Here is a 140046-nt window from a genome sequence, read left to right on the forward strand (position 1 = left end):
CCATTACACTCCAGCCTGGGCAACAGAGTAAGACTCTGTCTCAAAAAAAAAAAAGAAGGAAGGAAGGAAGGAAGGAAGGAAAGAAAGAAAGAAAGAAAGAAAGAAAGAAAGAAAGAAAGAAAGAAAGGAAGAAAGAAATAAATCTAGATCATGAGAACATGGAACTGTATGTATATGTCCCTGTATTTTTCACATGCCAAATATCTTAGATTTTAAAAATCAGGGAGCTGGACAGTTCCTCTAAGGTCAATTGTCTTCCAGGTCACTGGGCACTGTTTGAGAGTTTCATCTGGAATTAACTTCCCATACATTGGCCCAAATTCTCTTCTTTAAGAATCCCATGTGAAAATCCAATGGCTGGTGGCATACATGTGAACTAGCTCCTGCCCGCAGCAGGCTGACTGGGCAGGCTGGCAACTGCAAGAGGAGGCCACGTCTCCCTCCACCCTCTCCCACCACCATCCCTTGCCACCCCTCTGGCCTTCTCAGCAAATGGTAGCTCACACAGCCTGTTTCTTCTGTAGAAAGTCCTTGACAAGCCCAGAGGAAAGGAGGCTCAAAGAAACCCTACCACTTTTGTCAGTGGAGCTGTCTTTGCTAACCATGGACTAGGCTCAACAAGGGACACTCGGAAAAACTGAGCTGGCAGTCAGGACAACTGCTGGGTGACTTTGAGTAAGTGACACAACCTCTCTGAGTCTCCACAGGTACATTGAGGGAGGTGTGTGGTTTGAAACCTCAAAGCCTCAGAATCCACTAGAGAGATTTTAAAAGCCCACATGCGGGGGTCCCAAAACAGAAGTTCCTTGAGGTGAAGACTTGGAATTGTATTTCCATTGACTAGGAGGGTGATTCCAATGCACAGCTAAGCCTGGGAATCATTAGACAGTCGTGGCAGGTTGGAGATTCAGGTATGTGAGCAAACTCTGTCCACATTGCCTATTTTCTCTCCCCACCCCCAGTGCCTTCCTGCATCCTTGTTAATCATCACCCTGAATAGTTTATGCCAAGCAGGGTGCTGGGTGAGAATGAGGGAGCAGATGAGCTTCCAGAATGAGGCCCCTTTCAGCCTCCCACTCCTTAGTAACCGCAGGGAAGCTGAGAAAGAAGGTGGGAGGGGGAGTTAGCTTTCCTAACCTCCACAGGTGGAGGAGGGTCTGGGAGGGCAGGGGCACATGGCCCATCTGCTGAATTCCTGACCCTCTGCCCAAGGCTCAGCCTCCCAGCCCTGGGCCAGCTCCTTCTCCCTGTCTCCACCCCTACCAAAGGCAGGAGTCTGCAAATCACAGCATTCTAGAGCATCAAAAGCAGACAAATGTTTTCCAGATAGCAGCCATTCACTGCTGTCTTACCACCTGTATATTATTTAATTGGTACTTTCTTTTACATTGACTCACTGTTTTTTACTTGAATGCCTACTTTAGCCCCATTCTAAGCAATAATATCTGCGAAATAACAGGTTTGATGTGCTAGTTATTTTTTGTCTAATACACATTAAAATAAATACATAATGATTTCCATTTTAAAATGTCCATCTTTTTAATCTCTTGAAGTCACTGCATCACCACGCTTTGAGTAGCACTGAGCTTGTCCAACCCTGCCAATGCACAGAGATGCAAACCGAGGCCCATGGAGGGGTGGAGCTCGCCAAAGGTCCTGCCACTGAGGTGGAACCTGATATCCACAGATGTCCACGCTGGGCAGGCCCCAGGCGCCCTGGTGACCTTGACCTTTTGAGGGACCTTTCTTTGGTTGTGCACTGCCCCCTCCTGGCTGGTTCTTCTGCAACACATGACCTCCCGGAGGAAGCAGCCAGGAAGGGTGGAGGCAGGGCGCCTTGCTGCAGAACACAGATGACTGACTGCCCAGGGTTGGAAGGCTGGACATTCAAGGAAGGCACCGTTGCAGAGGCAGCCTTTGCACTTGGCTTTGAAAGATGAACAGGAAACAGTCAAACTTTGAAGAGCAAAAGGCAGCTCTGTACAAGTGGCATGAAGGGAGTGAGATGTTCTGTGGACAGACAGTACTCAAGATTTAGTGGCTGGTTTGGATGATAGGAGACAAGACTGGGAAAAGACTGGGATGGGCTTTGAATGCCTATGAAGAATCTGTGACTTGAGTCTGTGGTCATCGGTTAAGCTAGGGGAGATGTAATGAGCAGGGAAGTGATGTGATCCCAAGCACAGTGTAGAGAGTGGACAGGAGAGGAGAGAGAGCCAAGGCAGGGGCAGCCGGAGGGAAGAGGAGGGGACAATGGCCCAGGAGAGGTGGACAAGAACCTCCACCTGCCTCTAGCCTGCTGGGGTCCTTGTTGAGTCACTTCCTGTCACTGGACCTGTTTCCTTATCAGCAAGAGGAGAGAGCTGGGTTAGATGCTCTCCAAGGACCCTTCTAGCTCTGAGAAATAAAACCACAAAAATAAGAAATTATGCTGATGAGGCTATGAATTGCTACAACCCTTTTGGCAGTTAATTGGGCTTTAGCTATTAAAATAAAACACATGCATCCCCTCTGGTCCGCTTTCAATTACATCACACAGAATTAAAGCTCCAGTCTGCAAGGGTCTATTTACTAGGATGTTTAGAGCAACACTACTGTTTTAGACAAAACACTTGTGGTGAATAACCTATATTACATCATCTCCCATCTCTGGCTGTTGATGGCCCTAACGGGGCACTGGTTATGAGGTCCCTGGCAGCTGGAGCCTGTCTTGAGCCTCAGTTTCCTCATCTACAACCATTTGACATGTTTCGTAGGTTGTTGTGAGGTTTCGATTGGTTAGTGTTGGAGCCTGGAAGCACAGCTCCAGCTCAACGCACACATTCCACAAATGATAGCCATTACTATTACTCAAAAGGGTGTGGCAGATCCCAGTGGCTGGAGAAACGGCTCTGCCTTTTATTAGGCGAAAAAAGAGCTGCAGAGTTGAGTGTTTTGTATGATTCCCTTTTGTAAGAAAAGAAGCAAAGAAGTCAGGTGAGGTGGCTCACGCTTGTAATTCCAGCACTTTGGGAGGCTGAGGTGGGTGGATCACTTGAGGCCAGGAGTTCAAGACCAGCCTGGCCAACATGGTGAAACACTGTCTCTACTAAAAATACAAAAATTAGCTGGGCATGGTGGTGGGTGCCTGTAATCCCAGCTACTCAGCAGGCTGAGGCAGGAGAATCGCTTGAACCCGGGAGGCGGAGGTTGCAGTGAGTCAAGATTGTGCCACTTCAGCCTGGGTGACCGGGTGAAGCTCCATCTCAATAATAATAATAATAATAAAGAAAAGCAAAGAGAAATGAAAAAGGAAAAGGAGAAGGGGGACTAAACCATATGAAGGATGTCTGTGTTTGGGCAGAGAAATGATGTGAAGAGATCGAATACCAGACTCCTGTCTGATTGGGAAAGAAGAGGCTGGAGTGTGGAGAAGTGGGCTGGGAATGGCTAAGAGGGAGGGAAAAATGACTGACTTTGTCTTAACATATCTCTGAATTGTTTAACTTGTTACTTTAGTAACAACTTGTAAACCTTTAAAAGCTCCTATGAGATTGAAGAAAAAAGAAACAAATTGTCATCTTATGAAAGGGAAGGAAGCCTTGGGAAATCTACTGGCCAAAATGACCTGGGCCAGGAAAAGCCTATTGTTACAACCGATGAAGGGAGCTAGGGGGAAAGGCACCCTTCCCAGGTGTGCCCGTCTCTTGAGAGTTCCACTGCTGGAAGGACCTTTGTTCAACAGCTTCATTTAACAGAAGCTAATGCTGAGGACCAGAGAGAGCAAGAGACTGGCCCAAGGTCACACAGCTGAGCCAGGTGAAAAGGGCCTGACTCCTGACAGTAACAGAGGAGAGAGACCCAGTAGCCTTTCCCCTGTATCACTGCCACCTCCCACCTCTGTGCCAGACCATTCCTGCTGGAAGAGACAAGTAGAGTGCCCCACCTGCTGAGCTTCCTTCTCTTGTTCATTCTTCCTTCATTCATTTCCTGAGTGACCTCACCGTGCCCTGCATGGGAACCCAAGGTGACTAAAGCATGCTGCTTCTCCCAGAGGCACTGGCAGTTCAGCGGTCTGGGGGCATCTGGCTCCTACCACTAACTAAGACATTTTCTCTTACTGGTAGAGAAATACTCTGAGGCGATTTTTTGTTAATGCACTGTTGTGTTTGCTGCCGTCTTAATTGTTGCCATGTTCTGTTTGATCAGTTTAATGTTCTCATTTTGTGCTTGAGCCCTGAGGCAATTCAGTGAAGGGTATGATTTGGAAAATGAGGGAAATAAAGAAATTGTCCACAGAAGAGGCAGCCTCCCAGGAGCCAAGGACAAAGCACGAGTACTGACAATGAATTTTATTGGGAGCAAAACAAAAACAAGCAACCTGTTGCCAGACAGACGGTATTAGACCATGCTGGTGTGGTGGTGTTTTCGTTCTTTAATTTAATTCCAGTTCTGCATTTCTTCCAGGGTCAGCCAAGGATGCACCATCCAGTTCCTTCCCCCCTGCCTTCCAGAAGCCTTCCTCATTCCTGCCTCCAGGCCTAGATTCAGTGAGCACCTTGCCTGTCCTGCCCTCCCTTCTTCTTCAGCAGAGGTCTGTGACCATTCATGCACTTGCCAATACTTATTAAATGCTTGCTGTGTGCAGGCACTGTGCAGAATGCTGGAAATAATGCAACCAACAAGGCAAAGGTAAGGCTGCTTCCAGGAGTTTACATTCTACTAAGGCACACGTTCTCAGGTGGGCCTCGATCCCCTCAAGGAAATGAAAACTGGTTCCTGGAGGTGTTGGTGGAAAAAAGGCTTAGATCGTACCATGGTTTGTATGCACATCATGTATATTCATCATCCATCCAGCCACCCAAGCAGAAACCTGGGCGTCAGTACCAGTTCCAGCTGCCAGCACTCTCTGATCTCAGGGCTCCCAACCTCATAAGGCCTGGCCCATGAAGGTTTCCATTCTCTCCCTGAAAACTTACCCCATCTGCCTTGCTTCCCTCACTACCCAGCCTAGATCCCAGGACCCAGAAATTTAGCATCTATTTGCCAACACTTGAGACCCCTGTGCCCTTTTTTCCCTACCCATCTGGCCAAGCCCTAGGCCTAGATAAATCCTACTATGTACACACCTCCAGCCTGCAGCTGGGTAGGTGAGCCTGATGGAGGAATGGACTCGGCAGGACAGGACGAGACACACATACACTGAGGACCACCAACATCAACCGGGGAGCCAAGACTATCAGGCAAGCGGGGATTTTGTGAGCAAGTTGCTTCTCAACTCTCTGAATGATCATTCTCCTTCTTTCAAACGCCTCACCACCTCTTCCTCATTCTCAGCAGAAGACCTTGCCTCCCACTTTGCAGAAAAAAATAGAAGCTCAAAACGAAATCTCCCTTAACATCCCACTACAAACCTACATCTACATCTGCACCCATCCTTTCTTTGTTCCTGCTTTTGGGTTCTAGAGAACTCATCCCTCCTCCTCCCCAAGACCAACCCCCCACCCACATGCCTGATCCCAGCCCCTCACACATGTCTGAGGGAACATTACTCGCTGATTAGCTCCTCTATTTCTTACACTCTTGATTAATCTCTCTCTCCTGGATCTGCCATTCACTTTTAAACAAATCTCAGGTCTCTGTACCTCCCCTAACATACATATTGGCCCTATCACTTATCTTTCTTATCCTCTTTACACAAAAAATTCAGGGAAGACCCACTGCCTCCCTCATCCCTCCTGCACTCATCAGATCACTCCCATCTGACCCCTACATCACACCAAACTAAATAGCCCTCCCTAAGGCCCCAACAATCTCCACACCTGCCAATAAACCAAAGCCCAGGGCTGTACCCTCCTCCTATCTCACCTCTCAGAGCATCCCCCCATCGAGTCTTCTCAGCTTCCTAAAATGTTTTCCTTGGCCTCCTTCCATAAGCCCACTCTCCTGGGCTTTCTCCAACCTGTCCAGCCACTTCTGTTCAGTCTTTGCAGGCAGATCCTTTTGCACACAGCCCTAATTTGTAAGTGTACCTCAAACTTCATCCTGGGCTGTCTCTCTTCTCTCTCCACATTCTCCTCCCTGAGCAAGCTTCTCATCCACAGCCACAATTATCATCTCTCTCTATCGACAACTTCTCATCTTCATCTCCAGCCCAGACCTCCACGCTGCATCCAAACCCAGGTTTCCAAGAACCTTCTCATCATCTGCACGTGGTGACCGTAAGGCATTTCAAGCTCAAGATGTCTAATGAAGAAGATATACTTTCACTTCTCCATCCACATCCTCCTCTCCTCACTCAAACCACCCCACTGTCTCAGTCCTCTTCCAGTTTTTTCTATCTCAGTGAAAGATACTGCCTACTTGTTTGCACAGAAACCTCAAGGTCCATTCTGACACTGCCTCTTCCTTCCCCTCCCATTCCAACACACCTCTGTGACAACTTTAGTTCCTGATTAACTCTGGGAACCTTCCACTGCTCTCCAACTCCACTGCCACCAGCACCACACCATCCCCCAACACTGTCTTCTCCCTGGATGCCTGCCTGCACTCCTAACCCTGACTTGTCTTCCCACAGCTACTCATACCCACCAGACACACTCCACTGTCCACTGGGAAGGCACGTGGGTCACAGTAAAATTCAGATTTCATCCTGTGTCTCTTGGGCTTACACCATCAGTGGCTTCCAACGGCTCTTAGGATAGAGAAAAAAACCCTTGACATGGCCAGTCCTTCACATGGAGTCTGCCCTCTGCTCACCTTCTACACTCCCCAGTCCCCCCCCCACCCCCCCACTCTCCCTCTGGGCTCCGATACAAAGGCCTTTCCTTGTCTCTTCTCTCAGCTGTACCTTCTGCTTCAGGCCCTTTGCACAGGTTCTTCCATCTGCTCAGGTTTCTTATCCCCGGCCCTCTCGTACACATAGTTCTGGTTTTCTCATAACCATCAATTTCTCAGGGAATCCTTCCCTGACTCCCAAGAAAAAAAATAGATTCCTCCTTCCTGTAAAATGCTTTCACAATAATAGCACACACGCACACGCACACAGAGGGCTATTGTTCAGAGCTCTTCTAAGCATTTCTGCTGAGAATTCATTTACTCCTTATGACAACACAATGAGATAGAAATTATAATTATCTCCATCGTACAGATAAAGAAACTGAGTCACAGAGAAGTTATGTAACTTATCCAAGATCACCTAGTTTGTGAGGCAAAGCCAGAATTTGAACCCAGGCAGTGTGACTCCAGTGCAGCTTTTAAACACTATATTATTCCATAAGAAAACACTATTAATTTTCCTTCCTTTGCCTACTCGAGGTTCGGAACACTGTGTTGCATGGCTATTAGTTTAGCGTGTGTCTTCTCCATTAGACTGCAAGCTCTACAGGAGTAGAGATTGTTCAATCGGCAATAGTAGGTGCTTAATAAATATTTGCTCAAGAAAATAGAAAATGTGAATGTGTATAGGCAGGTAACATTTTCCATCCAAGTTCAGGACAAAGATAAGCACATACCTGGACCTTCTAGGGTTAGGGACTCCTGCTCCAGAAAGCAACGTACTGCCATCAGATTCTCAATGGGTCCATGAAATTAAGAACAGCTGACTCTCATATTCTCCAGCCTACCTCACCTTTTCCCCGCCAGCCTTCCCCCAACAACTATAACAGCCTCACATTTAGTATTAATAGTATGCGCTTTGGTCTTAGCAATCTTTTTTTTTTTTTGAGATGGAGTCTTGCTCTGTCACCCAGGCTGGAGTGCAGTGGTGCAATCTTGGCTCACTGCAACCTCCACCTCCCGGGTTCAAGCGATTCTCCAGCCTCAGCTTCCTGAGTAGCTGGGAATCACAGGCGTGCGCTACCACGCCCAGCTAATTTTTTTGTACTTTTAGTAGAGAATGAGTTTCACCTTGTTGGTCAGGCTGGTCTAGAACTCCTCACCTCGTGACCCACCCGCCTCGGCCTCCCAAAGACTGGGATTACAGGAGTGAGCCACCGCTCATGGTTTAGCAATTTTTAAAAACACAAAACAAGGTCAACCTTTGAAAAGCCAGTCAGACTATCTAACATCCTCAGAGCAAAGTCCCAAACTCTGCTGGGAGTGGGGGTGTTGTAGGCCTTGTCTACTTCTTCATCCTCATGGGCTCTCATTTGTTTCCTCTTCCCCACCCCACCTCGATAGCCCAGCAGCACAGACTGGGTTCTGGGTTTGGGTTTCCTAGGCAATAGCAGGGTGTTTTCTCATGCCTAGACTCATGCAGTGCCCTCTGCCAGTCGTTTCCTTTGCACCCAGCAATTTCTGCTCTGTCTTTATGCATCAGCTTAGATATCTCTTTGGGGTTAGGTGCTCTTCTTTGGGGCGCCTATAGGCTGCATCGGTCCCTGACAATGTACACCAGATATTGAACTATAGCTGCTTAGTTACAGACAGTCCTCTCTGTGAGCCTTGAGGTCATCTGCCATGTATTATGCATCGTCTGAATCCCCCTAGCCTAGCCGGGTGCTAGCCCAAGTTACGGTGCTTACTACAGATTTGTTCAATTAGTGAATGAATGAATAAACTGACAACTCGTGTCTGGTTCATGGGTACCAAAAAATGTGTTAAATGAATAAATGAGAGAGTAATGGCAGTTCGAAGTTCAGGTCTAGAGAAAGATCCAGATTAGGGCGTTCAGAGATGAGTGAAACGCAGCCTTCAGAGAATTAACAAGGAAGATAAATCTCTTCAAGGAGCCAGCCGGAAGGATTAAAAGAGTCATCAATTACACGGCCGGCTCCGGGGTCGGGTCCCTCTCTAGCCCCGCCCACTCCGCGCCAATGGGTTTTGTTTCCCTCTAAACCCCGCCCCTTTCGCTTTGAGGGGCGGGGCCGGCCACTCCAGGAAAGGGCACTACGTTTCCCGGCGCGCCGCGCGGCCGGGGTGAAAGAGGAGCCGGAAGTGGAACGCGCGAGGTCTAAGGGCGCGAGGGAAGTGGCGGGCGGGGACTAAGGAGGGGCGTACAGGTAGCCGGCAGGCCGGGGGTCGCGGGCATGGCCGAGGCCAGGAAGCGACGGGAGCTACTTCCCCTTATCTACCACCATCTGCTGCGGGCTGGCTATGTGCGCGCGGCGCGGGCAGTGAAGGAGCAGAGTGGCCAGGTAAGTGTTCGTGGGCCGTGTGCGAAGGCCGCGTGCAGGATGTGGAGATCAATGGCCCGCGGCCCGCCCTCAGGCGACCCGGCGGGCGCCCAGAGCCGGGTCCCGCCGTGCTCAGCGGCAAGGGCCACGGGTACCAGAGGAGCCGCAACCTCTGCCTCGCCACTGCGACTTCACTTCCCCTGGGCCTCACTTTCCTCATCTGTGCAGTGGGCGGGCCGCAACGTGTACTCGCAGGGGCCGAACTTTGTAATTCCCGCGTCCCTTACCTCCTCCCCCTTTTTGGTAGCGGCTGTTTTAAGTTTCCTAAGTCTCCCGCCACGTGGCTAGGCCCAGCACAGCCCCCCTGGGGCGAGGAGGTTGCTGCGAGATGGATGGCGACCAGCCCTTTGGGGCGCGCCTCGAGAAGGTATCCCACAGCCCCTTAGTTGAGCTGGAACTCAGGCCCTTAACGATTGTCTGTACTGAGACGGACAGCTTTGGGACTCGAACTCGTGGTACAGTCATTTCTTACTTGATTGATTCATTCAGCTGTTAGTCCAGTACTCAGGGTACTTCCTGGGAGATGCTGAGCACCGTCTTCCAGCCCTCCTGGAGCTTACACTCTAGTAGGGTAGAAAAATCAAAGAATCACAAAAGTGAGTATATGCTTAGCACTACATTAAGTGTTAAGAATGAGAGGGATGGGCTGTGCACGGTGGCTCACGCCTGTAATCCCAGCACTTAGGGAGGCTGAGGCAGGCGGATCATCTGAGATCAGAAGTTTGAGACCAGCCTGGCCAACATGGTGAAACACTGTCTCTACTAAAAATACAAAAATTAGCTGGGCTTGGTGGCTGAAGCACGAGAATTGCTTGAAGCCAGGAGGCAGAAGTTGCAATGAGCCGAGATCGTGCCACTGCACTCCAGCCTGGGCGATAGAGTGAGACTCTGTCTCAAAAAAAAACAAAAAACAAAAGACATGAGACGGGTGGCAGATTGCCCTAGCCAGGACTGCCTTTCAAAGCAAGTGGCAGTTGATTTGAGATCTGAAGAAAGGGAGGTGAATATTCCAGGCTGAGGTGTAAATGCCCTGTGGAGGGAGGGAACTTGTGTACACACTGGCCTCGAGAAAGTCCACTGTCTTGAGCCTGGGAGTTTGAGGATACCGTGTGAGCAGTATAAGTCATGATTGTGCCACTGCACTCTAGCCTGGGTGACAGCAAGACCCTGTCTCAAAAATAATTTTTTTTCGAGTCCATAGCAGGCCAGGTTCCATGGCTCATGCCTGTAATCCCAACATTTTGGGAGGCTGAGCTAGACTGATCATTTGAGGCCAGGAGTTTGAGAACAACAGCCTGACCAACATGGTGAAACCCATCTCTACTAAAAATACAGAATTTAGCAGGGTGTGGTGGTGCGCACCTGTAGTCCCAGTTACTTGGGAGGGTGAGGCAGGAGAATCACTTGAACCCAGGAGGCAGAGGTTGCAGTGAGGTGAGATTGAGCCACTGCACTCCAGCCTGGGCAACAGAACGAGACTCCATCTCAAAAAGAAAAGAAAAGAAAGTCCATAGTGGTTGAAGTGTGGAGTACAAGGGCCAGATGCCCCTGGAGAGATGGAGGCAGGGGGCTGGCTGGAGTGGTCTGGTGGGCAGTTTAATATTCCTTGGAAGAGCAATGGAGAGTTTTGAGCTGATGAGACGGTATCCTGAGTAGTCAAATCACTTTACCTTGTAGTTTAGGCTCTGTTTCTAATGCTTACTGTTAGAACCTCCTGGAGGGACTAAAGGGTGAGGGATGCTAAGGCGTTATCTATGCTTTTCCCGATTATCTCTGAACCTCATTTGCTGTTTGTACTACAGTTACACCACTTCACAGGTAAGGGTAGTCTTCATTGGAGCAAAGATATTCTGCCCTCATGGAGCACACATTCTAGTAGGAGCAGACAGGTAACAAATAGAAAAAGTTTAATAAGTTAATGATATAGTATATCCAGTGATGGTTGGTGCTTGTATAAAAATAAGGCAGGCAAGGGATATAAGTGTTATCAGAGTTCAATTATAAGTAAGGTAGTCAGGGAAGCCTCATTGAGAAGATGTCATTTGGATAGCAACCTGAAGGAAAGGAGGGGTGAGCACCTGGAGTCAGTCAGAGGATTAGTTAACAGAGGAGCTCTGCCTGACTCCAGGTGCTGCACCCTCTTGGCTACTCTGCCCAGCTTCCAGACACTCTCCACTCCTGCCCCACATTGCTTAGCCTTTTTGGAGTACTTGATATCCTGGCTTCTTGACATTTACAGAGATAGTGGGCTCTCTGGCCTCTGCCCCAAAGGCAGAAGTTCCCCTTGGTTCCTTCTGCTTCCTCCAAGGGACTGGTATCTTTTGGGCCCAGTCTTTTCCCAGCAGACTAGTGGACTGTGATCATGCCACCTGGATGCCTCATCTGGGCTATGGTTCATGCTTTGGAAATATTGGCTGGCCAAGTCTTTGAAAGCCTTTTTAAAGGTCAAGGGTGGGAGAAACCCTGTCTCGTGCCCTCTAGGCACTGATAGTGCCAGAGAGGCTGGGGGTGCCAGACAGGCTGGGGGCTGAATAAATGCTAGCTTGGAACATTACAACTCTGGCCTCTCAAAGGGGCCTCTCACCATGTTGTCCAAAAAAGTTTTAACTGGAATTGTTTGTCCTTCTTTTCTCTGGAAGGTTTTAGATGAAACTGGCAGGGCCAAGCAGATATACCCAGAGCAAAAAGACCCTCTTTTTTTTTTAAGGGTCTTGCTCTGTCGCCCAGGCTTGAGTGCAGTGGTGCAAGCATGGCTCACTGCAGCCTCGATATCCTGGGCTCAAGTGATCCTCCCACCTCAGCCTTCTGAGTAGCTGGGACCACCAGTGCATGCCACCATTCCCAGCTAATTTTTTTTTAACATGAGACAGTCTCGTTATGTTGCCCAGACTGGTCTTGAACTCCTGGGCTCAAGCGATCTTCCTGCCTCAGCCTCCCAAAGTGCTAGGATTACAGGTGTAAGCCACCATGCCCAGCCGAAAAGACTCTCTTCTAAACCACCTATCTGTGCAAGTCATGAGTTTGGGGAGAGCTGGGCCCAAGGAGGACCCTTACTGTGCTGGGGGTTAATTGTGGCTTTCTCTTTACCTCTCTGCAGAAGTGTTTCCTGGCTCAGCCCGTAACCCTTCTGGACATCTATACACACTGGCAACAGTAAGTGGTGGGGCTGACAGGGTGGAGTAGGGACACCCCAAGCAAATCAGTGTGGAATAAGCTGGGATACCTGTCTGATCTAAGATCTGTCCCTATAGCTCACTGTGGACACCATTGTTGCCTCCAGAAAGCCGGTCACAGCACATGAATGGGGATATCTGGTAGTGGGAGGGGACATTGAGAGCTGTGATCTCTTAAGAACAAGAGCTTCTAACCAGCTTGTTTATTCAGTTGATCAGCATTTATTGATTACCTCCTAAAAGCCAAGTCCTGTTCTTACTTAGTATGCATGTATTGTCACAAGTGAGACAGACATGGTTCCTTCTTTCCTGCAGCTGACATTGTAGTCAAGGAGGCATGAGTCAAAGAATGAAACAAATGAATGTAAAATTACGGTAGTAGTAAGGATTACAAGAGAGAAGAACCTGTTGCCACAGCCACATAAATGGGTAAGCTTCCAGACACTTCATTTGGAGGTCCAGGGGAAGCTTCCCTGAGATGATCTTTGACTTGAGAGCTGCAGGAATTGGGAGAGTGAGCTATGCAGTAGGTATAGAGCAGCAATAGGTACTATGCAGTAGGTACCTGCCAGCGGAAATTGCTAATGCTCAGTCCTGTGGCTGGTGGACAGTACAGGTGAGGCTAGATTATCGCGTGGATAGCCATGCGAGGCCTGGTTATCCATGGTGAGGAATTTTGTCTTTACCCAAGAGCAGCTGGGGCCATGGCAGGGTGAGAAAGTGAGCTGACTGCTCTGCACCATGTTGAGACTAGTCGGTGGACACCGTCATCCAGGCAAGAGCTGATGGGGCTTGAGACGGGGGTAACAGGGTAGACAGTGGATTCTAGGAGTCACAGGGATGAAACCAGGGCCCATGGATGGATGGGAGAGGAAGTATCTGATTGACTCCATGTCTGGCTTATGTATCCATGCATAGAGCTTGAAGGGAAACCAGTTTGCAGGGAAAGATTTCAATGACATGTTGAGTGTGAGATGCCTTTTAAACATGTAAAACTTAAGTACTCTTCAAGGAAGGGGGACTCATCCAAGGATACATCAACAGAGGAATGGCTTGAAAATGGAGAGAGTAATTGTGTTCTCATCAGGCACTGGCCTGACCACAGCTGAATAAGGGAGTGAAGGACGTGAAGATATATCCCCTGAGGAATGGTGCAGAGTATAGAATTGCCTTAGATGACAAGGAGGCAGGTGAGGGATGTGAGGCACCACTGCACATCTTTGAGGACCAAGAATAGTGCATTCTCTGAAGCCCTGGAGACAGAAGTGGGCCCCAAATGGACCTGCTTTAGGAAGACAGGTTTCAGCTTCTGAATATACGGACTTGCTCATCAGAGCTGTCTAAAAATGAAGTGGGCTACAGTGGAGGTGGTGAGCTCCCTGTCATTAGAGGTTTGTAAACAAAGGAATGGTGTGGAAGGGATTGCAGCCTCTAGTAGAGAGCTAAGATGGTTGAAAACCCTGCCAGCCCTCAGTTCTTGGCTGTCCTCTACTGCTGAGGAGGGCTTAGAGCACAGGGCCTCTCTGACTTGCCCAGATGTGTGAGTGTTACTTGTAGTACTTCCCTTCCCCAAAAAACTGCTTTAGTGAGCTGTTCTTTACACCCTTCCCCGCCACCGGCCCCTTCGCTGGGTGAGGGGTGCTGAGTGGGACAAGGACCTTACACCCACCACAGTCAGCCTAGCCTAGCAACTCCTGGCAGAGTTCAAATCCAGCAACTAGCTGTATTGCCTTGAGTGGGTTTCTTGGCCTCTGTGAGTCTGTGTCTTCATCTGTAAAATGGAAATAATGATAGCAATGATCTCATTGCATTGTTAGGGTTAGACACAGTGGTCTATATAAAGTACTAAAAACTACTGATTGGAGGCTTTCCCCCCTGCCTCAGTATTTATTGAGCACCTACTACAACCTAGGCAATATTATTGATGTAGCTGGGAACAAACCAGAGTAAAATTCCATGCTCAACATTTTTATTGGGGGAAAAGAAGCAGAATAAATTGATAACATGTTAAAATGAAACCTGTTTTTAACAGGTGAATCCTGACAAGTGGCTTTCCTGGGAACAAGGAACCCAAGTAGCATATCCCAAGCTATGACAGAGCAGTGTCCATCACAGCTGGGAAACCTGGGGCCTAGACAGTGATTCCCTGGGATGGGGGTCAATGGGGATGTTACTTGCAAGTCCAGGGGCTCAGCTCTCTAGGTGCTTATCCTACCCATGCCCCAGACTTTGTTTTCCCTGAGCAAGTCACTCAGTTGTTTAGTTTTTGAGACATTTGTTAGACACTGAGGATGTTGTAGTGAGCTGCCAGCAGCCCCGCTCCTTGGGCCTTTCTGTGTAGGGGAAGAGTCTAGGAAGTAAGTAAAATAATAGGAGGTAGAGAAAAGCTCTGAAGAAAACGAAACAGGACGACAGGGCAGAGCATGCCTTGGGGGCGGCGGGCAATCATCGAGGACCTCTCTGGGGAGGCTGCATTAAAGTTGAGACATGAAGGACAAGGATGTGGGCAGTCTTCCCAGAAGGCACAGCACACACAGCACGTTCTGCAGGAGGAAGCACCTGGGTGGTTCTGTGAGGTGCCTGCATGGGTCAGTTCCTATTACAGAGACTGATAGCTGCTGCAACTGTTGTATAACATTATCTGGCATTCCTGATTATTTTCAAGACTAATCAAGAATTGTGAAAGCACTTTATGAATTGAGGGAAAATGCGGAATACAGAATTGTGTCTATACGGTGTTTTCACCACTGTTTACATTCCATGCACATTGCCATTAAGAGCCAGAAGGATGCGGGAAGGTCTGTGTAGTCAAACCTTGTGGAGTTGTTCTGTCGCCCAGTTGGTATAGACAGTCACCCTTGTCCTGCAGAACCTCAGAGCTTGGCCGGAAGCGGAAGGCAGAGGAAGATGCGGCTCTACAAGCTAAGAAGACCCGAGTGTCGGACCCCATTAGCACCTCAGAGAGCTCGGAAGAGGAAGAGGAGGCAGAAGCTGAAACCACCAAAGCCAGTAAGAGCCTTGCAGCTTTGGGAACAGGCTATGGAATATTGATTGTTCTAGGGTAGAGTCTACCTCCAGCTTCTTCTCTTATCACTAGAAGACCTAAAAGATCTTGGGAAGAAGGTTGGGAGGGCACCATGTGTCTATTGCAGTGTTTATTTCAGCCCTTCCTCTGTGCCAGGCATTGTATCTACAGGCTCTAGGGATGCAAGGCTGAACCAAAACAACCAGATGGCCCTTTCAGTCTCATTTGGTGTACATACAGTGGGGCCCAGGAGCTGCCCTGTTACAGGCTCGCAGGTGATTCTTACTAGCTGGAGAGAAGACACATGTTCAGAAGTATTGCTGGAGGGGTTTCAGAAGGCAGCTAGTGGACACCTTTTCTGTGTGACCTGTGGGATGCTTCAGGAATTGCTGATCTTGGTGTTCTTTTTGGATAGTACCCATTAGCACTGGAAGGCTGTACTGGGTACTGGTTTTACACCAATTGCAGGAGTAACTCAGTCAAAGCTTTACAGCCCCTTCCTCCAGGGTCCCAGGGCTCCTTGTGCTTTCCCCAACAGCAGCCATAAGTCTACAGAGGAATTGCTATGTCTCCTGTGCATTGTATTATCTTTTTTTGCTTACGCTGAAGACAAATCTCTTAATATTTATTTTTTATTTTTCAAGATGAGGTCTCGCCATGTTGCCCAGACTGGTCTTCATTTCCTGAGCTCAAGCAGTCCCCCTGCCTTAGCCTCTTGAGTAGCTGGAATTACATGCACATACCACCATGCCCAGCTTCCTGAGCCTGCTTTTAAAGATGTTTGAGATCATACTGGCTATATATTTTATTATTATTTTTTTGAGATGGAGTTTTACGTTTGTCACTCAGGCTGGCGTGCAATGGCACGATGTTAGCTCAGAGCAACCTCCACCTCCTAGGTTCAAGTGATTCTCCTGCCTCAGCCTCCCGAGTAGCTGGGACTATAGGCATGTACCACTACGTCCAGCTAATTTTGTGGGTTTTTTTTTTTTTTTTTTTTTTTTTTTAAAGAAGAGATGGGGTTTCACAATGTTGGCTAGACTTGTCTCCAACTCCTGACTTCAGGTGATCCACCCATCTTGGCCTCCCAAAGTGCTGGGAGGCATGAGCCACTACACCCTGGATATATATATTGTTTAATTTTGTATTACAAATGCAAAATGAGTTTACTTTGAGCTGTTAAAGAGCATATAGAAGAAAAATGGAAGTTTTCTTGTTCTCCTACCCTGCTCCCCATCATTCCTAAGTACATCTCCTGGTAGGTAGCCTTTAAAACTTCCTCCTTTGCCTCTGTGGTCATTCAGACATGTATTCATACATGCATATATACAGACCTGCATGCTACTTGAAACAGAAATGGTGAAATATCATACTGATTGGCTATTTGATATTAATCAATTTTATAAGCTGTGATTTGGAGCTGGAACTGTAATTACACTTTTTTTTTGTTTGGGACTTTTTTCTTTCTTTCTTTTTTTTGAGATAAGGTCTTGCTGTGTTGCCTAGGCTGACCTTGAACTCCTGTCCTCAAGTGGTCCTCCTGCCTCAGCCTCCTGAGTACGTAATTTTATATATATATATGTATATATATATTTTTTAGACGGAGTCTCACACTGTCACCCAGGTTATGGTACAGTGGCATGATCTTGGCTCATTGCAACCTCCGCCTCTGGGTTCAAGCAATTCTCCTGCCTCTGCCTCCTGAGTAGCTGGGACTACAGGCATGCGCCACCATGCCCAACTAATTTTTTTGTATTTTTAGTAGAGCTGGGGTTTCACCATGTTGGCCAGGATGGTCTCAATCTCCTCACCTCATGCTCAACCCATCTTGGCCTCCCAAAGTGCTGGGATTACAGGTGTGAGCCCAGCATGTCTGGTCATAATTGCATTTTTTAGAAAGTCCCCGTTGGGGCAGGCCTGGTGGCTCACCCCTGTAATCTCAGCACTTTGGGAGGCCAAGGTGGAAGGATCACTTGAGCCCAGGAGTTGGAGACCAGCCTGCGCAACATAGCAAAACCCTGTCTCTACAAAAAAATTTAAAAATTAGCCAGGCATGGTGGCATGCACCTGTAGTTTCAGCTGTCTGGGAGGCCTGAGGTGGGAGGATTACTTGAGCCCAGGAAGTCAAGGCTGCAGTGAGCCTGGGCGATAGACCAAGAGTGTCTCAAAAAGAATGAAGAGTCCTCATTGGCATCCTAGGCAAAACAGTGAGACTTCATCTCTGTGAAAAATAAGAAAATTAGCTGTCATGGTGGCATGCAGTGGCAGTCTCAGCTATTTGGGAGGCTGAGGTAGGAGGAGCATGTGAGCCCAGGCATTGAAAGTTGCAGTGAGCTATGAATGTGCCACTGTACTCCAGCCTGGGCAGCAGAGCAAGACCCTGTCTCAAAAAGGGGGAAAAAAAAAAAAGGGTCCTCATTGAGAGAAACATGCTGAAGTATTTGTGGGCAACATGATAGGATATCAGGCATTTTCTTCAAAATAATGCTTTGGGGAAGGATGGATGAGATAATAGAAGAGATGAGAAGTTGCTAATGGTTGGAGCTGCCTGGTTCTTCCTTTCTACTTATGAATGTTTCTAAAATTTTCCATAATTATAAAAAGAGAGAGATGGAATGAAGTGCCAGGAAAAGAATTAGATCATGCTATTCATCTCAGCAACATTCTCCTTAACAATAAGAAATCTAAGATTTAAGGAGCAATACCCTGGTATAAAAGCACTGAGAATCTGTGAATGTCAATATGTAACAGGGCCCAGGTGGCATGTTTCAGCTACCTCTCCACTAAGAAGCCATTTGAATTCCAGGCAACTTTCTCTGTGGACCTGGAGCTGGCTGCCTGCCTGACCACTGCTCCTTCTTCCTGAGCAGCTTTCAGGGCTACAGTGTGGTAGTCTGTGTGAATGGTACCCACTACAGTGTGCAGTGTCTCCTAGGCAGCGCTTTTCCCTCCAGGAGTCTCAACATGTCATGCTGCAGGGGAGTTGGGAGTCCATCAGGGATGTAGACACGTAGCTTCGTGTTACCATCCTCTTCTCTCTTGCTCCTGGTAGACCTGGCTGTTGCATCACAGAGCTCATTTCCACAAGTCTGGACTTAGCGTCAGATCCTCATGCCAGCACCAGGCAGCCAATACCAATTGAATTGTTAGGTGAGATGAAACCTGTTTGCCATTCATAGATGAAAAAAAGCTCATCTGGCTCCTTTAGCAGATATTTGTTTCTTGCAGCCCCAAGACTAACATCTACCAACTCCTCAGTCATGGGGGCGGACCTGACATCAAGCATGAAAGAGAAAGCCAAGGTGAGTGGGACTGCCTTTTAAGCTATTGCCTATGGGATTTAAAGTGCCCGGTAGGGGATAGTCTCCTGTGTCAGAGAAGGATAGGGCTTGAGTAGTTGCCCTACCTGGATTCAGATCTCAACCTGTGTTCCCAGTTGTGGGATCTTAGTGAGTCCCTTCACCTCTCTGGGCCTCAGTTTACTTTTCTGTAAGAGGGTGATGCCTGCTGCAGTGGGCTGCTGGGCACATTCCACATCTGGGACAGGCCATTTCTTTCCTCTTTCATCCCTGGATTCACCTTTCACTCACCAGATCTTGACTAATAGCTGTTACTTTCCAGGCACTGTGCTAGGTGTGGAGGCACTGTAGTGCTCAAGACACCTGCAATTCTGAAACTCTAAAAGCATTTTCCAAACTGGAAACTGCACAGAAAACAGGATGCCATTTTCTGATGACCCAAAAAGCAGAGTTAGAGACATACATGTATAAAGAATTGTGCCTATGCAATTGCCTGGAGCATTAGCAACAGGATCTCAAAGTAATTATGAAATAATGGTAAGATAACAAACTACGACTCAACAGTTAGTAAATAACTACCATGTCCCAAGAACTGTGATTCTGTTCTCTCCACACTTCTGGTGAGAGGAAGTTTTTAGCCTCACTCTATTTTTTATTTTTATTTTTAAGACGGGATTTCACCATCTTGGTCAGGCTGGTCTTGAACTCCTGACCTCAGGTGATCTGCCCGCCTTGGCCTCCAAAGTGTTTGGATTACAGGTGTGAGCCTCACTTTAAAGATGAGGAAACAGATTTAAGGGGTAGTTTACCCAAACTCATACAGCTAGGAAGTGGTGGGATAGGGCTCAGATGCAAGTGGCCTGTGTGCTCTTAGTTCACCTTGCCATACCAGATGTGTCTGCCACTCTTGTTCTCTGTAGGCAGAGACAGAGAAAGCCGGCAAGACTGGGAACTCCATGCCACACCCTGCCACTGGGAAGATGGTGGCCCACCTTCTCTCTGGGAAGTCTCCCAGGAAGTCAGCAGAGCCCTCAGCAAATACTACGTTGGTCTCAGAAACCAAGAAAGAGCTCAGCAACCCGGCTTTTGGAGCTGCTGCCAAGCCTGGTAAGAAGCCCCACCTCTAGGAACCAAGTCCCCAGAGCTTGGGCTGGTAAGGCTTGACTAGGCATCACTTTGTTGAGTTCTGGGACATTTCTGGAATTCAAAGATTTGTCTCCATGACAGCTAGGTTCTTGCACCTTAGACCATTTTCCCTTGCCCTAGATGAGGGAGGGTCAGCTACAGGGAACTGGCCTCAGGCTGAACAGCCCACCTAGTGGTCAGAGCATTTTCTGCTTTATGACTCCCGGGTGAGTTACAGGGACCATTGGCAGCTCAGAGACTAAACTAAAAGGCCTGGGTTTGCTTCCGTTTCCTATGTAGAGTAGGTATCTCTCCAGCCTGCATCAGTGGATATGATGGTGGATGGAGGTTCTTTAGACCTTCAGGTGCTGGTGTATGTTTGTTGGGTCCCCTCGCAGCCCTTCCCAGGGCTTCAGAGATATGTGGGAACATAGGAATCGTGATGGTACCCACTTCAGAAGGGGGCTTCACAGCTCAGTGTATGTGAGGGGTGAGCGCTCAGCACCTGGCTTTGATGAGCAGCTGGTTTGGGGGGAGGGGAAGGTGAGGCTGGAAAGGGAGTCCCTCAGTCCCCTCGATGTCCATTCCTCAGGGATGGTGTCAACGGGCCAGGCCGGCAGCTCCAGCGAGGACACTTCCAGCTCCAGCGATGAGACAGATGTGGAGGTAATTGCCACCCATCCCCAGAAGTTACCCTCTTCCAGACTCTAACCCTCCCAGGAACCTGGCTAGGGCTTCAGACACCAGTGGGCCCAAATCAGTTCAGCAACTATGGCAGGGTGACTGGGAGATGGAAAGGCTATGGCCAGGAGGGGCAGGGAAAGGAGCCTGGTGCTACTTGCTGCACTCTGAGTGTGAGAGCAGCCCCAGGGGTGGGAGAGGGACACCCTCTTGCCTGTGAAACTAGACAAGGCCTCCGGGCAGAGGTGTCCTGGAGCAGGGCCTCGAAACACAGTGGGCTTTACTGAGAAGGAGTATGGAGGAGGTAGGGCATTCCAGACAGGAAGTGGGGCAAGAGCAGGGCCCGGGGCAACAGTGTGGCTATCATGTGGTGTGACTAGGGCTGCAGCTGCTGAGAGGGTTCTGGGCCCACTGGTGAATGCCAGGCCTAGACACTTGGCTACACTTGGGCAGGACTCTTGGGTCTGTGAACTTTGACCTGGAAAAGGTCCCTCAAGTTACTTTTTATTGTGTACCAAGGTGTCCACGGTTAGAAAGATGTTTTAGAGGGAGAATCAGCACGAGTCAGGGATGAACTGATCTGGGCCCAGGGAACTTTTTCACTTTACCGTGCTGCCTGCCCAGTAACCCTGTGAAGGCTGAAGTTTACCCCATCTACCCCAGGCCTGGCCAAGGGCCTCTCTCCACCTTTCATCCTCACCTTTGGGCCCTAGATGCCACCAGCCATAAGGACACCCCTAGCCTTGCCAATGGAAAGGAGACCACTCCCAGCCCTCCATAAACACACAACTTCAATGGGCTGAAAGCTATGCAGAACTCCAGTAGCAGATGCCCCAGAAACCCAGGGTCGCAAGGTCCGATGGATCTTGGAAGTGGAAGTAGGACACTGATTGCCTGGGAAATATGTGAATTATGGAAGTCTAGGAAAGATCTCACAGAAGGAAGGAATTTGCCTAAGGTGTCCAGCAAGCCAGGGGCAGGGGTGGTGTTCACATCTTGAACTCCTGGCCCTCAGGATGGGTACCATAATCAGGTACTTGAGTTTAAGGGCAGACAGGATGAGCTCTCCTGATTGAGAGATGTGGCCCCTCTCTTAGGCTGAGACCTGTGTGTGCCAGCTGGGAGACAAGCATAATGGTTTCGAGATCTGTCCCAAAGCCAGACAGTCCGGGGTTCCAGTGGGGACTCTGCCCCTTCATATTGATCATGAGTGATTTTACCTCTTTAAGCTTTTTGTACTTTTCTGGAAAATGGGTCTAAAGCTAATAACTGTCTCAGAGAGTTGCTTAAAAATCCAGTGACATTAGGAAAGAGCTTTATCAGCTGTTGAAGCACCTGATACAGAAGCTTAGGGGAAACAGTTATTATTATTCTTTTTCTAATTCCATCCTCGTCTTCCAGGGGAAACCCTCAGTTAAACCAGCCCAGGTCAAAGCCTCAGTTTCTACCAAGGAATCTCCAGCAAGAAAGGCAGTCCCAGCCCTTGGAAAGGTGGGGGATGTGACACCCCAAGTCAGCGGAGGGGCCTTGCCTCCATCCAGGAGGGCCAAGAAGCCAGAAGAGGAGTCAGAGAGTAGCGAGGAGGGGTCTGAAAGCGAGGAGGAGGCCCCTGCAGGGACACCAAGCCAGGTGAGCCCCAGAGGAGGGCTTCCTCTTGGAGGGTCCTGTGGGTCCCCCAGCAGCCTGAGTGCTCTCCCATGAGCACCTCTGCCGCTGGAGTTTGGGAGAGGGAGGGTGGTGGTGTGAAGTTAAAGAGCAAGAACAGCCTGTTTCCCGCAGGGCAGTCCTGCACTATACTTTGTCTGCGATCAATTTTGCCTCAGTTTCTCTGATTAGTAAATGGGCTGCTGTCCTTGTCCCAGCCAGTCCTGCTGTGAGGGACTTGAGAAGTTTTGATTGCCTGGTCCTCTGGCTTCTCAGGACAAATTAGACCCTAAGCATGCAAATACCACGTTGGCTAAAGGGAATCCAGTTCCCTTCCTCTTCTGGTGGGAGCTATCCATTGGGGAGTGGGCAGGATTACAGCCCCAAGGCTCTGGGTGCATGCCTCCCAAGGGCAAGTGAAAGCAATGGAAGTCAGAGCAGGAAGGAGGAAGACTGAGAGTCACCTACCCAGCCTCATGCCTGGAGCAGGGCAAGGCGGAGGCATGCAGTAGATAAGCAGGTCCCTGTGTTAGCTGCTGGTAAATGGTAAAGAGGAAAATGGGGTGGGAGACATAGGAATGGCAACTTAAAACAGTGCTCCAGGCTGGCCTCGGGAGAAGACCCGAAGAAGGAAGCACTCTTAGGAAAGTCAATCCAGGCAGCAAGTGCCAAGGCCCTGAGGTGGAAGCAGGACTAGGAATTGGGACACGTTGATGTTTCCACCCTAACTACAGGGAGCTTTGACTCCTCAGCTCAGTATACTTTGCAGTGCCTACAGGCTGCCAAGTGTTGCAAGGGTATCCGTCTTTGAGAAGGAACACAAATGTGAACTCTTTTTTTTTTTTTGAGACAGAGTCTCACTCTGTTGCCCAAGCCAGAATGCAGTGGCGGCAATCATAGCTCACTGCAGCTTCTCTCCTGAGTGGCTGGGAATATAGGCACACACCTCCACACCCAACTTGTGTGTGTGTGTAGACAGGATTTCACTGTGTTTCACAGGCTGTGGGCTCAAGCAGTCCTCTCACCTTGGCCTTCTAAGGTGCTAAGATTACGGGTATTAGCCACTGCACCTGGCCATAAATGTGAACTTATATGTAAAATCTGTCTTCATGTTGGCTCAAAAATTTAAAAAAGAGCTAGCCAAGCAAGGCCTGTCTGGAGCAGCCTGTACCTTCTACATGGGAAGGTTCTTAGAAGATCAGAGCTGCTGTTTTCTGGGGTTGTTGGCCCAGGGCTGAGCACCCAGGACCTGCAGCCACCCAACCAAAGCCCCAAGGCAGTGCAGAGCCCATGGAGGAAGGGGAGCCATGGGTGGAAACCTTGCCCCATGAGGCTGAGGATGGGCTTTCTAGGGGTTCTGCTGCTGTCCACGTGCATAAAGTCCAGCAAGGGCCTCCCTCGGTCCCATCCCCATTTTCAGACAGCCTCTCCATTCCTCCCATTCTTCCCTGGGCCTTTGCACACCCCCTCCCCACAGCCCAGTCAGATGATGCTCCTGACAAGCCAGTGCCTGTGGCTCCAGAGCTCTCTGGCCAGTGGGAGCCCAGTAGGGGACAGGTTGTAACAAACCAACGTGCTGGGGCAGCCCAGGGACATCAGGAAGAACCATGTTAAGGAAGTGGTGTCGCTAAGGAGGCAGTGGCCAAGTGAAATGGAACAGGGGGCATGAAGGCTCCAGGGGTGAGAGAGTGTGAAGCTGATCAATTTTTGAGAAACCAGGAGGCCAGTGTGGCCAAAGTATCAGTCAAGGTGGGAGTGGGGACAGAAACAGGGGGTCTTAGGACTTTGGACTTTATCCTGAAGACATCACCAGAGAATTTTCACAAGCAAGGGAACAAACTTCTTTTTCACTAGGTAAAGGCCTCTGAGAAAATTCTCCAGGTCAGAGCTGCCTCTGCCCCTGCCAAGGGGACCTCTGGGAAAGTGGCTGCCCCGGCACCCACTGGGAAGGCAGGGCCTCTAGCCTCCCAGTCCAAGACAGGAAAGCCAGAGGAGGACTCAGAGAGCAGCAGTGTGGAGTCATCTGACAGTGAGGAGGAGATATCAGCTGCCAAGGTCCTGCTTCAGGTAAGGAGGAGGGAGACCCCAGGTTGCCAGGCCCCTCCCCAGAAGGCCTTCTCAGGACCTTTTCTCCTATTCAGGTGTGCCTCAGACTCCAGCCACTTATTCCCCTCTCACTGTGGTGTCATGTGCCCTATCTTGCCTTCTGTACATCGTGTCCTGTGTCTCCTCACACATCTGTCCTCTGAGCTGTGTTCCCTTGTTTCTCCATGTGAAGGCCTCAGCAAAAACCCCTCAGGTCAGAGCTGTCTCAGCCCCTGCCAAGGAGTCCCCCAGGAAAGGAGCTGCCAAGGCCCAGGCGGTGAAGCAGGAGAAGGACTCAGAGAGCAGCAGTGAGGAGTCGGACAGTGAAGAGGAGGCGCCTGCTCGGGTGAGGCGGAGGGGAGGAGTGGAGAGCAGCCACGTGCCTGGGCCCCAGCACCTGCATGAGTTTGGCCACCTTTGTTGCTTCCAGCTCCTGTCTCCTCACACATCCACCCTCCGGGCTCTCTCCCCTCATCCTGTTTCTTCCTGCAGGTGAAGCCTTCAGGGAAGACCCCCCAGGTCAGAGCTGCCTTGGCCCCTACCAAGGAGTCCCCCAGGAAAGGGGCTGCCCCAACGCCCCCTGGGAAGACAGTGACTGCAGCTGCCCAGGCCCAGGTGGGGAATGGGGAGGAGGACTCTGGGAGCAGCAGTGAGGAGTCGGACAGTGACGAGGAGGCACCTGCAGCCATGAGCACAGCTCAGGTGAGGCTGGAAGCTGCCCTGCACGGCCTGTACCCTGTGGAAAGGCCTCCTGTGGGCTTGCCTTTTCCTCTCTGAACCTGAAGCCTTGTGCAGCTGGCTTCCTTTTCCCTCCTCCCACCTACGTCTTCACTCACTTTCTCCTTCTGGACTTCCTCCCTGATCTTGTCCTGTGTGTCTCCCAGGTGAAGCCCTTGGGGAAAAACCCCCAGGTGAGACCTGCCTCCACTGTGGGCACAGGACCCCTGGGGAAAGGCACCGGCCCAGTGCTACCTGGGAAGGTGGCGAAGAAGGAGGAGGAGTTAGAGAGCAGCAGTGAGGAGTCATCGGACAGTGATGATGGAGAGGTGCCCATAGCTGTGGCCCCAGCTCAGGTGAGGTCCCTTTCTGTAAGGCTCTTTTCTCCCCTCAGAGTGGTACCGCCTGTGGGCCTCCCAGCCTCACACTTAGACTCTCTCCGACATCTTGGTCTTTTTGAGACAGAGTGTTGTTCTGTCGCCAGGCTGGACAGCAGTGGCCCCATCTCGACTCACTGCAACCTCCACCTCCCGGGTTCAAGCAGTTCTCCTGCCTCAGCCTCCCGAGAGTAGCTGGGACTACAGGCTCCCGCCACCTAGCCCAGCTAATTTTTTTATTTTGTAGTAGAGACGGGGTTTCACCATGTTGGCCAGGATGGTCTCGATGGTGGAGACCTCATGATCCACCCACCTCGCCTCCCAAAGTGCTGGGATTACAAGCCTGAGCCACGGCACCCGACTCTTGGTCTCTTAATATCTGTACACACTTACTATGGGCTCCTTTTCCTGATCCTGTGTATCTCACTCCAGGAAAAGTCATTGGGGAAAATCCTCCAGGCTAAACCTGCCTCAGTTCCTGCCAAGGGGCCCTTGGGAAGAGGGGCTGCCCCAGTGCCCCCTCAGGAGGCAGGGCCTGTAGCCATCCAGGTCAAGGCTGAAAAGCCCACAGAAGACTCAGAGAGCAGTGAGGAGTCGTCAGACAGTGAGGAGGCACCAGCAGCCGTGACTGCAGCTCAGGTGAGGCCTGGGGAAGGAGGCTGCCACATGGCCTAATCGGTCACACCACTATCAGCCCCATGGGGAACTGTGCTCCCTCAGGTAGAGCGTGGGTTCTGGCTGGTGGGGCAGAACAGTAGTGGGAATCCACTTCAGCGCCAACTGGAGGCTGAGTTCAGGAACCTTCTCCAGCCTCTCTTTGTGTCCCCTCAGGCAAAACCAGCTCTGAAAGCTCCTCAGACCAAGGCCTGCCCAAAGAAAACCAGTACCACTGTATCTGCCAAGGTTGCCCCTGTGCAAGTGGGTGCCCAAGCCTCCCGGAAAGCAGGAAGTGCGACTTCAGCAGGCTCATCCCCAGCTGTGGCCTGGGGTGCCCAAAGACCAGCAGAGGACTCTTCAAGCAGTGAGGAGTCAGATAGTGAGGAAGAGAAGACAGGTCCTGCAGTAACCACGGGACAGGTGAGGCCTGTGTTTTCTGGGCGGGCCTCAGGGCCACCCCTACGTGGTCCTTTGGAATCCTGGAGACACCTCTCTTCCACTTGTCATCCCAGGCCAAGTCTGTGGGGAAAGGCCTCCAAGTGAAAGCTGCCTCAGTGCCTGTCAAGGGGCCTTTGGGGCAAGGGACTGCCCCACTACTCCCTGGGAAGACGCAGCCTTCACTCACCCAGGTGAAAGCTGAGATGCAGGAAGACTCTGAGAGCAGTGAGGAGGAATCAGACAGTGAGGAGGCAGCCACGACTCCTGCACAGGTAAGGTCTAGAAGGAGCAGGCCTATCCCATCCACACCTGTTCCTGAGCCAGGGCTGAGGACGGGCTTGTCTGTCGATGGTCTTGCCCCAACGTTTTGCAGAAGCCTTGGATAGCCTCAACACAGCCTCCTTCCCTACCTTTCATTCCATGTCGCCTCTTGGCCATCAGAGCTCCAGGGTCTCTGTCTTGTTTGCCTTTTGAGTCCCGCTGATTGATTCCCTATGATTTCCACGAGCCCTGGAGTTCCCACCCTGCCAGATATTGCCCTGGGCTGGGACTGCTGAGGTCCTGTTCCTCAGGGAAGTCCTGTCTCCATGGAGGTTGGACATGCTCTTCAGTGTGGAGTGATGGGGTTGAGACAGAGGGTGTGAGTCTGGGCTGCACACTGATAGGTGAGAGCATCTAGGGCTTTTACAGGAGGTGGCAGCATCTGAACCATGGTCTGAAAGAGTTGGGCAGTGAGAGTGTTCCAGGCAGAGGAAGCAGTCTCTGTGAGGCTAGGGAATGGGAGAGTGCCTGGGTTGGGTGCCTTGCCACAGGCGGCACATTGTGGTGGGATGGATGGCAGGGGTTTAGAGCCAGACCACCTGGGTTCAAGTCTCAGCCCCAAGTCCTGGCAAGTGCTGTAAGCCATCAGAGCCTCTGCTTACTCTTCTATAAACTGGAAATCAGCCCTCACAGGTTTGGGTGAGAATTTAGGTGAGATCTCACCTGCCACACCCAGCAAAGGACCTGCATACAGCAAGCTGTCTCTGTCACCCTGAGGATGAGCCAGGCTAATGTGGAGCAGATCAGGAGTGAGGTCTCCCAGCCTGGAAGAGCTGAGAGATGGCTTATTCCCTGCACTCACCCACCCACTGTTTATTGTTTTTAATTGTCGTTCTGTTTTTTTCTATAACCACTCAGAAATTAGTCATTTCTTTTTTCTCTGTACCAGAGCACATATTTCTACCAGTTTTTTTGTCCCCCTCTCATTGTTGACTTGTGGGGACCCCAAGTTCCTAGGATTCCTTCACTGAGGTTTTTAAGCTCGGCAGGGGTCCCTTCCAGAGCCTCCTCTCGTCTTTCCCAAATGCGGGCACATTTCAGACCCAGCGCCTTACAGTTTTATTGTGCAGATCACTTACACATTTATCTTCCCTTCTGAGCCTCCCACCTGTACCATGAGGTGCCTGATTTTTAAATTTTTGAACCATGGACTATTTCAAAGTAAGCTGTTTAATTTCCAAATATCTGGGATTACCCAGGTTTCTTTTTGTTGTTGATTTCTAATTTAATCACATTGTGGTTGGAGAACATATTTTGTATGATTTCAGTTCTTTTTTGTGTATTGAGACTTGTTAGGTCAAGTTAGTCTTTGTGTCTTATTTCTTGCGAAAAACACGACTCCACTCTGGAGGACTTACTTGCTGTGCTGATGAGCACCTCAGCCTTAGTCATACTTGGTCCACACTGTGGGGAATCTCTCTTCTTGAAGTCCTGATTCCTCACCTCACTTGACCTCTTGTGTTTGAGGAATGCTGGGGAATGGGGGTGTTTTCTGAAGCTGACTAGTTACCATCTCTGAGTGAGGCAGGGGCCTTGAGACGCTGCCAGCTTCCTCATTCCGTTTCGCATTAGGCTCGCTATCATTCCTGTCAAGGATCTTACTCTGGGAATTCCCCTCTTTCTTGCTCTTCTGTTTCTTGGAGTCCCTGACAGGCCTTTTGGGGTTCTCTGGATGTCAGTTAAGACTAGGTTAAGCTGAAGAAAACCTTGAACAACAAGTATCTTGTTCTGCCATGGCTGCTTGAGCTCCATCACACATCTGAGCCCTGTCAGTACTGGAATGCTCCAGCTACCCTTAGCATTCCATCTAGCCTGGAGCAGGAAGAGACATGTTTCTGACCTGTTATGGCACTCGACTTAGGTTCCATGAACCAGAATTTAATGACATGGCCACCTAGCTGAAAGGGAGCCTGGAAAACATCTTTGTTTTGGGCAGTCTTGTGCTTAGCTAATGCTAAGGAAGGCATGCACAATGAGCGTGAGTGTTTGTTATGTTCCAGACATCATGTTAAACTCTGAATCTCATATTTCATCTTCACAATAACCCTATGTAGGTGGGCCTTATTATTATCCCCTTTTGATAGAGGATGGAACTGAGGCCCACTGAGATCGAGTGATGTGCTCAGGTTCATAAAGCTATTGCATAGAGGAGCCAGAATCCAGACTTGGGCTTGGGCCCCAGCTGTAGAGTCTATGTTCTTAGCTAGCTGCTTTACTCTATCTCACCTTCTCCCTGCTTCATTCCCTTTTTTCCACTCAGGTGAAAACCTCAGTAACAAAAAACCAGGCCAAAGCCAACCCAGCTGCCACCAGAGCATCTTCAGCAAAAGGGACAATTGCAGCTCCTGGAAAAGTTGTCAGTGCAACTGCTCAAGCCAAACAGAGATCTCCAGCCAAGGTGAGTGGGGTCAGAAATCACAGGAGGTATGGAGGGTTGGGGCAGACAGGAGGACCACTCACTGACCCCAGCCTGGAGAAGGGCCCTGCATGGGCAGGTCAGCCACCCAGAGTTGTGCTGTGTTGAGGAGTGTGACCAGAAAGGAATCGCTTCCACCTCCAATACCATTATCCCCCTGCAATTCAGGTAAAACCACAAGCAAGAAACCCCCAGAACAGTGCCGTCTTGGTGAGGGGCCCAGCATCTGTGCCACCTGTGGGGAAGGCAGTGGCCCAGACAGGGCCAGAGGAGGACTCAGGGAGCAGTGAGGAGGAATCGGACAGTGAGGAGGAGACGATGGAGATGCCAGCTCAGGTAAACTGGAGAGGTGTAGGGGGAGAGCATCCCCTACATGGGATGTAGCCACCTTTGCTGCATCCAGCTATTTCCTCACACGTTCGCCCTCTGGGCTCTCTCTCCCCTCATCCTATTTCTCACTCCAGATGAAGCCTTCAGGGAAGAACCCCCAGGTCAGAGCTGCCTTGGCCCCTGCCAAGGAGTCCCCCAGGAAAGGGGCTGGCCCAGCACCTCCTGGGAAGACAGGGCCTTTGACCACCCAGGCGGGAAGGCAGAAGGATGACTCAGGGAGCAGCAGTGAGGAGTCGGACAGTGACGGGGAGGCACTGGCCGCTGTGACCTCTGCCCAGGTAAGACTTGCCGGGCCTCTGGGCCACTAACACCCATTCCTCAGTTAGAACTGGGGTTTAGAGTGGGACAGATCACTTGAGGTCGGGGGTTCAAGACCAGTCTGCCAATGTGGTGAAACCCCGTCTCTACTAAAAATATAAAAATTAGCTGGGCATGGTGGCTGGTGCCTGTAGTCCCAGTTACTTGGGAGGCTGAGACAGGAGAATCCCTAGAACCTGGAGGCTGCAGTGACCCGAGATCACCCCATTGCAATCCAGCCTGGGCAATTGGAGTGAGATTATCTCAAAAAAGAAAAAAAAAAGAAAAACCAGCCTTTAGGGCCAGGTAAGGAGAAGGTAGGCCAGGTTAAGGCTTAAGCCTCCAGCTTCACCATGTCCTCCTCTCTCTGCTGTCATCCACATCTCCTTAGGTAAAACCTGCTATAAAAACCCCTCAAACCAAGACTTCCCTAGCTAAAAGTGTCCTGGATCTAGATCGAGGTCCAGATCTCCACCAGCCCCCAGGCTAGGCAAGTATCTCCCATCACGGGATATGAGACCAAGAATCTAAATGCTAGTTATTGTGCATACATTAATACAAGATGACTCTCCCAGTCGGAGTCCCAAGGAAGCTTGGAGTGTAGCCTTGAGGCTCTGGGGAGATGGAGGAAGTCACATCCCTCACGTTGGCCTTGGAGGTGTATCTCCTCAGGCAGGGCTTTTCTAGCTTAGTGTAAAGCCTGGGCCCTGGAGAGTGGGAACAAAGAAAATCTGGACGATTCCCTAGGTCTGCTTGCAGAAGGCAGCGGGATGGCCACATGCTACAGAAGTGTAGGGTGACAGGCTCCGGCACTGACAGGCTCAGATGTGTGATGGAAATGACTGATGCAGGCCTGGCAGAAATGATGGCTGTCAGGAGAGACAGTAGATAGTGGTAGCAAGTAGGGCACACTGAGGAGCCCTTGCCCCATTCAGAGGGACAGTTCCTATTGGCTTCAGCCAGTCGTGACTGTGGAAATGTACCCTCTGTGTGGCCACATCTTCCATTTCTTAAGGGAAGCTGGAAATCACTGTGCTAGGCCAAGCTCCATAACCTCTTAGATTTCTGTTTTCTTCATGAGTAAAACAAGCACCTAGATGAACACTCCCTAGCCCTAACTTCTGCCTTTGATACACCAAACCAAAGACTGGGGTGAAAGACATTGGCCCTGACCTTAAGGAGCTCACAGTCTGTGGGGCAAGACAGGTGACCAGATTATCACAGAGTATGCTGGTGGTGCTGACAGCTGAAATAGGTCACTGAAAGGCCAGAAGAGGAGGGGATGATTGAGCTGAGCCTGAAGGATGACCAGACACAAAAGTGGAGAGGGGCCTTCAGTGTGTGCATAGGGGCTGGGTATGAAGGCGCATGGTCACTGAACACAGCTGTCCTGCAGGCTGCAGGCCCTCCCAGGTGCTTGTTACTGGTAGATTTATGGAGGATCTAATGCCAGACGAAGACATAGGCCCCAGCCATATTTTGGCGTGTGTAGTTTTTTTTTGTTTTTATGTTTTCAACAAGTTCCTCTATCCATCAGAATGGCCTAAGCTGCAGGAGAAAGCCCCATTCAAAAGAACTTAAATGGGCCAGGCACAGTGGTTCATGCCTGTTATACCAGCACTTTAGGAGGCGGAGGTGAGCAGATCACATGAGGTCAGGAGTTCGAGACCTGCCTGGCTAACATGGTGAAACCCTGTCTCTACGAAAAACAAAAATTAGCCGGGCGTGTTGGCGGATGCCTGTAATCCCAGCTACTCAGGAGGCTGAGGCAGGAGAATGCTTGAACCTGGGAGGCAGAGGTTATAATGAGCCAAGATTGTGCCATTGAACTCCAGCCTCGGTGACAGAACAAGACTCCATCTCAAAAAAAAAAACAAACAACAACAACAAAAAACATTAAAAAGCTCAAATTAATTGTCTTACAGTGCACAAAGTCCTAGTTTCCAGCTGCTGAAAAGCTGGTTCCTTCAGCTGAGCATCAGTAGTGACCAGATTTCTTCCATCTCTCTGCTCCACCAGCTTCATGGTCATAGCTGGGCTGCAGCATCTCCTAAAGTGCTCACACCTGTAATCCCAGCGCTTTGGGAGGCTGAGGCGGGCAGATCACTCGAGGTCAGGAGTTGGAGACAAGTCTGGCCAACATGGCAAAACCCTGTCTCTACTAAAAATATATAAAAATTAGCCAGGTGGAATGGTGGTACTGGCCGATAATCCCAGCTACTCTGGAGACTGAGGCAAGAAAATCGCTTGAAGCCAGGGAGGTAGAGGTTGCAGTGAACCAAGATCATGCCACTGCACTCCAGCCTGGGCAACAGGGCGAAGAGAGCAAAACTCCATCTCAAAAGAAAAAAAAGACTGAGGGTAGACTTAAGGCTCCTCAGACCTCAGGCTGGACGTGCTACCCCTTTAGCCATAGACAAGGTGCTGGTAGTTCCTTGACTGGCTGGGAGGAAGGACCACCCTCCCTGAAGCGTGTGGTAGGCGCCACTGAACAGAGTGGAAGTTCTATTAGCAAGGAACACATTGGGGCATGGCTTTTGGAGGCAGCCTGCAGTGTGCATTGTAGTTGCCCCATTTAAAAATGGGGACTGACATGTATAGATCTTCCAGCTTCTCTTGAAATTGGAAGCTCAGATAGCCTGGGTCCTACATTTTTGCTAGGTTGAGTAGTGAAAGGGAGGGCCTCTGCCGCAATAAGGACCACTGAGCTGCCATTACCACCAGCATCTCCACCCTGATCTCTTGAGCCCTCCTCTGCCCTGACTGCAGTGTTCACCAGTTCAGCCCCCTTCATCATGCCTGCCATAGCAGGAGTGGTTGGTAGCTAGTGGAATACTTCTAGGCAGCTCCTGCTTTTAGGGGGTGTTACAACAAGAAGTGAACTGTGCTGGGACCACTGGCTTATGCCTGCAACTTGTCCTAGGCTGCTGTCAACTCTTGTCCACACCCTGGGCCAACAGCCCTACAGCCCTCAGGTTTTAGCTGCATCAAAGTCCTATATCCCTTTCAAGTTTGGAGTCAGCTCTGGAAGGAGACTAGCAGGATGGAAGCATGTTTCCAGTGGCTTTGGGGCAGGTCAGGCCAGCAGCTATCCCTGAGCATGTGCAGGAACGGGCCAAGCTGCATTCCCTGGAGACCAGAGTGTCTGAGGGTCATTGCCTGCTGGTTATTTCCCTCTCAGCAGATGTCCCTCTCCCCCACCATGTGCTTATCCAGGTCTTGTCCCCTCAGAAGGGTGGTAACTCCAAACCTGCCAGAAGCAAGACCCTGGTCCCAACTCCTCCAGAGAGGAACATGGAGGAGTCCTCAGAGAGCAGTGAGGAAGAGCTGCCACTGACACAGGTAGGCCATGCCTTCTTCTCTATAGACGCTCCAAGTACAGAGCTGGGCTGGCAGGCCTTGTGGGATAGGGCACATCATTCCCTTTGGGAAAATCTTGCCATACTTAAACAGCACCTCACAGCTTCCAGAGCTCTTTCTTCTATTGTGACATTCATCTGAGCCCTGTGAGGCAAGCAGCAATGCACAGTTAAACATATAGGCTTCAGTTAAACATACGCACTCTACCACCCACCGGCTCTGTGGTCCTTGGCAGATGCCTTGCCCCTTGTGTGAGGCTCAGTGTTTCAGCCATAAAATGAGGACAGTACCAGTGCCTCCCTCTTTCCTTTGTGTACTGGTGCTAGCACACAAAGTACTTGCCACAGTCCCCTGACTAAGAAAGAGTACCTCTTAACTGTGAGGAGGGCAAGGAGTGTTGCCCCATGTGACAGATGGGGAATCAAGCCTTAGAGTTGAAGCAGTTTCCCCAAATTCTCATGATTCATAAGAGGCTGAGGAAAGGTGCAAACACTGATCCCCTGGCTCCCTACATCTCCCTGTTTTCTGTTTAGGACTGGGAGTCTTCTCGAATCCCGTGAACTTTGCCCAGGACCCTCTCTCAAGTGCCTGTGGCACACCTTCACCCACTCTACTGCACCCAGAGCTTAAGCCACGGTCTTGCCCAGGCTACACCCCAAAGGGTGGGACCAAGCCCACCTTATCTCCCTGTACAGAGGCCCAAGTCAGCCATGCTGCTGTGGTCCAAGCTTCTGTGTGAACCCTAGCCCTTCTATCAGACACCATTGCCCTTTGTCCTCCTCTAGCCTCAAGCTCCCAGAATTTTCTGCCAGGCACCTCAGAGCACCCATTCCTCTCCCAGGGCCTAGTCACAGATGTTAGAGTCCTGCAATCTCCAGACCCAGACCAGAGTGGTCTCTTGAACCATCTCCCCTTGAATATCATATGCCACTTTTTTTTTTTTTTTTTTTTTTGAGACAGAGTTTTGCTCTGTCACCCAGACTGGAGTGCAGTGGTGTGACCTTGGCTCACTGCAGCCTCCGCCTCTTGGGTTCAAGCACTTCTCTGCCTCAGCCTCCTGAGTAACTGGGATTACAGGTGTGCACCACCATGCCTGGCTAATTTTTGTATTTTTAGTAAAGATGGGGTTTCCCCATCTTGGCCAGGCTGGTCTTGAACTCCTGACCTTGTGATCCACCTACCTCAGCCTCCCAAAGTGCTGGGATTACAGATGTGAGCCACCACACCACCCTCACATTCTTACTGGTCTATCAATAAGGCCAGATGCTGCTTGCACACCTCCAGCAATAAATAGGGTGCTCACTGTCTCTCCTCAATAGCACAGATTACAAAAGTAATGAACTACAACTAACATCTGGTAATTCCCTGTGTGGCAGGCACTATGCAGTGCCCTGTATTTGCATTTTTCTGTTTAATTTCCATAACAGCCCCATGAGGGCAGCTCCCTTTGTTACTTGCCTTTTGAGGAACTGGGAAGGAGGCTCAGAGAAGTTGAGAGATGTGTCCCAGCATCACATGGCTGATGACAAGTGGACAGACCTGGTATTTGAGCCCAGGCTATTCACACTCTGACCTGTTGCCTGGTACTGCCTCAACACTCCCCCGGGCTTGGGCATTGACCTCTGGCTCGATGTGGAGCCTTTATGAGGCTGCCTGACTCTGAGGGATCCAAACAGCTGGGAGGGAGAGGGCCGCTCCGGCTTTCTCTATGGGGGCGAACTAACACAATTAAAGTGAACATCATGCTTAAACTGAACCATTTAATTGGTATGTTAGTCCTGAAGATTCTGGAGTCCCTATTTAAAAAGCAGAAGGAAAAGAAGTCAGCAGTTTGTGCATCCCCCCAGGAGGATTCAGGGAAGACAGGCATAGCCTGGGGAAGCTGCAGCCTCCGCCTGACTGAGAGATCTTTAGTTCCTAATCCCTTGTTCACTGATTATGATTATTTTCATTATTGTACATTTACTGAGCACTCTCTATTAACAGGTTTCAGTCTGATTTTATTATTTAGCCCATCAGTGGGGCAGGGGATTGAGGCCAGGGTGGTGGGCAGAGCCCCAGGCTAGGAGGCAGGGATAGACGCTGTGGCTCCATTCCTAGGCCCCCTCAATATGCCTCTGCCCTTTTGTGCAGAGTAGACCTCAGGCCAGAGTCTGTGCTGGGGCCTGGAATAGCTTCCAGGTTTAAAAGAAAACAAGTATGTGATATGATGCATATGTTAAATAATTTAGGTTTTCTACAATGTATATGTGTATCAAAACTTCATGTTATATACTATAAATGTATGCAATTTCATTTGTCAGTAATAAAATTTTTTAAGGCTAACTTGTTCCATTATTTTGTCAAAGAGATGTAGGCCCCGCTCTCAGAGTTTTAGGTTGAATCAAAGAGAAAAAAGAAACCTATAAGAAATTAAATTTGGGTGTTAAATTGAGGCCTAGCATAATTGGTTCTAGAAAGAGCTCCAGTCTGGTGCCTGGAGAACGAACTACTAATCCTGGCTCTGGCACCAGTTTGCTGGTCACCCTGGGTGAGGCCACTTGCCTGCTCTGAGCCTCATTCATCTCAATCCCTGGGATAAGACTTCTTAGGTGGGTGGGGTGGACCTTGAGGTTCCAGGCCATATCCCCAAAGGGTAGAATTTCTCAGTCTCTTGAGGTGGGGCTGGCCTAGATCTGTTAACCAACCCCTAGGCAGTTCTGAGAGATTCTTAGAGGAGTAATGCCTTTGTGGTTGCCTAGGCCATCAGCCCCCTCTGTGCCCCTGACTTGCTGGAATTGTAGGCACAGTTAGTATGAGCTCAGCTTTGACAGGAGGGGGTGAGCACCATCCAGAAAGCCCCTAGGTTTGGTTCTGCAGGTGTCAGTCCTGCAGGTAGGAAGGGCATCCTTAGGTTCCCTCTGAGTCCTTACTGCCCACTTCCTACAGGGAGGTAGAACCAAATGTTCAGGCAGTGCTGGTTTTGCTGCTTCACTCCCACGAGTTTTTTTAAACTGACCCCAGAACTACATTCCTGTGCTTTGCAATGTCCATAGTGCGTTAGAACCCCTCCGGTGAATGAACCGAGGCAGGGATTACTACTAGCCCTTTTATTAAACAGGAAACAGGATCACAAAGTTCAGGAGCTTGACCACACAGTGAAGTCATGACAAAGGTGGAATGAGAAGCGGGTCTTCCCCCACACCCTGGCAAGCTTCACTGCCCACCTTTGTGAACTCTACAGACTTGATCCTTACACTCATGGTACGAGTGCAAGGATAATGTACTAGTGCCCTGCCCTAGCCCCCCACAGCCAAGCCCCCTGCACCACCTCCCTCCTACGGCCCCGAGGCCCATTGGGGTGGCGTGGGCAGGTGGAACTGGGAGGAGGCTTTTGCTGCTGAGCTGCTTTTAACATCCCAAGACGCTATTGTTTGCCTCAGTGGGATCGTTGCTTCTCTTGTCCCCGACAATCTGTTCCTGTCTTCTCACATATATATAGATCCCCCCTCCCTCAACTGTAAGCCTTCTCCCACTTTCCATCCTTCTCTTTTTTATATCGTGGGAAGGAAGGCTCTGGAAGTGGCAGATCAGAGCAGCCATGGGGGAGGCTATTTGGCAGGGGTAGGAAAAGCCTACCAAGCCCAGCGAAGCTTCCACCCTCAGGCAGGCACCTTTCTGTTTTACTTTTGACTTTATGCCTCTCCACAGTACGTTGCACCCTGAGGAGCCAGGTGTGTTAGGTCAGGTTCAGGAGGTAGGCAGGATGGTACAGCAGCTAGAGACCAGTCCTGACCTGACTCTACCCCTTCCTTAGCCTTAGGCAGCTCCCTCCTTTTGCCCTGCAGCTCTTCACTGGCCAGAGAGGGAACAGAGCTCAAACCAGATCTGACATTTAGGGAATGGAATGTAGACCTAACCAGCTCCCTGGCTCACAACTGTGTGTGTTCTCGTTAGCTGGGGATTTGGGAAAGAAATGAGCCTGGAGATGCCCTTGCGTGCAGTGAACACGTTCAGGGATGCTGTAATTCAAAACCAGACTGGCCTGCAGAATACCAGGGAGCTGCTGTTGCTTGCTTGCTTTTACTGTTGTATTGGAAAATTTAAAGCATATCCAAAGATAGAATAATGTAAAGAACCCCCACGTGCCATCCCCAGCCTCAACATTAGGAACTCCTGAGCAGGCTCATTTTATGCAAACCCTCCGCTCAGTTCCCCAACGCCCCGGGATTACTTTACAGCCAGTCTCAGACGTGGCAGCTCATCCACCAGGATTTCAGTATGCAGCTCTCAATTTTAAGGACTTTTTTTTCCAGCACAACTGCAATACAGTGTCACACCTAAAAAGTTGATCTACCCAGTGTCTATTTTCTTGATTGTCTCATGGAGTTCAGTTAAAGGCCACATACTACATTGAGTTATTAATCCTCTAAGTCTTAATCTATTGGTTCTTACCCAACCCTTGTTTCTCTTGTGCATTTTTTTGTTGAAGAAACTGAGTCGGTATAGCTGGGGAGCTTCATCCTGAGCCACGTATCAGGGGGGCTGCATCAAACCTCTGGGGTGGGGGCACCTAGACCTCCCCGGGGTGAATTGTATAGTCTAACTAGGCAGCCCTGGGAAACTGCTTAGACCACCCACTGCATTCAGCAGGTAACTGTCTCTGAAGCCAGCCAGGGGAAGAAGGCAGAACTGGACATTCTGGCCTTGGCTTTGCTTCCAGTAGGCATTGTGGCCTTGGGTAGCTCCCTTCCCCTCAGAGCATGTGGTTTTCCCACCTGTACAAGGGAGCTGATCCTGCTGTAGGGCTTCACTGTGAGGGTCAGGTGGGCTCCTGTGAGTTGTGAAGTTCTGTGCTGGGTCTTCTCAGATGTGTGTGGTGGGAGGGGACACCCTGGGCAGCTGGAATGGCCTCCGCGCCCAGCTGTCCCCGAGCTCTGTGGACCCTTTGCCTTGTAAAACATTCCCTAACCCCATCATCTCCTTTCCCTGGCCAAGCCTTTAATCACTGGGGGGGTGTTTTGTTTTTGTTTTTCAAGGTGATTAAACCCCCTCTGATTTTTGTCGACCCTAATCGTAGTCCAGCTGGCCCAGCTGCTACCCCCGCACAAGCCCAGGCTCCGAGCACACCGAGGAAGGCCCGAGCCTCGGAGAGCACAGCCAGGAGTTCCTCCTCTGAGAGCGAGGATGAGGACATGATCTCCGCTACACAGTGCTTGACTCCTGGTGAGCGCAGCCCCTATGAAGTGGTGGGGGGGCCTACCAGTACTGCCCTGTATTGAGGCCCAGAAGGAATAGGACACTGGCTGAGTAACATAGCAAGGTGTTTGTCAGGAGGGGCTTGGGGCCAGGTCTCTGGGCCCTGCATTGCCCATCCTGATTAGAGCCTGGCTCAGACCTGCAGTTCTGCCAGGGCTTTTTTGTGCCAGCCCCAGGCATGGAACCCAGACCTGTGCTAGAAGCTGCAGGGACCAGGTTCCTACACAGTCTAGGTAAGAACTCTCTAAAAGTTGACTGAATGTGGAACAGGTAGTCAGGGTGGTAGTGAGCTTTCCATCCTTGGTAGCATGTAAAGTGGGTTAGGCAGTCCCTAAGCCAGAGACATTACAGGAAGAGATTTCATCTATCAGTGAGTGACCAGACTAATCTGTGATTCTACCAATGACAGGAAAAGAGTTAATGTTGCTATTACTGTTATTATAACACTTTTACAAGGAAATAATACCTGATCCTGATAGCGTAATGTAAAAATACAGGCCAGGTGCAGTGGCTCACCCTATAATCCTAGCACTTTGGGAGGCTGAGGCAGGCAGATCGCTTGAGCTCAGGAGTTCAAGACTAGCCTGGGCAACATGGCGAAACCTCTACTAAAAATACAAAAAATTAGCCTTGCCGGCATGGTGGCACGCTCTTGTAAATCCAGCTACTTGAGAGGCTAAGGCATGAGAATTGCTTGAACCCAGGTGGCAGAAGTTGCAATGAGCTGAGATTGCACCACTGTACTCTAGCCTGGGCAACAGAGCAAGACTGTCTCAAAAAAAAACACAAAACAAACAAAATGCAGATTGTGGCTGGGCATGGTGGCTCACACCTATAATCCCAGCACTTTGGAAGACCAAGGTGGGAAGATCACTTGAGTCCAGGAGTTCAAGACCAGCCTGGGCAACATAGAGCCCTATCTCTACACCCGTGTGTGTGTGTGTGTGTGTGTGTGTGTGTGTGTGTGTGTGTGATTTAAAAATAAAAATACAGCTTAGCACATAAGAAACTATATCACCTGTAATTCTACTGCCCAAAATAATTACTGTTAACATTTGACAAATGCTAATTTATGAAAACCTAAGATATACATGTGTTTTTAAAGTGAGACCATACTGTAATGCTCAGTAACCTTTACAGTATATTATATTACATCAGGTTTTTTTGTCTTTATTTGTAGCACAATGCCTACTGGCTACAAGGAAGTCCTTCAGGTGGACAGGCCACAGTTTATGTAGCCAGCACCATGTTGGAAGAAGCAGAGGGTTTTGTTTCAGGGTGGAGGGGTGAGGGAGTTGGCTGTTATAAACAGTGCTTCAAAGAGCTTGCATGTACCTGGGCCTCTGCAGATAACTACAGGGACTCTCAGGAGAGACGATTTTAACTGCAGGAGAGTTGTTTGGTACTGGTGCTCTGGCCCATTGCTCAGGAGTGGCAGCCTGGCCAACTTGAGGGAGGGGATGAAAAAGCCTAGGGTCACCCCAGAGCAGCCATTTGAGCTCCCTGGGCCTTGTCAAATGACATATTGACATCTCTTGCCTGGGAGGCTTAGAGAGGGAAGTAAACAAGCTTCTACCTCTAAGCTCTGAGCACGGCTCTAGGACCCCAGCACAGGTTGGTAAATTGGGTTATTGCCACTGCTGAGGAGGCTGTGGGGCTTTAGTGCCCTGATGTGCTGCCATTTTGCTCCATTTCAGCCATTAGAACCAACGTGGTGACTGTGCCTACTGCCCACCCAAGGATAGCCCCCAAAGCCAGCACAGCTAGGGCCAGCAGCAACAAGGAGTCCAGTCGGATATCAGATGGCAAGAAACAGGAGGGACCAGCCACTCAGGTAGGTACCTGGTGGGCAAGGGAGGGCTATGCAGGCCAGTAGGGTGGGGCCCTACTCCCATGCTTACCTGCACATGCTGATGGGATCGCTTGCAGTTGCTGTAACTTCTACGCCCCAGAGATAGTGGCCTTACAGCCAGAGGCTTTCTGGTCTCCTGGCTACAGCTCCCGTGCTGGCTTCCCAAATCACCTTTGAGTTATAAGGAAGAGTAATCTGGGGACACAGCCTCCTGGCCAAGCAAGCCCTGCACCGTTCCTCATGAGATTTTTTCAACGTGGTGGGGCTTTTGATTTTTTTTCTTCAGTTTTATAATGCCATGAACAAAAGTTGCCCTTTTTTGGTGTTCGTAATGGTGACTTTAGCATTCTTCCCAGTCTCCATCATTTTCAGTGCATTTTTATTTGGTCCTTACCTGAATGTAAAAGCTGGGCAGGGTAAGGTTAATGGCTTGTGCATTGTTCAGATCATAAAACTGAGCACACATCCTCACCCCCAGGGCTGTAATGTGACCAACATTCAGCAAGGCCAGAACCCGGGTCTTCTGAGACCCAGTTCATTGCTCTTTGGGCCATATCAGTCTGGTTTTTCATCCCATTAAGAGGAAGATATCCATGACACACTCCGTCCTCTCTTCCTGAGGAGGTGGGCTCGAAAAGTTGGGAATCCCCAGTGTTGGGAGGCTGGTGTGCCACTCACTCCCTGGACTCCAGGCCAAGAAGAACTGGGAACATGGGTGCTGGGTGGGAAGTCGGGCTGTGGTCACTGTGTCCATGAGCATCTGTTCCTGCCAGACCCTAGGGATACTGCAGGAACCAAGGCAGGGACAAGGAGTTCCCAAGCCAGTCAGGGAGTGTTGAGGGGCAGCCATTAAACAAGGGAACCCACATAAAATTATTCACCAGCTGGCAGGTGAGGAAGCAACATAAACTAGAGAATAGTGGGGTCACCTGCTATAGGAAGGCCTCCCCAAGGCGGCAGTGTTTAAGCAGAAGCAGCCAGTCACAGGAGAAGTTGGGCCACCCTCCAGGCAGGGAAACTGCAGGTGCCAGAGCCTTTTGGGGAAGTGCTTGGGGATGAGGGAAACTGAGAGGTAGGGACAGCTGGGGGAGAAGAGAGGAGCCAGGCCATGGCAAGGGCTGCGCCACATCTGAAGGCTCTCAGCAAAGGGCCATGCCCAATTTCCTTCCTAAGTTCTGTCTTCTGACTGGTGGTGGGTGTAAGAAGTAGATGTGGCACCAGGGGGCCACCAGGTTGTCCCTAATGAAAGTACAGATTGAGTGGTGGGGTCTAAGCTGCTTCCCTACCCTGGGCTGGGAACTGTCTTTTGCTCTTTGAGAACAATGTAATTAGCTCATAACCTGAAGCCTGCCACCAAGTTTGCTGCCCAGATGGTGGCATAGCCCCTTTGTCCCTCAGTTCCCACTCCAGCCCCCACACCAGCTAGACAGCATCTGACCAGGATTTGGCACAGCTGGCATCCCAAGGACTCGTGAGTCTCAGGGCTACCTCTTGCCACCCACAGGTGTCAAAGAAGAACCCAACTTCCCTCCCACTGACCCAGGCTGCCCTGAAGGTCCTCGCCCAGAAAGCCAGTGAGGCTCAGCCTCCTGTTGCCAGGACCCAACCTTCAAGTGGGGTGAGCTTGGGGAGCAGGGGAAGCAAGCCCTCAGAGCATAGAAGGCACAGGCGTGGCCTTGCATCTCAGCACCAGCACTCGCCGCCTGCCTGTGACCTCTGCACTTGGTTTGCCTCCCTGGGCCTCAGTGGCCTAACCTGTAAGAAGGAATTACAGTACCTTTTGTTGGAAGATCAAATGACACTGCATGTGCTCCCTGTCTAACACGGTGCCTGGCCCTATTGAAGTGTTCAGAAAAGACCAGATTTTGCTTGCCCTAATTTTTCCTTCCATTCCTTCTTTTACCAAATTAGGTTGACAGTGCCGTGGGAACCTTCCCTGCAACGAGTCCCCAGAGCACCCCCGTCCAGGCCAGAGGGACCAACAAGCTCAGAAAACCTAAGCTTCCTGATGGCCAGCAGGCCGCCAAAGCCCCTGGGAGCTCAGATGACAGTGAGGACAGCAGCGACAGCTCTTCAGGGAGCGAGGAAGATGCTGAAGGGCCTCAGGTGGCCAAGTCAGCCCACAGGCTAGGTAAGGGTGCCCAGGGGAAAGGCAAGGCTGGGCCAGGAGGCGGGTGGAGTCTGTCCTGGTGGAGCCATAGCTCTGGCCTCAGCTCTGCATCTAAGACTTGTTCTATGCCCTTGGCTGAGCCTGGGCCTCAGTTTCCCCACCTGTACAATTTCATGAGGAAGTCAGTCTAAATTATTTCAGAGACCTGACTTTGCTGTTTGACCGCTCTCCGCTTTTTGGTGTCAGATTCCGTTCACTGACTCCCCAAAACTCCAGGGCCATGTTTCTGGAACAGGGGAAAGCAGGGAAATAGAAATGAGGCCTCAGGAATTAGAAAGAAGGCTTTGGCATTCAGATGTCTCACCTGGCATACTGTGAATAGCATCGAGTGTGCAAGGAGCATTAGAAGCAGTGGAAGACTTGGGGTGGGGGTGAGGGACCTGCAGAGAGACCCAGGCCTTCCTGAAGGGCTCTGCCCTGCCTGGCTGGCAGGGACCACCTGGGGCTACCAGCAGGATACTGTACTTCTCCAGTAGGTCCCACCCCCTCCAGGACGGAGACCCTGGTGGAGGAGACCACAGCAGAATCCAGCGAGGATGATGTCGTGGCACCATCCCAGGTAACTGCAAGGGAGAGGGCTGGCCTAGCAGCCTTAGGGTGGAGCCCTAGGCCAGGCTCCTGTCTACCTCATCCCTCAGGTCAGGGGTCTGGGCTCCCTGTCTTCACAGAGGTCTTGGGCAAGGTCCTGCCTGGGAAGTACCAGCTGTGGCCCAGCCTACAGGCTGCATCCAGGCTGTCTCCCTCCCGGCATAGAGCCCTGAGTAGCTGACCCTTGGGGTCTGTAGAAGGGATTGACCTTGATTCTGGGTGGTGTCCGGAAAAAACATTCTTTAGCAGACTTCATTTAAAGTTACTGTCTGTATGTGGCAAAAGCTAGTAATTTTCCATTTGCATTAATAATAAATTTCCTTTTTAAATGTGCCTGTCTAGAAATTGTATTAATTAAAATAGTTCAGGAGGCACACACCAAGGGCTGAAGGGCTACTCTGTGCCTTGCCACCCACAGGGCGGGGTGATTCTAGAGGCCCCAGGCTGCTTTCCTCACAACAGGCCATGACTTGGGCTGGGTTGGAGGGTGGAGTGCAGCTAGCAGCCTCTTTCACATTGGGCTTCTTCAGTCTCTCCTCTCAGGTTATGTGACCCCTGGACTAACCCTGGCCAATTCCCAGGCCTCAAAAGCCACTCCCAAGCCAGACTCCAACCTTTCAGTTTCCTCTGCTCTGGCCACCAAAGATGACCCAGATAGCAAGCAGGAGGCAAAGCTCCAACAAGCAGCAGACACCTTGTCCCCTAAAACAGGTGAGTTGAGGTCTGCAGGAGGGACACAGCAAGACACACAGAGGAACAGGGCAGTGGGCCCCTTCTTGCCCTCCTGTAGCAACAGTCCTCCCAGTATGGTCCTGTCTGCCACCAGAGCCTCTCCAAGTGAGACCTTGTGGCCCTGCATTGGGCCTGGAGATGCTCATCAAAGTTCAGGTGGAGCCAGGTTCAGCAGCACACACCTGTAATCCTAGCACTTTGGGAGGCCAAGGTGGGAAGATTGCTTGAGCCCAGGAGTTCAAGACCAGCCTGGGCAACACAGGGAGACCCTGTCTCTAAAATTTCTTTTAATTAGCTGGTGTGATGGTCCACGCTTGTATTCCCAGCTACTTGAGAGGCCGAGGCAGGAGAATCACTTGAGGCCAGGAGGTTGAGGCTATAGTGAGCCATGGTTATGCCACTGCACTCTGGCCTGGGTGACACAGTGAGACCCTGTCTCAAAAAAAGTACAAGTGGGCCCCATGCCCCAGACAGCCTGGAAGTGGGGGTATATCCAGGCCTGGGTGATGCTAACGCACCAAATAGGATAACCCCTACCTCAGAGGAAGCCATGTCTTTTGGCTTGTGAAGCAAGCATTGGCTCTCTCCAGCCATCCTCATCAACTTTTCTTCCCCGTAAATAGGCTCACAGTGTGGGTTGTGGGCCATGGGCCTCAGAGGATAGCTCAGACAATAGGCTGAGAGTCATGTTTGGAGGACATTCAGCACATGCGGGAGACTCCAGACAAGAGGCTGGCCCCAGGCTGTTCTGACTCTAAAGCCTTGGAAATCCCCTGGCCACTCTGGGTCTCTGTGTCTTAACCATACAAAGCAGGGGTTGATGTATCCAGTCTGTGTCAAGGCATGGCACATGTAGAAAATAGTCACCTGGTATTTGGAAGTCATACTGGAATACTCAAGCCAACATGGGGCATCCACTATCTCTGAGTCTGCTAGAGCTAAGGGTCAAATATATCCCAGCTGGGCACACCTAGTACAGCTCCAGGGCTTCCCCAGCCTTGGTGTTCTGGGTGTTTGCAGACAAGAAGCAGAGACGTGAGCCAGGTGTTGTGGCTCACACCTGTAATCCCAGCACTTTGGGAGGCCAAGGTGGGCAGATCTCTTGAGATCAGGAGTTTGAGACCAGCCTGGCCAACATGGTGAAACCCCGTCTCTACTAAAAGTACAAAAAAACTAGCCAGCGTGATGGCAGACACCTGTAGTTCCAGCAACTGGGGAGATTGAGGCAGGAGAATTGCTTGAACCCAGGAGGTGGAGGTTGCAGTGAGCCAAGATTGCACCACTGCACTCCAGTCTGCTCAACAAAGAAAAACTAAAATAAAAAAAAAAAAAAAAAAGGCAGCAGAAAGGTAGGCTCTGGGGAGAGAGGTTGCCAGGGCTAACTGCCCTCCCCAGCTTTCCTCTCCAGTTGGCTCCTGCCCTCTTGAAGAATCACCCAAGGATGGAATTGGGCCTCCAGCCATCTTGGGGCCTCCTTGCTTGACCTGGCTTGCCCCTGCCCTGCCCAGCCTACCTCCCCCAGCCTACCACACCCTAGAGAGCCAAAAGTTGCTAGAGATGCTGGGTGGGGTTGGGGGGCCAGGCTTACCACATGCTGCAGGGGGCAGCCCTAGCCTCAGTGTGACATGGAGTGTTCACCTGGGCCTTCCTCCAGGTGAACACCTCCAGGGCCAAACCACCAAGCCACCTTTCAGAGCCTAGCATGCAGGAGTGTTGCGCCCATGAGACCCAGAATGGGGCAGAGACCTCCAAGTCACCTGGGAAGTTAGAGGTGGCAAGGGGATGCAGTGATGGGGCTTTCAGCCACAGCTTGCCCCAGGCTAGGTCAGAAGAGGAATTGCTGCTCACTTTCTTCCCCAGCGTTCTTTGTGAGAGGCGGTGCGACAAGGAGACATTTTAGAGGGGGCTGTGGAAGGTTTTTTTTTTACACGTGTAGTCAGCACACAATTATCAGAGGCAAGCAGAGGCGTGGAAAATTCTAAACAAAGGCTGTACCAGAAGTCTCTCTGGCAGGCAGTAAACCTGCTTAGTCAGCCACCACGTGTATATACACTGTACCCGGCACTCCCCACCTTACCTGGACCCCTTGACCAGGAAGGGCCAAGTGTGGGTAGTCATGAATTGAATGACTGCATGGCCTCTGCTTTCATTATAAATCTAGTGTTTCATAGGGAGCCTTGCTGTTCATCTACCCCTCAGATTATAGACAGGGAAACTGAGGTTCTGGGAGATCGGTCCTGGCCAGAATCACACTGAAAGTTAGTGGGAAAGTCAGATATAGTACCCAGGTCTCCTTCCTCCCAGCTCCAGACTCCATCTCCCTCCTGTCTGACTTCATTTCATTGATAGATTTCAGGCCCTTTCATTAACACTGTAGAGTCATTTTCTGTCCCCTACCCTAACTTCAGTTTTTAGTGTAAAGAGACAGGGAAAAGCTGTAAGTTAGAAACGAAGTCAGAATGTGAAAATAGTGGAAAGGTGTGAGCTTAGGAGACCAGCTGGGGCAGAGTGACCGCCAAGCATTACTCTCCCCATCTCTGTAAGAAAAGGCGGAGTCACTCACTGCACCCTCTTCGCTCTTAGGTACTGTAAGATTTATCCCCCAACTATCCCAGATCCGTGACCCCACATTCTCTCTCCATAGGTGGAAAAGAGGCTGTCTCAGACACCAGACCTCAGAAGTCCCAGAAGCCCAAGAAAGGGGCTGGGATCCCCCAGGCCTCAACTCTGGCACTGCAAAGCAACATTGCCCAGCGCCTCCTGGGCCAACCCTGGCCCCTGAGCGAGGCCCAGGTGCAGGCCTCGGTGATGAAGGTCCTGACTGAGCTGCTGGAGCAGGAAAAAAAGAAGGCGGCGGATGTCACCAAGGAGAGCAGCAGGAAGGGCTGGGAGAGCCGCAAGCGGAAGCTGTCTGGAGACCAGCCTGCTGCGAGGAACAAGAAGAAAAAGCTGGGGGCCGGAGAAGGTGGGGAGGCCTCTGTCTCTCCGGAAAAGGCCTCCATGACTTCCAAGGGAAAAGCAAAGAGAGACAAAGCAAGTGGTGGCATCAAGGAGAAGAAGGGGAAGGGGCCTCTTGGCTCCCAAGGGGTGAAGGACAAACCAGAAGAGGAGCTTCAGAAGGGGATGGGGAAGGTTGAAGGTGGAGATCAAAGCAACCCAAAGAGCAAGAAGGAGAAGAAGAAATCGGACAAGAGTGAGTGACCACTTCTCTGGCCCCACACCGAGAGCTGCTGGGCACCTCATGGGGGCAGGAGGGACCCTGAGCCAGCACCTAGTCTCATTTCTCCCATGTAGAAAGGAGAGGCTGAAACCAGCCTGGCCTAAAAATACAAAAAATTAGCTGGGCGTGGTGGTGGGCACCTGTAATTCCAGCTACTTGGGGAGGCTAAGGCAGGAGAATCGCTTGAACCCAGGAGGCGGAGGCTGCAATAAGCCAAGATCGCACTCTTGCACTCCAGCCTGGGAGACAGAGTGAGACTGTCAAAAAAGGCTGAGAAGTGGTTTGTCCAGAGTCATGGGGGCGCAGTTAGTGGCAAAGCCAGGACTTGGTTCCAGAGCACTAGGGCCAGCACTGCCAGGAATGCTCCAGAAGGATGAGGATTCATGTCCTCTTTCCCTGAGCCCAGTGCAGCAGATCTTGCAGGAACCTGCTTCTCCAGCCACTCCGAGTGCAGAGTAGACCAGACACCAGACTGTCAGAATCTTCATGCCAAATCCCATCTTCTCTCTAGACCTCAGTTTTCCCTCCATAGTAACACTGGCTTTCTACTGAGCTCTGTGCTAGACTCTGCATGCAGCAGGTCCTCATTTAGGTAGAAATGAAGCTCAGCAGATAGAAAACTGAGGCTCAGAGAAGTAGAGGTGCTGTTCAGGGCCACAGAGTTTTACTAGGTGGAACCAGAGTCAAACCTAGGCAGCACTCTGAAGCGCCACCCTGGATGGTGGGAAAGGGGTGTATGAGATGCCAGTAATGCCTAAAGAGCCAGCTCATTCTAGAGCAAGAGTCAGGCACCCTCAGAGCAGGATACAGGACCTGCAGCCCCTTGGCACTCAGAACTGTGCTAGATTTCCATTTACAGGGGGAATAGATAGTGTCCATTTAAAATAAAGTTGCAGTTTTAAAAAGTGAGTTGACCTAAAGAAAAATGGTAGTCATTCAGGTGGTCCATAGATGAGACAGAAATCATGAGCTGGCCCACAAGGGGCAGGTGAGCTGGCACTGCTAGGTGGTCACCAAGGCCACCAGCCTGTTTTGTTTTTATTTTTTTGAGTCAGAATCTTGCCCAGTCACCCAGGCTGGAGTGCAGTGTCATGAACGCAGCTCACTGCAACCTCAGCCTCCCAAGCTCAAGCGTCCTCTTGCCTCAACCCCACAAATCGCTGGGACCACAAGCGTGCACCACCATGCCCAACTAATTTTTGTATTTTTTGTAGAGATAGGTCACTGTGTTGCCCAAGCTGGTCTTGAGCTCCTCAGCTTGAGTGATCCACCTGCCTCAGCTTCCCAAAGTGCTGGGATTGCAAGCATGAGCCACCATGCCTGGCCCTGCCAGCCTGTTGTGATGGCTCCTGGTGATGTGGGGAGAGCTGGGAACCCAGCATCAGCAGAGACAAGTTTCACGATCCTGGGAGCCCTGCCCCTGTGCGCCTCTCAACATTGACCCCAGCACTTAGGATTACCATCTGTTGTTCAGGAAGTTTGCTTTCTTTCCTCAGGAAAAAAAGACAAGGAAAAAAGGGGAAAGAAGAAGAAAGCAAAAAAGGCCTCAACCAAAGATCCTGAGTCACTATCCCAGAAGAAAAAGAAAAAAAAGGTAGAGTGAGTTCCTGAAGGGTCTCAGGCCAGAAAACGGACCCAAACCCAAGCCCCTTCGCTCATACCCAGACCTGGTTCCTGCCCCCTTCCCCTTTCCAGGGCCTGGTGGGGGCCTCATGAGTTGTGACACACCCAGGGAAGAGGCTGGCAGGGCATGTTCCCTGAGCACGTGGAAGCCATAGAAGTGGCCTGCCACTTCTGTGAAGGGTGTTGGGGAAGGAAGGAGAGACTCCTCATAGCACAGGGAAACCAGGTAGACTGTGGAGGTTTCCAGGTGAGAGGAAGCATTGCCTGGAATGTGTGTGCCTCAGCTGGCAGGCTGGCCCTGAACAGGGGCTATCCTTACTGCCTGGTACCTCAGCACCTCAGATATAGATGAAGTTCTCCCCTTGGCCAGCAGGGCCTCAGCTGTATTTAGGAGAGCTGAACATCTGTTTGCCTCTGCCTTTGGGGGTTCCCTGAAGACCCAGTATTTGTTCTGGGGGAATTCACTAGTCCTCAGGAGGTTGGGGCAGCAGTGGGTAGGGAAAAGCTGCAGGTCTGAGCTTCTCGCACTTCCCTCCTCACAGAAGAAGACACCAGAGCAGACTGTATGATGGGCATCAGCACAAGTCACAGGTATGCTTCCCAATCATTCCTGAGCATTCGGGGCTGGAGAACAGCTCTGGCATCCGCTGTAGTCCCAGAGAGCCAGGCAGACCTGGGAAGAGAGCCTCTTCCCTGGTCGGTGGACTCCAAGGAGAAAGGAGGCGGGGGAAAGAGGTTCTATTGCCAAGGGTCCATGGGGCCAGTGGGATGACATCAGGAGCTGGCACTGCAGCGTCAGAAGGATCCAGAATGGTAATGGCAGTGGCTGACATTGAGTGTACCCTGGGTGCAGGGATTGTACATGCTTTAGGGGGTTATGCCCTGGGAGATGGAACCTGTTTGTAGGTGAGATCGGATACAGCTCGGTCTTTCCTTCATTTCTGTCGCGTTTCTTTTCCTCATGATCCTGTAACTTGGGGGCATTTCCTTTTGGGAAGGAAGATGGTTTGCTCAAGATGAGCTGTCTCCGTGGATCTATGCTTCTCTATGGAGGACAGGCCCTGCCAAGTGGTGGTGACAGTTAGCTGCTCCACTGGCTGTGATGGCTCTGCGGTCACCCAGCCTCCTGTAAATGGGGGCAAGGCAGAGCCCGCCTCCTGGGCTGGTGGTGAGGCTTATGTGAAACTAAACGCTGAAGGACTCAGCCCAGTTCCCAGAATGTTCCAATTGCTAAAAAAATGTCTGCTGTGGTTAATTCCTCTCCCCTGCAGTGGAGATGCCAGGCTTCATTTTCCTTGCAGGGGAAAAAGGTCAGAGAATCTGATGTCTGGGTGTGTTTCCTTCCCCCAGGGATTTTTCTATCCGAGTGGTGACCATCCCCCTGCCTCTGACCTCCGCGGACCTCTGCTCACCATGGGTTGGAAATAGATTGTTACCTTCCCCTCGCTCCACAGAAGATAGCCAGCTGCAGGGGTCCCTGTACTGGCCAAGCCAGTGAGCCTGCGGGGAGGCTGGTCTGAGGAGAAAGTGGGCCAGCTCCCATGACCTCGCCCTACTCCCCCAACAAGGGACGCTTCGTATAGATGTGTACAGTATGTGTATTTTTTTAAGTGACCCCTCCTTCTGCAGACCCCCCATGCCCAAAGGCCTCAGGACTTCCCACCACCTTGCTCCACAGATCCAGCTAGGCCCGACCTGTGCCTCATCCCGTGCCGCTCGGTCTCTGGCTGATCCTGAGGCTTTGTCTTCCTCTCGTCAGTTCTTTTGGTTGTATTTTTATTGGTTTTTTTTTTTTTTTTTAAAGAACTCAAAAAAATAAAAGACTTGGAGGAAAGGTTCAGGTTCCCAGTGCATCTGGGGCACAGGTTTCTTGGAAGGGACCATCTCGCCAACACTTGGGATTCCTTCTTGCATGTGTGTTGAGGCTGTAGGTGACCACGGTTAGTGGGACAGGCGGTGAGTTTGAGAAAGAGATGCAATGAAATGCCGAATTGGCAGGGAAGGCTTCCTGGATGAGGTGACATCTAAACTAAAGGATAGTCATGGTTGATTTCCTGTTGCCAGAGTAAGTCACGCAAATACCCAAAGACAAGAAATGGAAGGGGGCCTGAGAAGCCTTGAGCTAGGGGCAGGCTCTCTTGAGGTGCGTGATGGAGAATAGCTGTGGCAGACAGCAGGTCTAGGAGAATCAGGAGTGGTGAGTTGTCCCTCACATCGAGCTCACCATGGTTCTGTGGTGGGGGGGCAAGAAGCAGATGAATATGAAAGACATGACATGGGATGACGTCTTGTGTGTGGAATGAAGGAGGGGAGGGGTAGCAAAGGAGGTCTCCTGCTCCATCCTGGAAATGCAGAAGCCCACTTCCCTAGGCCCAGAATCATATAAAACACCAGGGGTGCTAGAGGCGTCTCCAAAGCTTTTGCCTCTGGAAACAGCCAGAGGTAGTGCAGAAAAGGAATGCAGGGCTGGAGGTGTTGGAGACCCTGCAGTTCTTGATGTTTGGCTCCTCTTAAAAAGACAACATCTGGCAGCAGGGGGGCTGTGCTCCCTCCTGGCAGCAACCAGATAGAGCTGAGTAGCAGTTGGCCCCTTAGGTAGGGCATGGGTGCCCAGTTCTCCACAGTCCCTCACTTCCTGTCCATCCCTGACACTGAGGCCCCGTCTTGGTTGCCATCTGTCTTCACATTCGCACTGTTCTTAGTATAGAAATGAAATTGGGGACGTAGGAAAATGAAAGCTGTACCAAGAGGAGCTTGTGCTTAAAAAACTAGGCAAGAGCTTATTTCTTTTTGGAAGTAAAGAGTGCTCGTGTGTGTTCAACATGTAGTCAAGTATATCTATGTCCAAGACTGCAGGCCTTGCAGGCATCTCTGTCAGTTCTTTGGACCGCATTGTCCCACCCAAATGACACGTTTAGGATCTTTAGTTACCTCCTTAGGATAAATGAACTGGATCCCAACAGACGAGCCAGGAGCCAGAGTGTTTCTACTTACTACTTTTTATTCTAACATGAGCTATGGCCCTGAGAGCTGATGACAAGCTCGACTGAGCAGAGGGAACCAGGGGTCAGCAGAAAGGATTATGGGTAGGGAATCTTGGCTCTTTCTTGGGGAGTGATGGAGGGGAAAGGGAAGAGAGTGGCTTGGCCTACAGGTAGATAGGCTAGGAAAGCTGAGGCCGAAGGCCAGAGGGGAGAGAACAGCAAGCCTGTCCAGCCTGGGGTCTGGGGGTAGGGTTATCCCTTCTCCCTGTGCCTTCCCACCTCATTCATGGGCCTAGATCTCGGAGCCCCGTGTCAGAGGCTGCTGTGATGTCTGTCTAGCTTCTGGCTACCTCCTGGGACCTCACACCCCTGTTGACAAATGGAGATTGGGCAGCAGGGCCCTCCTGCATCATTATCTGCTGTTCCGACTTGGTTTGTCATGTCCAGGGGTGACGGAGAGCCAGGCACCAGGTCTCATGGGATGAGGTACAGGGTGGGAGATGGGGGAGGGGCTGGGGGCCAAAGGGAGCAAGAAAGCTGTGGCTGTGCAGGGCCAGTGGGATGCTGGAGACCACCTCTGCCGTTCTCACATGGCTACTGGAGAGAGAAGCAGCAAGTTGAGGTTGGGGTCATCCATTTGTTGTCTTTGCCCCTTCCTAAAATCCTGGACCTGCAGAGCAGGTGAGGACTGTCCACCCTCCCCTGTCCCCTGCTAGGGTCCAAGTAATAACCATCATGGATTTGTATAAACCCACAGCCCCCCAACCCTCATCTGATGTTCCTCATCTGTGAAATGGTCATCCCAGGGATGTTGGAGAGTAGCCCAGGGTCACATTCCTTCACCTGCCCACAAAGGAGCTGGCCCTGCTGGGGATGAGCTGCTGGTGACCAGATGCCCCTCTGCAAGGCCCTTACCTGGGCCGAGATCCTGCTTGGTCACACCCAGCCCAGACGATGGGTCCTCCAGTTCCAGTGACTCTGCAAAGGAGCAGCAAGTCCATTTGTTACTTGAAATGCAGCCTATCCAACCCTAGATGCCTGAAGGCAGCACTTCCCACCAAAGCAGGTGCCAAGGGAAGGACAGCTGCAAACAGCAACGAAGAGGTATAATGGGGGCTTGAGTGAGAGGAGTGATGAAATGAGATGGCGGGTCTGTAGGACTCCTGGATGCTAGAGGATGGTGCATGGATGAATGAAAATCAGGTGAAAGGACTGATGGATAAGTGAACAAATGTAAGAGATGAGTGGATGTAAGAGGAGAGATGATAAATGGGTAATAGGAATGCACACATGGGTGGATGGATAAAGGGCTGGACACATGACTATGTGGCTGCCCACAGGAGCTGCCATCCCGGGTGTCCTGGCCCCTTGTGCTTCAGAGGGGATCTCTTGCTCCTCAACCTTCCTAGTACTTCCTGGTCCTCTGACACTGGCACAGTAGCCACTGCTTACCACTGCAGTTATGGTGCCCGCGGCTTCTGGTGTTGGGGACCTCTGTGCCGTTGGGGAAGACGCACCAGCAGTAGCCGATGCTCCCATAGCACTGGAGTGGCAGATAGTTGCCATTCTCGTCGCACTTGGGACGGAACGAACCCGGGTGGACATCAGGGATGTGGCTGACCTCTTCCTGGCACTTGGTCAGTGCTGAAGCGACAGGTATGATGAGGACACAGTGAGTGAGTGAGCTCTGAACCAGGGTGTGAGCAGAGCCAGAGACCCACACACCACTGCTGTGGGCCTAATGCCATCTTTCCAAGTGGCTTTACTCACTCCAGCCATTACACGGATGAGAAAACAGGCCTGAGGCCTAGACCAACAAGGTCTGAGATCAAGAAGGAAGTGAATGGCTGTGTGTCCATTTCACCTCAGAAGTTGATGACTTCTTCCGACACTCAAAGCCCATTGCAGTTTGGGGCCAGGCACAGTGGCTCATGCCTGTAAACCCATCACTTTATGAGGCTGAGGTGGGCAGATCACTTGAGGTCAGGAATTCAAGACCAGCCTGGCCAACATGGTGAAACCCAGTCTCTACTAAAACAAAAATTAGTTGGGCATGATGGTGCCTGCCTGTAATCCCAGCTACTCAGGAGGCTGAAGCAGGAGAATTGATTGAACCTGGGAGCTGGAGGACTTTGCAGTGAACCGAGATGGCACCACTGCAGTCCAGCCTGGATGACAGACTCCGTCTCAAAAAAAATAAATAAAATTACAGTTTGGAATTGTACTTGCAATTCTGATTTCTAGAGAATAGCGATGGGCATCTTGGTAAGTCTAAGCTTGCTGTTACTGGGAGTTCCCAGGCAGAAATGAGGGTTACCATTTGTTTGAGATGTCTTAGAGGGGTTTAATAAAGCATCAGCTAGGAGTTGGTAGAGGTCGCGTGTAAGGTGCCTTCTATGAATCTGATGCAGAAACTGAGGCCCCGGGCAGGATGGCCTTTGATCTACTTCAGGACCCTGAATCCCAGAAGGAAGGAGACTTGGCCCAAAGTTACATAGCCAATTAGAGACAGCACCATGCTAGAAACAGCACTGTTTGGCTTTGGGGCTAAAACCATCCTAGTCTGTGTTGTCCATGAGGTGGGAAACTTGCAAGGCTCTCTTGGCAAGCAGCTGTGACCTTGGTGCCCTCACTGGAGTTGTAGGCAGTGCTGCAACTCTGGATTACAAGGATTCCTTCCTGGGGTGTTTTGGGCTGGTTTTGCTCCAGGCCCCCTATATGGTGCCATCCTCCATGAGAGAGGTCACCTGTACCCTCTGGTGACAGGCCTTTGTGGGCCCTTAGGAACCCTTAGACAAGATGGGGATGGCCTGGGGGCAGAGGACAGCCAAACCAAGAAGGAACAGACAGGAGAGACGGAAGTGAGAGCTGAGAGGATGGGAGGGTCTGTGGTGCTGGGGCCAGGGAGTGAGACCCCCCCAGGAGAGTACCCCTGGCACCCTAAAACTCCCACTCCCTATACCTTTTGGTGGAGCCTCAGTGGGCTTTTGCTCCAGAGAGTGCTTGCTCATTTCAAACAAGAGCCAATGGTGCAGCCAGCTCTCAAAGACCTAATAGGGATAGAGACGAAGGTCAGGTTCAATGGCCACCATCAAGCCCCTACACTACCTGGCTTTTCCCCTGGGGACAGAAACATGCAGGGCCAAATAGGGCCCCAACACCTGGGTCCAGCTGCAGCCTGGTTCCCCCTTAAAGACCCATGGGGCTGAACCCACACATTCTGCAGTGTCCAAACTTTGGAAGTGCTGGTAAACACCTTCAGCTTCCTGAGAATGGCTTCCCCAGCCCACCCTCACCCCACCTCTCCCAGCCCTGCCCTACACATCAGGTGAGAGACAGTTCCCATGCAGGGGAACTTGCTGACCTTCCAGTCCATGGTCTCCATCGTGTTCTTAAGGTGTTTCAGGTTCTCTGAGAGGCTCCCCTTCAGCGGCGGATATACCTTCAGGGGGTCAGCATTCTACAGGGTAGCAGGGCAGGAAGGATGGTTCAAAAAGAGCTCTCTGGCAGGCAGTGTGACATGTGTAGCCCACATTCCCTTGGTCTTCCATTCTGAGGAATGAACCAGACCTGCACCAAGCCTAAACCCTGGACCTCAGCCATGATGGGATGGGAGCGGCGGGGTAAGAGCAGTCCAGCTGTAGAACAGCAAGACTCCAGGGCTGGGAACTGAGTTTCAGATTCCAGGCTAGCTCTACCAACAAGCCCCAGTCTCCTCCCTGCACAGGGCTGCTCAGCTTTCAAGTCTCACCTGCTCCAGAAGGTGAGGACCCAAACTTGACTGCCCCAGCTGAGTCCTCTGCCTCTTCCCTCACAAAGCCCCCTGCACTTCTGTCATCATCTGGTCAATTGTCTGTCTCCTACACTAGCCTGGGATCCCCATGGCTTCAGGAGTTGGGTCCAGTTGCTCCCCATTGTGGGCCCAGAGCTTTGCACAGTGCCTGGCACAGAATAGACATGTAGTATAAATTTGAGGCCCCAGGAGGAAAAAAAAAGGTGTCTTGAGCAAGTCACTTCCAAGCTTTGAGCCTCAGTTTCTTTTTCTTTTTCTTTTTTGACAGAGTATCTCTCTTGTCACTCAGGCTGGAGTGCAGTGGTGTGATGATCTCAGTTCACTGCAACCTCCACTCCTGGGTTCAAGCGATTCTCCTGCCTCAGCCTTCCGAGTAGCTGGGATTACAGGTGCCCGCAACCACACCCAGCTAATTTTTGTATTTTTAGTAGAGATAGGGTTTCACCATGTTGGCCAGTCTGGTCTCGAACTCCTGACTTAAGGTGATCCACCCACCTTGGCCTCCCAAAGTGCTGGGATTACAGGCATGAGCCACCGCACCCAGCCCAGCCTGTTTCTCTATCTCAAAAATGCAGAGGCCAGACTACATAGAACATTTAAGGGTCATCCTTGTATTCAGTAATCCAGAGAGCACATATTGAAAGTGCCATGAGCCAGGTATACAGGCCTTGGAGCTCAGCCTGGCCGGGGTCCTGGGTGGGCAAGCGGGGCCAGCCAGCTGGCTCCCTGTACTCACCAGGAGCAAGTGCATCACATGGTCCTCCGTCATGTTGCCATGCTTGGTGGCATTCTGCATGGGCTGTAGGAGGAAGGAACAGAAGATTACCAGCACAAGTCCCCAGAGCAGGGGAGAGGGGTGGAGCAGGTACCACTTGGTGGGATCTAGGTAAGAGTCTGAAATCCCAGGCACTTGGTCAGTGAGTCCATCTCTGCCACCTTCAAACATGAGAGCTCGAGAAAGTCACTTTAGCTTCCTGCCTCAGTGTCCTCATTGGTCAAACTGTCATAAGCTTTCCTGCCCAGAGTTTTGTCTACAGCACACTTTTGTGAATAAAAGCATTGTCGATACATGATAGCAAGGGCTTTGAGAATGGGAGGGGACAGTGAGATGCTATGGGAAATGAGTAGCACTTTGTAAACTATAGAGGGCTGAGCCTTCTTCCCAGGGATGGCACCAAGAGACTCTTCTTCACCTGCACCCTCCACACCTGGGAAGCCCTATTCTTCCTGATGCAGGCACTGTGCCTCCCCGAGCAGTAAAGGACCCCTCCCCAACTGGGCTCTCTTCCCTGCCTCTCCCTACCCCTCCCCTTGGTACTGTCCTACATCCAGGCAGGGTAACCTTGCCCCTCTCATCATACTGGGGCTGTCCTTACCTTCTGGGGCAGGCCCGCCATGGGCAGCGCCTGCATCAGCAGTGGGGTGGCCATGCGCATCTGGCTTAAAGGCTTGGCAGCTGTGGGGACAGGGAACAAGGATAAGTGTGGCCCCAGTGCCCAGGGAGAAGGGTATCAGATCCCAGGTCCAGATGAGCAGTGGCGGGAGTCCCAAACCAGAGGGAGAGGACAGTGGCCCCAGCTGGGTGCAGGGATGGCAGCGTCTGAGGTAAGGGACAGTAAGAGGTGGGGGGGTGTCAGGATGGAGTAGTGCACACACGCTTGGGAAGCTTCATGCGCAGATTCTCCAGCTGCAGGTTCTGGGAGGTGACCGTCAGTTTGTCCAGCCGGCCCTGCTGCTGGTACAGGAAGTAGGCGGTGGTGGCCTGGCCAGCCAGGAGCAGAGCCACCAGGATGGAGAAGACTGTGTACACGGCTCCGCGGCTGCACTTGCTGTGAGAGACGGGGAGGATAGGTCAGAGGAGAATCCACAGTGGTGGCTGCCCCAAGGGCTGGCTGGCAATGGGGAAATGTATCCCCCATCTCCATCAGCCCCCTAAGCCACCCCTAACAAACAGTGCACTTGAGGCACAAACAAGCTGGCTGTGGAAATGCAGCTTGAAGACCTCGCCCCACCCCTCCTTCCAACCACTGATGCACCTGAAGTCCTCCCAGGCAGAGACCGTGCAGCTGCCCTAGGCCTGAGTTGAAGAAAGAAGAGCAAAGAGCCACCACACTACTTGTCCTCTCTGGACTTTTGTGTCCTCCCTTTGCTGCGAGGATCTCCTGAGGATCAGGGCTGCCCTCAAGGGGAACGGGTTTGGTTTTGGTTTTGGTTTTCTACTGGCAGGATCAACCAGATATGTTATTTTTTTTTAATTGACAAAAAAAAAAAAATTGTATGTACTTACCAAGTAAGGGGAAGATGGTCTTCACCCATCTGCCCAACCTCCCACCCCCACAATGAGATCAGATTTAAGGAGAAAAGGAAAGGAAATGGGACCGGGACAGCAGAAAATGTGTCCCACCTGAAAAGGGGAAGTGGGGACTGGGCATTTTAGGAGTAGGTTGGGGGAGCATTGGCAACATCAGGCTGAAGTAGGGCCAGGCACCACCCACTCTAGGACCATCCTTTGCCCAGGCTCTTCATGTGTCTTTGAGCATGTCCCTGCCAATCTGTGTGCCTCTGTTCCCTTACTTGTCACATAGGTGCCCTTCACCTCTGCAATTCCAGTATTTGGTAGGCTGCTTCTTTTAAGCAAGGTCTCGCTGCCACCACCAAAGTATTTCAAATGGTAATATCCACCCTGCAGGGTGTGGGCAGGGGTCTACGTGCCTGAGCCTGCGTGGCCTGGATGAGTTTCTCACGCTCCCTGGACTCACCATCCAGGCCCTCAGACCTGTGAGCCCTTGTATCTATGGGCCTTGGATGTGATTATGGGAGTGCATGCTATGTTGCAATACAGGGGGTGTAAGGATCCTGCCCTGTATCTTGGGAGTTTCTGATTTGTTCTCTGACTCGCCCCAGGGGTGGGACTCCTAGGACCCTGCTGTGGTTTGAAGGGGTCCCCTCCAAAATCCACGTGTTGCCAATGTGAAGGTGTTGAGGCTTCTCTCTCATTAATGGGATTATGTGCCCTGTAAGAGGGCTTGACGAATGGCCAGGTGCAGTGGCTCACGCCTGTAATCCCAGCACTTTGGGAGGCTGAGGCAGGCAGATCACAAGGTCAGGAGATCGAGATCATCCTGGCCAACATGGTCTATACTAAAAATACAAAAATTAGCTGGGCATGGTGACGCGTGCCTGTCATCCCAGCTACTTGGAAGGCTGAAGCTGGAGCATCGCTTGAACTAGGAAGTAGGAGGTTGCAGTAAACTGAGATTGCACCACAGCACTCCAGCCTGGCAACAGAGTGAGACTCTGTGTCCAAAATAAAAGAGGACTTGATGGAAGGAATTGGTTCTCTCTTGCCCTTCTGCTTTCCACCATGTGAGGACACATCAAGGAAGTCCCTCACCAGGCCGGGCACAGTGGCTCACACCTGTAATTCCAGCACTTTGGGAGGCTGAGGCGGGTGGATTACTTGAGGCCAGGAGTTGAAGACCATGTTGGCTTCAAGTAATCCACCCGCCTCAGCAAAACCCTGTCTCTACAAAACATACAAAAAAAAATTAGCCAGGCATGGTGGCACGCACCTCTAGTCCCACCTACTTGGGAGGCTGAGGTGGAAGAATCACTTGAACCTGATAGGCAGAGGTTGCCGTGAGCCAAGATTGCTCCACTGCACTCCAGCCTGGGTGACAGAAGGAGACTGTCTCAAAAAAAAAAAAAAAAAAGGGCTGGGTGCGGTGGCTCACGCCTGTAATCCCAGCACTTTGGGAGGCCAAAGCGGATGGATCACAAGGTCAGGAGATGGAGACCATCCTGGTCAACATGGTGAAACCCTGTCTCTACTAAAAATACAAAAAATTAGCTGGGCATGGTGGCTCGTGCCTGTGATCCCAGCTACTCAGGAGGCTGAGGCGGGAGAATCGCCTGAACCCAGGAGGCGGAGGTTGCGGTGAGCCAAGATCACGCCATTGCACTCCAGCCTGGGTAACAAGAGTGAAAACTCCGTCTCAAAAAAAAAGGAAAGCTAGGCTGGGTGTGGTGGTTCACACCTGTAATCCCAGCATTTTGGGAGGCCAAGGCAGGAGGATCACCTGAGGTCAGGAGTTCGAGACCAGCCTGGCCAACATGGTGAAACCCCATCTCAACTAAAAATATAAAAATTAGCTGGGCGTGGTCTTGGGCACTTGTAATCCCAGCTACTCAGGAGTCTAAGGAGAAGAATTGCTTGAACCTGGGAGGTGGAGGTTGCAGTGAGCCGAGATCACACCACTGCACTCCAGCCTGGGGAATAGAGTGAGACTGTGTCTCTAAAAAGAAAAAAACAACACACACAGAGACACACACAAACACACAAAAAGAAAGCCCCTCCAGAACTGTGAGAAATAAATTCGTTTTTGATAAATTACACAGTCGGTAGTATTCTGTTAAAGTGGCACAAAATGGACTAAGACCCATTGGGGACTGCCAGGATAAGGCTAAACCCTGCCTACGCCTGGATGGTTTGGGAAACTCCAGGAGACCTTTCTGCCTGGTAACCCATGACATCACAGACTGCCTTATTCTCATTGGCTTGCTGCTTGCCAGTCTGTGCTTTGGGCTAAGGTCCAGCCCAAGGGAGAGTTATTCTGGAAGGAAACAGCAAAATCTCAACGCCGGGAAAGTGGAGAGACCAGATAGGAAGGGAAAACAAATTCTATTTCTTGGCCTTCCCAAGAAATAGCGGTACCCTGGCCTGAGTTCAGGCTCTCCAGCCTTATCTTCCACCTGTTCAGTGCTTCTGCAACCCCACACACAATTCTAGTCCCATCTGTACCTCCCACATGTGACATGGGGAAGTACCTTCTCCTCTCTGCACCACAGTTCCTCAGAAGGCCTAAGAATCTAGAGATTCACCCCGAAGACAAGACCACATAACCTGGATTGGAATCCTGGCTCTGGGGAGTCCTTTGGTTCTGGGACCATCTAAGCTGCTTAACCCTCTGTGTGAGTAAATCTGGGTAAGAACATCTGCTCCAAAGGCTGTTACGTTAAATCAGATGATGAGGGTAAAGCTCTTGGCTCCACACCTAGCACATTGTTAGCACTCTATAAATAAATTACACTCAGTGAGATTCTCAGGGGAGTTCGTAGTTAAGTTTAGCATCTGCTTTTCTTCCTCTTTATGCATCTTGAACGCCTGCCCCTTGTTCTGGTAGAGTGCCAACTCTTGTCACCCCCCTCCCTTTATTTCCTCATTTACACTACCTTCTGGAATTTAAAAAAAACAAAGTCAGGAGCCAACCAGAGCTACCAAGAATCATGACACAGGTGTTGCCAGGCAGAAGTGTTCACAAAAGCCTCCAAAACAGGTTCCAGTCTGGAATGGCCTAAGCACACATGGCCAGCTTTAGAAGCAGTAACTGAATAAAGAGAAAACTAGACAAGGATTAGACAAGGGGGCATGCTCTCTGAACACTGAGCCCACCTGGGTCTGTAAGTCACTGGGTGGTCTGAGCTCAGAGGGGTCCCACCTCCCCTTCCCACAAAATGCACCTCTAAAAGGGGGCTAGATGGAGGTGTGAGCTCACACCTTGATATCAGACTAGCCCTGGTTCAAATTCTGCCTCCGACCACTCACTAGCTATGATTACTTGGGTAAGTCACTTACCAATGTGAGCCTCAATTTCCTCTTCTGTAAAAAGGGTCCATAAAAGTACCTAACTCATAGGGTGACTGTGAGAATTAAAATTGAGGTTAGCCTTTAGGTATGTGTCCTACAAATAATCACAGTACTAACTAATGGTGGCTGAGGCCTGGTGACAGGTACACAGTGGATGGGAACTATTATGGCTATTATTATTATTACTGAGGCTCACGGAGAGGCAGTGATTTATCCAAGGTTACCCATGGCCTAGACCAGAATCCAGTCCTCACAAAGGAGTCTGCCCTCCTTGCTGTGGGATTCCCTGGGGTTTTCACAGGCCACAGCTCTAATGGTCTGCATCAAGTTACCTTGTTCCCCGGAACGAAGAGGGCTCTCTCAAACCCCATTCTGCCTGGCAACAGCTGACATCACACCTAGCCGTAAGTCCCTGTAGATTCCAAATGGCTTTTTGGAGACTGTAGGTAGCAGGAGCATTGGGGTAATAGCCTTCTAGCCCTTTTTAAGGGAAACACATGGGTGAGGCTATTTAGGGGCTGGGAGGCGGGACCTGGGGTCCTCTGGATGGCTGTGCTGGCCTCTGGCTGCAAGGGAGAGGGGCACAGGCAGGGACATGACCCCCATCAACCCTGAGTCCCCTCCAGAAATTTAACCAGATCCTGTCCCTCCTTTCTTGCCTGCCCCCAGCATCTCGCAATCCCTCCTGTGATGGCAGACATTTCCATCTACTCTACAGACACCTGCAAGTATCATTCCCCTGATCCGTGGTAATCAGGAGGGAACTCTGCAAAGAACTGCTTCTACCATCCTCTTTTAGAAACCCTGTTTCTCAGTTGAGCGCGGTGGCTCACTCCTGTAATCTCAGCACTTTGGGAGGCTGAGGCAGGTGGAGGCAGGCGGATCACGAGGTCAGGAGTTCAAGACCAGCCTGACTAACATGGTGAAACCTCGTCTCTACTAAAAATACAAAAATTAAATGGGCGTGGTGGTGTGTGCCTGTAATCCCAGCTATTCAGGAGGCTGAGGCAGGAGAATCACTTGAACCCAAGAGGCGGAGGTTGCAGTGAGCTGAGATTGCGCCACTGCAATCCAGCCTGGTTGAAAGAGTGAGACTGTCTCAAAAAAAAAAGAAAGAAACCCTGTTTCTCCACTGGGATCTTGAACATTTTCAAAGTCTGTTCCAAGGTGTTTATTTTTATTTATTTTATTTTTTGAGACACAGTGTTACTCTGTTGCCCAAGCTGGGGTACAGTGGCGCCATTTTGGCTCACTGCCAAGACGATTCAAGTGATCCTCATGCCTCAACCTCGCGAGTAGCTGGGACTACATGTGTACACCACCACACCTGGCTAAGTTTTGTATTTTTAGTAGAGATGGGATTTCAACATATTGGCCAGTCTGTTCTCGAACTCCTGGCCTCAGGTGATCTGCCCACCTCAACCTCCCAAAGTGCTGGGGTTACAAGCGAGAGCCACCACACCCAACCTGGTCCAAGGTCTTGAACCTAGCATCACGGCCCAGCCTCAGGGGGGTCTGCAAAGCCCCTGGATAGCATGTGAAACTCTAGGGAGAGAATCCAGGCTCTCTTCTGCTTATCAGAAGGAGGGGGTCTGATGCAAGGAAAGTTACAAACTCCTGCTCTAAAGGAACCCCCTCATTTGCCAAGAGAGGGAGCGGGAACCCAGAGCAGGCCAAAGACTTGCTCAAAATCACCCAAAAAGTTACTGTTAGAGCCAGAGCCTGAATCCCTCTTTCCTGTGACTCCTGGCCAGTGCTTCTTCCAGCATATGCACACAGCTCTGCAGTCCAGGATTTGTGTGCCCTTTCTTGGTGCTCACACGTACCTCTCAGGGGCTCCAGGGCGCTGGCCCAACATGGGCAGTTGCTCATTGTTGGAGATAAGGTCGCGCTGGTCGTCCATGACTCTGGCTTCTGATCTTCCCAACAGTTCCTGCTGCTGCTGCTGCTGCTGCTGCTGTGTATATGGGACCCTGAACCCCTGGCTCACCTCTTAAAGTTGGTGCTGGGGAGAAACCTGATTCGTCCACAGGAGGCCACTCCCCCCGACTTGGTAGATGTGGAAGTGAAAGCCACAAAGCTGGAAATACCCCACTTTGGTGAAGCTGCCTTTTGCGGGGCAGGATGTGGAGCCGGGGTGCTCCCCAGGCAGGTAGAAAGGCCAGCGTGATCCCATTGGCTGCCCAAGGCCCTCATCACTTGTTTCTGGGCAGACCTTTGGATTCATAAGGCTCTTCGGATGCTTCAAGAAACAGGCAAATGTCTACTTCCTAGACAGGAAAGCACTTTGAAGCAGAAGTCGCCTTTGTTTGTCTCCCCTTCTCATCTGCAGATGAGTGGACGCAGAGAGGGGCTGTGCCCCCTCCGTGAGCTTAGACAAACCCTCTTCTCTAGCCTCAGTTATGTCATCTCAAAAATGCAGAGGAAGTTTGGACTACCTACTGGGGAAAAAGCCTTTCTTTTCTTTCCCTGTTTAGGTTCTTGGTTGAGACATTCTTCTAAAAACAAAAGTTAACAAAAGAAAAACCAGCCGGCCGGGCGCGGTGGCTCAATCCTGTAATTCCAGCACTTTGGGAGGCCGAGGCGGGTGGATCACGAGGTCGGCAGATCGAGACCATCCTGGTCAACATGGTGAAACCCCGTCTCTACTAAAAATTACAAAAAATTAGCTGGGCACGGTGGCGTGTGCCTGTAATCCCAGCTACTCAGGAGGCTGAGGCAGGAGAATTGCCTGAACCCAGGAGGCTGAGGTTGTGGTGAGCCGAGATCGCACCATTGCACTCCAGCCTGGGTAACAAGAGTGAAACTCCATCTTAAAAAAAGAAAGAAAAACCAGCCAAACTTTATTAACATGTGCCGTACCCATCATGCAGGAGAGGCCTCAGTTGAAAAGTATTTCTCTTTCAAGGCAGTGGCTTAGGGGTCTTGCTTAAGTAGTATTTTAACAAAGAGCCATAAGTCCCATAGAGTGACAGGACAGAGAAGAAGATATCTTCAGGGTCCCAAAAGGAGGGAAATGTAGGAAGACAAATGTAAGGGAAGAGCCAAGTCTGATCCGGATCCTCTGAGTTCTGCTTCTGAGCTGATCAAGGCAGAGAGGAGGGGCAGAGGGTACCCCTGGGTTTTATCCTTTTGCCTTTAATTAAAATCCGCAGGGTTTTAGAGAGGAAGATTTTGGTTTCCTTCAAACCTAAGAGTCCGTGGTTTTCAGACTCTGGCACTCAGACTTGCCTCCACTTACTAAGCCCTGCTTCGTGCCAGGCACCGTGTGCATGCTTTGTTCCTGTAATCTTCACAGAGGCCCTCTGAGGAGTGTTTCATCATCTCCATTTACAGAGAGGGACACAGGGGCTCTTGTCCAGGATCTCACCTCCAGGAAGTGGTGGAGCCTGCGTTTTCAACCACTTTACTCCTCTGCCTCCTTGTGTGGTTCAAATCCAGGAGAACAGGGGCCGGTGCAGGAAGGGAAGAAGACGGCCTAGGAAAGGGTTCCTGGGAGGTGTGACTGTGTTGAAAAGGCTCCTGTGCTGTGATACAGTGAAAAACATCTCTGCTCTCTGTCCCCGATTCCTGACTCAAGGACCACTAAGAGCCATAGAATCTCCAGAATGAGGCCAGGTGTGGTGGCTCACACCTGTAATCCCAGCACTTTGGGAAGCTGAGGCAGGAGAATAACTTGAAGTTAGGAGTTCGAGACTTGCCTGGCCAACATGGTGAAACCTTGTCTCTACAAAAAATGTAAAAATTAGCCGGGTGTGGTAGCACATGCCTGTAATCCCAGCTACTTAAGAGGCTGAGGCAAGAGAATTGCTTGAACCCAGGAGGTGGAGGCTACAGTGAGCCAAGATCGCACCACTGCACTCCAGCCTGGGTGACAGAGCAAGACTCTGTCTCAAAAAAAAAAAAAAAAAAAAAAAGGCATCCCCTGAGTGAGAAGAATGTCTTTTTTTATATATTCAGGAAATGCTGGTAGCCGGAAGCCCCTATATAGCTTTAGGATGGGGGCTGGGAACCAGGTGAAGAGAGGGTCGGGACTTTCAGACCTCACCCCCACCCACCCTGACTTCCAGAGAGGGGAGAAGGACTGGAGGTTGAGTTCAATCACCAATGGCCAGTGATCTAACCAACCATGTCTACATAACGGAACTTACATAAAAACCCCAAACAACTAGGCTTTGGGGTCTTCCAATAGATGAACACATCCATGTGCCAGGAGAGTGGTGCACCCCAACTCCACAAGGACAGGGACAGAAGCTCCTGTACTCAGGACCCTTCCCGTATGCCGTACACTATGGACCTCTTCATCAGCTGCTCATCTGTATCCTTTATAATAAACTGGTAAGAGTAAGTAAAGTGCTTCTGAGTTCTGTGGACCATTATAGCAATTTATCAAGTACTAAGAGGGAGTCATAGGAATCCCCAATTTGTAGCCAAGTCATCAGAAATACTGGAGGCCTGGGCTTTAGGACTAGCATCTGAAGTGGATGCAATCTTGTGGGACTGAGCCCTCAACCTATGCGTTCTGATGCTAACCCCAAGTAGATAGTGCCTGAATGGAATTGAATTGTAGGATACCAGCTGGTGTCCAGAGAGTTGGAACACTGGTTGCTGGTGTAGAAAAAAATCCACACATTTGGTGTCAGAAGTGCTGTGAGTGTAAAGAAACGAGTTCCTTTTATATATCACATTTGTTTTATTAATCTTTATGTATTGTGTGTGCTTTACAATTTGCATTAATAATTTTTTTTAAAGATGTGGTTTTACCATGATGTTCAGGCTGGCCTTCAACTCCTAACCTCAGATGATCCACCCACCGCAACCTCTCAAAGTGCTAGGACTACAGGCGTGAGCCACCGCACCCGGCCAATAATTTTTTAAAATAAATTTAGTCTTTGTGGTTCTAAGGTTCAGTGAGTCTTGGATTTCAAGAGTCAAAGATACTATGTGTATTTTGGGAGGAGAGAGCAGAGCAGCCATGACCTTTGACATGGCCAGACCTGAGTTCAAATCCCAAGTCCAAAACATCCTAGCTGTGAGAGTCCCCGAGCCAGTCCCTCAGCCTTTCTGAATTTGCTTTCTGCTTTGTAATATAGAAATGGTAATACCAGCTTTGCAGAGCTGTGAGACTAAACATTTAGCCAGAGCCTCGCACCCTGGATATGAAACTGGATCAAACTGGAGACACTTTGTAAGTGAAATAAGCCAGGAACAGAAAGTTAAACACAGAATGTTCTAACTCACATGTGGAAGCTAAAAAAAGTTGAACTCAAAGAAGTGAAAAGTAGAACAGAGGATACTAGAGGCTGGAAAGGGTGGGGGGAAGGGAGGGATGGGGATGCAAAAGGATACAAAAGTGCACCTACATAGAAGGACTAAGTTCTGGCATTCTATACCACTGCCGGATGACTAGTTAACAATAATACAGTTTCAAATAGCTGTGAGACAGAGCAGGGACCCCTCTTAGAGGCGGGCCAAGCACCCCACCAACATAAAAATAGAGAAGAATCTAGGCCAGAAATGGTGTCTCACACCTGTATTCCCAATACTTTAGCAGACCCAAGGTAGGAGGATGGCTTGAGGCCAGGAGTTTGAGATCAGCCTGGGCAACATAGTGAGATCCTGTCTCCACAAATTTTTTTTTAAAAATAGCCAGACGTGGTGGCATGTATCTGTAGTCTCAGCTACTCAGGAGGCTGAGACAGGAGGATCACGGGAGCCTTGGGTGTCCAGGCTGCAGTGAGCTGTGGTGGTACATACTGCAGCTGGGGTGAAAGACCTCATTAAAGACCATCACTAAAGAAAAAAAAAAGGGGGGGCCAGGAGCAGTGGCTCATGCCTGTAATCCCAGCACTTTGGGAGGCTGGGGCGGGCAGATCACCTGAGGTCAGGAGTTCAAGACCAGCCTGGCCAACATGGTGAAACCATCTGTATAAAGAAAAAAGATAAAGAAACTTAAGTTTCTTCAAAAGTATTTCAGGCACCTAGCTAGCCTTGAGAAGTAGATGAGCAACTGATAAACAAAAATGCAATAATAACTTAAGACAATAGCCACAAAAGTTAGAATCATGGGATATTTGGCTCCCTATAAAAACTGAAGATAACATCTTTACATACGTCCCTGCATTGCTTTTTGTAAACCCAGACCCCCACCAAACCAATCCTCTGGCACACAGATCTCAGATAAGGGGAGCAGAGGACTAAACTCTAACCACCAGTCTTTGCTCTAAATTTCTTCCTCTCACACCTGTCATCTCAGCACTTTGGGAGGCCAAGATGGGAGGACTACTTGAGGCCAGAAGTTTAAGACCAGCCTGGGCAACAAAGCAAGACCCCTATTTTGTAAAAAAATTAATTAGCCAGGTGTGGCAGCACACACTTGTAGTCCCAGCTAGAGGGGAGACTGAGGCAGAAGGATCACTTGAGTCCAGGAGTTTGAGGTTGCAGTGAGCCGTGATTGCACCAGTAAACTCCTCCAGTCTGGGTGACAGAGCAAGCCCCTGTGTCAACAAATAATAAATTTTAAAAATTAAAAATAAATAAATTTCTTTCTGAGGGGCCTGGAAGAGACCATGCCACAGGTCGGAGCTAACGTTCTTTTTTTCTGACCCCAAATTTTAGACAAAGCTTCATCTCTTTAACCAAATGCAACTCAGAAAACCTTTAAATCCACTCATGACCTATGGGCCCCTCTTCAAGATGTTCCCCCTTTTTAAGTCGAACCAATATAGCCTTCATGCATTGATTTACAATTTTGAGTATAACTTCTGCTTTCCTCAAACTTACCCCTGACTAAAAATCCTTGCTTACAAGCCACTGGAGAGGTCGTGTTTCTTTGTTTTGTTTCAAGCGACCCTCCTGCCTTGGCCCCAGCGTGCTGGGATTACAGGCATGAGCTGTTGCACCCAGCCAACGTCAGATCTTAAGCATGAGCTGCCCTATTCTTTTTCTTGGTCATCTACAAATAAATACCCTCATTTCATCCACTACAAACCTCTACGTAAATATTTGGCCTTATGATGCCTTGAGAGCAGACCCTCGTTCAATTCAGTAACAGCTTGAAAGAGGATATTGAATGTTCCCAACACAAAGAAATGATAAAATTTGAGATGATAGATATTACCCCCACCAAAAAAACAGAAGTGAAACTGATTTTTTATTATTATTATTTATGAGACAGAGTCACCCAGGCTGGAGTGCAGTGGTGTGATCTCAGCTCATTGCAGCCTTTGCCTCTTGGGTTCAAGCAATTCTCATGCTTAAACCTACCAAGTAACTGGGACTATAGGCGTGCGCCACCACGCCCAACTCAAATCTTTATTAAGCTATTTTCTATATAGTCAAGACAAATGATATCCTATATCCACACAAAAATTTGCACACAAATGAATATAGGGCCATTATTCATAATATCAAAAAAGTAGAAACAACTTGAATATTCAACTATGAATGGGCAAATAAAATGTGATGTATTCATACAATGCAATAGTATTCTGCCAGAAAGAGGAATAAATACTCTTTAAATTGTTACTTCAAAAAATGATGAAGTACTGATTCATGCCACAACATGGATGAAACTTGAAAACATTATGCTAAGTAAAAAAAAGCCGGACACGAAAGGCAATACATTGTATGATTCTATTTACAAGAAATGCCCAAAACAGGCAAATCCGTAGAGACAAAATATAGGTTAGGGGTTTCTGGGGCCCAGCGTGGTGGTTCCTGCCTGTAATCCCAGCACTTTGGGAGGCTGAGGTGGGTGGATCATCTGACCTCAGGAGTTCGAGACCAGCCTGACCAACATGGTGAAACCCCCATCTGTACTAAAAATACAAAATTAGCTGAGTGTGGTGGCTCATGCCTGTAATCCCATCTACTTGGGAGACTGAGGCAGGAGAACGGCTTGAATCCAGGAGACGGAGGTTGCAGTGAACCGAGATGGCACCATTGAACTCCAGCCTGGGCAACAAGAGTGAAACACTGCCTCAAAAAAAAGTGAGCGGGGGGTGTTACTGAGGGCAGCAGGGGAGAAAGAGGGGGATTGGTTGCTAATAGGTATGGGGCTTCCTTTTTGGGTGATGAAAATATTCTAGAGTTGACAGTGATGATGGCTGCACAACTTCGTGGATATACAAAAAGCATGGAATTATACAATTTGTAAAGGATGAATGTTATAGTGCATTAATTATATCTCCTTTTTTGAAGATTTTGATGATGAATAGAGCATAATTTACTTTTGCTTCCTCTCTCACTTTGCTCCTGTCACTAAAATGACCATAGATTGTTTTAAGTGTCCATCTACAAGAACAAAGAGAACAGGAGGTGAGAGAACAACAATAGAATTTTAGAAGTGGGAAAGCAGGAGAGCAAGGGTTAAGTGTTAAGTCCTTTAGTAGACCCCCCAAAATTGCATCCTAAGCCTGAGCTAGAAGCTGAGAAGCCACCTAGTTATGTGGCAGAACAGACTCAGGAACTGGTGTGTCAGGTACCCGGGTGGTGAGTAGAGGTGGGGCTGAAAAGAGGAGGGTAGTAAGAAGTCTGTTTCTGAGGCAGTGAGATACCCACGCCCTCTCCCTCCCTGAGTGCCATCCGTCCCCCTCCCTGAGGCAAAACTGCAAGTTTCTTTATCAGACACAGTAAAGAACGTGAACCTGTCATGCCTGTAACCCCAGCACTTTGGGAGGCTGAGGGGGGCGGATCACAGGTAGAAACCCTGTCTCTACTAAAAATACAATAAAAAATTAGCCAGGCGTCGTGGCGCGTGCCTGTAATACCAGCTACTCAGGAGGCTGAGGCAGGAGAATTGCTTGAACCCAGGAGGCAAAGGTTGCGGTGAGCCGAGATCGCGCCATTGCACTCCAGCCTGGGTAACAAGCAAAACTCCATCTCAAAAAAAAAAAAAAAGAAAAAGAAAAAAAAGAGAGAGCAGATAATACACAATCAATAGATGGAAGATAAAGTGTTTTTTTTTTAATCTCCCAAAGTGTGGACCACAAAGATAAATTTAAAAATCAGACAGAAAAGACAGGAGGATTAAACACCAATTCAGAAGGCCCAACGGCCAAATATCAAGTTCCAGAAATGGAGAACAGAAAAAATAGAGGGGAAGAAATCACCAGTGAAATAAGTCAACACATTTTCCAGAACTCAAGGGCATAAATTTCCAAACTGAAAAGGCCGGGTGAGCACCGAGGACAAGGTGTGAAAGCAATTTCACAGCAAGACATGCTGTTGTGAAGTTTCAGAAAAATAAGAACAAAGAAGATTCTGCAACTTTCCAGAAAGGAAAAATCAAGCAGATACAAAGGATCAGGAATCAGAATGACTTTAGATTTCTTCTCTTTTTTTTTTTTTTTGAAATGTAGTCTTGCTCTGTAGCCCAGGCTGGAGTGCAGTGGCAAGATCTAGGCTCACTGCAACCTCTGCCTCCCATGTTCAGGCAATTCTCCTGCTTCAAGCTCCCAATTAGCTGGGATTACAGGTGTGCACCACCACACCCAGCTAATTTTTATATTTTTAGTAGAGATGGGGTTTCACCATGTCCAGGCTGGTCTTAAACACCTGACCTCAAGTGATCTGCCCACTTCGGCCTCCCAAAGTGCTGAGATTACGGGCATGAGCCACCACGCCTGGCCTGGATTTCTTAGTATTAATAGTAATGCTAAAAACAGATAGTTGGCCGGGCACGGTGGCTCACGCCTGTAATCCCAGCACTTTGGGAAGCCAAGGGAGGTGGATCACTTGAGGTCAGGAGTTCGAGACCAACCTGGCCAACATGGTGAAACCCTATTTCTACTAAAAACACAAAAATTAGCCAGGCATAGTAGCAGGGTTCTGTAATCCCAGCTACTTGGGAGGCTGAGGCAGCAGAATTGCTTGAACCTTCGAGGCAGAGGCTGAAGTGAACCAGGATTGCGCCACTGCACTCCAGCCTGGGTGACAGAGCAAGATCTGTCTCAAAAAAAAAAATATATATATATATATATTATTTATTTATTTATATATAAGACAAAAATATATATTTTTAATATAAATAAATATATATATATATTTTTTCAGACATCAGACATCCAGTATATTAAAAAAAAAAAAATTCTTTTCCTAACTCCCTTCCTCCTCTCAGAAAGCATCAGGAAGGTACGAATCACCAAAAGGAAGGATTTTTTTTTTTTTTTTTTGAGATGGAGTTTCACTCTTGTTGCTCAGGCTGGAGTGCAATGGCGTGATCTCCCCTCACTGCAACCTCTGCCTGCCAGGTTCAAGTGATTTTCCTGTCTCAGCCTCCTGAGTAGCTGGGACTACAGGCTTGTGCCACCACACCTGGCTAATTTTTTTTTTTTTTTTTTTTTAGTAAAGACAAGGTTTCACCAAGTTAGCCAGAATGGTCTCTATCTCCTGACCTCATGATCCGCCCACCTTGGCCTCCCAAAGTGCTGGGATTACAGGCGTGAGCCATCACACTTGGCCTTTTTTTGTTTTTAATAGAGATGAGGTTTCATCATGTTGACTGGGCTGGTCTTGAACCCCTGATCTCAGGTGATATGCCTGCCTCAGCTTCCCAAAGTGCTGGGATTATAGGCATGAGCCATCATGCCTGGCCCAATCTTTTAGACTATGTCAATTTGCAATTTTGATATAAGGTAAAAACTAAATGTATAGTTTTTTGTTTGGGTTTTTGTGATTGTGTGTGATGGAGTCTCACTGTGTGTCACTAGGCTGTGGTGACAGATTATGCAGTGACGCAATCTCGTCTCACTGCAACCTCTGCCTCCTGGGTTCAAGCAATTCTCTTGCCTCAGCCTCCTGACTAGCTGGGATTGTAGGTGTCTGCCACCATCCCTGGCTAATTTTTGTATTTTCATAGAGATGGGATTTCAAGATGTTGGCCGGGCTGGTCTCCAACTCCTGGCCTCAAATGATCCGCCCACCTCGGCCTCCCAAAGTCCTGGGATTACAGGCATGAGCCACCGCGCCTGGCTTATATTTAAAATAAAGGGAAAAATGCATCGGAGTCACTAGATTGTCAACCAATGGTGATCGAATGGCATTCCAAATCTTCTCTCTGTGAAGCAGTTTCAGGATACAGCTGAGGGAAATCCCAAGGTCATCCTGCCTGTGCCCTTGGAAGTTAGAGACTGATTGCAGCAAGGAGGGAGAGTCCCAAGACTGAGTTTCCCAGGTGGCGGCTGGACAATGGCTTCCTGCATCTTTCCTTAAAGGATAAGAAGTCCCAGTTTTCGGCCAGGCCTGTAATCCCAGCACTTTGGAAGGCCGAGGCAGGTGGATCACGAGGTCAGAAGTTCAAGACCAGCCTGGCCAAGATGGTGAAATGCTGTCTCTACTAAAAATACAAAAATTAGCTGGGCATGGTGATGGGCACCTGTAATCCCAGCTACTCGGGAGGCTGAGGCAAAGAATTGCTTGAGCCCAGGAGGCAGAGGTTGCAGTGAAATGAGATCGCATCACTGCACTCCAGCCTGGGTGACAGAGTGAGACTCCATCTCAAAAAAAAAAAAAGGCCCAGTTTCCCACTTGTCACACAGGCTCCACCACCCAGGGAAGGAACCCTGTCCCACCTAACCCTGGTCACCACAGGAGGAGGGAGACAGAGTAACAGGGAGCACTGGGGCTTGGATGCCACACCCTGATGGGGAGATGCAGTAAGATGGAATCCAGCTCCTACAGCTTCCTACAGAGAAAGTATGACTCAGAGAGGGGAAAGGAACCAGCGTAGGGTCACATAGCAAGGTGCCCAGCACTGGAACTGGCCCCTGCAGTTTGCCATGAGTGTGAAAAAACAAAAGAACTTGAGACAGACTGCCTGGGGTCACATCCCAGCTTCCAAATGCCTAGTTTCAGGACTGGAGTGGAGGAACGCAGGTGGTGCCGAAACATCTTAGTTTTTTACTTTCCAGAAAGCCAGGAAGTTCTCAAAGACTCCTGGGGCTTGAAAGAAGGAACCAGGAGCCAACTTAAAGGGTCACCGCCAGCCAAATATGGAACACTCCCAGCCTCAATAAGAATAATTTGGCCAGGCCTGGTGGTTCATACCTGTAATCCCAGTACTTCAGGAGGCTGAGGTGGGAAGATTGCTTGAGCCCAGGAGTTTGAGACCAGCCTGGGAAACATAATAAGAACTCTGTCTCGGCCAGGCGCGGTGGCTCATGCCTGTAATCCCAGCACTTTGGGATGCCGAGGTGGATGGATCACCTGAGGTTGGGAGTTCAAGATCAGCCTGACCTACATGGAGAAACCCCAGGTCTACTAAAAATACAAAAGTAACCAGGCATGGTGGCACATGCCTACAATCCCAGCTACTCAGGAGACTGAGGCAGGAGAAATGCCTGAACCTGGGAGGCAGAGGTTGCGGTGAGCTGAGATCACACCATTGCACTCCAGCCTGGGCAACAAGAGTGAAACTACATCTCAAAAAAAAAAAAAAAAAAAAATTAGCCAAGTGTGGTGGTGTGCATATGTAGTCCCAGCTACTTGGGAGGCTGAGGTGTAAGGGTAGCTTGAGCCCAGGAGGTTGAGGCTGCAGTGAGCTGTGATTGTGCCACTGCACTCCAGCCTGTGCAACACAGCAAGAGACCCTATCTCAAAATAATAATAATAACAACAGTAATAATAATTTGTCCTGCCTCTTTCAAAGGAGCTGTAGTTCAATCCCAGTTGATGAGGAAAAACCCTTCTTTTTTTTTTTTTTTGGAGACGGAGTTTCGCTCTTGTTGCCCAGGCTGGAGTGCAATGGCACAATCTCGGCTCACCGAAACCTCCGCCTCCTGGGTTCAGGCAATTCTCCTGCCTCAGTCTCCTAAGTAGCTGGGGTTACAGGCACGTGCCACCATGCCCAACTAATTTTTTGTATTTTTAGTAGAGATGGGGTTTCACCACGTTGACCGGGCTGGTCTCAAACTCTTGACCTCAGTGATCCTCCTGCCTTGGCCTCCTGAAGTGCTGGAATTACAGACCTGAGCCACAATGCTTAGCCTGAATCTGGCTTTAGACCTAAATTCCAGTTTAGAGTCATACAGGGGGTAGAAGAACAAGTTAAATAATACCATGAAGAAACAATGAGGCAAATCCAGGGACAGCCTATGAGACAACATCTCTGCTCTCCAAAGAGTCAGTGTCACAAAGAAAGGTGTATGTGTGTAGATACATGGGGGTCTATATTTTAAAAGATTTAAAAAACAATAAACCAAATGCAATTTGTAAATCTTTGCAAGATGTGCGATTTGGAAAAAAAAGATATAAAAGAATTTTGAGAAGCTGGGGAAATTTGAATGTCAAATGACATTTGGAAATGGTAATTGCTCTTCTTAGGTATGATAATGGAATTTTAGTCTGGTGGGAGAATTTGTTTAGGAGATGAAGGCTGAAGTACTTGGAAGTAACATGACATGATGTCTAAACTTACTTTCACATTGTTTAGAAAAGAGAGAGAGAGAGGCCGGGTGTGGTGGTTCACTCTTGTAATTTCAACACTTTGGGAAGTTGAGGTGGGAAGATTGCTTGAGGCCAGGAGTTTGAGACTAGTCTGGGCATTATAGAGAGATCCTGCTTCTGAAAACTTTTTAATTAGCCAGGTGTAGTAGTGCATGTCTGTAGTCCTAGCTAGCTCAGGAGGCTGAGGCAGGAGGATTGCTGGAGCCCAGGAATTCGATGTTGCAGTGAGCTGTGTTCATGCCACTGCATTCCAGCCTGGGTGACAGAGCAAAACTCTCTCTCAAAAATAAAAATAAAGGCCAGATACAGTGGCTCACATTTGTAATCCCAGCACATTGGGAGCCCAAGGCAGGAGGATCACTTGAGCCTAGGCGTTTAAGACCTGCCTGGGCAACATAGTGAGACCCCATCTCTACAGTTTTTTTTTTTAATTATCTGGGCCTGGTGGCACACAACTGTAGTCCCAGCTTCTCGAGAGGCCGAGATGGAAGGATGGCTTGAGCCCAGGAAGTCGAGGCTGCAATGAGCTGTGATTGTACCACTGCACTCCAGCCTCGGTGACAGAGACTCTGTCTCAAAATCTAAAAATAAAAGTCCAGGCATGATGGCTCATGCCTGTAATTCTAGCACTTTGGAAGGTCAAGGCAGACAGATTGCTTGAGCTCAGGAGTTCAAGACTAGCCTGTGCCACGTGGCTAAAACTTGTCTCTCCAAAAAATAAGCCAGACCTTGTAGAGCGTGCCTGTAGTCCCAGCTACTTGGGAGTCTGAGGCTGGAGGATTGCTTGATCCCACGAGGTCGAGGCTGCAGCGAGCCAAGATCATGCCACTGCACTCCAGTCCGGTGACAAAGTGAGACTGTGTCTCAAAAAATAGTAATAAAAGTAAAAGCGAAAGGCCAGGCATGGTGGCTCACACCTGTAGTTCCAACAATTTGGAAGGCTGAGATGGGAGGATTCCTTGAGCCTAGGAGGTCAAGACCAGCCTGGGCAACATGGCAAGAACCCATCTCTACAAAAATTGTAAAAAAAGAGAAAAAAGAAAAAATTAACCTGTCACTGTGGCATGTGCCTGTGGTCCCAGCTACTTGGGAGGCTGAGGTGGGAGAATCACTTAGCCTAGGAGATTGAGGCTGCAGTGAGCCATTTTTGTGCCACTGCATTTCATTCAAACTTGGTGACAGGGGAAGACCCTGTCTCAAAAAAAAAAAAAAAATAATAATAATAGTAATAATAATACAACAGAGCAAGAGAAGTGAAATTAATAGTAGTTAAAGCTAAGTGGTGGGTGTATGATCAACTTTTCTGTATGCTTAAATTTTTTCATAAAAAATGGTTGAAAAAGCCCGGGCACAGTGGCTCACGCCTATAATCCCAGCACTTTGGGAGGCTGAAGAGGGTGGATCACAAGGTCAAGAGATCGAGACCATCCTGGTCAACATGGTGAAACCCCGTCTCTACTAAAAATACAAAAATTAGCTGGGCATGGTGGCGCGCACCTGTAGTCCCAGCTACTCGGGAGGCTGAGGCAGGAGAATTGCTTGAACCCAGGAGGCGGAGGTTGTGGTGAGCCAAGATCGCGCCATTGCATGCCAGCCTGGGTAACAAGAGCGAAACTCTGTCTTAAAAAAAAAAAAAAAAAAAAAGGTTGAAAAAAATTTAAAGTCAAGTATGTACAAACTCACTTTCCTTTGTACAGGAATTATCCTCACTGCTTCCCATCGTGGTTATATTGACAATTGGGGGATAATGGGCTCTTCACAGCATAGGAACATAATGTGTGTGTGTGTGTTTTAAGACGGAGTTTCGCTCTTGTTGCCCAGGCTGGAGTGCAGTGGCACAATCTCGGCTCACCACAACCTCCGCCTCCCAGGTTCAAGCAATTCTCTTACCTCAGCCTCCCAAGAAGCTGGGATTACAGGCATGCGCCACCATGCCCGGCTAATTTTTTTGTATTTTTAGTAGAGATGGGGGTTTCTCCATGTTGGTCAGGCTGGTCTTGAACTCCGCCCGCCTCCCAAAGTGCTGGGATTGCAGGTGTGAGCCCAGCTGTGTGTGTGTTTTAAAGTCAATAAATTTTTATTCAAGGAATTCCATGTTGTGATTTCTTCCACTTCCCATCAAGGTCACGTTAGAGCCTCTAAAGAGCTGGAGTGAAAAGATTTATCTTCCAGTTAGCCCTTTTTAATGAAACCGATGCTTATTTTAATCCAGTTGTCCTGTCAGCCCATAATTCTTTTATTTTGGCTTCTGTCATCTCCTTTTAATATGGCTAAACTGAAGATGTCAAAGTTCACCTTTTTATTGTGGGTGGCAGCTCTGCCTGGTTCTCAATTTGACACCCTGGAAAAAAGAAAAGCATTGCTTACTGTTTGAGAGTGTATCAAACAGAACACTCTGAGAAACCTGTACAAATGCTGTATCAATAGCAATACCAGGTTTAACAAGCACAAAGCCAAGAAAACCGACGATGCCGCATACTGAATTTCTATGGCACTGACCTTTGAACACCCCAGCAGGAGTAAACTGCTGTGTTTTACTCCTCAAAACACACTGGACAAAATGTCTCAGTACTTTATCAAAAGTTTTCTATTTTGTTTTCCGTTTTGGGTTTTTTATTTGAGACAGAGTCTTGCTCTTTCACCTAGGCTGGAGTGCAGTGGTGCAATCTCAGCTCACTGCAACCTCTGCCCGGCTCAAGTGATTCTCTTGCCTCATCCCTCAGAGCAGCTTGGATTACAGGCACAAACCACCACGCCTGGCTAACTTGTGTGTGTTTCATAGAGATGTGATTGCACCATATTGGCCAGGCTGGTCTTGAACTCCTGGCCTCAAGTAGTCTACAAACCTCAGCTCCCAAAGTGCTGAGAATTTTCTTTTGATAAGAAAAAAAATCCAAGTCCACCACTTACTAGATGTATGATTTTGAGCAAGTTACTTGAATTTTTTTGTGCCTCGGTTTCCTCACCTGTGAGATGAGCATGCTAATAGGACCCATCTCGTTGGGCTGTAAAAGGATTGAGTAAGTAATATACACGTGGCTGACATAGAGAGAGCATGCAATAAATGTTAGAGAGCTCGGCGATGTGTTCTTTTCTGTACACTTGTTCATTCTGAATCTGGGACCCTGTGCATGTGCAGAGATTTGGAGCTGCTCAACATAGCCAGAGGGAGCCTCATCCTCCCTCTCTGGACTTTCCTGGAGGGCTCATCTCAGGGGTCTCATCCCTGGTGTCACCCCCAAGATAGTCTGAGTGACTGCCTAAGACGCCTGCCCTCTCTTGGTCTGGACACTTCAGATCCCAGAGTTGTGAGTTCCCACCCTGAGTGAGCTGGGCAGGTGGAGTCTCCTGAGACCTCCTCTTCCCCATTCTCCTTCTTGGTCCCTGACTCCCTGATGAACTGGTTCAAGAAGCAGGCAGGCAGTGTGCCCCCAGCCCTGCCCACCAGCCCATATGGCCCAGCCCATCCTTCTTATGTGGGGCCTTTTGGACCCCAGTACACCTTGGTCATGAATAAGGGGCTGGAAAGGGGGCTCTTTCTGGGGAGGGAGCAGGCGTGGTCTCCAGTCCTGTATCTGCAATATGCACCCCAGGCAAGTATACATCATCCCTTCTCTCATTTGTTCAGCAGTCATTTGTTGAATACTTGATGCCAGGCACTGTTCTAGGAGCTTGGGATACATGGATGAACAAGGCAGACGAGTAACCTCATCCACATGGAGTTCACATTCTAGGGGCAGAAGACAGGTCAGTAAATTACATTGTTGTTAGAGAGTGGTCAGTGCTATGGAAGAAAGTTGTTTCTGGAGACGCAGGGCTGGGGGCAGGCTGTAGTCTTCAATAGGGTGTTGGGATGGGCCTCACTGACAAGGAGAGGTTTGAGCACAGGCCTAAAGGAGGGGAGAAATTCACCAAGCCCACGACCAGGCAGAAATCACAGCCAGAGCAGAGGTGCCTGGGTGGGAATGTGCACGGCCTGGGTGACTAACCCGCAAGGAGGTCAGCATTGCTGGGGTGGAGTGACTGAAGGGGAGAGGGAGTGGGAGGGGAGGAGGAGGGGAGGGGGAGGGGGAGAGGGGGAGAGGAGGGAGGAGAGGGGAGGAGCGAGGGGAGGAGAGAGAGGGAGGGGAGAGTCACATGCAGCCAGATCCTGCAGCCATCCACTGGACTTTCGCTTCACGCTGAGTGAAATCAAGAGCCATGGGAAGGCTCAAGCAGAGGAGTGTTGCCTCCTGACTAGTGCTTTGAAAGGGTGGTTCGCTGGGGCTGCTGCGTGGGGGATCTGTACAAGACCAGCAGATCATCTTCGTGCCTCGTGGGCGGCTGTGAAGGTCAGCGGGGACGCTGGACGAGGAAATGCATGGAAACAAAAGGTCCTGCGTGTGGTTACAGGGCTTCCAGGAGAGACAGCTGAGTGGCTCTGCTCACTCCCGCATTATGCAAGGGTTAGTGGAGCTCAGGAGGGGGTTATGATTTGCCCAGGGTCATATGTTCTACAACCAATTCAAGATCTGGGACTTCCTACTCTTCTCCCAGGGCAGATGCCATCTGGCAGGTGGCTAAGTAGCTCAGCCTTTGGACCTGTGATGGCTGTAGTGAGGCTGAGCAGAACTGAGTCCGCCCCAGAAGATCCCTTCACTCCACAAATATTTGTTAAGTGTCTGTTATGGGCCAGGCACTGATCTGGACTAGGAGCTGGGACCTAGAGGCATTGGGAGACACCGGGCAAGGGCGGAGTCCTGGTCTCCGGTGGCGTTGGGGCTCCGTCAGTCTGTGCAGGAGTCAGTGTTAGATGGAGGCTAGGCTCCCAAGGGCTAGTGTGGGACTTAGGGTCAGGAATCCATCTGGGGCTGGGATAAGGTCACAGCTGGAGTCAGGCAGCCCAGTCAAGAGGCTGTGGAAAGACAAGCTAGAGAGGCAAGCCCTGGTGGGGGCTGTGGTCAGGAGAAGGCCACACACCCCAGTCCAGACTGCATATGGGAGGGGTGGGGCCAAGGTGCCACTGAGCTTTTACCTTTAGGTGGCAAAGAAGATTATGTCCGCCAGGGGCTCACACCTTTAATTTCAGCACTCTGGGAGGCTGGGTGGGCGAGTCACGAGGTCAGGAGTTTAAGACCAACCTGGACAACATAGTGAAACCCCATCTCTACTAAAAATATACAATTCAGCCTGGCATGATGTCATGGAGTCCCAGCTATTTGGGGGCTGTGGCAGGAGAATCACTTGAACCCGGGAGGCAGAGGTTACAGTGAGCTGAGATCTCGCCATTGTACTCCAGCCTGGGCTACAGGGCGAGACTCTGTCTCAAAAAGAAAAGAAGAAGATGACAATGTCATTATAAACGCAGGAAGGCAATCGCTCATTTGAGGAACAGAAAGAGTGTCATGCGTCTGGTGAGGGGTAGGGAGAGGCGCTTCAGGTGAAGAGACAGGCTGGGACCAGATCCTGTAGCCTGGCAGCCTCTTGAGGATTATTCCAAGAACAATGGGAAGCCCTCGGAGGCCCAGGCAGGGAGGTGCTGGTTCTGGTTTACATTTGAAACTGATTCATGGCACACAGATTGAAGGGGGTAGGAGTAGGACCGGGAGACTAGTGAGGTTATGGTTTAGAGATGGTGGTGACTTTAAGTGGTGGTGGAGAAGAAGAAGGGGGCAGATTCCACAGCTGTCTTGAGGGTAGAAGTGTCAGGATTTGCTGTGGGAGGAAGGGAGAAGGAGGTGAAGGTGGCAGCCTGGCTTGGGGCTGCCCAAGGCGTGGTGCTGACCTCCACTGAGATGGGGAGATGGCAGAACACCTTCTGGAGCAGGCAGAAAGCAGATTTGTTCTGGCCGTATTCAGTGATGGCACTCATCTGTAGACACCACGTAGGTGGCTGATACTTCCTTTTTTTTTAATAGAGACGGGGTTTCACCATATCGGCCAGGCTCCTGACCTCAAGCAATCTACCTGCCTCGGCCTCCCAAAGTGCTGGAATTATAGGTGTCAGCCTCTGTGCCCGGCCATGGCTGATAATTCCTAAAGAGAGAAATGAACATGTACATGTGTGGCTTATCCACGTGCAGACACTATTGAAAACCACAGGACTGGGGCGGAGCTTGGAGGAACCCTGATACTTAAGAGTGTGGATGGAGGGGCAGCCCTGATCAGTGAGGAGGAAGGGCAGGGAGATGGAAGGAAACCTGGGAGAGGGGCCACCATAGTCCCAGGAAAGACTGGAAGGAAGTTGTGGTCAGCTGTGTTGAATACTGCTGCGAGGATGACTGAGACAAGCACAGAGGAAAGTCTGGTGGACTTGGGCGTGGGAGGTCCCGGAGACGCTGACCAGAGCAGGCTGGTGAGCTGGTTGAGGGGTGGCTGGAGCAGCACTGGGGGCAAGGACAGGAGGTGAGGCAGTGGCTGGGCAGGAAGCACCCCGGGTGCGAGCATCTTTCTCTGCAGACGGAGTAACTTGGTGGGGAGGGAGAGCCAATGATGCTGGCCTGGCGAGGAATGGCAACAAAGGAGGGGTCCAGGCCAGGTTCGGGGAATCACGCCTGTAATCCCAGCACTTTGGGAGGTTGAGGCTAGAGAATCACTGGAGCCCAGGCGTTCAAGACCAGCCTGGGCAACATAGGGAACCCCTGTCAGGTCAATAAGTGGTCTTGCACAGCTCAGGATCAGTGACCAGTGCTACCACCACAGTCCCCATCTGCTGGGTTTGAGGGGAAAGAGAAACTTCCAAATCCCACAAAGGCCCTGGCTCCTGAGCCTCACCTCTTTGATTGAGTGTAAATTATTTCCATGTGGCTTCTCATTTTATTGTCACAACAAGCCCTGTGAGTTTCAGGGGATTAAATGAGCTGCATAAGCACCAGCTGAGTGCTAGTAAGTGGCGAAGCCAGGATTGGAAGCCATGTCTGAACTGTCTCCAGACCACGTCTTCTCAGTCCCCATGTCACGCTGCTTCCTGCAGACCTCTTACTCACTTTGAGCAGTCTTAGTGAGGGTCAGGTCACCTGCAACCCCTGTTCCCAAGGGTATGGATTAGGCAGGCAGATGGGATTCCATCCCGGTCAGTTTCACATGAACAATTCCTACCTCTAGTACTTTCGAGACAAACTTAATATCGGTCCTCCAGGCTTCTGTCCTACCCAGAAATGATGTTTTTGAGCACTTCCTCACATGCCTGATGGTCTACTTACATGCCTCCAGAGACAGAAAGCTCACCAGCTCCATGAGTAACCCATTCTAGCAGTAGGCTTGCATGACAACTTAGAGCATAGACTCTGATCCAAGTAGCTTTGCTGTATCTCAATTCTGCTGCCGACTAGCACCCTACGCCTCAGTTTCCTCATCTGTAAAATGGTAATGACAGCTTGGCACGGTGGTTCATCCCTGTAATCCCAGTAATTTGGGAGGCCAGGGAAGGAGGATTGTCTTGAGTCCAGGAGTTCATAGGGTGGCAACATAGGGTGACTTCCTCTCTTAAAAAAAAAAAATAGCTGGGCTCGATGTCTCACACCTATAATCCCAGCACTTTGGGAAGCCGAGGCAGGCAGATAACGAGGTCAGGAGATCAAGACCATCCTAGAACATGGTGAAACCCCGTCTCTACTAAAAGTACAAAAAATTAGCCGGGCATGGTAGCACACGCCTATAGTCCCAGCTACTCAGGAGGCTGAGGCAAGAGAATCGCTTGAACCCAGGAAGTGGAGGTTGCAGTAAGCCTAGATCACTCCATTGCACTCCAGCCTGGGTGACAGAACAAGCCTCTGTCTCAAAAAATAATAACAAATAAAAATAAAAATAAAATTATTTAATTAGCCAGGCATGGTGGTGTGTGCCTGTAGTTCTAGCTACTTTGAAAGCTAAGTAAGGCAGGAGGATCACTTGAACCCAGGAGTTTGAGGTTGCAGTGAGCCATGATCGCATCACCGCATTCCAGGCTGGGCAACAGAGCAAGTCCTGTTTCTAAAAAAAAAACCAAAAAAGGTAATAATAGCGGTACCTGCTTCCTCACATCTCTGATGATCTACTTGCATGCTACTTCCTACTGTGAGTACGAAAATTAAGCTGCTACTTTTTTGGGGGTTTTTTTTGAGACAGTCTTGCTCTTTTTGCCAGGCTGGAGTGCAGTGGCACGATCGTGGCTCACTGCAACTTCTGTCTCCCAGATTCAAGCAATTTCCCTGCCTCAGCCTCCTAAGTAGCTGGGACTACAGGCACATACCACCGCGCCTGGCTAATTTTTTTTTTTTGTATTTTAGTAGAGACAGGATTTCACCATGGCCAGGATGGTTTCCATCTCCTGACCTCATGATCCGCCCACCTCAGCCTCCCAAAGTGCTGGGATTACAGGCGTGAGCCATGCGCCCGACCAAGAAGCTGCTACATTTAAGTTGCTTGATAAGGGCTTAAAAAGTTTCAGCTATAAAACATCATCGGTATAGTTAGTGCTATTTTCCCTAAAGGTGCACCACAACCTGCTTCCCTGTAACCTCCATACTGTAGGTCTAGCCCTGTCCCTTGGAATTCTACCCTCTTTCACACTCACCTGAGGTTATTCCTGTTCTGCGTTTCTCTTTTTTTTTTCATTTTTGAGACAGAGTCTTGCTCCATCTCCCAGGCTAGAGTGCAGTGATTCCATCTTGGCTCACTGCAACCTCTGCCTCCTGGGCTCAAGCGATCCTCCCACCTCAGCCTCTTGAGTAGTTGGGACCACAGGTACACACCATGACACCTGGGTAATTTTGTATTTTTGTAGAGACAGAGTCTCCCCGTGGCTGGTCTCAAACTCCTGAGCTCACGTGATCTGCCTATCTCGGCCTTTCTAAGTGTTGGGACTACAGGCATGAGCCACTGTGCCTGGTCCATTTCTCAATTTTAATTTTCTCCTGATGCCAGATTTTCTTTCTTTTTTTTTTTGAGACAGAGTCTCCCTCTGTCACCCCAGCTGGAATGAAGTGGCACCATCTTGACTCACTACAACCTTCACCTCTCAGGTTTAAGCAATTCTTCTGCTTCAGCCTCCCTAGTAGCTAGGATTACAGGCACCCACCACCACACCCAGCTAATTTTTTTTTCTTTTTGTATTTTTTTTTATTTTTGTATTTTTAATAGAGACAGGGTTTTGCCATGTTGGCCAGGCTGGTCTTGAACTCCTGACCTCAAGTGATCTGCCTGCCTTGGCCTCCCAAAGTGCCAGGATCACAGGCGTGAGCCACTGCACCTAGCCACTTGATGCCAGGTTTTCTTTTTGCAAGTTTCATTTTTCATCATGCAAACATAATTTCCCCAAGATCATGGTTTCTTTTTTGTCAGAGTCACTGGTTGTTTGCCAGGCAAGCTCAATTTTACCAGACACACAACTGTGGGGGGTGGGAGAATGTAGCTTCAAGGCCTCACCTCCTGCCCTAATAGGCCTGCTTGTTTGCTCCCGGGATTTTGCAATCCTTGTGTTTGGAATCCCTGTGAGTGGGCCCCTCTGACTGCATACCCTAAGTATCTGCCCTCAGGGCAGGATGATGTCATGATGAAGGGCCTGGATGGAGCCAGACTGAGCTAAGTTTAAATCCAGACTCTTCCACTTACTTGCCATATGATCTTGGCTGAGGCACTTAGTCTCCCTAAGTAAGCCTCAGTTTCCTCATCTGCAAAACAGGACTAATAATAATCTTGCCACCGGGCATGGTGGCTCACACCTGTAATCACAGCACTTTGGGAGGCCAAGGCATGTGGATCACCAGAGGTCGGGAGTTTGAGACCAGCCTGACCAACATGGAGAAACCCTGTCTCTACTAAAAATACAAAATTAGCCGGGCATGGTGGCGCATACCTATAATCCTAGCTAATCGGGAGGCTGAGGCAGGAGAATCACTTAAACCCAGGAGATGGAGGTTGCGGTGAGCCGAGATCGCGCCATTGCATTCCAGCCTGGGCAAGAGTGAAACTCCGTCTCAAAAAGTAATAATAATAATAATGTCACTTTTGATACTTTATTAATATGGCTACTAGAAAATGTGAAATTACATATGTGGCTCACTTTCATGGCTTGCACTGTATTTCTTTGGTGCTAATTCTAGTGGGTGTTGCTTTCAGCAGGGGAGAAGAGATATGGTTTGGTTTGGGAGCATTTGAATTTCACTGGCTGCACCTATCTCTTTTACATGGTATCTGAGCTGCAAGGGCTCTTTGGAGATGACAGAGATGCATCTTTTTGTAAAGATGAGGAAACCAGGCACAGAAGAAATGGGATATGCTAAGGGCCACCAAACCAGGGATGGCTGAACCCAGATCAGAACCACACCACCAAGGCAGCAGGCAGCTTCCTGTCAGAACAATGCTGCCACCTGGTGGCCACCTATATATGACTGATTCAGGCTCCCATGGCAACAGGGCTCCCTTCAGGGGCAGGACTCTGCTACCATATACTTTCCAGACATCTGCAGAGATGCTAGGACAGGGCAGGTCTTCCTCCTCCTCACCTTTCTTGCTAACCTGATTCAGCTGAGCTCCAGCCTGCTAGAAGTGAAACAGTGTGGCAATTAAGGGCACAGTCTATGGCTATAGATAAACATATGTATGTTTAAATCCCTGCTCTGCCCCTTTCTTCTCTGACCCTGTTTCCCCACATGTGGAATGTAGATAATAATAGTACCTCAAAGCAACTGAATGAGGTAATACTTGTCATCTGAGTCATAAATATTTATAGGATACCAGGTGCGCATTGTCTCGGGTTCTGGGTCAGCAGTGACCTGAGCAGAAAAGTCCAGTGGTCACCAAACCCAGTGATTCTCAAAATGTGGTCTCTGGACCATCAACATCAGCACTGCTTGGGAACTTAGAAATACAAATCTTCAGACCAGGTTCTATGGCTCATGCCTGTAATCCCAGCATTTTGGAGGCTGAGGTGGTGGATCAATCGAGCCCTGGAGTTCAAGACCATCGAGGGCAACATAGCAAGACCCCATCTCTAAATAAAGAAAAAGAGAGTCGTCCTGAAGTGCAGGCCAGAGAATAGACGAGGGCACGAGCATCAGATTGCCATGCCTTTCTTGACCGTGCAGAAAAAGTTTGGCCTTAACATAGATCCATGGTTGACAATCCAAAGTGCTGAACAGCCCTGCAAGATTCCTGCTTGATGCCATGCTTTTGAAAAAGAATGGATAGAATGTGCACATGGAATCGGTCGTATCAGGGCAGAGAAAGAGTGCAAGATAGAATATGATGATTTCATAGATAGAGTGTCTACTTCGGCAGAAAATGATGAGACATGTGAGTACCATCAGGAAGCAGCGGGATGAACTGATAAAGGAAGGGAAGTACACCCCTCCACCTCATCATGTGGGCAAGGGGGAGCCTCAGCCCTGAGCAGAGCAGCTGCTGATGTCTGGAGGCTGATTTCCTGTTCTCTGTTCTCCCAGAGAAAAATAAAGGATTGCTCCATCCTAAAAAAAAAAAAAAAAAGAAAGAAAGAAAGAAGGGAGGCAGGAAGGGAAAGAGGGGAAAGAAGAGAAGGAAGGGAAGGAAAACCTTCAGGCCTCCACCCCAGATCTACTGAATCAGAAACTCGGGGTGGGAACCCAGCGGTCTGAATCTGATGCGTACTTCTGTTTGAGAACCACCGACTTGGTGATATAGACGTACATACCAAGTCGAGCTAAGGTCTACTCATTTGGCAGCCTAAACAGATAAATAGCTAGAGAATGATGGGCAGAGTTGAGGGATGCTAATGGATCTGTGATGTCAGGAAAGTTTGTCTGAAAAGGTGACAGGTTCCATCAGAGATCTGAAAGTGAATGTCTAGAGGAAAGAGAAGAAGGTCATACCTTCTCCTCTTCAAGACTCTTCCTGTAGACTGCATACAGGACTCTGCTGACGTCTCACTGGCCACAACTTAATTGTATGAGTCACACTTAGCTGCCTGGGGATGCTGGAAACTGTAGTCTTGATTCCTCATTTCTCTTAATTCGATGTTTCTTTTTTTTCTATTTTAATATTGCTCAGACCATCCTCCATAAAAATGTAGTTTTTATTCTGATCAGCCATACATGCAGCTAAAAATTGAGACTCCTATTTCCAATAGAAGATGAAGAGAAAGCATACTGGGAAACAATTATCTCTGCCACATGGTGGTTGAGCCCTTGAAATGTGGTGAGTCCAAATGGAAGTGTGCTATAAGTGTAAATGGACAATGGATCTCAGACTTATCACAAAAAAAAAAGTAAAACATCTTAGTATTAATTTTTTTTTTTTTTTGAGATGGAGTTTTGCTCTTGTTGCCCAGGCTGGAATACAATGGCACAATCTTGGCTCACTGCAACCTCCGCCTCCTGGGTTCAAGTGATTCTCCTGCCTCACCCTCCTGAGTAGCTGGGATTACAGGCGTGTGCCACCATGCCTGGCTAATTTTGTATTTTTAGTAGAGACAGGGTTTTCTCATGTAGGCCAGGCTGCTCTCGAACTCCCGACCTTAGGTGATCCACCCGCCTCAGCCTCCTAAAGTGCTGGGATTACAGGCGTGAGCCACTGCACCGGCAGTAGTAATTTTTATATTGATTATATGTTGAAATGAAAATATTTTGGACATATTAGTTTAAATGAAATATATTGTTAAAATTAATATCACTTTTTGGTACTTCATTAATATGGCTACTAGAAAATTTGAAATTACATTGTGGCTCACTTTTGTGACTTGTGTTGTATTTCTTTGGTGCTTTTTTCTTTCTTTCTTTCTTTTTAGACAGAGTCTCAATCTGTGGCTCAGAGCTGGAAGTGCAGTGGTATGATCTCGGCTCACTGCAACCTCTGCCTCCCAGTTCAAGTGATTCTCCTGCCTCGGCCTCCCAAGTAACTGGGATCACAGGCAGCCTCCACCACACCTGGCTAATTTTTGTATTTTTAAGAGACACAGGGTTTCACCATGTTGGCCAGGCTGGTCTCAAACTCCTGACCTCAAGTGATCCAGCTGCCTCGGCCTCCCAAAGTGCTAAGATTACAGGCGTGAGCTAATTTTAGTGGGTTTTGTTGTTGTTTTCAGTAGGGGAGAAGAGAGATGGTATGTTTGGTTTGGGAGCATTTGAATGTCACTGGCTGCACCTTTCTCTTTTATGTGTTTGTGATATAATTAGCCTTTGGAATCTTTTACACTTGTATGCCTCCAGTGATAGAGAGATCACTAACTCATGAAGCAGTTTAAATTCCTCTTTGAGCAGCTCTTTTACAAAACTCCTCTTTAGGCCAGGCGCAGTGGCTCATATCTGTAATCCCAGCACTTTGTGAGGCCAATGTGGGTGGATCACCTGAGGTCAGGAGTTTGAAACCAGCCTGGCCAGTATGGTGAAACCTCATATCTACTAAAAATATAAAAATTAGCCAGGCGTGGTGGCGGGTGCCTGTAATCCCAGCTACTCAAGAGGCTGATGCAGGAGAATTGCTTGAACCCAGGAGGCATACGTTGTAGTGAGCTGAGACTGAGACATTCCACTTCAGCCTGGGCGACAGAGGGAGACTCTGTCTCAAATAAATAAATAAATAAATAAATAAAGCCGGGGTGGTGGCTCATGCCTGTAATCTCAGCACTTTGGGAGGCCAAGGAGGGAGGTCAGGAGTTCCAGACCAGCCTGACCAACATGGTGAAACCCTGTCTCTATTAAAAATACAAAAATAAATAAATAAATAAAAATAGAAAATTCCTCTTTAGGCCAGGGATGGTGGCTCACACCTGGAATCCCAGTACTTTGGGAAGCCAAGGTGGGATGATTGCTTCAGCCCAGGAGTTTGAGACCAGCCTGGGCAACATTGTGAGACCCTATCTCTACAGAAAGTGGGGAAAAAAATTAGTTGGACATGGTGGTGCACCCCTGTAGTCCCAGCTACTGAGGAGGCTGAGGTATGAGGATTGCTTGAACCTGGGAGGTTGAGGCTGCCGTGAGCTACGATCATACCACTGCACTCTAGTCTCGGTGGAGACCATGTCTTCAAAGCTAAAAATTAAAATTAAAAAAGGAGGAAAGAAAGAAAGAAAACCTCTCTTTATTTGACGTAGAGTCTGTCTCTACAACTCCCTCCCTGGCCAAAGTCTGCCGTTTTAGGACTACACATAACAATACTGCTGCGTCTTCCCTGAGGCAGAACTTCACCTATTTGAAATCCCTTAGAGGTTTTCTTTTTGATCGATTTAAGGTAAATAACACTCCCTGGCAGTCACATCTTGGGAAAGGTTTTCCTGATCCTGCACCAAGAGATTGAGGATGGCCTGGCTGGCGCCCTCTCTGGACAACAGGGGCCACGACAAAGTCACCCAAGAGAATAGAGGCTCACTGGGCACCAGAAGGGCTGGCAAGGCCGCTGCTCCCTCAGGCAGAATTGTCTTCAGTTCCAAATCCTCTTGGAATCTTCTCCGCTTTGTAATTTCTTCAGATTTATTTTGCAGTGCAGTAACTCTTCTTGCAGCTGGCTGTAATCTGCCATTTAATTTATCCACTAAGCACTTCATTTCAATGATCATAGGTATTTTTCTTTCTGAGAGTTTTCTCTGGTTCCGTTTTGAATATACCTGATTGGTTTTTTTAATAGGTTTTGCCCACTCTTTTTTTGTTCCATTGTTTCTTTCTTTCAACATTTCGTACATAGTTATATTCTAATTCTAACATCATCAGAAGTCTTTTGGGTATCTAAATCTGTTGTTTCACTGCCTGTCATTCTGGTGCTTTATTTGCATATGTGTTGATTTTTTTCTGTGAGCTCTGAGAGGGAAGGGAATGGGCCCCTATTCGGTTTTACCTAATGTGTGGGAAACTGGAGGGCTTTCGTTGTGAAGGGCTTTCCTCAGAGAGGAAGTGCTTTTACTTCTGCCAAGAGCTCAAGGACACTCCTACCTGGGCTCACGTTAGTCCAGAAATCAGAGTATTTAAGGCTTAATGTGAATGTCAAGTTCAGCTCCCTCACTTTGGGGTTGGGGATGGGGGAGAGATAGAGCCTAGGTCTAACCTTCCAGCTACTCTCAGGGGTTCCCCATCTTCGCCTGCAGCTTTGCATTCTCTCACCTATTTCATTTTGATGTCTGTTTTTTCCTCATTTTTAAAGTAGTCCTCCAACCTCAGCCTTCCAAGTAGGTGGGACTACAGGTGTGCACCATGTCTAGCTAATTTATGTGTGTGTGGTAGTGGGTAGGGAGGTTTTCCCCTCCAAGAGATGGAGTTTCACCATGTTTCCCAGGCTTGTCTCAAACTCCTGGGCTCAAGTGATCCATTCACATTGGCCTCCCAAAGTACTAAACGTTCTCATTTTTTAAGTCCTTGGACATTTCCTTTACTTCTTTGGCGCCTTGGAATGAATGTCTAGGATCTAGAAAACTTCAAACTTCAGTCATTCCTTCAGGACCCTTGAAAATACAAAAATCCAAGGATGCTCAAGTCTGTGATATAAAAGGGCACAGTATTTTCACATAACCTCTGCACCTCTTCCCACATACTTCATTTTTTTTTGCCAGACAAAGTCTCACTCTGTTGCCCAGGCTAGAGTGCAGTGGTGCAATCTTGGCTCGCTGCAGCCTCTGCCTCCCAGGTTCAAGCAAGTCTCCTGCCTCAGCCTCCTGAGTAGCTGTGACTACAGGTGCCCACCACCACACCCAGATAATTTTTGTGTTTTTAGTAGTGATAGGGTTTTGCCATATTGGCCAGACTGGTCTTGAACTCCTGACTTAAGTGATCCACCCTCCTCAGCCTCCCAAAGTGCTGGCATTACAGGCGTGAGCCAATATACCTGGCTCAAATCATTTCTAGATTACTTACAATAACTAAAACAATGTATATGCCTTGTACATAGTCACTACACTAGTTCATTTATATATAATATATATATAATATAAAATATAATATATATATATAATATATGTGTCTTTTTTTTTTTTTTGAGATGGAGTTTCGTTCTTGTTTTCAGGTTGGAGTGCAATTATCACAATCTTGGCTCACCGCAACCTCCCGGGTTAAAGTGATTCTCCTGCCTCAGCTTCCCAAGTAGCTGGGATTACAGGTGCCTGCCACCACGCCAGGTGAATTTTGTATTTTTAGAGATGGGGTTTCTCCATGTAGATCAGGCTGGTCTTGAACTCCTGACCTCAGGTGATCCGCCCGCCTCAGCCTCCCAAAGTGCTGGGATTACAAGCATGAGCCACCATGCATGGCTATTTATATTATTTTTTTTATTGTAGTTTTTTCTTGGTTTGGCTTTTTTTCCAAATATTTTTGATCTGTAGTTGTTTGAATCTACAGATGCAGAGCCCATGATGTGGAGGGCCGATCGTGTTTAGTTGGCTGAAATATGGTAGGTGGAAGTCTGTTCATTCATTCTTTTAATGATTCATCCAACAAATCTTTTTCCAGCTACTGCTTTGTGCAGATTAGGCTGGATGCTGATGTGGCAGACACTGAACTAGACATACTCCCTTCCCCATCGGGACTCACAGGTTTTTGGGGGCATACGCTCTTATGATAGAGGGTGACCACAAAGGAATTACTAAACACCTGTAGCCCCAGCTACTCAGGAGGCTGAGGTGGAGGGGAATCACTTGAACAGGTGCTATGAGAATTCAGTGGAGAGGTTCCTTGAGAGCATCCAGGAAGATACTTTTCATCTTGAACTCCTGACGTCCGGTGATCCGCCTGCCTCAGCCTCCCAAAGTGCTGGAATTACAGGTGTGAGCCATCGTGCCCAGCCTCCAGGAAGATACCTTTGAAAGAGTGATGAAAAGCTGATTCCAGGTCAGATGTGGTAGCTCATGTCTATAATCCCAGCACTTTGGGAGGCCAAGGCAGGAGGGTCACTTAAGCCCTAGAGTTTGAGACCAGCCTCGGCAACATAGGGAGACCCAATCACTACAAAAAAATTAAAAATAGCTGGATGTGGTGGCACACACCTGTAGCCCCAGCTCCTCAGGAGGCTGAGGTGGAGGGGGATCACTTGAACCAGGGAGGTCAAGGCTGTAATAAGCCATGATTGCGCCACTGCACTCTAGCCTGGGCAACAGAGTGAGACCCAGTCTAAAAACAAAACAAAACAAAACAGATTCTACCAGGTAAGTGGATGATAGTGAGGCCAAGTTGGGGAGAGTAGATGCGCCATGAGCCAAGCTGGGAGGAAAAACAGAGGAGAGAGGCTGAAAGCACGAGAAGGCATGGGTGAGGGGAAAACTGAGGGAACCAGGCTAGGCTTGGGCAGAGTGAGAGGAGGGTGAAGGGTGGGGTAGGGCCAGCTAAAACACAGGAGATTCACTGAGGAGATTGGGTCCTAGTCTAAAGACAACAGGGGCCAGGCATGGTGGCTCATGCCTGTAATCCCAGCACTTTGAGAGGCTGAGATGGGTGGATCATCTGAGGTCAGGAATTCGAGACCAGCCTGGCCAACATGGTGAAACCCCGTCTCTACTAAAAATACAAAAATTAGCTGGGCGTGGTAGCAGGTGCCTGTAAGTCCAGCTACTTGGGAGACTGAGGCAGGAGAATCACTTGAACCCAGGAGGTGGAGGTTGCAGTGAGCCATGATTGCACCAATGTACTCCAGCCTGGGCAACAAGACCAAAAGTCTATCTCAAAAAAAAAAAGAGAGAGAGACAACAGGGAGAGCAGTGATAAAACAGCAGGGAAGGGCCAGGTGTGGTGGCTCACAACACTGTGGGAGACAGAGGTGGCGCGGATCACCTGAGGTCAGGAGTTTGAGACCTGCCTGGCCAATATGGTGAAACTTACATGGTGAAACGCTACTAAAAACTACAAAGATTAGCTGGATGTGGTGGTGGGCGCCTGTAATCCCAGATACTCAGGAGGCTGAGGCAGGAGAATCACAACTCAAGAGGCTGAGGTTGCGGTGAGCCAAGATCACACCGCTGCACTCCAGCCTGGGTAGGGGGAAAAAAAAAAAACCTGCAGGGGAGTGACAGAATCCAGTTAGTTTTAGATGGCATGTTGCAATGTGGTCTAGAGATAGGTGGGGGCCAGAGGGAAGACTAGGAAATGCTAAGAAGGAAACCATGGTGAGAAGGCAGCCAGGAGGGGAGCAGGGGACAGGGGCAGGAACTATCTCTAGAGGCCTGGTTGGGGCTGCAGTCACAGCTTCAGGCGCCTCTGCTTCGGTCTGCAGTCTCAGGTGGGCAGCAGCCCAGCTACCTCCGCAGCCAATAGGCTGCTACGTTCCCACCACCACTTGGCTCTCCTTTCAGGCAAAACCCCCGAAAGGGGCTGCTTTCAAAAACCGGCTGATTGCATCCCTGGTTACCAGGAAAGAGCAGGACAAGTTGCAGTCTCACCACAGGAAATAAAAAGAATGCTCCAGCAACTGGCAACATTTTTCCAGCATGATTCTAGCCAGCTGTCCTTTATGCTGCTTGGCACAAGAGCTGCATCGATGTAAGAATAGCAGCAGCTTCTTCAGTGCCAGGCACTGCGCTAAACATTTGATCTTGTGTGATTGCATTTGAGGCAGCCGTCATCACAGGAGTTACCACTAAATGGCTGAGAGGTTAAGTACTTTGCCTAAGGTTGAATGGTCGGAAGCTGTGGAAGAGGATTTTCATCCAGGTGTGTCTACCTCCTGACGGTCTGTGCACCACATCCTGCCTTAGAAACCAGACTGACAGTACAAAAGCACCCCTCATCTTTTTCCCTAATAATTTGACTTTGGCATAATTTTAAGTTTACCAAAAAGTTGCAAAGATAGAGTTTCTGTGTGCCACTCACCCAGTTTCACCTGTTATCATCTTTTTTTCTTTGTTTTAGACAGTCTTACTCTGTCGCCCAGGCTGGACTGCAGTGGCACAATCTCAGCTCACTGCAACCTCTGCCTCCCAAGTTCAGGCGATTCTTCTGCCTCAGCCTCCCAAGTAGCTAGGACTACAGGAACGTGACCTCACACATGGCTAGTTTTTTGTTTTTGCTTTTTTTTTAATTTTTAGTAGAAACCAGGTTTCGCTATGTTGGCCAGGCTGGTCTCAAACTCCTGACCTCAAGTGATCTGCCCACCTTGGCCTCCCAAAGTGCTGGGATTATAGGCGTAAGCCACCACACCCAGCCCACCTGTTACCATCTTACATGGCAATGATATATTTGTCAAAAGTAGGAAACCACTGGTACATTACTATTAGCTGAACTCCAGACTTTATTTGTATTACTTTTTAATTTATTATTTATTTAGTTAGTTTGTTGAAACAGGGTCTTGCCCTGTGGCCCAGGCTGAATGTAGTGATGCAGTCATGGCTCCCTGCAGCCTCCACTTCCCAGGCTCAAGCAATTCTCCTACCTAAGCCTCCTGAGTAGCTGACACTACAGACATGTGCCACCGTGCCCAGCTAATTTTTTATTTTTTGTAGATGGGGTCTCCTGTTGCCTAGGCTGATCTCAAACTCCTGGGTTCAATCCATCCTCCTGCCTCGGCCTCCCAAAGTGCTGGGATTATAGGCGTGAGTCACTGTGCCCAGCCTTTATCCTATTTCACTAGTTTTTATGCTAATATCCTATTCTGGTTCCAGAATCCAATTCACATACCGCAATGCATTTAGTTTTCACTCCTCCTTAATCTCCTGTCCTTGACTTTCATGATTTTTTTTTTTAATTAAGAGCTCCCACTATATGGGGGCGGGATTCCAGAGAGCCAAAAATCCTGACTTTCATGACTTAACAATTTAAGGAGTCAGGGGCAGTGGCTCACCCCTGTAATCCCAGCACTTTGGGAGGCCAAGGTAGGTAGATCACCAGGTCCGGAGTTCGAGACCAGCCTGGCCAATATGGTAAAACCCCCATCTCTACTAAAAATACAAAAAGTAGCCGGGTGTGGTGGTGCTTGCCTGTAGTCTCAGCTACCCGGGAGGCTGAGGCAGGAGAATCACTTGAACCCGGGAGGCAGAGGTTGCAGTGAGCTGAGATCATGCCACTGCACTTGAGCCTGGGTGACAGAGCAAGACTCTGTCTCAAAAACAAAACAAAAAAATAAGGAGTACTGTTATTTTGTAGATGTCCTCTAACTTGGTTATTGGTTTCTAGGAGAATATCACAGAGGTGAACTGCTCTTCTTATCATGTCAAACCAAAGTATGTATCAATGTGATTCACAAGTGATACCAACCTCAGTTTGGTTAAGTTAGCATATGCCAGGCTTCTTCACAGTAAAGTTACTATTTCTCTCCTCCATATTCTGTTCTCTGGCAAGCAAATCATTAAGTTCAACCTACACTCTACGGGGTGGGGAGTTCCACTTACTGAAGACAGGAGTATCTACTTATATTATTTAGAATTTTTTTTTCAAGACAGGGTTTCACCACGTTGGTCAGGCTGGTCTTGAACTCCCGATCTTGGGTGACCCGCCCACCTCAGCCTCCCAAAGTGCTAGGATTACAGCTACCTCACCGGCTTTAGAATATTTTTTATAAGATTTGTAACTTCAGCCTGGTGTGGTGGCTCACGCCTGTAATCCCAGCACTTTGAGAGGCCAAGGCGGGTAGATCACGAGGTCAAGAGTTCGAGACCAGCCTGACCAACGTGTTGAAACCCCGTCTCTACAAAATGTAGCTGGGCATGGAAGATTTTTATTAAAATTATCAGTATCGGCACAGACTCATTTATCTTATGCTTTTGGCTTAATCATACACTTTATTTTTAAAACTTTTTTTTTTTTTTTGAGATGAAGTCTCACTCTGTCACCCAGGCTGGAGTGCAATGGCGTGATTTGACTCACTGTAACCTCTGCCTCCCAGGTTCAAGCGATTCTCCTGCCTCTTGAGTAGCTGGGAATACAGGCACGTGCCACCACACTCAGCTACTTTTTTGTATTTTTAGTAGAGACGGGTTTCTCCATGTTGGTCAGGCTGGTCTCTAACTCCTGACCTCAGATGATCCACCCACCTTAGCCTCCCAAAGTGCTGGGATTACAGGCATAAGCCACCATGCCTGGCCTGCCTTTTCTGAGTTAGGATACAGATACCACTGTTGTAAGTGACTCCAGTATTCAATATGGTAACATGCTGTACTGACTGAAGCATAGGATCAACAGACATATATGAAATCCCCATAGACAAATTCATAGATGGATTATTGATTGTTTAAGACAGGGGAAGGAGCAATTGCTAATGGGTTTGTTTTGGTGTGTATAGGGATAGGGAGACAGGTTATGAAATGCCCTAAAGCTCATTGTGATTTTCATAATATATAGCACTAGAAATCAGGCCGGGCACAGTGGCTCACACCTGTAATCCCAGCACTTTGGGAGGCTTAGTTGGGTGGATCACCTGAGGTAGAGAGTTCAGGACCAGCCTGACCAACATGGAGAAATCCCATCTCTACTAAAAATACAAAATTAGGGCCAGGCACAGGGGATCACGCCTGTAATCCCAGCACTCTGGGAGGCTGAGACAGGTGGATCACCTGAGATCAGGAGTTCAAAACCAGTCTGGACATGATGAAACCCTGTCTCTACAAAAAAAAAAAAAAATTAACCAGGCAAGGTAGGTGGCACATGCCTGTAAGCCCAGCTACTTGGGAGGCTGAGGCAGGAACACTGCTTGAACCCAGAAGGCAGAGGTTGTGGTGAGCCGATACGGATCTTGCAACAAAAGCGAAACTGACTCAAAACAAAACCAAACCATTTTATAGGTGAATTGTATATAAATCATCTCAATAAAGCTGTTATGTAAAATGTGTGCAGCTTGAGTCATAACTATTGTCCTTATTATAAGCTGTGACCTTTACCAAGTGACTTCTCATGCTGTTGTCTTAGTTCTACGATGGGCATAGTGTTATCTTTTTTATCAGATTAAGATTCAATGAGATTAAAATGCCTAGCAAGGTCTGGCATGTAACCAATGCTGCCTCATCCCAGTAACCCCTTGTCTCAGGACCTATTTATTTTCGTATTCCCTGTCTAGAACATGCCATCAAAGCCTTGCTCTCAACAGCAGCAACTCAACAAACTTTCCACTCTTGCTGGTAGCACTGACTACCTCAATGCTCTCACCTCTCCAGCCCATGACATGCAGCATCCTCTCATCTCTGCTGGGCCTCACTAATCCTACCCAGCCACCAGCCTGTCCTAACCATGGCAGGCACCATCACAAGGTCTTGTGGTAATCTCTTGTAAAACATTCAGTACCATCTGGTGTCGTTGGGTCCTCGGAGCCGCATGCAAGCTTCCGGAAAGCAAGAACTTTTATCTTTTTTACTGCTGATGAAAATAGGACTTGGTGTGTATTTGTGGGGTGACAATCTTTATGTACTTTATGTACTGATGTGGAACGATCTCCAAGATCTGCCAAGTGAAAAAAAGCAAGACTCAGTAGAGTGAGCTCCTAGCTTTGCACAGAAGGTGTGGGGGGAGAATGCACACCCACGTGTGTTTATATATGGCATGGGTCTGGAAGGCTCCTCTTCGGCTCAGGCTACACTTGGATCAACAGTTCCCACTCTGGTTCTTTAAGAATTGGTCCATTTTTAGAACCAGCACCTCCACTGAAAACGAGGTCTCCAACGCCTTGGTTTGCTTTAGATGACCAAGGCATTTTAATGCCACAAGTAGTGTGGAAAAGACCTCAAATGCAGCACCAGGATCTCAGCTCTCCTCAGGCTCCTTCTCCCAAGAAGCCAAATAGGAGAAGAAATCAAATGTCTGAGCAGCCCCTGATGGAGAAAAGACTAGAGTTGAAACAGTTTACATGAAGGCAATTTATTAACAGAAAACATTTTGAGGAGTCTTGTTCACAGACGGCGACCACGGCGACCCCCCTTCCTGCGGGTGCTGTCAGAGGGGATGGGGGTGACGTCCTCTGTGGGGAGGAAGAGAAAGCCTCATCATTGCCTGCAGCTGGATGGGAAGGGCCCCGAGGCCTCCCTAGAGACCAGTGGCCTAACCAGTCAGCAACAGATCCTGCTGCTCCCAAAATGACCCCCCAGTATGTAACAGATGGATGTGAAGGTGGAGCGGCCTCATCTGCCAATTCCTCGAATTTCCTGACATGGTCTTAACTCACTTTCCAGAAGGGGAAACAGGCTGAGAGTTATGCAAGATGTCAGAGGCACAGGACAAATCCAGGTTTTCTTTAGCCACCATCTTCTCTAGAGAAAAATGTCTCCTTTTCATTAAGTAAAAGGAGACTGAAAAGAGTCTGAAAAAAAAATCTTTCAAGGCTGGGCGTGGTGGCTCATGCCTGTAACCCCAGCACTTTGGGATTCAGAGGCTCAGGCCAGTGGATTGCCTGAGGCCAGGAGTTCGAGATCAGCCTGAGCCACATGGCAAAACCCCCCTCTTAAAAAAAAGAAAAGTCAGGCATGGTGGCACACACCTGTAGTCCCAGCTACTTAAGAGGTTGAGGTGGGAAGATCCCTTGGACAGATCCACCCAGGAGGTGAATTACAGTGAGCTGAGATTGTGCCACTGAACTCCAGCCCATACAACAGAGCAAGACCCTATCTTAAGAAAAAAAAAATCTTTCGAGGAGGACACAGTAGGAACTTTGGCCAAAGATGTCAGTGTACGTTGCTACTAACTGCACAGAAACAACGTGCAGGGAAGAACTAATGTCTCCTTCCCGGGGGCTGTAAGGAGCCAGGAAATCACAAGCGTGAGAGTACTAATAATGAAAGCTGGTACCCCCCACTTCATTTTTGGTTGTTATAGGACTGGCATCCCCTACTGATATTTAATAGGCAGAAACCAAAAATGCTGAACACCCTACAACGCAGGAGATGGCACACACAAAATGCTAATAGCAATGCCCTCAAGAACCAAGTTTCTCCTGCACCAGGCAGTGTAGGGCAGAGATTCACAAATGAAACAGGACTTTCACATCAAGGTGACACAGATATTTACGAAGACTTTAAGTCATGAGGTGCCTCTTGCAGGCTCCCTTAACAAACTTAACTGACAAAAGTGACCAGACCAGCCACTGTGTTTCCTTCCACTAGGCACATGAGCTTTCTGGGGCCAGAACTTCACAATAAATCCAAGTGTTAGCTAAAGGGGTCACTTACCAATCCGCCCGATCTTCATACCCGAGCGGGCAAGGGCTCTGAGGGCCGACTGGGCTCCAGGTCCAGGGGTCTTGGTCCTAGAAAATGAAGGTTTAAGTTAAGAAAAGCCGTTGGCCAAGCCAGTGGAAGATCCCCTTTCTAAGATCCCAACACCCTGACAGTTCAGAGGTCTGCAAACTTTCTGTAGAGTCAGACAGGGCTGGGCAGGGTGGATAACCTGTAACGCCAGCACATTGGCAGGCCAAGGCAGGGTGGACTGCTTGAGCTCAGGAGTTCAAGACCAGCCTGGGCAACATGGCAGAACCCCGTCTCTACAAAAATACACAATTTAGCCAGGTGCGGTAGCACTACTACTAGTAGTCCCAGCTACTCGGGAGGCTGAGGTGGAAGAACTGCTTGAGCCTTATAGGCAGAGACTGCAATAGGCTGAGATAGCACCACTACACTCCAGCCTATGAGAGTGTGACCCTGTCTCAAAAAACAACAACAACAACAACAAAAAAGCCAGACAGTAGATATTTTAGGTTGAGGTGCCACTATGATTTTTGTTGTTCTGTTCTGACCACTGTCTGTCCTGTCCACCCAATAGTCATCTATTTTAGCTTTCATGCCCCCAGCACTCAAGCCCATGTCCTTATCTTCTACAGGACTCCACCCCTTCCCTTCTCTGATTACACCTCATGCCACTCTTTCCTTCACAGGTACCCAAGTTCACCCCTACCTCGAGATCTTTCCTTGCAGTTGTCTCTAGCTGGAATCCCCTCCTCTTGTCCTTCCTTGACTCCAGACTCATCGTTTAGTTAAATTACACTTTATCACCAAACTCCCTACTCGTGCTTCCTAGCATTTGTCACAAATGAAAACCACAGATACTCCCTGGTGCTCTGTGGTTTAAAGTCTGACTCTCCCACCAGCCTAGGTCCCCTACAAGGAGGGTAGAGACCATGTCTATGTTTACCATCACTCTCTTCTAGGACCTAAAACACAGCTCCTGGTATAGAGTGGGTGCTCAACACTGAGCTGCTGGGGAGTGCACAAAAGAGCCAAGTATTAAATACGTACGTGCCTAAAATATCTTGTTCAAGGTCACAACAAAAAAACCCAAGCCTCAACCAGGTGCTCCAGCGCCCAGGCCCAGCAGTTTTGTTTTTAACCACCCAGCCATAGCTCCCCCACACACTCGTACCTATTTCCTCCTGTGGCCCGGAGTTTGATGTGTAGGGCAGTGATACCCAGCTCCTTGCACCTCTGGGCCACATCCTGGGCAGCCAACATAGCAGCATACGGCGAGGATTCGTCTCGGTCTGCCTTCACCTTCATCCCACCAGTCACACGGCAGATGGTTTCTCTGGAGACAAAAGCCCAGGGTCATTTTTCCTTGTTCAACAAGAAGTGCTTACCATGTCCTAATGAGTGAAGAGCACCACAGCTCAGTCATGGTGGAAGACAACGGTCATGGGCTCTGCCCTCATGGAGATCAGTCCAGTGGGGTTGAAAGGCCCAATTTAGCTAAACTTAGTATTAACATTTTATATATTTACTTTTGCATTTAATCCTTACAATTACTCCATGAGGTTGCCACTACTGTCCTCATTTTACATATGAGGAAGCCAAAACTCAGAATCTGAGTGACTTCACACCAGTCACAACTTGCTAATGGTAGTCAAATCCACACCCAGAGCTCACTTGCAGTCCAGTGCTGCTCCTACAAAGGGGACTAAGGAAAGAAGAGAACTCCCAAGAAACCAAGGAGCCAATGACCATCACGCTGTAAGGACAAAGAATGTGTTGCCTCTCTTGTAACCCCTGGGAATCACAATTATTTGTGGGCTAAATGGACAAGCACACTTTCCTTCCTGGACGAAACAGTTTCTTTAGAAAGAACCCCTTGTATTGCTAGCCCGTCCCAGTCATTGCTTTCCTCAGCCTTTTGCCAGCTGGGTTTTGTGCCTCTCCACCCAGGTACTCACTTGCCGGAAAGATCAGTGACATGGACAAAAGTGTCATTGAAGGATGCAAAGATATGGCAGACACCAAATACATTCTCTCCTTCAGCCACCTGAGGTCCAAGGCTGATGACCTGTTCTTCCTTCTTTTCCTTCCCCTTTCGAGGTGCCATTTCTGAATGGAAGGAAAAGAAACTCAAAGTTAACAGACAACACATTTCCAGAATCCCTCTCCCCTGGCTATGAAAGGAAACCCTAAGTCTTGCTTCTTCATGTCCCTGTCTCCTTCTATCCAGGACTCTGCTATATTCTCTCACCTAGGCCTCACTACAACTTCTTTCTCCTTGCACTTGGTGGGGATGGGGGTGGGGGTGTCAACTGTGGTCATATAGCCAAGTGCCATGAGAAGTATTCTCTCCCCAGAAACTCCAAAAGCACAGCTCACAGCACCTATAGGATAGAAGCCTAGGGTTCTAGCAGCAGATGCCTGAAGACTACATCCCAAAAGGAAAGAAGAAACCCAAGACCAATACCTACCCATGTACTGGTAACACCATCCCAAAGACCCTTTATGGGGCGGGGACTTGCCTGACTCCTGAATGAATTCCTCAGCTTAGTACCAACACAGCCCTCGAGCCTCATCTCCTGTTTTCCCATGCTCCACCTGATCCCTTCAAAATCCAAAAATGCAATTGATCTGACACACACAACTATTTAGAAAGAAATCTTTCACCAGCATCAAATATCAAAGGCACTAAAACACATCCAAAAGTCAGGCTCATGGAAAAGACCCAGTCCAGAAATCTTATCTGTCTCTCGGATCAAATAACTCTAACCTGTTATATGGCCTTCTAAGTGCAATGGTACTGTCACAGGATCTAAGGGCGGAAGAAACTGACAGGAGGAAGCCAGGTGAGAATGAATGAGAATGTGGAAGGCTAGAAGACTGCTTCCTATCTAAAGCCCCAAGCCTTCTGAACCTCCTGGTATTCCGGACAATGTAACATTTTCAGAAGACACTAAAAGCTAATATCGGTATTCCTGCAGATGGTGAGTGTCTCAGCCTATGGTCATAGTAAGGACAGTGGCAAAACCAAACCTAGATACGAAGTGTTCTAACTCCCAGTCCAGCACACTCTGCCTCCTGCCTTGATGTCCTACTCCACAAATAACTACCTCAGACCCAGAAAAGTCTGTCTCAGGTGTTCCGGATCTCCCCTGTGCCTTCCCTATATGACCTTTAGTGTGTGACCACACTAAGTACTTTAAAACTCGGGTGTACGAAGTTAACTGTTCCGATCTTCAAATCAGACTAACGAACACGACACCGTGCGTTAATTATTGTGGCAAGGCGCCACAGGAGAGAAGCCCCAAGTTTTGCCTGGAGAAGCGCAAAGAGGCTCCATCAGATCATAACTATGTAAGCATGAGTATGTTTCGGCATGGTGGCCATTCAGTAAATGCCAATTTGCAGTTTCTCCGTTCCTAACATCCCCTAAAGCAATGAGCAGAGTGGTCACTGGGGGTATATAAACGCAGGGCAAGGCAAGGGGGTCGGTATATAAACGCACAGCAAACATCGGTGCTGGACCCTGAGCGCCCCCAACTTGCAACATGCCCAACTCAGCAACGGAAAGAATCGCCCGGATTTAGAAGCATCCTACACAGGGAGAGTTTTCCTTGCTTTCCGTCTTTGATCACTACAAACCCACGGGATCGGTCTATTATTCCTACTTTGCAGACGAGGAAACAAAGGAGTTTAGGCGTGGGCCTCCGATCTCCACGAAAAAAGACGGCGAGGTAGAGGCGGGAGCCTCCATCTGTCCCGCTCAAGCGCGGCCGCGGTCATACTGCGGGGCCGAGGCCCTAAAGGGCTGAACCCGCACTCACCCTTACTTCACCAGCTCCTCCCTGAAGCAAGACTGCCGCCTTCCGAAACCAGGCGCGAACTCGATCCCGAGTTGGCTAGCATCCAAGTGGGCCAGCCGCGCGTCTCTTGCCCGGCACCTAACTCGGTTCCCACGGAAAGACCCCAGCTCGCGTCTCCAGCCCCACAGGGCCCCCTTGCCGAAGGATGCCCCCCGATTGTCCGCGTCCGGGCCTCCTACCTGCACGTTGTCTCCGGACTCCACACCGGAAAGAGAGAGTGGAAAAGGGCGGAGCAACGGGTCACTTCCGTGTCCCGGAAGTATACCTCTGAGGTCACGGGGCGAGGTCGGCTGCCGGAAGACGCCGCCATTATTGCTTCTAAAGAATTTAAGACTCGTCCTAGGGAAAGACGGTTTATTACTTAAGAGGAAGCGAAAAGAATGCGAGGGATGGTTGTCGCTGCGAGCGGGTCTGCTTACGCGACCGTACGAAACGGCTACACCTGCAAGGTGAGGTGAGCCTGTATTCCATGATGGCGGTGACCGTGGCTAGAGAGACTTCCGCTAGCCTGACTCCCGCCCTGGCAGCTTCGGAGCGACAGCGCCCCTCGTGGGGAGCAGGGGAATAACAACAACAAAATGGCCTTAATCAAAGCCAGGGTGGCGCCTGCCGGTGGTCCCAGCTACTCAGGGAGACTGAGGATCTCTTGGGCTGAGCAGTTCGAGGCTAGCCTAGGCAACACAGAGAGACGGGGAAAACCCCACCGTAATCTCGTACTTTGGCATACTATATACTAGGCAAAATAAGAATAAATTCTTCAGTATGTATTTACAGAACGGTCTGGGCTAAACAGTTTATATGCATTGCTTCATTTCCTCAAGACGTTATCAAATAGACACTTTTGATTTCCATCTTACAGATAAAAGATGTTAACTGAGAGCATACATTTGCGGATGGTTTGGAATTCTAACTTCAAAGCCCATGTGTTTAATAGCCACTTCCATATAGCCCTCTAATAAATACATTTAAAAAAAATTTTTTTTTTTTTTTCGAGACGGAGTCTTGCTCTGTTGCCCAGGCTGGAGAGCGGTGATGCGATCTCGGCTCACTGCAACCTCCGCCTCCCGGGTTCAAGAGATTCTCCTGTCTCAGCTCTCCAAGTAGCTGGGATTACAGGTGCACACCACCATGCTCGGCTAATTTTTTGTGTGTCTTAAGTAGAGACGTGGTTTCACCGTGTTGGCCAGGGTGGTCTTAAACCTATGACTTTGTGATCCATCGCCTCAGCCTCCCATAGTGCTGGGATTACAGGAGTGAGCCACCGCACCCAGACTCTAACACTATTGAAGGACCTTGAAGATTTGGGACAATGTGTTGGAGCTACGGGAATAGGCCAAGAAGTGTACTTCGCAGAGCTAAGCAAGCAGTACATACATTTTATATATAATATAAAATTTATAGAATTCCATGTAGAAATTTATATGGTATTTTTGTATTACATATTATATAAATATTACAAATATATTTTTTCCTGGCGCGGTGGCTCATGCCTGTAATCCCAGCACTTTGGGAGGCCGAAGCAGGTAAATCACCTCAGGTCAGGAGTTTGAGACCAGCCTAACAAACATGGAGAACCCTCTGACCAACATGGAGACACCCCATCTCTACTTAAAATACAAAATTAGCTGTGCGTGGTGGCACATGCCTGTAATCCCAGCTGCCAGGGAGGCTGAGTCAGGAGACCTGTTTGAACCCGGGAGGTGGAGGTTGCAGTGAGCTGAGATTGCTATTGCATTCCAGCATGAGCAACAAGAGCGAAAGTTCTGTCTCTAAAAAAAATATATATATATATAATGTCTTCATATATCCTGTGGCTCCAGCCTGGGTGACAGAACAAGACCTTGTCTCAAAGAAAAAAACATTCACTCTGCTAAACTGAAAAACTCAACATGCCTTTTTTTTTTTTTTTTTTTTTTAAGATAGTGTTTCGCTCTTGTTGCCCAGGCTGGAGTGCTGTGGCGTGATCTCAGCTCAGCTCACTGCAACCTCCGTCTCTTGGGTTCAAGCGGTTCTCCTGCTTCAGCCTCCCAAGTAGCTGGGATTACAGGTATCCGCCAGCATGCCCAACAGATTTTTGTATTTTTAGTAGAGATGGGGTTTCACCATGTTGACAAGGCTGGTCTCGAACTCTTGACCTCAGGTGATTGACCTGCAAAATGCTGAGATTACAGGTGTGAGCCACCATGCCCAGCCTCAACATACCTTCTTGTTGATTGCATTTCTTCCGTGACAAGTGAAGTCAGACATCTCTTTATGGATTGTTTTAACCATTTACATCTCTTCTGTGAAATGTCTGTGCTTTTTGTCTTTTGTTTTTTTGAGATGGAGTCTCGCCCGTTACGCAGGCTGGAGTGCAATGTTTTGATTTCAGCTCACTGCAACCTCTGCCTCCCAGGTTCAAATGATTCTGTTGCCTCAGCCTCCTCAGTAGCTGGGATTACAGGTCCCTGCTAATTTTTGTATTTTTATTATTTTTTTAATTTTTAAATTGTATTTATTTTTATTTATTTTTAAAGATGGGGTTTCACCATTTTGATCAGGCTGGTCTCGAACTCCTGACCTTAGGTGATCTGCCCACCTTGGCCTCCCAAAGTGCTGGGATTACAGGCCCGAGCCACCATTCCCAGTTAACTTTTTCTTTTTCCCAGGGGACTGAGCACCTTCAAACATAATAGAAAACTTACTTAGACATTATGTCTGCCCTTCCTTCCAGAATGTAGACATTGAGAGGGTAGGAACCATTGTTTTTGTCACTGATGTGGCCCGAGTATTTACAACAATGTCAGACACATCCTAGGAGCTCAGTGAGTGCTCCCTGAGTGAGTGAGCCGAGAGCGGAGGGTAAGCGCACCCCTGTGCTGGCAATGTTGGCAGTGCAGGGGTGGGGTGGGGTGGGGAGAGCAGATACGGCAACAGGGAGGTAAGGCCCCACAGAAAGTGGCTCTGCTGCCCTCCAGCCTCAACTCCATTCCTCTCTCCTTATTCACTACACCCCAGTCCTATCGGCCATTTTTTAATTCCTAGAGCTCTCTAAACACCTACCCACCTCAGGGCCTTTGCATCTTCTATTCTCCCTGCCCAAACCTGTTCTTCATACCTTCGCGTAGCTAATTCCTACTCTACTCTCAAGTCTCAGCTCAAATGCCATCAAGTGCCTGACAGAGTAAGCACCCAATAAAGATACAGGTTTTCAGCCAGGTGCAGTGGCCCATGCCAGTAATCCTAGCACTTTGGGAGGCCAAGGCAGGTGGATCACCTGAGGTCAGGAGTTCAAGACCAGCCTGGCCAACATGGTGAAACTCCGTCTCTACTAAAAATACAAAAAATTAAAACAACAACAACAAAATACAAAAAATTAGCCAGGCACAGTGGCCGGCGCCTGTAATCCCAGCTACTCAAGAGGCTGAAGCAGGAGAATTGCTTGAACCCAGGAGGTGGAGGTTGCAGTAAGCCGAGATCACGCCACTGCCCTCCAGCCTGGGTGACAGAGTGAGACTCCATCTCAAAAAGAAAAAAAGATATATGTTTTCAGTATTCATTTATAAAATATATATATTGTATCTCACTGTTGCCCAGGCTGGAGTGCAATGGGGCGATCACAGCTCACTGCAGTCTTGACCTCCCAGGCTCAGGTGACCCTCCTGAGCAGCTGGGATTATAGGCACAGGTCACCATCACTGTTTAGTTTTTCTACTTTTTGTAGAGAAGGTATTTCACCATGTTGCCCAGACTGGTCTCCAACTCGTGAGCTCAAGTTATCCTCCTGCCTCGGCCTCCAACAGTGGTGGAATTACAGGCATGAGCCACCAAGCCCCACAGTTTTCAATATACATTATAAAAATATGCTATTATTGGCTGGGTGCAGTGGCTCATGCCCGTAATCCCAGTACTTTGGGAGGTTGAGGTGAGTGGATTACCTGAGGTCAGGAGTTAGAGACCAGCCTGGCCAACATGGTGAAACCCCATCTCTACTAAAAATACCAAAAAAAAAAAAAAAAATTAGCTGAGCATGGTGGTGTATGCCTGTAATCCCAGCTAATGGAGAAGCTGAGACAGGAGAATCACTTGAACTTGGGAGGTGGAGGTTGCAGTGAGCCAAGATCGAACCACTGCGCTCCAGCCTGGGCAACAGAGTGAGACTCCATCTCAAAAAAATAACAAAAAAAGATGAATAAATAAATAATATAATAATAAAAATATATTATTATCATCTCATTTCACAGATGAGAAAACCGAAGCCCAGAGAGGTTACAATTTTTGCCCAAAGACCCACAGCTAATAACTGTTTGCAGAAACAATAAACATGTTGATTAAACAATCAAAGTGGAGTTTGACAGCAGTGACTTTGATTGTTTCTGGGATAGGCTAAGGCTTCCCTGTGGAAAAATTTGTCCTGAGGTGATTGTGTGGGCTGCCTTCAGCCATAAGATCAAGGCCTGCTCCCTCCAAGAAGCCACCTGAGGTTTGGAGGTCTGTTTAATACAACTCTTAACAAAGCAGGAACTCATTCCACAATACTCCATTCCCCGCTAACATACTGAGGAGCTCATTACTTAAAACAAAAAAGCCCTCTCCTTAAAAAAATACAGACATGGCTCGGCACAGTGGCTCACGCCTGTAATCTCAGCACTTTGGGAAGCCAAGGTGGGCAGATCACCTGAAGTCAGGCGTTTGCGGCCAACCTGGCCAACGCAGTGAAACCCAGTCTCTATTAAAAATACAAAAATTAGCTGGGTGTGGTGGTGGGTGCCTGTAATCCCAGCTACTCAGGAAGCTGAGGCACGAGAATTGCTTGAACCCGGGAGGCGGAGGTTGCAGTGAGTTGAGATCACACCGTTGCTCTCTAGCCTGAGCAACAAGAGTGAAACTCCATCTCAAAGAAAAAAAAAGAAAAAGGCAGAGCGAAGAGTACTGAAGGTCTAAGGAAAGGGGCGGGGTGGGTGGCTGAATTAAACAGAGAGGGCCAGGCAGCCTTGCTGAGTAGAGGTCTGAGCAGAACTGTGAGAGGGAGAAGGAGCCAGCCTTGCTGGTGCCTAAGGGAAGATGGTTCTGGGCAGAGGGAACAGCATGTGCAAAGCCCAGAGGTGGGAGTATGACTGGCATGTTCTAGAGACAGCAAGGAGGCCAGGGTGGCTGGTGTGGAGTGAGCCACGTTGGGCGGGGGTCATTGGAGGTGGGGAGGATTGTGTAGACTCTGTAGGCCTTAGAGTTCATTGCAAGGACTCTTACTGAGTGGAGCCACTGGAGGGTCTGAAGCAGACAGTGACAGAACTGACTTCTGTTTTCATCGGTGCACTCTGGGTGCTCTGTGGGGAACAGACTCCCAGTGGGGTGGGGGCGAGGGGCAAAAGTGGAAGCAGGGATGATGGTTAGGAGGCTTTTGCAATGAAGCAAGTGAAAGATGCTGGTAGCTGAGATGGAGGAGGCATTGGTAGAGGTAGAAAGAAGTGTTCAATATTTGGTTATATTTTGTAAATGGGGGCCAGGTGAGGTGGCTCAAGCCTGTAATCCCAGCACTTTGGGAGGGTTGAGGTGGGCGGATCAGTTGAGGTCAGGAGTTCGAGACCAGCCTGACTAACATGGGAAACCCCCGTCTCTACTAAAAATACAAAAATTAGCCGGGTGTAGTAGCACACAACTGTAATCTCAGCCACTCGGGAGGCTGAGGCACAGGAATCAAATCGCTTGAACCCAGGAGACAGAGACTGAGATCACACCGCTGAACTCCAGCCTAGGTGACAGAGTGAGACTGTCTCAAAAAGAAAAAAGAAGAAGAGAAGAAAAGAAAATGGGGCCAGGCATGGTGGCTGACTCCTGTAATCCCAGCACTTTGGGAGGCCGAGGCAGGTAGATCACCTGAGGCCAGGAGTTTGAGACCAGCCTGGCTAACGTGGAGAAACCCCATCTCTACTAAAAATACAAAATTAGCCAAGTGTGGTGGCAGATGCCTGTAATCCCAGCTACTCGGGAGGCTGAGGCAGGAAAATCGATTGAACCCAGGAGGCAGAGGTTGCGCTGAGCCGAGATCATGCCATTGCCTTCCAGCCTGGGCAACAAGAGCAAAACTCCATCTCAAAAAATAAAAGAAAGAAAAAAAGAAACGAATGTGGATCCAACAGGATTTACTGATAGACTGGACATGAGGCATGGGAAAAGAGTGTTGTCAATAATGATTCAGCATTTATGGCTGGAGGAACCAGAAGGAAGAGCTGCCCTTAGCTGGGGTAGGGAAGTCAGAGAGTGGAGGAGGTTTTTAAGGAAGATCAGATGCCACTCTAGGCCTGGGTTTGAGCTGTTTATTACATATCCAAGTGAAGCTGTCAGAATGACAGCTGGGAAAGATGAATCTGGAATTGAGAAGTGGATCAGAGCAGGAGGTGTAAATTTGGGAGTCTCCAGCATACAGATGGTATTTAAAATCACAAGACTGATTTTAATCATGAGTCCCACGAAGGGACTGCATGTAGATAAAGAAGAGACTAAGGACTGAGTGCGAGAGCAAGGGTATAAAAGAAGGAGAGAGCCAGGAAAATAAGCCGTGAACAGAAATGGGAGGAGACCAGGAGAGGGCACATCCAGAAGCCAACTGGAGAAATGCAACCAAGGAGAAGGGAGTACCCCTGCACCACTGCACTTAGAGGTCAAGGATAACTGACAATGACCACAAGCTGTAGCACCATGAAGAACTGGAGCCTTTGACGAGAGCAGCTTGATTGGGGAATTTGATGGGGGGAGTGCAAAAGTGTGAATGGAGTATGAAAGGGAGGTGTGGACAGTCCTTTCCAATTTTTTTTTTTTTTTTTTTTTTTTTGAGGCAGAGTCTCGCTTTTTCGCCAGGCACCAGGCTAGAGTGCAGTGGCGCCATTTCGGCTCACTGCAACCTCTGCCTCCCGGATTCAAGCAATTCTCCTGCCTCAGCCTCCCGAGTAGCTGGGACTACAGGCGCACGCCACCATGCCCAACCAAGTTTTTTGTATTTTTAGTAGAGACGGGGTTTCACTATATTGACCAGGATGGTCTCGATTTCTTGACCTCGTGATTCGCCCGCCTCGGCCTCCCAAAATGCTGAAATTACAGGCTTGAGCCACCATGCCCGGCCTTCCAATTTTTTTATTTTTTATTTTTTTTTTTGAGATGGAGTCTCACTCTGTCACCTAGGCTGGAGAGTAGTGGCACGATCTCAGCTCACTGCATCCTCCGCCTCCCAGGTGCAAGCAATTCTCCTGCCTCAGCCTCTTGAGTAGCTGAGATTACAGGCTCACACCACCATGCCCAGCTAATTTTTGTATATTTAGTAGGGACGGGTTTCACCGTGTTGGTCAGGTTGGTCTCGAACTGCTGACCTCGTGATTCACCCACCTTGGCCTCCCAAAGTGCTGAGATTACAGGTGTGAGCCACTGCACCTGGCCCTAATTTTTCTTTAAATACTGAGTCTCCCTATGTTGCTGAGGCTGGATTTGAACTCCTGGGCTCAAGTGGTCCTCCTACCTAGGCCTTCCAAAGTCTTGGGATAAGAGGCATGAGCCACCATACCTAGTTCCTTCATAGATAGCTCTTGAGTTTTTCTGCAGGTGTGCCAGGGAGCAGATGGAGAATGGGGATGTAGGGTTCTTTTGTTCTTTCCATTTTTAAGGTTACACACTGCTGGGAGTAGTCTAAAAGAGAAGGAAAAACAAGCTCTGATCTTGAGCAGACAATAGGTAAGGGCCTCTGCTGCCTAAGTGGAAGCATCAGCTTTAGGCAGGAGTGTGGACAGCTGGCCTCAGGTGCTAATGAGGAAGGAAGATGGTGGGGGCCTGTGTGATAGCAGGAGATGGAGAAAGTTCTCATCCGGGAGGTGGAAAGCAAGCAGCTTCCTCTCAACAACCATACAGGGTAGAAAATATTTAATCCCCCCTGTGTTATAACTGAGGACACAAGTGAAAGGTCAGCTCCAAGTGGGGCACCAGGATCTGGGGCCAAGCAGTCTGACTCCAGAGCCCCAATTCTTGTAACCTCAGGTGCAGGTGTTTTGTAAATATCTGTTGAATGAAAGCAGACCAGGGAATTAGCCTTGAGCAAGCAGAAGCCAAGCCCTTTCCTGGAACCTCAAGCTCAGCCTGGAAGGCTGTGCTCCTCATTCTTGGCAGCAGCTCATACTTTCATTTGTCTAGGAGCTCTATCCCCTCCTCCCCTTCGAGGGCAGTCTGCAGATGGAACAGAGGAAGGGTGGGAAAAAGCTGTGGCCCAGAGAGGGTGAGTTTGCTCATCAAGACACACAGCCAGGAATCAGACACCAACTGTGATCCAGGTGGTCTTGGGACTTGGTGGGATGTCGGGGGGTGCTTCTCAAAAGTGTTGACTCCTGTGAAGCTATCATGGAGTCATGGGTCTATTGCTGGTCTGAGCTCCAGAACACATGTGAGCTCTGGTCTGCGTGTGTAAGTGTGGCACCGAAGGGAGGAGCGGCACTGCGTGTGCTGGGGATTAGGCCAGGTGCACACCCTCCAGGGGAAGAGGGGCTACAAAAGGCCTGGAGATGGCTCCCTCTGAAGCAACGCCCCACATCCCCCTAGAGACCGGCAGGCTGCATCCTCCAGGGATGTAATTCACCTGCTCACTGTGCTCACAGGACTCACACTCGGTCTGCAAGCAACTGATGGGAGCCCCTGTGTGGCCCAGGACCTGTCATCTCAGCACTCGCCATACAGTGACTGTGTCAAGCCCTGCTGCCAAGGGGCTTTGTGTAGCAGGGAATATGGGCAAGGAACAAGGACAAAGTAAGGAATGGGGAAAACAGAGGGCTCTGGCTTGCTCAGGGCCTCACTGGAGGACCCAGAATGGGAGTAGGAGCCAGCCAGGACAGGAAGAAGAGGTTGGGAGAGAACTCCTAGCTCACAAAACAGCCTGTGGAAGGGTCTTGAATCAAAGGGGAACTAGGGATCATTGAGGGATTCGAGAGAAGTCCCTGTGGCCGAAGGGAGGGAGTGAGTGAGAGGTAGGATCAGAGGTTGGGTCCTGGGTCTTGGGGGCTGTGGGTGAGAGGACCCTGACCCTCTAACCCAACATGGGCAGATCCTCGGTTTGATCCTGGGCCCGACTCTGTCCAGCAAGGAAGATCCGGGCGGGGTCCCGAGGTGCGGCCTCAACCACGGTGCAGGGAACACAGGGGCGGGGAACTCCCGTTCTTCCCGAAGTGCCCACTAGATGGCGGCGGATCTCCGTGCTTCGGGGGAAGAACCCGCCTCAGCCAGGCAGGTACACGTGGAGGGCGGAGGGTGGAGGGTGGATGGTGGAGGGTGGCCAGTTTTTGCTGTAGTACTTCCCATGTTCCCAATGTCACAGGGATGAGAGATAGGGGAACTTTCTCCATCTTCTTAACTACACTTTGCACATATGCTCTGACTGCTGGGTCATCCCTCATTCCTAGACTACACACTAGCACCTCACCCTCTGCCCTCTCCTCAGCACTGTCACAATTAGGTCAACATATATGTTGATGTGGCCACAGGAGTCTGCCTCATTATCCTGAGTTTACTTCCAAAATCTTTCCTTCCATCCCACATGCAAGAGCCCAAGTCAATTCCGATGGTTACCGCTAGGTCCCATCTTGACCTCTGCAGGATGGTGGAGGGTGAAGGGTGGGCACAGGGTGAGGCACCTCGTTTCTAAGCCCAGAAAATGGTTGGGACGCCCCAGGATGTGGTTGTGATGTGACGACGGCCTTGATGTATATTCTCCTTTTGTGTCCCATCACACCCTAGGAGCTCAGATTATTATTCTCATTTTACTGAGCAGGAAGCTTTAAGCGGGAGGTCAGGGCTGCGCCCAGGTCACTCAGCTGGTTCAGGGTGGAGTAAATGGACAAAGATGGCATCCTGGCCTCCGTGCTCCCAGAGGGCCTGCACTCAGTCCATCCAAAGGGAAGGGCAGGACCCGATGGGCTGGCAGTACCAGGGCATGGATCCCGAGTCATTTATTCATTCAGCAGGTTTGTGAGCACCTACTTTGTGCCAGGTCCTGGCGAGTGATAAAGCCATGGATAAGACATCTCCTTCCCCGTGGAAGGGACAACCTAATGGGGAGGCAGCCAGGGATATACAAATAAGCCCACCAACAACGTTATCACTAGGCATTGTGGTAAGGGCCATGAAAGAAGCACACAGGCCCGAGAAAGGTCACGGGGTAGGCTCACTCTCTTGAGGTGGGCAGGGCTCGGCGCAGGGAGGACTCAGGAGGAGATATGGAAGCTGACACCTGAAGAGTGAGAGGGGCAGCCATGAGGAGGGCTGGAGGAGCAGCCTTCCCGGCAGAGGGGACAGCAGTGTACAGGCTGCCAAGATTGGGAGGAGCCAGACAAACTGCAAGGAGGTGAGGTTGGGGCCAGGAGAGGGGAAGGTGGTGAGGCTGTCCCTGAGGGCAGGGGCCAGATCCTCTGGGCCTACTAGGCTCTGCCCTGTTGAGGAGTATATAGGTTTTGTTTTGTCTTTGAGACGGAATCTTGCGCTGTTGCCCAGGCAATAGTGGGATCTTGGCTCACTGAACCTTCACCTCCCAGGTTCAAGAGGTTCTCCTGCCTCAGTCTCCCAAGTAGCTGAGATTACAGGCACGTGCCACCACACCCGGCTAATTTTTATATTTTTAGTGGAGAAGGGGTTTCACCATGTTGGCCGACAGGTCTCAAACTCCTGACCTCAGGTGATCCACCTGCCCTGGCCTCCCAAAGTGTTGGGATTGCACCCAGCCAAGTGTAGATTATATTCTAATTGCATGGGAAGTCGGTGAAGAGCTTTAAGCAGGGAGCTTTAACCACATATTCTGATTTGGGTCTTTAGAAGTCCACTCTGAGCCGGGCGTGATGGCTTGTGCCTGTAATCCCAGCACTTTGGGGGAGCTGAGACAGGAGGATCGCTTGAGCCCAAGAATTTGAGTTCAGAGTGGGCCACATAGCAAGACCCTGTCTTTATAAAAATAAAATAAATGGAAGTCTACTCTGGCTTTGGAGAATAGGCTGAAGGTGAGCAAGAGATGGAGCAGGAGGAGGTGGAGACGGTCATGCTGGTGAGAGGTGATGGGGGCTCAGACCAAGATGGCAGCTATGAAGATGGAGAGCAATGGTCAGATCTGAGAGATACTTTGGAAGCAGAATCTGTAGAATTTTCAGATGAATTGGATGCAGGGGTGAGGATGATTCTAGGTTCTAGGCTTGAGCAATGGGTGGGTGATAGGGCTGTTAACCGAGGTGGGGGTGGGGGGATAGGTTACAACAGGGGTGGAGGCTGGAATCAGGGTCAGGCCCTGCTATTTTTGGAGCCTTCTGTGTGATATCCAGTAGAAGGATGGGGCGGGCGGTTGGAGTTATTGGAAAGCTCAGGACTGCTGATGAACCCTCAGGAGACTCTAGGTTGCATTTTATGTCAAGGGGTGGGATGAGATCCCTTCACACAGTCCACAGTCCGGCAGGCAGTGAAGGCCCCATCACTGGAGGTATGCAGGACAGGCTGGCTGATGCCACTCATGGCCACTAGAGAGAGGAGGCCCCTTTGAGGGGAGATGGAACAAAATAGACCCTGAGGATGCCAGGGACCAGGACTCAGTGCCCCTGGGGCCAAGCAGAGGAGCTGGGTATGCTGGCTCTGTCTCTGTCTGCTTAGATCTTCCTCTCCTGTGGCACCCTTCCCCCATCACCATCTGGCAGGGCCCAGAGATACAGACCCTGGGTGGGGCAAGGGTAGCCACAGGGATGGGGCTATAATTTCAACTGGGGGCAGGGCTCCTGAGTCTCAGCCACCTGGTGTGAGGTTCCTTTTTCTGGCACCTCTACATGATTGTCTCAGCTGACAGCCCCACCCCCCCACCACTGCAGCTACTCAGCACCTCTCAAGAGGAGGCCCAGCCCAGGGAGCAGATACCTGCTGTGTCCCACCTGGAAAGGCATTGAGTCAGGTGACCAGCATCCCCAGGGGTGAGGGAGATAACTGGAGGGGCTGCCAAGCTTAATTAGTGGTTGTGAATCCCTGAAACCTGCATCTGGAGAGGCCCTCCCAGACTTTCATCTTCAAAACCTCCCAGCCAGCCTGGATGAAAGGGCCAGGGAGGGGCCAGGTATTAATAGTAATTATTAGTTTCACTAATAAAGAGAAGAAATGGGATTATCGCCATGCTCAACAAGTTCTACCCTCTTTGTCTACATCTTCTCTCCTTCCTGTGGGCTCTTTTTCTTTCCTCTCTTCCTCCTCCTTTTTTTTTTTTTATCTTTTTTAATTTATAGAGATGGAGTTTCACCATGTTGCCCAGGCTGGTCTTGAACTCCTGGGCTGAAGCAATCCTGCTGCCTCGGCCTCCCAAAGTGCTGGGATTATAGGCGTGAACCACCGCACCTGACCCTTCTTTCTTTTTCTTCTCTTCTCTAGGCCCTGCCACTTCCATCTGTCCTTGTTTCAATGCCTTGGGAGCTGTCTGACTCTTTCAGATCCCTTGCTGTCTGTTGGGGTGTTTTAGGCCCTAGGACATTGGGGGAACACCTGTGCTCGTCTGGGTTGCTGAGGGAGAGACTTGTTAGGATGTGAGTGTCCATTCATTCATTCATTCATTCACTGTTTTATAAATAATAATAATTTTTTTTTTTTTTTAAATAATAATAATTTTTATTTTATTTTTTTGAGACAGAGTCTCTGTCACCGAGGCTGGAGTCCAGTGGTGTGATATCGGCTCACTGCAACTTCCACCTCCCAGGTTCAAGCGATCCTCCTGCCTCAGTATCCTGAGTAGCTGGGCCTACAGATGCCTCCTATGACCGGCTAATTTTTGTATTTTAAGTAGAGGCTGGGTTTCACCATGTTGGCCAGGCTGGTCTCGAACTCTTGACCTCAAATGATCCACCCACCTCAGCCTCCCAAAGTGCTGGGATTACAGGGATAAGCAACCACATGCAGCAAAAAATAATGATTGAACATATACTGTGAGCCAAGCACTGGGTTGGGCGCTGAGGATTTGGTGCTGAATAGGACAGATGACAAATAGGCATAAGGTCACAGATTGTGGTGCACACTATAAAGGGAATAAATCACAGACAGGATGGAGAGCTCTGTGGGTGGCTACTTTAGACTGGGGCACCAGGGAAGTGACATTTGGCAGAGACCTGAATGATAAGGACTCAATTATGAGGGAAGATTGGAAAAGAGTTCCTGACAGGAAGAACAGCCTTTGCAAAAGCCCTGAGCTTAGCATGAGGATGTGAAGGGAAGAGAAAGTGGTGGGGGGGCAGTGGGGAGAGCCAGAGGAAGAAGGAGCAAGATGAGCTGGGGACAGAACTGGCACCGCAGGCCTGTGGCCTCTCCAGTTGCACAGGACCCACGCTTGGTTGAATGCCCTGTGGTTGCTGTCCTGAAATACTTTTTTTTTTCTTTTGAAACAAAGTCTCACTCTGTCACCCAGGCTGGAGAGTGCAGTGGAATGATCTCAGCTCACTGCAACCTCCTCCTCTTGGATTCAAGCAGTTCTCCTGCTTCAGCCTCCCGAGTAGCTGGGACTATAGGCGCGTGCCACCATGCCCAGCTAAGTTTTGCATTTTTAGAAGAGACGGAGTTTCACTGTGTTGGCCAGGCTGGTCTTAAATTCCAGACCTCAGGTGATCTGCCTGCCTCACCTTCCCAAAGTGCTGAGATTACAAGTGTGAGCTACCTCACCCGGCCCTGAAATTTTTTAATTTAATTTTTATTTTAATTTTTTGAGTCAGAGTATTGCTCTGTCACACAGGATGGAGTACAGTGATGGACACGATCTCAGCTACTGCAACCTCCATCTCCTGAGTTCAAGTGATTCTCCTGCCTCAGCTTCCCAAGTAGCTGGGACGACAGGCGTGTGCCACAACACTGACTCATTTTTGTATTTTTAGTAGAGACAGGGTTTCACCGTGCTGGGCAGGCTCAAGTGATCCACCCACCTCGGCCTCTCAAAGTGCTGGAATTATAGACGTGAGCCACCATGCCTGGCCTGAAATTCTTAATAATGATTGAACAAAGGCATCTGCATTTTTATTTTGCACTGGCCCTGCAAATTATGTAGCTTGCCGTGGTTGGCAAAATAAGTGAGTATCTGTGCATAGAGATGTAAAGGCTGCTTAGCTGGTGTTGAGTGAATGAATGAATGAATGAATGATTTTGCTTTTGCAGAGTTCATCTACAAGGCTGTCAGAGGGCCACCTTTGCCTCAACCAGGGGCTGCTGCTATTGTGCAGAGAGGTGTCATACTCAGACATGGCCCCAGAGTGACCCCAAATCCTGCAGTACCTGTTAGATTTTCCCAGGCCCACTGCCTGCAGGATTCCCAGGGCTGTATGCACCAGGCCTGAAGCAGCACCATGAACAGGTGGGTGAAGCCAGGCTTACCCGACCCCTGCATTGGGAAACAATGACTCCTCTACCCAAGGTAGAATCTTTCCTGTGAAGCCTAAGACTCTAGAGCCAGACAAACTTGAGTTCAAATCTGGCTTTCACATTCTGATTAGTGAATGTGAGTAAGTGTACTTTGTACAGGTGATTTGCTTCTCTGAGCCTCAGTTTTCTCATCTGTAAAATAGGGATCACTACTACTTAGAGTTATTGAAATATTTTTGGGGGAGGCAAAAAAAATTTTCTTTTTATTTATTTATTTATTATTTTTAATTTTTTAATTTTTTTAGAGACAGGGTTTCACCATGTTGGCCAGGCTGGTCTTGAGCTCCTGACCTCAGGTGACCCACCTGCCTTGGCCTCCCAAAGTGCTGGGATTACAGGCGTGAGCCACCACGCCCGGCCAGAAAATATTTTCAATAATAATAGTATTATGGCTGGGCGTGGTGGCTCATGCCTGTAATCCCAGCATTTTGGGAGGCTGAAGTGGGCAGATTACCTGAGGTCAGGAGTTTGAGACCTGCCTGGTCAATATGGTGAAGCTCAGTCTCTACTAAAAATACAAAAGTTAGGCGTGGTGCCATGCACCTGTAATCCCAGCTACTCAGGAGGCTGAGGAAGGAGAATTGCTTGAACCCGGGAGGCAGAGGTTGCAGTGAGCTGAGATCACACCACGATACTCCAGCCTGGGCCACAGAGCAAGACTCCATCTCCCATCTCCAAAAAAAAAAAATGTTATTATACAATCTTTGCAGAATTGGGTAAACATTTGCTTTTGCCCCTAAATGTCTGCATAGTCATGAAGAGGTCACTGAATCCTCCTGAGCCTGTTCCCTGTTCAGTTGGGATGATAGCAAGCTAACCCCTCACTGACCAGGATGGTTGGGGAGGAACCAGCACTATCACTAGATCACTGTGGAGCTTCTTTGAAAATTGATATGCAGGTGTGGACTGCTTGCACATTCCAGACCCACCGGTATCTATCCCATCTTAAGGCAGGCTTTCTTCAAATCTGCCCACCTGGAAGGAAAAGCACCCTCAGTTCTTGGCAGTCTCTGGATTCTTAGCCCTGCACTGCTGCTCTCATACTGAGAAATTGGCCTGGGAATGAACATTAAGTTCAAGGTCCCTGGTTAGGCAAAAAAGAAGCGGGTCCAGAAGCTGGAGTAGGGGAGGGGGAGGATGAGCTGAGTGAGGACAAAGGAGCTAGAGCCAAAATCCCTGTTGGCCTTACTTCCTGCCTCACTTTGAGGCAGGAAGCAACCAGAAAGCTGCAGAGAATTAGTTCTTGACAAAGGACCTGGGCAACAGTCTCAGGCTGGGCAGAGCCCCCACTTCATCTCCCACATATGCTCCCCAAGGCTGATTTGCAGGAGCTTCCAAAACCATTAGGAAGCCCTAAGTAGCATCAACCTGAGAAAGGGAATCTCACCCCACAGGAGTCCTTGGCCGAGAAACTAGGAAACTGGGAAAGAGAGAATAAAAGCCCCCACAGCTGGGAGCAGTGGCTCACACCTGTAATCCCAGTACTTTGGGAGGCCAAGGCGGGTGGATAACTTGAGGTCGGGAGTTCAAGACCAGCCTGGCCAATGTGGTGAAACCCCTGTCTCTACTAAAAATTACAAAAATTAGCCAGATGTGGTGATGGGTGCTTGTAATCCCCGCTACTTGGGAAGCCGAGGCAGGAGATTTGCTTAAACCTAGGAGGTGGAGGTTGCCCTGAGCCGAGATCATGCTACCACACTCCAGCCTCAGTGACAGAGCAAGACTCCATCTTAAAACAAATAAAAATAAAGTAAAAAAAATCCCCCAGAGCCATCCAGAGCAAAGAACAGGGGCTCTGGGGTCAGGCTGCTTGGGTCCAAGTCTAGCCTCTGCCACCAATGAGCAGTGTGACCTCGGGGCTCTGTGGCCTCTCCATGCCTCAGCGTTCCTCATCTGGAGCTCAGGGATAATAGTCATAGCTCCTCATAGTGTTGCTGGGAAAACCAAGTGCTCTGCAGTTCCCAGCAAAGCCTGAAGCATAGTGAGTGCTTTAGAAAGGTTAGTTATTATTATACATTCTTTTAAAAATGAGGTCATCCAGCAAGTTTTGAAACAGAGTTTTCCTCTTGTTGCTCAGGCTGGAGCAGAGTTTGCTGGGTCTCCTGATAGATGGGTTCAAAGCCTTCCCCTATATTTTGGGCTGACAGCATTCATTCATTCATTTGTTTATTCAATAAATATTTATGGAGCATATTTATGGCAGCAAAGAGTGGCAGATGGGGGCCCTAGGACCTGATTGGTTCCCAGAAGGGCATTTGAGTGAGAACTAACATTTATTCAGCAACTGTAGGATTAGCTTATATACACTCAGATTCTCACTGGAAATGAGCATTGCCCAGATAGAGGAGGGAGCCCAGGTGGAGCCATGGACACGAGGTTACATAGCCACTTTGTAGCAGCCTGGGGACTTGAATTCAGGCCATCTTACTCCAAGGTTTGCGCTTTTTCAAATCTAGATTGGAGGCCTGCCTTCCTGCTGTACCCCCCATCTTCCTCCCCAAACCAGGGAGACTTTGGCCGAGCTGGATCCCTAGAGGCCAAAGGCCAGGCTGTTTTCTGTTGCCCTCTGTGGCAGGATCTCTGTCACTTCCTTCCCAGTTCTCCTGACCATGCGAAACAACCTTGGGGCTTTCCTCCGAGGGGAAACCCAGCCTGGAAGCATCCCATGGAAAATGTGGCTGCCAGTGACCTCTGATGTTTGTTTCCTTGGCTGCCAAGTGTCTTAGTGCTTGGGAGCACAGCAAGGTGTGGGGCTTCCTCAATGGGTAATGCCCATGACTCCCAGGAGCCTATACTCGGCCTCTCTCTGGCTATATAGCCTGGGACAAGTCATAGCCCCTCCCTGGGCCTCAGTTTCCCACTTGTTAAAAAGGAGAATGGGCCAGATATGGTGGTTCATGCCTATAATTTCAACACTTTGGGAGGCTGAGATGGGAGGATTTCTTAGGCCTGGGAGTTCAAGACCAACCTGAGCAACATAGTGGGACCCTGTCTTTACAAAAATTTTCAAAATTACCTGGATATGATGGCTCATGCCTGTAGTCCCAACTACTTGGGAGGCTGAGGTGGGAGGATTGCTTGAGCCCAGGAAGTCAAGGCTGTTGTGAGCTATGATGGTACCACTGTACTCCAGTCTGGGTGACAGAGTCAGATCCTGTCTCAAAAAACAAAACAAAACAAAACAAAACAAAATAAAATAAAATAAATAAATAAATAAATAATTTTTTTTAAAAAGGAAGAGGCGTGGCATGGAGTTGAGGAGCAGTAGCAAAGTTCTCATACTGGCCCTCTGGCTGGGAGTTTATGATGTGCTGATGGCAAGTCCCCCTGCCATCTTTTCTCTTGGGCACTTGTGAGGCTAAAATGGGACTGTGGCAGCCAGGCACTGTGGCTCATGCCTGTAATCCAAGCACTTTGGGAGGCTGAGGAGGGTGGATCACCTGAGGTTGGGAGTTCAAGACCAACCTCACCAATGTGGAGAAACTCTGTCGCTACTAAAAATATAAAATTAGCTGGGTGTGGGGGCAGCGCCTGTAATCCCAGCCACTCGGGAGACTGAGGCAGGAGAATGGCTTGAACCTGGGAGGCAGAGGTTGTGGTGAGCTGAGATCATGCCATTGCACTCCAACCTGGGCAACAAGAGGAAAACTCTGCCTCAAAAAAAAAAAAAAAAAGAATAAAAGGGACTGTGACTACAAAAGGACTTTGGAATGGAATCCAGAGCTGGACAGTGGAGCAGATGGCAAAAAGAAGCTGATGATTGTTGACTGAGACCCCAGTCCCCAGCTTCAGCTTCATCACACCTCACCCAGGCTGCTGCCTATGGCCAAGCACCCATTTCCTATGTTTGTGGGCCAAGAGAGAGCCTGGGGCAAGGTTTCAACCAGGAGGTTTCTGGGCCTGGCATGAGCATCCTGCTATGGTATGAAGGTGTGTGTGCCCCCCAAATCCATGTTAAAATCCTAACTCCCAAGGTGATGATATTAGAAGGTGGGGTCTTTGGGAGAGGATCAGGCCACGAGGGCAGAACCTCATAAGTGGGATTAGTGCCCGTATAGAATAGGCCCAAGGGAACTCATTCACCCCTTGCACCATGGGAGGATGCAGTGAGAGGGTGCCATCTACAAATGGGGAAGCCAGCCCTCACCAGACACCAAATCTGCCATAGCCTTGACCTTGGACTTCCCAGCCTTTAGAATGGTGAGAAACAGGCTGGGTACAGTGGCTTACACTTGTAATCCCAGCACTTTGGGATCCCAAGGCAGGTGAATGACTTGAGGTCAGGAGTTGGAGACCAGCCTGGCCAACATGGCAAAACCCCATCTCTACTTAAAAAAAACAAAATTTAACCAGGTATGGTAGCATGCACCTGTAATCCCACCTACTTGGGAAGCTGAGGCACAAAAATTGCTTGAACCCAGGGCTTGCTTCCCCATTTGTAGATGGCACCCTCTCACTGCATCCTCACAGGCAGAGGTTGCCCTGAGCCAAGATCACACCACTGCACTACTCCAGCCTGAGTGACAGAGTGAAACTCTTGTCTTAAAAAAAAAAAGAAGAAAAGAAAAAAAGATAGAATGGTAAGAGACAATTTCTGCTGTTTATAAACTATCCAGTCTATACTGTGATAGCAGCTCAAACCATAAGAAATGAAGACATATCCCAAAGGCCCACCATAGCTGTTGTGTCTTCTCACCCACCTGACATCACCCACCTGGACACAACAGCTGTGGGGGCCTTTCTGCAGCCTCCCTGGTATCTGCCATGCTGGGTTTGTACCTTGACTTCCCCACAAGCAGAGATGAAAGAGGAAGCTTGGGAGTAGGAAGAGAAGCCTGTGGCTACCCAGGAGGCATCCCTTCTGGCAGAGCACAACACTCACCTTGTGCCTAACTTGGGAAACCCCTTCTCTTCTTGGGTCTCAGTTTCCCCATTTACACTGTGAAAGATGCCATCACATGCCCTCAGAGAGCCCTTTTGGCTCACCGAGCCCCAGACTGTAGGCCTCTGACTTCTGCGCTCCCCAGGTTCCTGGGGATCCAGCCTTAAGCAAATAGAGATCAATTCCATCCATCTGGAGTTTCTTTTTTTTTTTTCTTTTTGGGGACCGAGTCTTGCTCTGCTGCCCAGGCTGGAGTGCAGGAGTGCATTCTCAGCTCACGGCAACCTCCACCTCGAGTTCAAGCAGTTCTCCCACCTCAGCCTTCTAAGTAGCTGGGATTATAGGTGTGCACCACCACACCCTGCTAATTTTTGTGTTTTTAAGTTGAGTTTGGGTTTCACCATGTTGGTCAGGCTGGTCTCGAACTCCTGACCTTGTGTTACATCCGCCTCAGCCACCCAAAGTGCTGGGATTACAGGCATGAGCCACCATGCCTGGTTCCATCTGGGGTTTCAGTTCCCCTGCTCCATCTGCCACTGTGCCCCCAGATGCCCCCAGAGTGGACACAAACCAATGGGGTGAGGCAGGGGCACACCCCCTCCCCAGGAGGACTGGAAGAGAGGAGCCTCGCTTCCCGGCACACATGGATGGAGAAGTGCCATGCTGGAGGGATGGTGGGAGAGGTGGCTCTGCAAGGGGTATGCCCATCCCCTCTCCCACAGGCCGGCCAGATGGTGGGGGCAGCCAGGGAGGGCTCTTTGCTCCGGCCCTACCCCACAGGCTCTACAGGGAACTGGATTTCTTTCCATACAAAACACATCTGGGGAGAAGCCTTCATGTGTGGGGAGAAGGCTTCAAATGCAGATTTGCGCTCATGAAACATTTTGTTATTTTTGTTTTTTCGTTTAAGTTCCAGGATACATGTGTAGAACATGTATACCTATGTAACCTAGTTTGTTATGTAGGTATAAGTGCCATGGTGGTTTGCTGCACCTATCAACCTGTCACCTAGGTTTTAAGCCCTACATGCATTAGCAATTTGTCCTGATGCTCTCCCTCCCCCTACCACCGCCCTCCCAACCCCCACCTGCAGGCCCCAGTGTATGTTTTTCCCCTCCCTGTGTCCATGTGTTCTCATTGTTCAACTCCCACTTATGAGTGAGAACATATGTGGTGTTTGGTTTTCTGTTCCTGTGTTAGTTTGCTGAGGATGATGGCTTCCAGCTTCATCCATGTCCCTGCAAAGGACATGATCTCATAAGGCTTTTACACTGTTGGTGGGAATGTAAATTAGTTCAACCATTGTGGAAGACAGGAATCATCCTCAAAGATCTAGAAGGAGAAATACCATTTGACCTAGCAATCGCATTACTGAGTATACACCCAAAGGAATAGAAATGATTCTATTATAGGCCAGGCGTGATGGCCTACGCCTGTAATCCCAGAACTTTGGGAGGCTGAGGTGGGTGGATCACCTGAGGTCAGGAGTTTGAGACCAGACTGGACAACATGGTGAAACACTGTCTCTACTAAAAATACAAAAATTAGCCAGGCATGATGGTGCATGCCTGTGATCCCAGCTACTCAGAAGGCTAGGCAGGAGAATCACTTGAACCCGGGAGGCAGAGTTTGCAGTGAGCCAAGATCATGCCATTGCATTCCAGCCTGGGTGACAGAGGGAGACTCCATCCCAAAAACAAAACAAAAAAAAATTTTTTTTGTTTAAATCATTCTATTTTAAAGACACATGCACATGTATGTTTATTGCAGCACTATTCACAATAGCAAACACATGGGACCAACCCAGATCTGCCCATCACTGATAGACTGGATAAGGATGTGGTTCATGAAACATTTTAATCTGGCAGAAGCATGGTTGTAGCATTTCAGAACCTCTGTATGCTGTAGAACTTCAGCATCTCAGAGGCATAGCATCCTAGAATTTTAGAAAAGTGAGTCACAGGCTTTAAGGTTTCTAAATTGTGCTGTCCAGTACTGTAGCCACTAGCCATATGTGGCCATAGAGCGCTGAGAATGCGGCTAGTCCAAACTGAGATGTGCTTTCCGTAGAATACACAGTGCATTTGGAAGTCTGAGCAGAAAAGAATTTAAACATCTCATTAACCATTTTTTAATATTAATTACATGTCAACATGATATTTTGGGTATGTTAGTTTAATACAATATCTTTCATTTTATTTTTAAAATTTTATTTATTTATTTACTTATTGCAATGGGGTCTCCCTCTGTTGCCCAGATGGGAATGAAGTGGCTCAATCTTGGCTTCTTGCAGCCATGACCTCTGGTGCTCAAGCAATCCTCCCACCTCAGTCTCCTGAGTAGCTGAGAACACAGGCACACACCATGACACCCCAGTAATTTTATTTATTTTTTGTAGAGAGAAGGTCTCACTATGTTGCCCAGGCTGGTCTTGAACTCCTAGGCTCAAGCAGTCCTCCTGCCTTGGCCTCCCAAAGTGTGGGGATTATAGACATGAGCCACCCACTGTGCCCAACCAAATAAAAGATGTTTCTTATTTTTGTTATTTATTTATTTATTTATTTATTTATTTATTTATTTTTGAGATGCAGTTTCACTCTTGTCATCCAGGCTGGAGTGCAGTGGTACGATCTCAGCTCACTGCAACCTCCGTCCACTTCCCAGGTTCAAATGATTCTCCTGCCTCAGCCTCCCAAGTAGCTGGGACAACAAGAACATGCTACCACACCCAGCTAATTTTTAGTAAAGATGGGGTCTCACCGTGTTGGCCAAGATGATCTTGATCTCCTGACCTACTGATGTGCCTGCCTCGGCCTCCCAAAGTGCTAGGATGACAGGCAGGAACCACCGCATCCAGCCAGGCTAATTTTTTTACATTAATTTTTTGTAGATACAGGGTCTTGCTATGTTGCCCAGGTTGGTCCCAAACTCCTGGGCTCAAGCAATCTTCTCACCTTGGCCTCCCAGAGTGCTGGGATTACAGATGTAGGCCACAATGCCCAGCCAAAATATATTTCTAAATTTAATTTCACAAGTTTCTTTTTACTTTTTAAAATGTGGCTACTGGAAGATGTGGCTGTTCACACGTGGCTTGAATTACATTTCTTCCTTTCATTTATTTTCTTTTTTAGACAAAGTTTCACACCTTTCACCTAGGCTGGAGTACAATGATGTGTTCTCGGCTTACTGCAACCTCTGCCTCCCAGGTTCAAGTGATTCTTCTGCCTCAGCCTCCCAAGTAGCTGGGATTACAGGCAGCTGCCACCATACCTGGCTAAATTTTTTTTTGTATTTTTAGTAGAGACAGGGTTTCACCATGTTGGCCACGCTGGTCTTGAACTCCTGACCTCAGGTGATCCACCCACCTCGGCCTCTCAAAGTGCTGAGATTACAGGTGTGAACCACCGTGCCCAGCCCTTGCATTATATTTCTAATGAACTAAGCAGTTCTAGAATATTAGAATCATATTTAAAATCTCAGAATCTATTATAAGGACACATGCACATGAATGTTCATTGCAGCACAGTTTACAATAGCAAAGACTTGGAACCCACCCAAATACCCACTGACGATAGACTGGACAGGGACATTGTGGCACATATACACCATGGAATATTATGAAGCCATAAAAAATGATGAGTTCGTGTCCTTTGTAGGGACATGGATGAACTTGGAAACCATCATTCTCAGCAAACTGACCCACAAGAACAGAACATCAAATACAGCATGTTCTCACTCATAGGTGGGTATTGAACAATGAGAACACATGGACACAGGGAGGGGAACATCACACACTGGGGTCCATGGGGGGGGAACTAGGGGAGGGACAGTGGATGGTGGAAATTGGGGAGGGATAACATGGGGAGAAATGCCAGATACAGGTGATGGGGAGGAAGGCAGCAAACCACATTGCCATGTATGTACCTATGCAACAATCTTGCATGTTCTTCACATGTACCCCAAAACCTAAAACACAATAAAATATATATTTTTAAAAAATTAAAAAATCTCAGAATCATGAAATTGTGGCATTTCAGAACTTTAATGTGACAGAATTTTAGAACCAGATTTCTAGATAATTACTTCGCTGACTGAATTTTAGCACTAACTCTCAGAGCCTGGAAGAACTTGAGAAGAATCTTGGTCTCATGCCCACCCAAGGCAAGGATCCTCCTAGCCCACCCTAAGCAGTGCTGATCCCACCTCCGCCTACCCCTCTCCTTCGCTGGGTAGAGAACCTTCCCTCTGACAAGGCCACTGGGTGTTTCGAATGGTTAGGAAGAGTTTCTCAATGTCCAGTGGTGCCTGCTTCCCTCAGCTTCTCCATGCTCTCGATGGGTTTCCATACCACCTGTGGGGTCTCACAGGACAGACCTGCATCTTCCTCCCCAGCAAAGGCAGGGGTGCTGGGTCCTGCCTCTCCCGCTCCCCGGGCCACTGTCCTACAGGCTGCAAGGCCTCACTTGACACCAGTCTCTGTAGCTGGGCTTCAGGGACCCACACCAGGATTCTCAGCTCTTGGCAGGCCTCTCTGATTCCCCATCATCAGCAAAGCTGTTTCTGGGGCCCCAGTAGTGCAGCAGGGATCCTGCCAGCCTCTCCCGATGTATAGATTACCCTTTCTCTCCATCTGGGTGACTGGCCTGTACCTCCTGGTCTCTTAATCCTGCCTGTTCCCAGCCCCGGGAGACATGGGATGAGTGACTACAAGTGCCAGGGTAAGAGGTGGCACAGGAATCTATCTCAAGTAGACTTCAGGAGCCCCAGGTCTGCCCAAAAAATGCTTTTTTTTTTTTTTTTTCAACTTTAAGAGACTAAGGAGGAAGAAGAAAGAGGCTTTCTCATTGACAGAGTCAGGAATTCCAAGGCAGAGCTGCAGGGCAGTGACTCACCCAGAGGTCTCCACACAGAGCAGAAAGGCTGGAATCAGGCAGGGTCCTGGTGGAGTAAAACTAGAGCTGGGCCTTGAAGGAAAGGGGTGCTGGGGCTGTGACAAGGTGGAGGAGAGGGCATTCTGGGCAGAAGGAATGCTGAATATATGACCCAGTCCCAGGCTACCTGGATAGGGGGTCAGAGGGTGACAGGTTAGCTCGGTAGGTCTGTGACTGAGGGCAGTTTGGGAGTTAGCCGCGCGCGTGCGCGTGTGCATGTGCGTGTGCGTGTGCTTGTGTGTGTGTGTGTGTGAGAGAGAGAGAGAGAGAGAGAGAGAGAGAGAGAATCCAAGTGAGCCATAGGGGAGCACTAGGTAAAAGTAACAGTAACAATTGTAGCTTGGCCAGGCATGGTGGCTCACACTTGTAATCCTAGCACTTTGGGAAGCCAAGGTGGGCAGATCACCTGAGGTCAGGAGTTCAAGACCAGTCTGGCCAACATGATGAAATCCCATCTCTACTAAAAATACAAAAAAAAAAAAAGTTAGCTGGGTGTGCTGGCAGGTGCCTGTAATCCCAACTATTCAGGAGGCTGAGACAGGAGAGTTGCTTGAACTGGGGAGGCAGAGGTTGCAGTGAGCCAAGATCATGCCATTGCAATCCAGCCTGGGCGACAAGAGCAAAACTCCATCTCAAAACAAAACAAAACAAAAAAACCACACACAGAAAACCTATAGCTATGCCAGGCATAGTGCTAAGCAATTTCCTAATATCTCATTTAATCCTCTCAACAACCTTACAAGGTAAATGTTATTATCCTCTACAAATAAACACTTGAAGCCAAGTTAAATGACAGTAAATGAGGGCTGACCTTTGATTCTAACACAGGATAGTCTGATCTCAGAGCCCAAGCACTGGAGAGAGGGTGAATTGTGCAAGAAGGGAGGTGGGATTTGTATGGTGTGTGCGGAGTCTGAGCGTGAGTGTGACCGCATGCTCTGTGTGCTATGGGGCTTATTCCTGCCATTTCCCTCATCTTCCCACCCCCCACCTCAGCTCCATCTCACCCACACACAGCTCAGACAGGTTGAAGAGAGGGCCTTGGAATGATAAGAATGTTCATGCCTGTTGGAACAGAGAGCCCCAGACAAGGGCTGGCCACCACACCAGTCCCAGAGCTGACTTCCCGAAGGGTCAGCATTGCTTCCCTACCCGCTGCTGGTATGTCTGTAAGCAGCTGGGAATGGCATCTGGGCTCAGCTGCAGGTCCTTGCCAGTTTCTGAGACAGGCAGAGGGGAATGCTAATAGACACTCTTCCAGGTCCTGTCCCAGCTCACCTGCTGGCCACCGCTGTTCTAGGCAGGCCCCTCTTACTCCTTGGGCCTCACTTTCTCCGTTTCTTTTTTTTTTTTCTTAAGATTGTATTACTTGATTTTATTTTACACTAGGCGGTGGACACAAACCAATCCTCCTTAATAAAGCTGACAGTTAGCTTCACTCAACATTTTTAATAATGCACATTAAAAAAACATATTCATTTTACAAATTATTCTGCAATCCAAACATACAACAGCTTGGAGAACAAGGTTTAGAAAACAAAAGCCAATGTAAAAAGACAGATTAAAACAACTAGAACAGTACAGGTTTTATATGGCTCAGATTTTACAGTTTTCTTACTGCATCATCAATGTCAGAAATCTGTTCCTTCAGCTAGCTCCATTGTTCTGGATTTAAAGAAATACCTTTTCTTCCTGGTTTCATTTCACCTTCTAGATCCATCCAATATTCTCTTATATCAATTAGCACTTTCCTTTTTAAATCTCCAACGCTAACATACCTCATTTTCCCAGTCTGAAATGTTATCATCTCTGCTGCTGCCGCTCTGTTTAGAAGATGACAGAGCTCTCGAAGTTTCACCTGTCTTTTGCTTCCTTACAGGTTTTTCTGGAGCAACTTGCTTTTTCCTCTTTAACTTTTTGTCAACCTCGCTGTCAGAATCACTGCCAGAAGAGCTTGAAGAAACAAGTTTCTGTGATGTAGGCATCACTCCGCTCGGCTCCAGCAGTCGCACACTCTCCTGCTCGCTCGCTCATGACTCCAGTTTCTCCATTTCTATAAGGAGAATTGGATGTGTTCAGGGACAGGAGAATGATACAGAGAAACGAACTGGGCTGTGTGTGTGTATGGAGCGCTGGGCCTGGGGAACTGCAGACAGCCTCCAGACCAGGCAACTTCAACCACCCTGTCCTGCTTCACTCATTGGGAGCATTTTCAGATTCTGCTGTGGAGGCACTGGGACGCTGAGCCAGCCACCTAAACTTTCAGTGTCCGTTTAAACCCTTCCCCTCTTTTGGGGGTTACTCTAATGTTTTGATTTGAATGATGTCAAAAAGTGTTAGTTCCAAAGTGAAGAGAATCAGAATCGCAGAATGAGAAGGCCAGATGATGGAGGAGTGGATGAGAAATGGCCTGTGGCAAGGGCAAGGCCATGCCAGAGCCCCTCTGATCAAGCAGCTGAGAGGATGGGAAAGAACAATCCCAGCTGGGCATGGTAACTCACGCCTGTAATCTCAGCACTTTGGGAGGCTGAGAAGGGTGTATCACCTGAGATTGGGAGTTCGAGGCCAGCCTGACCAACATGGAGAAACTCTGTTTCTACCAAAATTACAAAATTAGCCGGGCGTGGTGACACATGCCTGCAATCCCAGATACACAGGAGGCTGAGGCAGGAGAACCACTTAAACCTGGGAGGTGGTGGTTGTGCTGAGCCGAGATCACATCCTGCCATTGCACTCCAGCCTGGGCAACAAGAGTAAAACTCCATCTCAAAACAAACGAAAAAAACAATCTCTGGATGGCCCTTCACACCTACCACCCTGACATCACCTGAGCCCAGCACTCTACCCACCAGGCCTGGACTCAGCCCTGGGCCCTGGACCAGGCCTTATCCTCAAGGGACTTGAAGCCTCTAGCCAATAAGCGTCATTTAAAGACCACTGCGCTTGGGAGTGCTTTACTTTTGTCAGGTTGTAATTGGTGCATTACAATGAAGAGGAATGAAGTGATTTATGTTTATTTGCAGAAACTGTTTTCTTCCCCTTGTGAGGATGTTGTAGATCTTTCAGCCTCCATCCCTGTTCTCTTAGTCAAGCTAAATGGTCCAGGGACTGAAGATACCAGTTTAGCCACAGCTTGGCTCCTTTGCAAGGTAAGGGGATCTCCTGCAGGTTGGTCAAAGCTTCATTTTCTCTTCTGTACAATGGGGGTGAAAAAAAAATCTCCACTATGTCGACCTCTCAGGGCTGCTGTGGAGCACTGAGGAATTGGTGTACACAATGAGAAAGTGCTTTCTAAAAACCAGGAGGGCCAGGCGTGGTGGCTCATGCCTATAATTCCAGCACTTTGGGAGGCCGAGGCGGGTGGATCACCTGAGGTAAGGAGTTTGAGATCAACCTGGCCAACAAGGTGAAACCCCGTCTCTACTGAAAATACAAAAATTAGCTGGGTGTGCTGGCAGGTGCCTGTAGTCCCAGTTACTCGGGAGGCTGCGGTGGGAGAATCACTTGAATCCGGGAGGCAATTGCAGTGTGCCAAGATCTTGACCTTGAACTCCAGCCTGGGCAACAGAGTGACACTCTGTCTCAAATAAAGTAAATAAAACATAAAAACCAGGAGGAGGCCAGGCACAGTGGCTCACGCCTGTAATCCCAGCACTTTGGGAGGTCGAGGTGGGCAGATCACCTGAGGTCAGGAGTTTGAGACCAGCCTGGCCAACATGGTGAAACGCTGTCTCTACTAAAAATACAAATATTAGCTGGGCATGGTGATGAGCACCTGTAATCTCAGCTACTCGGGAGGCTGAGGCAGGAGCATTGCTTGAACCTGGGAGGCAGAGGTTGCAGTGAGCTGAGATCACACCATTGCACTCCAGCCTGGGCAACAAGGGTGAAACTCCATCACAAAACAAAACAAAAAACAGGAAGAAAGTGCTACATGTGAAACGGATTGTGCTAGCTGAATCCTGTGGTAGCTCCCAGGAGTGAGGGATGAAGGTCTGGGGAAGGCACAACAGGCATCTTTAGGGTCTACCTGAAACAGGAATCATTGGACCCCAAGACAAGACTGCTTTGGGAACCCGCTGGACGTGCTCTTCAAACAGCAGCACTGATGAAAGTGGTGTGTAGAAGGAAAGGGCATGAGGGAATCCCATGGAATTGAGGGACAGAGACACAGAGCCCAGACAGTCTTGTCTAATTTGGAGGCTTATGGCCCCTGGGCATTGGGAGGTAGCGTAAGTTGTGACAAGAACTTCATCTTTTAGTTGGATGGACCTGGATTCAAAACCTCTGCCACCCCTGTCTATGTGATCTGGGGGAAGTTGCTGTACCACTCTGAGCTTCACCTGTTTGGGTTGCTGAAGTAACAGACACAAGAAAGCAGGTGGCATGCATCAGAGTCAGTGGTGAATTGCTATGAATTACCCACATTCCCCTATATCAGACAGTCTTTGGTTTTCACATTTTATATCCGTGGTACAGCTGAAGCATGGATAGGCTGCCCATTTTACAGACTTTCTCTGCCATTTGTTTAACAGATAGCAAGGTCTGCCAGGAAGCAAATAGTCCCAGCACTTGAAGAATTCACTCTGTGTGTGTTGGGGGGTGGAGGGGCGCAGTGGGGGGTGGAAGGAAAGAGAGAGGAAACTGTTACAGCATGTGGTCAATGCTGTAATTATGGTGACCATGTTCTCCAAACCACAAATCAGGTCACGTGGTCTGACAGAAGCTATTTTCTGCCTCCACTGAAGTCCAAACATGAAATCACATGTAGTTACACATTCATTGAATCACCTTTTCTTTTTTTAAAGAATCAAATGACATGAAATTTGGATTGTCCTTGACAAATCCTGCTATATTTCCAGAAAATCACTAGAGCTGTGGCCGGGGCCCATAAGGACCTCTAGCAGGAGCAAGAAGGTTTCCTGGACCAAGTGCTACTTAAGCGGGACCTTGAAGGCTAAATAGGAGGCTTCCAGGCAGAGAAAAAGGTGCTGGCCTAGATGCCCTTGGGACAGGACTTACTCCTCCTGCTCTAAAGACAGCCCTGGCCAGGTGGTGGCTCATGCCTATAATCCCAGCACTTTGGGAGGCTGAAGTGGGAGGATCACTTGAGCTCGGGAACTCAAGACCAGCCTGGGCAACATAGGGAGACCCTGTATCTACAATTCTTTTTTTGAAACAGAGTCTCACTTTGTCACCCAGGCTGGAGTGCAGTGGCATGATCTCAGCTCACTGCAACCTCTGCTACCCAGGTTCACACTGTGACACACCTGATTCTACTGTCTCAGCCTCCTGAGTAGCTGGGATTACAGGCACGTACCACCACACCCAGCTAATTTTTTGCATTTTTAGTAGAGAGACGGGGTTTCACTGTTAGCCAGGATGGTCTTGATCTCCTGACCTCGGCCACCAACCTTGGTCTCCCAAAGTGCTGGGATTACAGCATGAGCTACTGCACCCAGCCTCTTTTTTTTTTTTTTTTAAAGAGACAAGGTCTCACCCTGTTACCCAGGCTGAAGTGCAGTGGTGTGTGTCATCATGGCTTACTGCAGCCTTGATCTCCCAGGCTCAAGTGAGCCTCCTACATTAGCCTCTCAAGTACCTGGGACCACAGGTGCACAACAGTATGACTGGCATATGTATATACGTAGAGACAGGATCTCCCTGTGTTACCCAGGCTGGTCTTGAACTCCTGTGTTCAAGTGATCCTCCTGCCTCAGCTGAGCCACTGTTTCCAGTCTCTGCCAAATTTTTCTTTTTAAATTAATTGGCACGTGGCTGTAGTTCCAGCTACTCAGGAGGCTGAGGTGGGAGGATTGCTTGAGCCTGGGAGGTCAAGGCTGCAGTGAGCTGTGATCACACCACTGCACTCCAACCTGGGCAATAGAACAAGACCCTGTCAAAAACGAAAGAAAGGAAGAGGGAGAGAGAGAGAAAAGCAGCTTCCTGGGAACTGGTGGTGCTGGCTAAAGTAGGCAACACTGTTTTCAGTTACTTTTCACTTTCCTTGTTCCAAAGACCCACCCTAGCCTCCTAGGAAACAAGATTGTTACAGAAACAAAATTGTTACAGACTAAAACAACAGTTACACTGCACTGTCTTCCCATGTATTATAGCTCTTTCTCACAGTGGACGGGAACCACATCTGTCTCATTCATCTCTGTGTCTCCCTATTTCCCTTCTGCCCCCAAGATGGTGTGAGGAAGACTGCAGAAGAGGCACTAATAATTGTTGAATGAGTGACTGAGTCAATGAAGTACCATTGATGGGCGTTTTGTTAGGTAGACAGTGTCCTCTGTTTCACGATGAACCTGTGAACTTACTTTTGTTCCTCTTTCTTTTTCCTCCTCTTCTTCCTCTTTCTCTTCTTCTTCCTCCTCCTCCTCTTCTTCTTCTTCTTCTTTCTTCTTCTTCTTCCTCTTCTTCTTCTCCCTCTTCTTCTCCTTCTTCTCCTTCTCCTTCTTCTCCTTCTTCTCCTTCTTCTCCTTCTTCTCCTTCTTCTCCTTCTTCTCCTTCTCCTTCTCCTTCTCCTTCTCCTTCTTCTTCTTTTTGAGACTGAGTTTTGCTATTGTTGCCCAGGCTGGAGTGCAATGGCATGATCTCAGCTCATTGCAACCTCCACCTCCCAGAACCTGTGAACTGTCATTTCATATTTATTCAGCAAGTATATGCTGGTTGTTTATAATATGCCTGGTGCTAGCTGGGCATGGTGGCTCACGTCTGTAATCCTAGCACTGTGGAAGGCTGAGATGGGTGGATTACCTGAGGTCAGGAGTTCAAGAGCAGCCTGGCAAACATAGTGAAATCCCATCTTTAAAAAAAAATATATATATATATATATGCCTGGTGCTATGTGGGGCACTGGGCTCAGAACATCTAAGACAAACACAGTCCTGACCACATGGAGCTTAAAATTTAGAGGGAGAGGTGATAGGTAACTATGAGGGTGATGAAGAGGGAGATGTGAAATGTATACAGAAAGCCTGGTTTGGATTGGGGTCTGAGGGAAAGCGCAGGAGGAAATGAAGTTTCATCTGAGACCTATAGCTGGGTATGGTGGTATGTACCTGTAGTCCTAGCTAATATGGATGCTGAGATGGGAGGATTGCCTGAGTCCAACAGTTCAAGGCTGAGGTAAGCTATGATCTTGCTTACCATATTCCAGCCTGGATGACACAGCGAGACCCTGACACTTAAAAAAAAAAAAAAAAAGGCCAGGCACAGTGGCTTATGCCTGTAATCTTAGCACTTTGGGAGGTCAAGGTGGGTTGATCACCTGAAGTCAGGAGTTTGAGACCAGCCTGACCAACATGGCAAAACCTCATCTCTACTAAGAATACAAAAATTAGCTGGTTGTGGTGGTAGGGGCCTATAATCCCAACTACTCGGGAAGCTGAGGCAGGAGAATGGCTTGAACCTGGGAGGCAGAGGTTGCAGTGAGCCAAGATCGCGCCATTGCACTCCAGCCTGCATGACAGAGTGAGTCTCTGTCTCAAAAAAAGAAAAAGGCTGGTAATCTCAGCACTTTAGGAGGCCAAGGCAGGCATAGGCAGACAGATTGCTTGAGCCCAGGAGTTCAAGAGCTGACTGGGCAACATGGTGAAACCTTGTCTCTACAAAAAATTAAAAATTAGCTGGGCCTGGTGGTACATGCCTGTAGTCCCAGCTACTTGGGAGGCTGAGGTGGGAGGATTGCTTGAACCTGGAAGGTCAAGGCTGCAGGGAGCCATGAACACACCCCTGCACTCCAGCCTTCAGGAAAAAAAGAAAAGAAAAAGAGAAAAAAATCTTAGGCCTAAAGGATTACAATGAATCATTCATCTAACATTTAAACAGTCAACCCTCTGAACCCACAGGTTCTGCATCTGTGGATTCAACCAACCATGGATTGAAAACAATATTTTTTAAAATTATCTGTATTAGGCCGGATGCAATGGCTCATGCCTGTAATCCCAGCACTTTGGGAGGCCAAGGTGGGCGGATCATCTGAGGTTGGGAGTTCGAGACCAGCCTGACCAACATGAAGAAACCCTGTCTCTACTAAAAATACAAAAACATTAGCCAGACTTGGTGGCGCATGCCTGTAATCCCAGCTACTGGATTACAGCTGAGGCTGGAGAATCGCTTGAACCTGGGAGGTGGAGGTTGTGGTGAGCCGAGATCTCACCATTGCACTCCAGCCTGGGCAATAAGAGTGAAACTCTGTCTCAAAAAAATAAATAAATAAAATAAAAATACAAAAATAAACAATTGTCTGCATTGAACATGTAGAGACTTTTATTCTCTAAACAGTAGAGTATAGCAACTCTTTGCATAAAATTTACATTGTATTAGGTATTATAAGTAATCTAGAGATGATCTGAAGCATATGGGAGGATTATATACAAATACTAAGCTGTTTTATGTCAGGGATATCCACACATTTTGATATCCATGTAAGGTCTTGGAATCATTCCCTATGGACACTGAAGGACAACTGTAACAATATAGTGCTTGTCCTGCGACAGATAACACACTAAGGGCTTTGCATGTTTAACTCATTCAATTCTCACAACAGCCCTGGGAGGTATGTTGTACTACTATTGTACACACTATAGAGAGGAGGCTGAGCGCAGAAAGTTTGAAAAACTGTCCCAAAGTCACATAGCTTATGTGTGGCAGAGTCAGACTTGAGTCCATACTCTCTTTTATTTATTATTATTTTTTCTTTTTTTCTTTCTTTTTTTTTTTTTTGAGACGGAGTTTCACTCGTTACCCAGGCTGGAGTGCAATGGCGCGATCTCGGCTCACTGCAACCTCCACCTCCTGGGTTCAGGCAATCCTCCCGCCTCAGCTTCCTGAGTAGCTGGGATTATAGGCATGCACCACCATGCCCAGCTAATTTTTTGTATTTTTAGTAGAGATGGGGTTCACCATGTTGACCAGGATGGTCTCCATCTCTTGACCTCGTGATCCACCCACCTTGACCTCCCAAAGTGCTGGGATTACAGGCGTGAGCCACCGTGCCCGGCCTATTTTTTCTTTTTAACTCTAATCTCTTTGTTGATCTCTTGACACAAGTCTTCAGAAAAAAATAAAATAACTCTAATCTCATGACAGATTATGGAGTCCATACTCTAAATGGGAAGTTAGGTAAAGGGGAAGGTGGAGTATACTGTGAGGGCAGTGAAGCCATAAAGCAGGACAAGGCAGATAATTTATCCTGGGAACTATGGGCCATTCTGGTGGTTTTAATTAGGAAATGGACATGATGATGTTGCAATAGAGAGTCAGAGAGGGCGGGAGAGACACAGTGAGGAGGCTGTAAACACAGGGCAGACTCCTGTGCAGCTTGAACTAGAGTGGTGGTGATAAAGAAGAAGGCTAGGCGTGGTGCCTCACACCTGTAATCTCAGGCACTTTGGAAGGCTGATGCAGGTGGATCATGGGTCAGGAGTTTAAGACCAGCCTGGCCAAGATGGTGAAACCTGTCTCTACTAAAATTACAAAAAATTTGCTGGGTGTGATGGTGTGTGCCTATAATCCTAGCTACTCGGGAGGCTGAGGCAAAGAATTGCTTGAACCTGGGAGGTGGAGTTTGCAGTGAGCCAAGATCTTGCCATTGCATTCAAGCCTGGTGACAGAGCAAGGCACCATCTCAAAAAGAAGAAGAAGAGGAAGAACAAGAAGGAGAAGGAGGAGGAGAAAAGATGGGGATGGGTTGGAGAAAAAACTGGACACAGGACCTATGTAACTGGCTCACGGAAGGGATGTGGGGACAAGGTGGGGATGTTAGGTTTTAGAACTGAACATGTGAAACATGTGAATTGGACACAAGGAGGAAGAGGAGAAACAGGTTGGTGAGTTTGGCCTCTGACTTGTTGGGTTGGAGCTGACTTTGGAACAGCATGGTAGGTGGAGAGGGGTATGAAGTGGGTAGTGCAAGCCCCCTAGGGTCGAGGAGGGAGTCTAGGCAGGAGGGCCCCTCAGCACAAAGATGGTCCTGTGGGGAGGGAGGAGGCCCTAAAGGGCAGTCTTCCTCAGAACCTCCCAGGGTGTGGTTAGAAATGTAGGTCTCAGGCTGGGCACAGTGGCTCAAACACTTTGGGAGGTAGGTGGATCACTTGAGGTCAGGATTTCGAGATCAGCCTGGCCAACATAGAGAAACCCCATTTCTACAAAAAAAAAAAAAATACAAAAAACATAGCTAGGCATGGTTGCACACGCCTGTAATACCAGCTACACGGGAGGTTTAGACAGGAGAATCACTTGAACTCAGGAGGCGGAGGTTGCAGTGGGCCGAGATTGCAACATTGCACTCCAGCCTGGGCAACAGAGTAAGACTTCATCTAAAAAAAAAAAAAAAAAAGTAGGTCCCACGCTTCACCTGGACCCATGGCAGCCACCTCCTTGGGTGGGGCCCAGGCCTCACCCTCTTATAGGCTCTCCAAGTGACAGTGAGTTGGAAGGATTTAAGCTCAGCTCAGGGAACAGCAACTCAGAAGAACTGAGGAGGAGCAAGGGCTGCCAGAGACATGGAGTTGCTTACAGGCTGCTTCCAAATACTGTGGATTTGCCACTCCCCTAGTGAGCTGGGGAGCTCAGCTCTCTGACCTGACTGGCCTGTTTGCTTCCTGCCCTTCCCTTTTCCTCCATATTCCCACAGGTGACTCTTATCATTTTCTTTCTTTTTTTTTTTGAGACGGAGTTTTGTTCTTGTTGCCCAGGCTGGAGTGCAATGTGCGATCTCGGCTTGGTGCAACCTCTACCTCCTGTGTTCCAGTGATTCTCTGGCCTCAGCCTCCCTAGTAGCTGGGATTACAGGTGTACACCACCACACCCAGCTAATTTTTTTGTATTTTTAGTAGAGATGGGGTTTCATTATGTTGTCCAGGTTGTTCATGAACTCCTGATCTCAGGTGATCCACCCACCTCAGCGTCCCAATGTGCTAGGATTACAGGCATGAGCCACTGCACCTGTCTCCTTATCATCTTTTTCACCTTGCTCACGGCCTGCTCATTCTGCTAGGCCCTCAGGGTAAGGTCCAGTCCATGGACCTTATCACACACAAGGTCACCCATCATCTGCTCCTGACCTCCTCTCCAGTTTTCTTGCTCATTTTTTCCTTCCTGTTTCCTCCAACCACTTCCCCCATGCAACACTCTGCTTTTCCTGAGCCTTCTATGTGCCCTTGGCATGAGTTGTTCCTTGTGCTGGGAATGTCCATCTCCCCACCCTAATCCCATCCATTCTTCCTGACCCTGCTCAGAAGCTGCCTTTTATAAAAGCTCCCTCACTATGCTCCCCTCTGGTTGGGCACAGTGACTCATGCCTGTAATCCCAACACTTTGGAAGGTGGAGGCGGGTGGATTGCTTGAGGTCAGGAGTTCAAGACCAGCCTGACCAACATGGTGAAACCTTCTCTCTAACAAAAATACAAAAATTAGCCAGTGTAGTGGTGGTTGCTTGTAATCCTAGCTACTCTGGAGTCTGAGGCAGGAAAATCGCTTGAATCTGGGAGGCAGAGGTTGCAGTGAGCTGAGATTGCTCCATTGCACTACAACCTGGGCAACAGAGCAACACTCCATCTCAAAAAAAAGAAAGAAAGAAAGAAAGAAAGAAAGAAAGAAAGAAAGAACCCCTCTTTTCCTTAAACCACAGCATTGCACTATACCTCACCAGCAGGCACTCAGCTCCACCAGCCTCTGGACATAAGGAGGGACATGCAGGTAATCTCCAAACAAATCTGGACACTTCTTGGGAGTACAAGCTCCTGTCTCTTTCAACTCTGCATCTGCCTTACCAGGAACACAGTGCCTGGCACAGAGAAAATGCTCACAGGACCTCATACAGCTGGAAGGGACCCTCTAAGGCAGAAATTAGCATGAGAAAGACCCAGACCATCTTCAAGGACTTTAGACCGCTTCAAGGAAAATTTGCTGGCCTATGCTGATTTTCCTCACCAAATTGGTAGAGCGACAGGACCATGTCCTAGGAAGTCACAAGCCTATCTCTATATGTGGCCTGCACTTTGGGCTTGTGGCCATCACTATTAGGTTCAGTCCCATCTGACTATAGCCAGTCTAAAGGTGTCACATGGTCAAATATAGAAGTCAGAAGCTTGGTCCCATCTCCCAGCATCTCACTTTGTTCAGGCCTCCACATCTTTCCCTCCTCTGAGATATGAGTAGTCTGACAGCCCCTTTCCCCAACACAAGGAGGTTGGCTTTTGAAGGAAACAGGAGGACTCTCTCCCATCCTCACAAGTCTGACTTGGCTTCTCTGTCCTCCTTTGCTTTGCTCTGGTGGCTTGTATATTTTTTGAGCTTTGTTCCTACAGTTGGATAATCTTGAGCCTCTGAAGGTCCTTAGGATTCCACCAATCCACTGTTTTCCAAATTTGCCCCAGCCTTATCCTAGACCCAAAGACTCAGGGGCTCCAGGGGCCTGGCGATCTACATCCTTAGCAAGCTCTTTAAGGGATTCACTCGTTCCCCTACTGCACTTTTATTTTTTTTCCTTTAAGCATTCAGGAAAACCAGCACTCTTTTTATTTATTTATTTATTTTGAGACAGAGTCTTGCTCTGTCATCTAGGATGGAGTACAGTGGCATGATCTTGGCTCACTGTAACCTCTGCCTCCTGGGTTCAAATGATTCTCTTGCTTCAGCCTCCTGAGTAGCTGAAATTACAGGTGCTTGCCACCATGCCTGGCTAATTTTTAATTTTTAAATTTTTTTTAATAGATGGGATTTTACTATGTTGGTCAGGCTGGTCTTCAACTCCTGACCTCAAGTGATCTGCCTGCCTCGGCCTCCCAAAGTGCTGGGTGCTGGGATTACAGGTGTGAGCCAACACACCCGGACTTGTATATTTTTTGAGCTTGTTCCTACCTATAGTTGGATAGTCTTTTTTTTTTTTTAGATGGAGTTTTGCTCTTGTTACCCAGGCTGGAGTGCAATGGCACTATCTCAGCTCACCGCAACCTCTTCCTCCTGGGTCAGGCAATTCTCCTGCCTCAGCCTCCCTAATAGCTGGGATTACAGACCAGCACCATCACACCTGGTTAATTTTTGTATTTTTAGTCGAGTTGGGGTTTCACCACATTGGCGAGGCTGGTCTTGAACTCCTGACCTCATGGTTCGCCTGCCTCAGCCACCCTGCTGGGTTTACAGGCGTGAGCCACTGTGTTTGGCCCAGTTGGATAATCTTGAGCCTCTAAAGGTCCTTAGGAATCCATCAACCCGCTGTTTCCCAGACTCAGGATATCCAGGGGCGTGGCGACCTGCATCCTTAGCAAGCTCCTTAAGGGATTCACTCAACCAACCCCACCGCGCTCATTTTACAGGCTGGCTCATGGATGGCAGAAAGCCCTCCACTGAGAGCAGTCCCATCTGAGTTCCAGCCTAGGCTCTCATCAACCTGTCAAATCATCTCATCTCTCTGGGCCTCATTGCTTCCATCTGTATAACGGGGACAACCACTGTTAACCTGCCTAACTTGCAGAGTTCTTGGGATGGT

General features: G+C 49.1%; 3 protein-coding genes, 1 non-coding gene and 2 pseudogenes across 39 annotated transcripts; 2 read left to right on the forward strand and 4 right to left on the reverse strand.

Annotated features, from left to right (window-relative positions):
• Window positions 1–8927: 8927 nt before the first annotated feature.
• Window positions 8928–53791, forward strand: TCOF1 (treacle ribosome biogenesis factor 1). Of its 34 annotated transcripts, none has more exons than XM_078362945.1 (28): window positions 8928–9116; window positions 12253–12308; window positions 15198–15337; window positions 18582–18655; window positions 19573–19759; window positions 20370–20443; window positions 21860–22087; window positions 23957–24169; window positions 24381–24533; window positions 24680–24889; window positions 25072–25260; window positions 25714–25920; window positions 26113–26358; window positions 26451–26648; window positions 28958–29095; window positions 29282–29449; window positions 29578–29781; window positions 33017–33142; window positions 38179–38365; window positions 40096–40232; window positions 41755–41868; window positions 42162–42381; window positions 42894–42979; window positions 43539–43719; window positions 46385–46933; window positions 48457–48554; window positions 49126–49174; window positions 49934–53791. In XM_078362945.1, the coding sequence occupies exons 1-27, from the start codon at window positions 9009–9011 to the stop codon at window positions 49150–49152; spliced, it is 4518 nt and encodes a 1505-aa protein (XP_078219071.1). In that variant the 5' UTR covers window positions 8928–9008; the 3' UTR covers window positions 49153–49174; window positions 49934–53791. The 34 variants fall into 34 exon arrangements, 28 of the variants coding, with proteins under 28 accessions (XP_078219071.1, XP_035144331.1, XP_035144342.1 ...); XM_035288440.3 differs by having other exon boundaries at window positions 42897–42979; window positions 48457–48553; window positions 49124–49174; XM_035288451.3 differs by having other exon boundaries at window positions 33032–33142; window positions 48457–48553; window positions 49124–49174.
• CD74 (CD74 molecule) lies at window positions 51567–62980 on the reverse strand. Of its 2 annotated transcripts, none has more exons than XM_008987870.5 (8): window positions 62834–62980; window positions 57017–57189; window positions 56737–56816; window positions 56097–56159; window positions 54932–55027; window positions 54530–54617; window positions 52483–52545; window positions 51567–52161 (listed from the first exon to the last, which is right to left on the reverse strand). In XM_008987870.5, exons 1-8 carry the CDS (start codon window positions 62908–62910, stop codon window positions 52154–52156), a joined length of 648 nt encoding a protein of 215 aa, XP_008986118.1. In that variant the 5' UTR covers window positions 62911–62980; the 3' UTR covers window positions 51567–52153. The 2 variants fall into 2 exon arrangements, with proteins under 2 accessions (XP_008986118.1, XP_008986108.1); XM_008987860.5 differs by having other exon boundaries at window positions 51567–52164; window positions 62834–62945.
• A 13886-nt stretch (window positions 62981–76866) lies between these two features.
• Window positions 76867–77002, reverse strand: LOC118151940 (small nucleolar RNA SNORA8). The gene has a single exon (XR_004740332.1). It is a non-coding gene; the product is annotated as a small nucleolar RNA SNORA8 (small nucleolar RNA).
• An 8475-nt stretch (window positions 77003–85477) lies between these two features.
• Window positions 85478–86149, forward strand: LOC108589329 (NADH dehydrogenase [ubiquinone] iron-sulfur protein 5 pseudogene; annotated as a pseudogene).
• A 10970-nt stretch (window positions 86150–97119) lies between these two features.
• On the reverse strand, window positions 97120–102526 carry RPS14 (ribosomal protein S14). Of its 2 annotated transcripts, none has more exons than XM_035288565.3 (5): window positions 102494–102526; window positions 100410–100560; window positions 99626–99787; window positions 98440–98516; window positions 97120–97235 (listed from the first exon to the last, which is right to left on the reverse strand). In XM_035288565.3, the coding sequence occupies exons 2-5, from the start codon at window positions 100556–100558 to the stop codon at window positions 97168–97170; spliced, it is 456 nt and encodes a 151-aa protein (XP_035144456.1). In that variant the 5' UTR covers window positions 100559–100560; window positions 102494–102526; the 3' UTR covers window positions 97120–97167. The 2 variants fall into 2 exon arrangements, with proteins under 2 accessions (XP_035144456.1, XP_035144460.1); XM_035288569.3 differs by having other exon boundaries at window positions 102276–102526.
• A 25501-nt stretch (window positions 102527–128027) lies between these two features.
• On the reverse strand, window positions 128028–128577 carry LOC103789929 (activated RNA polymerase II transcriptional coactivator p15 pseudogene; annotated as a pseudogene).
• Window positions 128578–140046: the final 11469 nt, after the last annotated feature.

Source organism: Callithrix jacchus, chromosome 2 (genome assembly GCF_049354715.1).
Source record: "Callithrix jacchus isolate 240 chromosome 2, calJac240_pri, whole genome shotgun sequence".
Lineage (NCBI taxonomy): Eukaryota > Metazoa > Chordata > Mammalia > Primates > Cebidae > Callithrix > Callithrix jacchus.

Bases quoted from the DNA above. Each gene is read 5' to 3' on its own strand.
- RPS14 (XM_035288565.3), bottom strand. From the start codon at position 100,558: ATGGCACCTCGAAAGGGGAAGGAAAAGAAGGAAGAACAGGTCATCAGC. The intron at 99,788-100,409 runs GTGAGTACCTGG...TTTTGTCTCCAG, and splicing joins GTCACTGATCTTTCCGGCAA to AGAAACCATCTGCCGTGTGA. The intron at 98,517-99,625 runs GTACGAGTGTGT...TTCATTTTCTAG, and splicing joins CGGGCCACAGGAGGAAATAG to GACCAAGACCCCTGGACCTG.
- TCOF1 (XM_035288440.3), top strand. From the start codon at position 9,009: ATGGCCGAGGCCAGGAAGCGACGGGAGCTACTTCCCCTTATCTACCAC. The intron at 22,088-23,956 runs GTGAGCCCCAGA...CTTTTTCACTAG, and splicing joins CTGCAGGGACACCAAGCCAG to GTAAAGGCCTCTGAGAAAAT. The intron at 46,934-48,456 runs GTGAGTGACCAC...TTCTTTCCTCAG, and splicing joins GAAGAAGAAATCGGACAAGA to GAAAAAAAGACAAGGAAAAA.
- CD74 (XM_008987860.5), bottom strand. From the start codon at position 62,910: ATGGACGACCAGCGCGACCTTATCTCCAACAATGAGCAACTGCCCATG. The intron at 56,160-56,736 runs GTAAGGACAGCC...TTCCTCCTACAG, and splicing joins TGGCGGGCCTGCCCCAGAAG to CCCATGCAGAATGCCACCAA. The intron at 55,028-56,096 runs GTGAGTACAGGG...GCTACCCTGTAG, and splicing joins ATGTGATGCACTTGCTCCTG to AATGCTGACCCCCTGAAGGT.